Source organism: Triturus cristatus, chromosome 3_2 (genome assembly GCF_964204655.1).
Source record: "Triturus cristatus chromosome 3_2, aTriCri1.1, whole genome shotgun sequence".
Lineage (NCBI taxonomy): Eukaryota > Metazoa > Chordata > Amphibia > Caudata > Salamandridae > Triturus > Triturus cristatus.
The window spans coordinates 1,098,918,598-1,099,062,776 of NC_140584.1; the positions used below are offsets into that span (position 1 = coordinate 1,098,918,598).

General features: G+C 47.4%; 1 protein-coding gene across 1 annotated transcript; it reads left to right on the forward strand.

Moving 5' to 3' along the window:
• The first annotated feature begins 15,293 nt into the window (after nucleotides 1–15,293).
• Nucleotides 15,294–117,780, forward strand: LOC146859201 (uncharacterized). Its single transcript, XM_085646945.1, has 3 exons — nucleotides 15,294–15,883; nucleotides 91,763–92,048; nucleotides 116,056–117,780. Exons 1-3 carry the CDS (start codon nucleotides 15,383–15,385, stop codon nucleotides 116,061–116,063), a joined length of 795 nt encoding a protein of 264 aa, XP_085503071.1. The 5' UTR covers nucleotides 15,294–15,382; the 3' UTR covers nucleotides 116,064–117,780.
• The last annotated feature ends 26,399 nt before the right edge of the window (nucleotides 117,781–144,179 follow it).

The following is a 144,179-nucleotide window of genomic DNA, read 5'->3' on the forward strand; positions in this document are numbered from 1 at the left end:
TCCTGTAATTATCCGGTGTCTGGAGGCTTGGCCCCATACCTGCTCGCCGACTGCTACAAAGACGGCAGGGGGTCTGATGGATGCAGCGGGGCCTGAACAGTGAGGTCCGAAATCGCCACGGCAGCACGGCGGACCTAGACTGGCTGAAACGTCCTCACGCTAAGGTGTTGGCTCCCTGGACGGCGCCGGCACCCGATGGATACCAGAGCTTGCGGAGACCTGATTAGACCGAGGGTGCTGCGAGGGGTGGCGGCCCCCATCCTCGCGCTGTGACGACCCGAGCTGTTGGCTGGGGGCCCCCCTGCGCGAAAGTGAACACTGCAGCTTCCTAATCGTCAGACGGAGCCTACAGATGTGGCAATCGGCCCTCTGCCCTGCGATTGTGAGCGCCCGGAGCCATTGGTGTGTGGCCTGAATTCTACCTGGATCACGCATCTACTGGATATCATTTCTCCCTGGTGTGGGTGAGTCGTCCGTGTGCGCTAGTCCATCACTTCCTAGTCTTTTCTACTTAAATGACTGGTTGGCCTCGTTGATTCAGGAAGGAGGCGGCACGGCTCCCCCATATTGCCCTCACGTTTGCCAAAACTTGCAAAACAGCGACATGGCTACAACCGAAAGAATCAAGCCCACTGGCACTGAGGGCCCAAAGTAACTCAGACCAACAAACTTATTCGTTACACTGTGCCCAAAGATGGGGCACAAAGCCACCAGCTTAGAGGTGCATCCCTGGGAGGTGACGAGGAGCACGAACTTTTGTTGAAAGACGTCATGGACGCCATTACGAGTGTTAAAACCTCACTCGAGAATAAGATTGACACTATAGCCATTGACGTAAATTTGATCAGAACAGATCTTACTAAACTAAATGAGAAAGTCAAACAGGCCGAAATTGTTACCACCAGCCTGATGGGACATGTCACGCAGCTCCAAGGAGAAGTCACAGATCTACAGAACTTTCGCAAAACCACCAAATTGAAGTTAGATGATTATGAAGGACGCCTTCGACGCAACAACCTGCGTATCTTAGGGATTCTGGAGCGGGCGGAGGGGCAATCTCCAGATCTCTTTGTTGAAGACTTAATCCTGCAACCCCTCCAACCTAAGGGTCAGAGTACATTTTTTGTCATAGTGCAGGCCATAGAGTACCGGGAGGGTGTCCTAAACCTGGGGCCCCTCCGCGACCGATACTAGCGAGAGTGTTAAACTTCCAGGACAGAGACGTTATCCTTCAGAGTGCAAGGATAGGGGCCCCGCTCCGAAATGAGAATGCAGACATCACCTTCTTCCCGGACTTCACGCAGAGGGTGCAAAAACAGAGATGAACATTTTTAGCAGTGAAGAAAGAGCTTAGGGAAGGCGGCCTGAAGTATTCTATGTTGTTCCCCGCACAACTCCGGGTTGAGGCTGATGAGAGAACCTGGTTCTTTGAACACCCTGAAGAGGCGGCGGACTGGATCGAGAATAGGAAGGCCCGGAGCCCACGAGACCAATGGGCTGGGAGCAGTGTAGTGATGCAGCCCACAGGATGAGAAGTGGAGATAGCAATAAGGGGCCAACCCTGCACGGATGGCCTGAGAAGGGACTGGACGGTTATTGGCAGAGCCTACATTTATCGGCCTGAGTGGAACGTCTCCATGACTGATGTGCTCCGGGACTTTGTGGTGTGTCCTTTCCCTTGAGGTCCACCTTTGACTTGGGATTGGAGGTAGGAGAATGGTGAGCTGTACCCCACCCCCTCTATTATTTCTCCTTTTAATTCTTCACTTGGGCGACAAGCACTCTGCAAGTTTTGAATGGGCAGTTATGAGCCCAGAGGGCAGGGCAGCAGGGTGGGGGGTTGTTGGGAGGGGGATTTACTGTTTGTTTTTTGGTGCAATTGTTACATCGGTACGAGATATGGGTTCACCCACAGAAGGGATGCCAAAAGTGTGAATGCAGAGGACTTTGTGGCTTACGTATTGAATAACAAACCTAATGGGGGATAAAAACGTAAAAAGTTTAAGTCGGAATGTTAACGGGTTGGGGGACAAAATCAAGCGAAGTGTGGTTCTCCAATATGTCAAGGACAGATATCTACTCATACGCCGATGATACTCAGATCCTTTTCTCCCTCTCCTCGGCTGCTGAAAATTCTCCATCTGCTCTTAAATTAGGCCTTAGCCGAGTAGCAGAGTGGATGCAGGCTAACCTTCTGAAACTAAATGGAGATAAGACAGAGGTGCTCATTCTGGGCAAGCAAAAGCATCTCTGGAGCTCTGCTCATTGGCCATCAGAAATGGGCCCTCTACCCATCCCAGTCTCCCAGGCTCGTAATCTTGGTGTCATCCTGGATGACTCACTTTCCATGCGACATCAAGTGGTTAAAGTGGCAGCCACCTGTTTCTCCATCCTAGGGTGGCTTCGCAAAATCCTATGGATACTTCCACCCTCTACCAGGCACTCAGTGGTCCAGGCTTTAGTCACCTCTCGCCTGGACTACGGCAACGTGTTGTACCTGGGAGCCACCCTAGAGCTTCAGAGGAAACTTCAGCTCGTTCAGAATTCTGCTGCCCGTCTCCTCTATAAGGTCCCGTGGCGATCTTCCATCTCCCCTTTTCTGAAAGACCTCCATTGGCTCCGTGTTGACAGCCGCGTTAAATTCAAGGCCCTTTGCCTTTTGCACAAAATCAAACATGGCTCAGCTCCCGGCTACCTGAGGGCCCTGGTTCAACAATACTCCCCCTCCCGTTCCCTCAGGTCATCCACTCAAGGCAACTTCCAGATCCCACGTTTTAAACTGACGAGAATGGGCGGACGCTCCTTCTCCGTTGTTGCGCCTAAGCTGTGGAATTCTCTTCCGACCATGCTTAAACATGAACCATCTTTGTTAAAATTCCGCAAAGACCTCAAAACCTGGCTCTTCTCCCATTAATAACTCTATGCGTAATCACTATTCTATTGGCGCCGGGAGACCCCTTGTGGGTAGCTGCGCGCCTTATAAATCTAATTACAAATACAAATACAAATTGTTTTGCTTCAGTAGACACACCTGGTTGGGAATCTATGCAAGGCAATGCACAGGGGAGGATAAAAGATGATTGCGCATTCGGGTTTCACCTCTGGTTCCAGGGGCGTGGGTATCATGATGAAGAACACATTCCTGTTTGCCTTGGGCTCCACTTGGGTAGATGATCGAGGCAGATATGTTGGTGTTACAGGGATGTGGGAGGGCCGTCTAGTCACCTTTATGTCCGTGTATTATCCTCCAGGCCTACAGGACATTACATTTGCCGACTTAGGTGCGGTCCTGCTCACCATTCCAGATGGCCTGTTAATCCTTGGGGGTGACTTTAATGCAGTGGTCTCGGGCACATTAGATAGGTATCCCCCTGTGAGGTGGGGCCGTCGGCCCGTTGGCTGCCAGAATTTCTTGAGGCGATGGGGCTGGTCGATGGATGGAGAGTTTATCATCCTGACCAGATACAATATACCTTTCATTCTGTGGTACACCACAGACTCTCCTGTCTAGATTATTGTCTCATTCCAGCTGCACAGGCCACCTACATATACGAAATCAAGCACTTAGCTAGAGGCATTTCCGATCATCCGTCCGTTTGGGTTCACGTAGTCATTAGCCCGAGTAAAGTGGGAAGGTTGGCCCCAATTAACCCCTGGTACCTTCGGAGCCCTCACATTCGTAAAGACCTTATCAAGGCCATTGACGAATATTTTTCCAATAATGTGGGGTCAGTGACCTCCTCCCACACCCTATGGGAGGCATTCAAGACGGTAATTCGGGGGCAGGCCCTGTCCTTGATATCTGGCTCCAAAAAAGATAAACAGAAAGAAATTCTTGAGCTCGTATCCGATATTTATAGACTGGAGAGCGATCTAGAATCTGGGGCGGCGCCGGAGAAACTTCACCTGCTGAGCCAAAAGCAACACGACTACAAGGCGGTAGTCTCAGACAGGGCCCTACGATCTGGGGGACAAAGCCGGGAAGCTAATAGCGTGGCTGGACAGAAGGGAGTGGGCGAGCCGGCTGGTCCCAGAGCTTAAAGTAGAAGGTGGCACCCAGATTACAGAACCGCAAGAAATAGCGGACAGGTTTGCTGGACGCTACCAAATTGTCTATACGACAGAAGCCGCCCACACAGAGGTGGACTCTCAGGAATTGTTGCGTGATATTAAACTCCCCTGCCTTACCCGTGAAGATCTAGACTATATGGATAGCCCCCTGACAACGGAGGAGATAGCGCAAGCAATCCGTTCATTAAAATCAGGGAAAGCAATGGGTCCAAATGGCCTTCCCATTGAGCTATACAAGCTGAGGCCTGACAAGCTTGCCCCCTATTTGAAATCTATGTTTGAAGAATCTAGGAAAGTAGGACTACTGCCCAGGGATCAGAGAGTAGCTACTATTGTCACCATCCATAAAGAAGGGAAGCCCAGAACAGACTGTGCCTCCTATAGGCCCATCTCTCTTTTAAATGCTGAACCCAAAATATTGGCAAAACTCTTAGCTAACCGCTTGGTGAAAGTGATCAGTGGATTAGTACATCCAGATCAATCCGGCTTTATGCCCCAAAGAAACACAGGCCTAAACCTACGTAGAGTCCATGGAGTTATAGATAGCGCCCACACCCTTCGAGAACCAGCTGTGATTGTATCTCTAGATGCTACCATGGCTTTCGACACCATTGAGTGGCCCTACCTCTGGGCAGTTTTGGCTAAGTTGGGATTTGGCCCGGGATATATGCAATGAGTGTGTCTCTTATATTCTGAGCCATTGGCTCAAATAGTGGTAAATAACAAATTATCAGCTACATTTCTACTTAGTCGGGGAACTCGTCAGGGTTGGCCACTGTCCCGCCTTTTTTCCCTGGCACTGGAGCCCCTTGCAGCCTAGATCGGCTGTGATCCAATGATAAGGGGGCTGCGGTGGTCTCCCGGCTGGGAGGACGGCATATCACTTTATGCGGATGACATACTACTTTATTTGGCCTCCCCTGGAAAGTCCCTTGTAGTGGTATTGGATAGTCTCGCGATCTTTGGTAGATTCTCTGGATTCTCCATTAATTGGGGAAAATTCCTGTTATTTGTCTTGAGAGGTGACCCTCCCATCCCTCCTTGGAACTGCCCAATCCAAGTCACTACAGCTGGATTTAAGTATTTGGGGATCTTTGTCACCCTTGACCCGGCGGTCCGCTATGCCAAAAACCTTCTTCCCCCTCTCTGTAAACTCAAAAGTGATATGGCTAGATGGAAGACGCTACTTATTTCCCTCTTGGGCAAAGCCGCCCTCTTCAAAATGATGTCCTTACCAAGGTTTCTCTATGCCCTGCAGAACACTTTAGACCTAGTTCCAGCACACTACTTCAGGGAGATTGAGGGCCTGCAACTGGACTTGTTATGGGACGGCAAACCTTGTATCTCACAGAGTAAATTAACGCTGAACTGGTATGACAGAGGCATCAGCCTCCCGGATATCAAGAAATATTACTGGGCGTCCCATCTGGCAGCCATCAATCATGGCACATATGGCCGTGCGGATGATCCCGGATACGCTATGGACAGGTGGCTTCTTCCGGGTGGCAATTACAATAGAGCATTGTACACCCGACCTAAGCAATTCACGTTAACAGGCCCCACGAAACACTCTGTTCAAATTTGGCACAACGCTACTAACTCTCTTGGATGGAGACACAAATTAACATTGGCCACCCTTCTTTGGGACTCAGAGAAACTGGGTGATCTATGGAAAGCAAAGGGGTTCGATAGATGGTGTAGGAGAGTAGGATCTGCTTCACATGGGTACTCCCACGTTTTGCTGGTGTTTCACTGTTTTTCGACCTTAGTCTGGCTGTGGGCCTGCTAATCAGGACCACAGCCTAGCTGCTTCCTCTCTAAAATGGTTTGCATGTACATTAGGTACATATCTAATTGTAGTCTGGAGTGCCCTATAAGCCCCTAGTATATGGTATACTATGTACCTAGGGCAAGGTACCTCAGAGGCCTACCAGGGGCTGAAGCATGTATTATGCCACCTCTGGGAAGCGCTCCAAAATGGCACCACAGGTCTGCTACTGCAGCCTGGGTAAGGGTGTGCTTGCACCCCTTACAGTGGTATAGGCTACCTATATCACTACCATTGCACACACATATAAAACCTATAAGTCACTCCTATGGCAGGCCTTAACAATCCTGAAGGCAGAGTGCTTGCTTTTTATGTGAGAGGGTGCCCCTGCATGAGCAGAGCCCCTCTGCAGCGTTCGGAGTATCTCCTCTGATGCTGTTTGTGGTGCAGCCTAACCATATACTCTTAAGTGCATTATAACCTCACGGTAAATGCTAACTTTGGGATGGCTGCACGGAAACATGTCGTGTTTGGCATCAAATGCTTTGGAATACTACCCCCTGCCAGTTCTGGCGGCGGTGGTAGCATTCCACCCTTCTAGAGGGAGAGACATGTTAACACTGGTCTAAGCCGGTAGGACTTTCTTGAGCCCTGGCATCACAAAATGGATGCCTCTGCCACAGACACGGCTCTGGCCTCCTGCTGCTGACCGAAACTCCAACAAGGGAGGCCTGTACAATAGGTTTCCTGTCCCAGGGAGGTGTAACCACCTCCCCAGACAGGCGGATGTGTATTGGGGCTGGGCGGGGCACTCCCTGGTGCTTTGAAGTCCTGCACTGGGGGCACACTTGGTGTCCCTGTGCATAGTCCAGTTCAAACCGGTTGCAGGGGCTCTGCTCTGGCGCAAAACTGGACAAAGGAAATGGGTGTAACCACCCCTATTTCCAAACCCTCCCATAGGTGGGTCCCTAGAGTAGGTCCAACCCCCAAACTTAGTATAAGTATGGGAACCCAGTCCTTTGCGACTTTAGATTACCCTGGACGAAACTCTGCAATATATATCCTGGACTTTCGATGTTCTACTTTGACTAGAACAGATAGCAATCCCTAGCACACGTACTGTTTATAAATGTTGGAAATATTGCGTGTTTTCACAAAACAATTTCAAACACATTAACAAAAGAATGAGTTAGTCTTTTTTTCTCTCTTCTTGGTCGTTGTTTATTAGTTTCTATTCTTCTCAGTAGTTCCAGTCAGCCAACACGTGTTTCGTCGCAACAAGGGAATGTAGTCTCGCGACTTTTTCAAGGCTCTTTCCGGCTTGAATAATGTTTTTATGAGGCGGTGATAATTCCAAACCGCCAAATGGTGTCTGTTGTGGTGGCGTCACTTAGCAGCAAAATGAATCTGCTATCTATTCATATATGGTTTCCCTCTCAGTACTTATTCTACTGATAAACAAAACGAACGTGACGCCAACTTCTCAATTTTTCAGCTTCCGAGTACGTCCTCGGAAGCTGAAAAATTGAGAAGTTGGCGTCACGTTCGTTTTGTTTATCAGTAGAATAAGTACTGAGAGGGAAACCATATATGAATAGATAGCAGATTCATTTTGCTGCTAAGTGACGCCACCACAACAGACACCATTTGGCGGTTTGGAATTATCACCGCCTCATAAAAACACGTGTTGGCTGACTGGAACTACTGAGAAGAATAGAAACTAATAAACAACGACCAAGAAGAGAGAAAAAAAGACTAACTCATTCTTTTGTTAATGTGTTTGAAATTGTTTTGTGAAAACACGCAATATTTCTAAACATTTATAAACAGTACGTGTGCTAGGGATTGCTATCTGTTTTGGACTGGGTCTAGGCCCATGATTCTGGGAAGAAGGGTGGTACTTCTCACCTTGTAGCACCGTCATTCACTTAGTTTAGGACATAAAAATATGTGAATTTTCCTTTTGGCGCCTATACCTCAAACAAACACCACCATTTCCAGTATTTCTACTTTGACTAGAAGACTGAAGAAATCTCCCTTGGGGTCAAGGAGTGACTCCCCTGCTTGGCAGACACCAAAGAAGCAACTGACTGGTCTGCATCGCTGAAGCTCCCGCCAGACGCCGAAGTCTTTGCATCACCAGAGGTAGATTTCCCGACTTCCCCGAGGCTACCCTGAGTCCACAGCAAAGCTGAGGCCCGTGGCTATCGTGGGTAACGTGGAACCGTGACCCCTGGCACAGTGAACTTTTGCAGCAACACTATCTTCCTGGTCCTCCTCATAGTTGTGCTTTGTGCTGCAAATAGACCCAGCCTTGAGCACCTCCTACACAGAAGATTGCTGGCCTCCACTCCACGAGTGACCCGTGGGCCAGTTTCAAGTGCGACCGCTCGAGGCTCCTTCGCGATCGCTAGACCGTTGGCTAGCAGGTCCCCAAGGCAACGCCTCTTCTACTTGGGCTTTCCTGTTTGCTCCAGAAGTGCCCCAACATACCCTCACTGGGTGAGTCCCTCAGACCTTGCTGATCTGCACCGCAGTCCTTTCTCTGAATTCCAGTGACTTGCCGTTGCCAAGGCTTATTGGGTCCAATCTGGTCGCCGACACTGCAGCACTCGACAGACTTTGTGGAACAGCTCAAATCCAGCTCTTGGTTGTCATCGGCGCCTTCTGGACCTCGTGGCTGAAGAGTCAAGACACCCATCAAGTCGCCTGAAGCCCCCGACATCTGTGGGCATTGGTCCATCCTGCCCTCGGTCACTGGCCAGTGACCCAGATTCTGTCCCCTCTGCTTTCAGGTTCCTTCCATCCTAGATCCAGGCTTGGATCTTTTCGGACAATTCTCCTCTTCACGGCAGCAGCAGTTCTTCGCCAGCTTCCATTGTAATTGACGACGCGAGCCGACACCAAAAGACACCTATGCACCCGGCTTCCCTGGTTGAGGTAACTCGAGTACTCCAGTGCACCTGTGGGTGTTAGCCCTAGAACTTCGTAAGTCCAAAAGGGTTTGGTCCTGACTCGATTCTAAGTGTCCCTAATCTTTAAATTTCCAACCGCGACATTGCCCATAGAAGCTAACGGGAACCCGCGATTGTGTTTACACCCTGCATACAGTCCCAGTGGGTCCCCTGTGTCACTACCTTGGGTGGTTCCTTGGGGTCCCAGCGATTCTGCACACTCTAGGCCTTGTGTCTATTTCAGTTGTGGTTCTCATATCACTTTTTTGATATATGGTTTTGTACGCCCCTAGGGCCCAAACGTGTATTTGTGCTATTCCTGTTGGTTGCTAACTTGTAAATATAGTACTTCGAACTCCAGTCTCATAAAGAGACTAGAGAGGTGTGTTTTATCTTAAATACATATATTTTGAATATATACCTGGTGTGGTTGTCCTTTCATTTGATCATTCAAGAGATTATAGACTGGTAAAACAAGCTGCTTTACATTCCTTCAAGACTTAGCCCGAAGGCTGCTCTCCATAGCTACCACTAGGATAGCTTTCAATAAAGGTTGTCTTTAACCAATCACCATAAGGGGTTGTTTGGGCTGATACAAGGTGCCCACTAGAACTAGTGGACAGCATATATCAGGCCACCTTCTCACAGATGGGACCTTTTTGGGATTTCACATATTAAGGATGTCTGGGCGAAAGGTGGGGTCAAGTCCTTCGGTGCACTTCAGGGTGAATATGAACTGGTAGGCACGGAGCATTTTCGATACATACAGGTCTTGCACTCACTCCAGTCTTCGTTGCCTAGAGGGACTGATCCTCCGGAGGCTTCTCCTCTGGAGGACAGAATTCTAGACGGCCACCATCCCGACAAAACTATCTCCTTAATATATAAGAAGTTAATCAACCACATGCCAGACCCCCTCCCGGCGCTGCGAGATAGGTGGGAGCAGGATGGGATAGAACTTGATGATGAGGATTGGCAGGCAGCTGTGTCTTCCCTCAGAGTGGTGGCCATCCCAGCGCGCCTGCGATTGGTGCAGCTTAAGATCCTTCATAGGATTTAAATAACGGGGCCCCGATTGATGTGCATGGGATGGTCCGACACCGGAGAATGCAGGAGGTGCTGTGGTCATACTGGAACGTTCATGCACACTATTTGGGTATGCACACCTATTAGTGCTTATTGGCTCCAGATACGCAACACAGTTAACGAGGTTCTGCATGTCTGCCTTCGTCCGGAGGCGAGGCGATGCCTCCTAAACATCTGGGAGCCCACAGATTTAAACACATATCCGACGCAGTGGGCCACCCTGGGGTTCATGTTAGCAAAAAGAGACATCGCCCAGCTGTGGGGAGCAGCGCACCCACCCACATTGGAGCCTTGGGAAAGGAACCTTGACTGGAGCATGTTTAGAGAAAAGACAGTATATTTGACAAGGGGATGCCCTAAGAAATTGGTCCCGTATTTGGAGCCTGTGTAATATCTATAGAGGAGAGATCTGTACACCACCCCAAAACATTGAGCAGGATGACTCTACCTCCCCGTAATCTTCCTTTCTTATGTTATGATTGTATATCTTTCCATCCAAAGTACTGTAATGTATAAACGGTCTGGTCCTCTGTATTGTACCATCTATACCAATGTCTGTTTAATAAAAAGAATTATATAAAATAAAAAAGGTTCACCAAAGGAAATGACTAGCCAATTAACATAGTCTGAGCGATGTTCATTCATTCTATAGTCCTATTCTTTCATACAATCAACAGCACGTAATGTTTTGCACGAGTCAAAATTGGGATAAAAAAACTGAATGAGACATTGTTTTAGTTCGTCTAATGATCTCGAACTTCACCCCAAAGGCATCATAAACTCTGTTGCTTACCTCTAAAGCTTTCACATCCGTCACGCGTCTAATAGAAATCAGGCACTTTAAGGCAGCTAAAAGCTTTGTTTTTGCTTTGAAATCTATTACTTGACCAAGAAGTGAACACATTTAGGATCAGATTTACATCTCAGAGAGGCTCATACGTAAGGGTAGGTGGTCTTCTCAACCTGATACTTTTAAGGATTCTACACACCATGACTTTTTTTCAACACTTCTCCCATTTTAAAAAAGGAGTGACCAGCTGATACTGCAGACCTATAGCAGTAAGTGTTCTGTAGCTAAGTCCCTTATTAAACTGTTCCACTAAAAAATTAGCTACGTCAACTATATGTGCCTCCACGGGATCCAGATCGCTCTCCAGGCACCAACAAACCCAGTTTTTCCATATTCCATTGTATCTCTTGTGGGTCCCTGGAGCCCAGGATTCTTCGAGGAGCTCCTCAGCTCTTCCTGAAAGTCCTGACATCTCTTTAGATCTCCTGATACCTTCCAGGCAAAAAGATTCAATGTCCCTGTCAAGATCAAAGGATGTTCCGCTCCATCTATATTTCTTAGGAGTCCTTCTGTGGAAAGAAGAAAGGGTATGTTGCAGGCAAGTTCCAAAATCGTTGGAAAGCATGTTTGAGACGGCCAGAGTAGAGTTATTAGGACCAGGAAGCATACCACCTGTCTGACGTTCTGAAGAACTCAATGGATCAACGCGAAGGGGAGAAATGCGTAAGCCTGAGTTACTTTACAGGACTGCAGGAAGGGGTTCACCGCTAGAGTCTGGCATCCAACTGAAATATCTCTTCAGTTGGAAGGTGAGCCTGCTTGCAATCAAGTCCAATCTCAGTGCACTCCATAGAAGACACAATTTTCTGAATACTAATACATTTAGTTTCCAGTCGCTGTAGTCCCTCAGAAACCTGTTATTTCAATTGGCTGAAACATTGGCTTCCCCAAGTCAAGTATTCTGTTTCGAGGGTGATCTTGTGTTCCAGACAGAACACCCAAAGTTTCTTGGCCAGGTCTGATAGATCTGTAGATTTTGTGCCACCTAGACGGTTTATATAAGCTACTGCCGAAACATTGTCCATATTCAGTAATACTGATTTGCCCTGTAAGGAATGCTTTCAATACATCATAGCATAAAGCCCTGCGGTTAGCACCAGAAAGTTTCAATGGTGAGAACTCTCTCTGTGGGACCACAGTCCCCCTGTATTCTCGGTTCCCAGACAAGCGCCCCATCAAAGGAAGCTTGCAATGGATTCTTGGATGTAATCCGGGGACGACCCAAAGATTGCACATCCATTTCAGGCATCCAGGTTGTCCAACCACCAACTCAGCTCTGATTTGGCCTCCTGATCCAGGTAGATTGTGTCCCCATTCCACAAACCTGCTCAAAGAGCTCTTGCTTTTATTCTCTGAAGAGCCCGGTAGTGAAGGGGGCCCTGAAATATGGCCTGGATGGAAGAGGACAGAGGGCCTAAGAGTCTGGCAAGCTGTCTCAGGGTTAGATCAATTTCCCACTGACATACAATTATAGTCAAACTATATAGCATACAAACAATGTTTGGATGTAGGGTTTCTGCAAATATTTATCTTTTGCACATCACCAGGTAAAGTGTTCAGATCTTTTTTTAAGCCTATTAAAATCTTTGTTTCCATCACACTTTTGGATTACAAAAAAGGAGCTTTCCTAATTTCTGATATATTTCGAATTATTTGTACTGCTTATTTAAAAGCTATTTAAATATTGTGCGCAAGAAAAAACACTAACATTCTACAACCTTGTTTCACAAGGATTGTCAGACTGCTCACTTTACAAAATCCTCTAACTGCTGTCAAAGAAAGGTAAACACCAATCTCCAGGATAAAACAATCATTAACTTGACAGCAGGTCCAGTCTTCTTCTGTTCTTCCTCAGGTCTGCTCGCTCAGTTCTGATTTGGTGGATGGACAGTTTTCCGATGACGGTGTCCCCACTGGCTCCACCACTGGAAAACTTATTCTGATAACCCAAAAAATAGAGGCCTTAAGAGTAAAGCCATCTGAGCACTAACCCTATTCAGAGCAGATGGTGAGATAGCTTTTTTTCGGACCGTCATCGCAAAGAAAATCTGTAACTCATAGATAGCAAAAAACACAGTTACACCCACACCCAGGAAATAAATTCCCTGGATGTGTGGATCATTAGTTACTTGTGATGGCAGGTCCTCTGAAGGATCGAGATCACTTCTTTTTGGTTGTCATCTCAAAATTTAGTAATTGGTAATCAGTCAGGGTGGCAGGACGTAATGTCCTTCAGCACCGTGACTGCCAGATGACGACCCGCCAGACTCGAAAAGTGAATGAAGCTTAAAGGAAGAAGGAAACACTGACAGAAAATTGAAAAAGACAAACTTAAACGTAACAAATAGGGTGAAATAATGGGAGAATGAATACACAAAACAGAAATCTAGAAAGAGCAAAAAATGAAAATAAAGAGAAATGGAAAGAAGAATGAGCTATAAGAAGGAAACAGGAAATGAAAGGAGAGATAAGGTAAATAAATTGATGTAAACAAGAAATTTTAGGTTTGATTTTAAATACACATACCATATTTGTATGTGTAGTATATTTTCTTTACAATGACAACGGTATTAATTCTATGCATCTATGGAGGTTTTCTCCAAGTGCCAAGGGCATTGATCTGATGTGATTGGTAGCGAAATAATAGAATGTTAGTAGAATGATTTTTTATCATCAATACTGAAAGTTTATATTAGTATGCCCAGTAGAGCACCCCCCCAAAAAATGCTTTAAGTTACAATAGACCTCAAAGAAGATGAAAATACTGATTGGGGTTAATAGATTCAGTTTTATGTTGCAAATGCAGAAGAGTGCAACATGTAACATACATGTTGTGAACATGTCCCAAAACGGCATGCATTTGGAAAAATTGAGGGAAAAATTAATCAGATCAGTTAAGATACAATTAATATCAATGAACGGATTTTGATCATCACAGATTTTCCTGTTCAGTCTTAAGCATTCCTTTAGGACCTGAATACGAACCACTAGACTCATGGGGTCCTGATCACTCTCTTATGAGTTGGGTGGTTGGAGCGGCACATCCCGCTGCTGCTGCCAGGGAACCGCTGTTAACTGGCGGTGTAGAGGCATCAATATGCTTGTCCGGACTGCCGCGGCCCTGCAAGCATATTAGGTGTTACCTCTCCGCCAGAGTTTTCATGGTGTTTTCTCCTCCATGAAAACCCTGGCAGGGAGGAAAGAAAGAGGGGACCTACAGGGCCCCCTGGTGCCTCTGCACCCTGTGGATGTACACAGGTGAGCACAACACGTGTCACCCTGTGTGCATGCACACCAGTTCCTGCACTGAATGGACTTTTCAGTCCATACCGTGCAGGAACTGTTTTTGGTGTTCCCATTGGGGTGCCCATTTTTAGAGGCACTGCTGTGAGCACACCAAAAAAGACTGCCAAACAAGAGGAAACTCCTAATCCGGCGGGCGGTCTGACTGAAGCTTTAGCAGTGCGGTGACGGGGTGAACCAGGCCCCTAACCGCCAAAGTTGTATTCGGGCCCTTAGAGTTTGGCAGAGTTAACGCCATCTGTATGGTGGAGGCCTATACCTCCGGTAGACCTGGGAACCTCTACCGACCACATTTTGAGTTGTCCGCCGGTCCTGCAGACAACTCTCTACATTGACAGGAGCTGCTGGCATGAACGTTTTTTCCATGCTGTGCTTGTCATTTAGCTTTTTTCCCTATCCGTTACTGCCAGGTGTCTCCTGGCGGTAACAGACCGGAAAGCAAAAAGCTTTTACACCCTTCACGCTAAATACGGCGGATGGGGTAAAGGCCTTCTTCCTTCAACGGCCCCCTAGTCCGTCTGGCTGTGGGAGAAAATATTCCAGTGACTGAGTCAACGGGGGCTTTATTAACAAAATACTCAGCCCAACTCTAAATGAGGCGGTGGACAGTGTGTTACATGGGCAAGTTACTCTGTCATATTTGCTTAGATATTATAGAATTTGTTCATTTAAAGGATAACACTGTGTACATAAAAGATTGTGTTTACAGTTTATTTTGCCTATTATTGTAAAATGTGACAAAAATAAAATTACATTAAAAAACAAAGTATTCCCTATTCTAAAAGAAATTCTAAAATGTTAAGTTGTAAGTTACACCTCTATTTTAATGTTGATTTTCGAATTTCTGTAAATCACAAAGTTTCCCAAAAGTACTCCTGGGAAACTTTTCTGAATTCCTGTTTAAATACATATGAGCCATGTCCATTCTGCATACATGCAAATATGAAAAAGGCTTTTTATTCATGCAGTCACTTAGTTTTCTATTTTAAACCCTTTCACCAAATTATAGCTGAGAGAACTGCTCTATCCCTAATATAGAATACAAATCTAACCTGCTATTTGGCTAAAAGTGTTTGGAGCGAAGGGAGCTGGTTTGCAGATTTATATTCCACTCACGGCCGGAAGCAATTTACACTGTTCCTGCCCTCCTGTTGTACCTCATATCACCTATGCCAATCAGTGCCAACTGTGGGCGTGGACAACAATATTTAAGTGCTGACACCTGCGGATATTTTCGTACAGGAAATCAGGCGCACCTCTGCAAAGCCTAAGGCGTGTGAGGACATCTCACTCCACATAACATCTCTAAGGTATCAGGCGTCAGAAGTGGGACACAAAAATCATTTTAAAATGTCTTCTGCTGCGCAGTCAAGCCCCCCTACAACAGGATCAGCAATCAAAGACCTCACAGCATGGGCCCCCCTGAGACTCTTGCTGTGGGGAGTGCTGGGGAGTATTTTTGTGGGACTCCAGGATATGCTACAGCTTGCATTTGCATGCCCATGCCACAGAGACCACAATTTGTGGTTTGGGATTTTGTTTTTCCTGCTTCCCGGAGTTGCCTTCTCCATACTAAATGTGATGACATGGAAGTGGGGGAGGTGGCGCTGGGGGCAAATATCCTGTTCTCAGTTTGCCGGCTTGTCTTCACGTCGATTTTGGTCACAACTGTTCTTCCCCTTGCTCATGTGGGCAACATCTGTTTTCTTGAATGGAGACGTCGTCGCCTGCATGACAACACATCTTTGCTCGGATATAGAAAGCCCAGATCTCATAGTCTGCAAAGTCATAGATGATAACTCCACGAATGCGGAAGAAAGGTGTTACCGTTACTGGTCCTTCGTGTCAAAGGTAGGTGTGTGAACTTCTATTTTAGAAAGTACCTGCTATACCCAGCAGGATTAGAGCAATTCTGACCATCTTTCTACATAAACAAATCAGCATCACTGAAAGAAACTCAACAGTTTGCACCTATGTTCAACCTACCAAAATACCTCCTTGTTAAAAACTGGTAATCCTGGGCAAAAATCACTTTCCTCTTCTTCTAGAAGTTGGTTAATGTACCACCCAGACTCCAGTGTAAGCTTACTTGAAGGCAAAATATTTGATGGTGGAAGTAGCCTTTTGTTGTTGTGTAGATATTGTCAAAATATAAAATAATGTCAGTACGTGTGTTGCAGAAATGTGTATAGTAGACACTTTTGTGTAAATTCACAATAACAGTGCACTAGCATTTTCTGAGAAAAAGAAAATAGGTAACTTTGAAGTCATCTTGTTGACTGTGTCAATCAGGCTACTAGTTTCCTCGAAGGTGTCACTAGCATCCAGAGGGCTGTCAAAAAGTGAGAGAAAGAGAGAGCCAAACACAGAGATAGAAAGACCAAGAGACAAACGTATATTTATATATATTCAACATATGATGTTTATGAGTTACACGTGTTTGTGTGTTGTTTCCATCGCTTAAGTGTACTTTTTAATGTTCAATCTCAGCGTGTATATTTTCTCAGGAAGTTGTGATTCCTACATATGCTTGCACTATGTAGCATGACAGTGTGGATATTTGTACATTAATATCAGACAGGTACACATTGTACATGTACTAATAGGATAATTCTTCATAAACAAGTGTCCAGTGCATTCAAGTGAATGGGTGTATTTTTTTGATAACTTTCAGTCTTCTCCTATCACTATACCTGAGTATTTTTCAGACTGTTGCTGTGTGCGTGTGAATGAAATATTAAAGCCATTACCTGGGAACTCTTAATCACATGCATCGACCTTAGGAGAATGGTCTGTGTGGCACATCCTCTCAAAATGTCATGGGTGGAGAATCCCCACTCAAAACTGGATAAACCTTTTTTGGACTATAATAATTCTGTATCATTTCTAATATTTTGATTAAAGCTAAGGGGCCAAAAAGTATGCCTGAGGCCGCATTGATGCCAGCAAGGTGAGGGGCAGGGTGCCGTAGGGTGCGTAGTAATTTAGTCTGATGCACTAAGATGAAAGAGTTCTGCATATTAATACACTTTTCTTTTTTAATTTTGAAGAGAGTTTACATATTCTTACATGATAAGTACACAATGTCTTTAACAATTAAAGAGTTCCTAAAGACCTAAAGATAATGGTGCCGATTAAGATCCTGGAAAAACCGGGTACGAACCGTCGGGCGGAGGCTTTTTTCCGTCCGACTCGTACCCGGTTGTAAAACTTTACAAACATGCAAGTACGATTCGCACGGAAACACCATTTCCGTACGAGTCGTACAAAACACCGACCGACGAAAAGATACATACAAATGGGATCCGGGCAAAGCGCCTACGTGACGTCGGGACGCTCTCAGGCCGCGTTTCACGAACCAGGAAGTACAATTCGAACCGACAGCGCTCCGGACGGCAATATTTTTACGGCACCCGAAAAGTGCCGCAAAAGCGAAGTATGCCGCGATGCAAGTGGAATTGGGGGCCCGGTACGCGCCGTACCCCCCCCAGCCCCCGTGAGTACGCGCATAACCCCCCGTGTATGTACGGTGCGTACCCCCCCGTGTATGTACACCCCTGTGCGTGTCGAACCCCCCGTGTATGTACGTGTCGAACCCCCCCGCGTATGTACGGTGCGTACCCCCCGCGTATGAACGGTGCGTACCCCCCGTGTATGTACGGTGCGTACCCCCCTGTGTATGTACACCCCTGTACGTGTCGAACCCCCCCGTGTATGTACGGTGCGAAGCGCTGGGGGTACGCACCGTACATACACCGGGGGGTTTGACACGTACAGGGGTGTACATACACAGGGGGGTACGCACCGTACATACACGGGGGGGTTCGACACGTACAGGGGTGTACATACACAGGGGGGTACGCACCGTACATACACGGGGGGGTTCGACACGTACAGGGGTGTACATACACAGGGGGGTACGCACCGTACATACACGGGGGGTTCGACACGTACAGGGGTGTACATACACAGGGGGGTACGCACCGTACATACACGGGGGGTTCGCACCGTACATACACGGGGGTTCGGCCCATACTCACGGGGGCTGGGGGGGGTACGGCGCGTAATCACGGGGGCTGGGGGGGTACGGCGCGTACTCACGGGGGCTGGGGGGGTGGTTCGGCGCGTATGCGGGCACATGTCTCCATGGTTGCAATGGGAGTTCGGTGCGGACGGTGTTTTTTCCATACGGTTGTGACATCGGACGCACGGGATGGATCGTAATTCCGCGGTCGAACTTCACTTTTCACGTTTGTACGGTAAATCGTCCGGGGAGGTGTCGGACACATTTCGACCCGAGGACGTGTGGGGAATAATTCCCAATGCGACTCGTATGGGCTTTTTACCATGCGAATCGTGATTGCCAGTTTGTACGGCACTTGTACGATTCGTACGGTAAAAAGACCGGATACGAGTCAGACGGGCAATTTTTTTACCGGATCGTGATCGGCACCAATATGTGTAGAACACTTTCCCTCTTATTTTATTTAGAAATCTGTTTGTTGAGTTTTAAATGATATACAATGCATCGTGAAGCAGAATAATGCGCAGCTACATTTGACTTATATTGAAATATTCATACTGGCATACAAATAACTATAAGAATGGGTGCATTTCTCGGTCCCTTATCACAATGAAGGCCTCCACGGCAGCAACTTCAACTATTAAGCCGCCATACATCTTAAAGCCTTATCCTGTCAGGGTGATCCTAAGGTAAAACATATTACTGTTGCACCCACTTTCCCCTGGTGTTTCTCCATAAACAGATAACCAATTCTTTTGTCAATAACAAAGACTACACAGTAGGGTAACCATTGCCCCTGCGAACCAACAACGATGACAACAACAGCAGTGCCCGGTACTTGTCTAAGCATTAACTTCCCAACGCCCCCTGGGCCACCTCCTCTCAGGCCCCGCACACCCTGTTCAAGACATTGTACGGACTGTGCTGTGTGTGTTCCTATGCCTCGCCGCTCCGACTAAAGCTACGTTGTCTTGCGCCATGGCACGCTGCCGGACAGGTCAGCTCCCCACCGCCCAGGACGGCTCCCTCAGCGTGTCCCTCACCAACCTCCGTGGTAGTCGCTCCCGACCGCAGCATGGACTGCAACAACGCCTCCCACTGGGCCGCTATGGGTGCCATCCTAAGTCCCAACGTTTCCTCCCTCCAGAGAGCCACTCCCTCCACCTTCGCCCATACCAGGAAGGAGCCGCGCCATGCCCTTGTGTGTGGAGGGGTATTCGCCTTCCAGCATTTAGTAAGAAGCCGCTTCGCCACCACCATCCCCAGGTCTATGAATCTAGAGGTGACTTTTACGGAATGTGTTCTGTGGAAAAGGTGTAGTAAATAGGCTGACCACACAAATGGAATGGCACGGCCTGTGCACTCGTGGAGTGCCTCCCGTATTGTCTGCCAGTAGGCGCTCAACACAGAGCAGCTCCACAACACATGGATCAGGTCAGCATCCGGTTCCGCACAGCGGGGGCAGCATGCATCCTTGCGATGAAAGTACCTGTTAATAGAAGCGGGCGTGAGGTATGCTCTGTGTAAGATGAAGAACTGTATTTGGCGAAAGCGCATGTTCCTGGGAACTCTCCTCGGGCCCTGCAGTACCCCGTCCCATTCTTTGTCAGTCATGGGACGACCCAGATCCACCTCCCACTTACCACGTAATGGCGCCAAACTCACCGCCGTATGCGTGCGCAGAGACGCCGCAAACCATTTAACCAGGTGTCTCCCCGCCCCATAACATGTAGGTATTGTACCATTTAATGTTGTTCTGGCTCCTCACTTAGGTCTCCCCAATGGTCCGCCAGCGTCGCCACCAGAGCCCGGTGGCGGAAAAAATGGCCAGAAGCCAGTCCCGTCTCCTCCGCCAGGGCGGTAAATGAAAGAAGGGTCCCATCTCGGTAGAGGTCCCCTAAGGTGTGGATGTCGGCCGCGTGCCAGCCCTCCAACTCCAATGCACTAAGCACCCCCTGCCCACTAGGGGAGCCCTCGAGTGGTATAGACGGGGCATAAGGGATCCTACATCGGGTGAGACGGAGACACCGACGATAGCATTTATAGGCCGCCACTAGTAACAACGGTGCAGGCCTCGCCACCCCCGCAGCCGGTTGAAAGAGCCCGAGGAGGTCGGCCAATGAAAGGGGGGGGTCACTGCAGTCGCGGTGTCTTTGCGGCCTCTGTCTGCCAGCCAGCGAGCTATCCACTGAAGCTGCGCCGCTAGGTAGTAGTGTTCAAAACACGGCATTGCGAGTCCCCCCTGGCCCGCGGGGAGGCACAGTTTGGACAATGCGACCCTGTGTCACGCGGCACCCCACAGGAAGTCCCGAAGGGACCGTGTCAATCACGTGTAAAAAGACGTCGGGACATAAACAGGCAGGTTGACGAAATAGTACAGGAGACGGGGCAAGACCACCATCTTAACCAATGCTATTCGGCCGGTGACCGAGAGAGGGAGTGTACTCCAGAACTTCATCTGAGCCCGGACTGCAGATACAGCTCTTCCCAGGTTGCCCTCCAGAAGATCCGCCGGCTGGCGGTAGATCTGGATACCCAGATAGCGAAAGGTGTCCGGCCGCCACTGCACCTGGACACCCCCAAGGCGATAGTTGGGATCCCGGGTGTCAGCCCCGAACGCATAGAGACAGGACTTAGCAGCATTCACCCGAAGTCCCGAGAGGGCCTCGAACTCCAGCAGGATGCGCTCCAGAGCGACAGGGACGCGAGACACGTCCCTGACAAAGACCAACAGGTCATCCGCATAGAGGGACACTTGGTGTGTCGCGTCGCCCAGCGGAATGCCGTCATCCAGCCCCCCACGAAGTGCAGCCGCCAGCGGCTCCATCGCGAGCGCGAACGGGAGAGGAGAAAGCAGACACCCCTGCCTGGTGCCACGGCCAACAGGGATGGCGTCCGATATGTATGGCCCAGTTCTCACTCTCACTGTGGGATCCTTGTATAGAAGGGCTGCAAGCTGAAGGAAGCCGAGGCCCAACCCGAAGTGTGACAAAGCCGCCACCAAGAATCCCCACTCCAGACAGTCAAAGGCCTTTTCAAGGTCTAAAACCAGGCAGCCCGCCCTGGGCCACTGCTGGACACTGTCTGTCGCTACACGGAAAAACCGCCGCAGGTTAAGCGAAGTGCTACGCTTAGGTACAAAGCTGTTTTGGTCTGCCTGCACCAGCGCCAGTACCACCGGCGCTAGGCGCTCCGCTAACACCTTCGCCAGGATTTTATAGTCCGTGTTAAGTAGGGCGAGGGGGCGGTAAGACCCCAGTTGAGTGGGATCCCGCCCGGGCTTGAGCAGGGAAACCAGATAGGCCTCTCGCATTGACCTGGGCAGGGCACATTCCTCAAGAGCGGTCAGATAAAGAGTGTGAAGTTTGGGGATCAGCGTTTCCCTGTAAGTTTTGTAATACTCCGCCGGCAGCCCGTCGGGACCCGGCGCCTTCCCAGCGGCCAGAGAGGTAACCGCATCCCTGATCTTGTCCGCAGTGAGGGGGCTCTCAAGTGACTCCTGGTGCATATCCGGAACCGTGGGCAGGCCAGCAGCCTCCAAAAACCGGTCTAGGTCGTGTGCCTGCCGGCACCGCGTCGACCAATACGGAGATGCATAATGCGCCGTCATCGCCTGGTGGATCTCCCACTGCGTGTACACTAACGATCCTGCAGACCCACGTATAGCGCAGATCGGGGAGTGAGCAGTCTCCCGTCGGAGCAGCCAGGCCAGCAGTCTTCCCGCCCTATCTGATGTGGCATGAACTCGGGCCGAATGTGCCGCATAGTTGTGGCAACGCAGGCGTTCCAACAGTTCGGCGTGGCGCGCCCGAAGTCTTAGCAGTTGGTCTGAGTCCCGACCACCGCCCTCCCCGAGCCACTCGCACGAAATTAGGAGAGATTCTAAGGCAGCAAGTGACATCATGAGTTGCTTGCGGATGTTCCACGTCGCGCCAAAGCAATGTCCCCTGATGCAGGCCTTGTGGGTGTCCCACTCTATCAGTTCGCTGCTCGTGGTGCCCTCGTTGAGGTAAAAAAACTGCTCTATCGCGGTGCTTAAAGAGGCGCGGAATTCCATATCTTCCAGAGCCACCGACTGGAGGCGCCACGTAGGAACCGGGGGACGGTCAGGGCTCCACCGAAGACACAACCTGAGGGGGTTGGGATCTGAGTGCATCCGACCAAGATATTCAGCCTGATCTAACAGGGGAAGTAATGGATAGGAGCTCAGCACCCTATCAAGACGCACATGGAGGTCGTGTACTGCTGAATAATATGAGTAGACGCGGTCTTCGGGGTGTAAATTGTGCCACACATCAAGTAGAGCCAGCGCGACATCCAGTCTGTCAACGCCTGCACGTTCGAGCCTACCTGTGTACCACGGAGGTGCGGGAAAGACCGATGTAGGTGCACGTCAAGGACCAAGTTGAAATCCCCGCCTAGTAGCCAAGGGAGACCCACGTACGGCGACAACACCGTAGACAAACAGGCAAGGAATGATGGTTGCTCAACATTCGGGGCGTACAGTGAACCTAGCAATACACGTTGCCCATTAAGTCGCCCGTGCACTAATGTGTATCTCCCGGCCAAATCGACCAGCAACTCCATACACGTGAACGGGATGCCTGCCCGCACCCAAACCAATGTACCCCTGGCTCGCGCTGAGTAAGTGGTGCCGAACACCTGTCCCCTCCAGCGGGCGTACAACAGATCTATTTCTACCTGAGTCATGTGAGTCTCCTGAAGGAGAGCTATGGCCGCCTTGTGTCTCTGCAGATAAGCGAAAACGGAGTATCTACGCGCTGGCGTGTGCATGCCTCGGACATTCCATGTGATTATATTGGTGGTGGCCATTTGGAACAATCGTATGGTGGATAGGTGGCGGGGCCGGGGTAAACCCAGCCAGCGTGGGGCACAGGATCCCTATAAGTCAATCGGAGCGCTGCATTAAAAAACAACAACAAAACAAAGAAACCCTCACGTGAGGCCAAGCACGCAAACTTAACAACAAGGCCGATATAACCGTCAGGGCAAACCCCGGTGCGAGCATTCGTCCAAACTGCAAGCTAACGCCTATGATGAATAACTAAGCCAAGGAAATGGCTAACAGGGTTTTGTACGTGGCTTTGGCTGCCGCAAGCTGCTCCTCCGCTGTGGTGCCTTCACGTGCGCATTGCGGATGTCTCCCGTGACCGGGCACGGGCTGGCATCGGCGGGGGGCTTAACCTCTACTACCTGCGCCTCCAGCTGCAGATACTACTTGGTGTGCCATCCCTCCCTCCCGGGGGGCCCCTCCCTCGGGACTCGCAACCCCCCTCCCCCGCACAGCTGCCAGTCAGACACCTCCCCATCCTCACACAGCGCCTCTCACTTTACACATTAGGTCTCTAAACATCGATCACCGGATCACGTCGTCTGTCTCTCAAAGACGTGCATGGCAGTGGGTACCATCTCAACAACGTTCTCAGTTCACATGATCTGTTCAGAGGCCTGGGGGGTCACCAGTGGCATCAACTGGTCTTCAGAGAGCGTGGTGGATGGAGAAGACGAGCCGCTGGTCTCAGGATCGCTATGCCTGTGAGCGTCCGCCTCTCCCCGACCATCAGGAGATCCGAGTGTTGCCACCACCGCCAGTGCCTCCTGGCGCTCCAGACGTATCCGCTCCGGGCTAGGAGCCACCCCCAGGCCCATTCCCACATCTCTACGGGACCCTCTCCCCCTCTTTCGCCGGGGCCTCTTCCCTCGGTGATTGCCAGCCTCCAAATCCGGCGGTCTCTGCCCATCACTGCGCCCGGTCTCCTCCAGCCAGTCCCAAACCTCTGATGGGGCATCGAAGAAGCGGGTCCCCTCCTTTGTGACCACTCTGAGGCGTGACAGAAACAGCAGGGAGTATGAGATCTCCAGGTCCCGTAGGCGGCGCTTCACCGCCAGGTAGTTGCTACGACACTTTTGAACCCCTGCCGTGTAGTCCGGGAAGAACAGCACCTGTCCACTTCCTACGTGAATTGCGCCCATCTTCCTGGTTTCACGGAGCACCACATCTCTGTCCCGATAGTTAAGGAGTTTAAACAAGAAGGGACGGGTCGGGCCCCCGGCCTGGGCCGATGCGCTGGGACCCTGTGGGCCCGCTCCACCACAAACTGTGGAGAAAGCAGCTCTGGGCCAAGTAGGTTTCGAAGCCATCCCTCGATGTATTGCTCCGGCTGTCGTCCCTCTTTGCCTTCTGGCAGACCCACCACACTGATATTACTGCGCCGGGAGCGCCCTTCAGCATCCTCAGCCCGATCCTCCAGCGTGTGGACGCGGTCTATTAAGTCCTGCAGGGTGGCAGTGTGGTTGTTCACAACTGGCTGGATGTCTTGGAGGGTCTGGCGCTGCTGAGTCTGAGGCTCAACGCACTCTTCGCGGTTCTCCGCCATGTGGCCCGAGCCCGTAGTCAGCGTCCGGCTTTCCTTTGGCGTGTTCGTAGCCGGCCCATGACCAACTGTTGAGCTGTAGGCATCTGGCGGGACCGTGTCGCCAGGTGGGCTGTCCGGGTTCAACTCCGCGATTTACCACCACAGAAGGGGCCCGACGCCGCAGGCTTCCTGCACCGCCGCGAGAGTGCGGAGCAGAGAGGGAAAGCCAAAGCCCTCCCTGCGAAGTCTGCTGTCACACTCCGGGAGACGCCAGCTCCCCGCTACTTGCTGACGCCACAGGACCACATCAGCTGTCGCATGCCACTCTTCCGCTATGCCCGGATCTCTTTTTGGCCTCCCCTCTGCCGCCTAGGCATCGGTATCTGCACTCCTCAGTGGCTGCTCCTGTGTTCACGCCCTCTTCTAGGCACCACTGTGACGCTGCCGTCGCTGTATCGGCGTCGACACACCCCAAACAGCTTCCCGGCACCAGCTATGCCAAGGCCTCACGCGAAATGGCCGCCGTCTCCACGTCACATGGCGCCTAACCGCATGTAGGGGGGGGTTTTGCGGCGCCACCACCACTTCTCTGCACCAGTGGTGAGCGATCGAGATCCAGGCGCTTCCCCGCATCACTGCCGACCAGGCACCCTCACCTCCGTCACTGTTCCTTGCCTTGTCCAGCTCCAGTGCAGCTACCGACCACCCATCAGGCCTCCGGGCCTCTGACCCCGGCATCGAAAATACCATGTCACTGCACAGTCCGCCCCCGCAAGAGCCATCCCCGTCTTCAGCGCCAGGTCTCCCACTCTGCAACTGCACGTGGGGGGGAAATCCACTTCAGTGCTTCAGCCACCTCACCACCTCTTTACTGTCCCGCGTGGTCCCCCAGAGGGCTTCGCTTCTCGGCACTCTGCCCTGTCACTCACCAAGTCACTCCTGGCACCCAGACCGGACCTCGGCAACGCCTCGAGGGTCCACAAGAGGGTCCACGTCATAAGGCCGTCCGCCCCGCAATGCCTCCAGCAGGCCACTATCACCACCGCTCCTCTGCCGTTGGCCGGGCTGTTCTTCGGGGGACTCACAACACCTGCACAGCCCCAGCCGCGCGTCTCATAGCAAGCCCCACTTCCGCCGCTATCTCCGGTCCAGGGCACCACACGTCCATGTGTCAGCGGTGCCCCGCCTCCTCCCGTACCGACGCTGCAGTCACTGCGGCCCGGGCTCTCGTGGCGAGCCGCGGGTTAAATTTACTGGAGCGGCCAGCCGCGGTACACGCCCACCGCGCTTCGTCTGCCGGCCGCGAACTCCATGCAGTGACGCCGGGGCTCTGCGGCAGTCGCGCCCGCCAGCGCTCGCACCGTGACGTCGGGGGGGCCTTAACTTCACCCCCGCCAGTGCCCAGAGTACGCGAGGAGCCCAGCCGGGAGAAAATGCCAGGATAACGGCACCGATCGGCTGGAGCTTTACTCGCTTGCGGCCATCTTGTCAGCGCGCTTAGCCACGCCCCTAGAACACTTTCCCTCTTGACCATTACTTTAGTTAAGGTGTTTAATATCTTTACAAAATATTAGTAATACAGAACATATCTAGTAGTGAGTTTGTGTCAGAGTAAAATAGAGGAATTGAATATAGGAAATAAGTGAGATAAAAAGGTTTTTTGTAGAAGACAAAACAAAAACAAAATGCTACTCCATGCAGAGAAGGCAGATGAGGGGTGGTTTGTGAGGCCAACCTCTTGACTGTTATGGAAGCATTTTCCAAGCTCATGTGAGAACAATGTTCGGGGTTGGGAGATATTCTAGGTTCAGATCAAATACTAACAGTCAATGTTATGGACCATTTGATAGAAATGGGATGTCTCACATTGAGCAGTATCAATGCTTATGTGAGAGTTATATATGGTGCACTGGAGAGAAATAACGCCTTATTAGGTCTCGCCTAGCGACGCAGTGCATGCGCGCTGCTCGCCTTGGCGAGACCTATTGTTGTCGGTTTCTTGGCCGAAGGGAGACAGGACATGTGCGCCCCTGGACAGGCGATGTGCACGTGCACGGCTCGCATCGTTTGAGCACAACCCTCCTGCCCTCTGCTTTCATTTATTTTTTAACATGCCAATTCTTAGTAAAGTACGTTTATTACCGCACCTTGCTCCACATTGCCGTTGCACGTGTTTATTTACTTATTAACATGCCGGTTCTTAGTGAAGTACGTTTATTGCTGTTATTTGAGGAGCCTTGGACAAACCCTTCCTTCCCTTTTATGAAATGTTTCCAAACAGAATGCTCTTTTTCCTGAGGCTCCCCAAAGTGAAAACTGAATGACTCGTAGAAACAACGCGTTAATTTTCACCGTTAATGCAAATAGCCCAGTCTAGCACTGGTGTGCAGGGTACAGGCCCTCTATAAATAACTTTAAAATAAGGATGTGGAGTAACGAGACCTGCCAACTTTGAAACTCAGGAACCGGGTTCCAGTCTCAGCGACGGATCAACAGCCTGTGTTTCTGAGCAAATTACTAAATCTCCCCGTGCCTTCCAAAAATGAATAGGATCTTATGTAACGCAACTGGTGCTCGTGTAAAGGCAACTCCGATACCTTAGGGTCAAGTTTGCACTATATAGAACTGCAACAAAACACTTTTAACTAAGAAGGAACATATCTCCCCTTAACCCCCTGCCGGATTTGGGACTGGCTAACCAGGTTAGACCTATTTTCGGCCCCAATCCGATCCTGCCCAGTACGCACCTATACAGGGACTACTCCTCCCATACCTCCATTTAAGATACCTAGATATCCTTCTGCTTTCACCAGGCTCTGTCAGGGTCGGCTCACAGTGCAAGCACTGCGCTGTGTACATGGCTGCAACATTCCCCCTCCCAAAACCCCCCTTACATCTTCAGATTGCCCAGGTCACTGAAGGAAATGTGGAAACACCCAAATACGTCTTATAGTAATATATTGTTGTGGGAACATCAACTTACGAATGTAAACACGTACCAGTGATTTACTGTTATTCTTGCTCTGCGTCACAAGAAGTAGTACAGAAGGCTCAGATTTGCTACTTCCAGACTGCATCAGGACGTTTCCAGGATTCCTGTATTACACCATTGCGCAGACGGGTCACCTTCCTTAAGCGTCAAAGCCTTATTTTAAATTTCAGTACTTCTCAGAGGAGTGTCCCACATCATGTGTGTATCCAGCATACAGGAACACGGTGCTTGCCTGTAGTTTCTACGGGAAAGAGAAGCTGTCCCCAGAACATAGCAACCATTTTAACGAGGCAGAACTGTCAGAACCAGTCCCATTTTTATTTTTTTCACTTTTATATAGCGCAAACTGTACCCAAAGGTATTGGAGCGCTTTACATGGGCATCAGTGTGCCCAGAATCAAAGGATGTTGAGCCGACACCAAGACTCGAAACGGGTTCTCTGAAGGAGAGCCTGGCACGTGCACAAGCTGTGGAGCTAGAGTACTGTGGCACAGTCCAGTAGTGCATGTACCCCCTGGTGCCCCCTCTCCCCCTTTACATGCACACATGCTGTGGGATCCTGTGTGGCACTCTCCTTGGATACACGTACACAGACTACCACCATAAACCCATAAAACCAAGAGCTTTAAGTGGGCCTGGTCCAGCTTCGAAACGGGTCCCAATGGGGCTTGGATTACCCTGGCCTCAAAATAACAGACGGTGGGCAGGCCTAGCTAAGTTGACTCACGCTACGCGAGTCACACGTAACACCTCTGCCCTATTCATCTCCCTTACAAATCCAGCAAATAAACTTTAACCCAAAGAGGAGCCCAGGATGTTATTTTAATAGCATTCATCCCGGCCTGCCATGCCTCCTTTCTCTGCTCGATAGGAGCAACGTGGCTAGGGTCACTTAGGAACCTTCTGCGGCTCCCCAGCTTTATATCCTATGGAGTGGATCCGGCCTTTCCTCCTGGATGTGGGGTTGTTGGGAAAACGCAATCATCCCTGGACAAGCAATACGTATGAATAAGGTGAGTAATAGGTGGCACTAGGTCGGACACTGGCCTAGTTTTAAATAATGATTTAAAGACTGTGCCTTTTCTGCTTTTGTCACACCTTTTCCTCCTTCTACCGCTTGATATTGCTGGATCACTTTTTGAGCTGCAGGGGCAGGATTGTAAGATGGATGCATATATCTATGTTGGTGCTGGGGGCAACCACCTCTGGGGTTAAACAAGTAAGTAAACAAACATGGTAGCTGTTTAGCCTCCATGCTGAAGCGAGAGCCATGCTAAGGTGACTTTTAAACTGCACCAAATTTACATTAAAGAAAACAAGTTTTGAAATGCATGAGCAAGGATTCCTTAAGTTTCAATTATGTTGTGTATTAATTTATGTGGTATGGTGGAGGACAGATGCGTCCGTGGGCATCCATTGTTAACAGGTCGTATTCCTTGCCACTGCCGTTGCTCAAAGGAGGGCAGCTAAGCTTGTAATGTGACATGCGCCCCAACTCACGCTCAACAGTAAAATGAAGGCTTACCTTCAAAACACACAGCACACTAGCGCATGCATGCTATTTAAGTACTTACACAAGATGTTAAGGAAATACCAGGGTTTAAAGCAATACATAGCTTGGCAAGCTTCCCCTGGGACCCCCTTTTGCCCTCTGTGTCCTTAGGGACAATGATTACTCAGTGCAGTGTGCCACAAACATCATGTTTGAATTTAATAAACTCTCTTAGAGACTATTAAAACAAACACAAGAGATATTTATATACAGCACACAGGCTTGTCACACCTCTTTTAGAGACCTCCAGTTTTTTCATCCCACTTAAAGCCCTGGCCCTCCCAATTGCATGCACATAAGTTTGTGGGATACAAGTTCGGTAGCACCCTCCTTTGGTTTATGTACGCAGACTGGCATCGAAACCCTCTGGCACCCTCCTCCTTGCTGCAAAGTCAGGAATTCTTGGCACCTTTCACGTGTACATATACATAGTCTCCCAACACTAGCGTCCCTCTGCGTGCCCACCCTTGTTTGCATGCACACAGGATGTGGGGATCTGGCACATGGGTACATGCGCAGAGACAGACAGCAGAACCCCCTTCCTACTCTTCCCATGCTTACACACACACTGTAAAATCGTTTCTTAGTGGTACATTTTATGTGCACATATACAGTGGGCCACCCTACTGGAGTAAGTGTACACAGACTTGCAGCAGAGCCCCGTGGCTTTCCTCCTCCCCCACATGCACACAGGTTTGCAAGCACACAGGGTCTGGGCTCGGGGACTGGGGCACCCTACCAGGGCATATGTACACAAACTTTCAGCACAGCCCCGTGGCACCCCTTTCACATTTGCATGCACACAGGGTGAAGGATCAGGGACATGGGACACCCTACCAGGGCACATGTACACAGACTTGCACCAGAGCCCCGTGGCACCCCATTCCCATTACACATGCCCATAGGGTGTGGGATCAGGGGGGTGTCCGTATCACTTGCATATACGGATAACTATGCTCCATAGTAATAGTTGAAGCTTTTTGTACACCCTAGAGAGAAGGCCCTACTCACATGTTGCTACCAACGTAGCATATAGCGATGGATGGCCCATGTGGCTAGTAATTACTCCCTGGTTGCAGACTCTCGGGTGGGATTTGCAGGTCATGGTCATTATACAATTGTGTGACTTTTTAAAAATGTTTACGTAACCTGGTTGTGGTATTTTCAAATCATGAATTGTTACTTTTTTTTAGTAATCAGCGCTTTGTGCGCATGCTCTGTTTGCTGTTTGTCGCGTCAGTCTCTTGTTTAACCTGCATCTCTGGATTATTGTCAGTGGTTAGAGTGGAAACCCAGACCTCTTCCACATCTTGTTTGGTTCTGGAATTTCCTGTCATTCACAAATTAACATCCCCCATCCCTGTAGCTCCCACCGTACACACACATCCCTCACACACGTCTATGTGCTTGCCACATATATGCTGCAAAAAGCACTCAAAAGTAGTTTGTGATGATAAACTGTTATCAGTTTATCATCACAAGGATAAACACCTCAGCAGCAACACCAACTCAGTACCACCTGCGCACCAGCTCAGCACTACCCCCTCAACATTACTCAGCAACACCACAACATCACTCAGCACCACCTCAGCATCACTTAGCATCACTAAGAACCCCTTAAGTATCACTCAAAATCACCTGAGCATCAACAGAGCACCACCTCCGCATCACTCAGCCCCACCTGAGCATCAGTACAGCACCACCTCCTCATCGGTGCACCGACACTAGAGCAGCACCAACTCAGCATCGGCACAGCACCAACTCAACATCACTCACCATCACCTAAGCACTAGCACAGCACCACCTGAGCACCACCAAAGCATCACTCAGCACCACCTCAGCATCACTCACCACCACCTCAGTATCACTCAGCACCACCTAAGCATCACCTTTATCTTGAGTTCATGCACCACTTCAGCACCACCACAGCATCACTTAGCATCACTAAAAACACCTTCAGTATCACTCAGAATCACCTGAGCATCAGCACAGCACCACCTCAGCATCACTCACCCCCACCTGAGCATCAGCACAGCACCACCTCCTCATCAGTGCGAAAACACTAGTGCAGCACCAACTCAGCATCAGCACAGCACCAACTCAACATCACTCACCACCACCTAAGCACCAGCACAGCATCACCTGAGCACCACCTCAGCATCACTCAGCACCACCCCAGCATCACTCTGTGCAGCTCTCGCCCCTTTCTGTTCACCTTGTCATATAATTCCACTACACAAATACGCTACACACCACACAATTCCACCCCACACAATTCCACAACTAACAAGTTCAATTCAACCATTCCAAACCATATACATTCACTCCACTCCAAACCAAAAAACATACATAAAAACATTGTCATTTACAATGCCAATAGCTCTAACTCTCACAAATGCGAGACCTATTGCATTGCAAATGCTTGTTTTTTCTAAAATGTTTACTTATGTGGGCAGTTTCACTAACATACTGGGTTCATTCAAGATTGCATTTGGAACTTTTTTATGATGAATACATGGTCACCATAAGCTCGTATGCTTTGAAAGTTTGAAGTTTGCCTAAATTAACAGTGAACTCTCAACTTCCTGCTAGAAAGGGGCCTTACAAAGAAGACAATTACATAGACAGAATTTGACCATTTTCCTTTACAAAACAGTCAATGGAAAATGCCTTTTTTCAGATACCTTAGCAACGTTCACCTACGTAAGCAACGGCCTCACTACATGCCATCATGCTACAACAGCTGGGCCAGAAGTATTTCAAAAGTTGACAACAGGTGACCATGTTTCACAGATGTTCGTGCATCATTTACTGTCACTTCTCTAAAACACAGCCTCCTGTTTTATAATTTGTCCAGGACGTTTGCTTTTTCCAGGAAACAAAATGAATAAAGAGCCGACGGGTGCCATTTTCTTCTTTGTAATGTGAAGACGGTGGGTCACTCAAAGCGCTCCTGCGGTTCTCTGTATGTAGCGTGCAGCTGTCACCAGTGACACCAGTGTTGCACATCCCAAACTGTGCTAAACAGATGCAATAATGATGTCAATGGGTAGAATGATTCATCGTTAGGGTTGTCTGCACACTGTTCAGAGGCAGGGTAAAATTGCACCATTTAATTGAAAGATGAATTAGGAACTCCCTCTGTTGCAGTATGCTGGCACTCTGCTAACGCAGCGTCCATGAACAGACTCCAGTTTAATGTTTACCCACGCCTAGGCCCGCAGGGAAAAATGCCAACTTTATTAATTTGAACTTTTGACTTTCCAAGTGCCAGGTCACCGAGTGACTCTCCCTGCTGACATTGTGTGTGACCTGCAGGCTAATGTTCGAATCCTGGCAGGTAGAACCTGCGGCCATTTTGGACAACCCGGCACTCTGATGCTTCACTTATTTTTTAAAATACAGTGAGCGGCAATTGAGTCGGCGTAAGGTGCGAGGGGGCAGATTTATGTTGCACTTGCGCCTCATTTACGCCGCCGTTGCGTCACTTTTGTGACGCAGCAGCGGCGCAAATCCTGCCCCATGGTGCAGGGTATTTACAAACGTGACGCATCTCCTAGATGCGTCACGTTGTAAAGCCCTGCGCCACATGTAGGCGTTCCAGGGCAGGTGGGGGCGTTCCGGCGCAGGAACGCCTCCTAAAAGATTTCACTCAGTCACTTTTAGGCCCATGCTGCGTCAAAACCCTGCGCCTGCTTGAAGCAGGCGTAAGGATTGACGCAGCATTGTACAGATAGGGCCCCCCAGATCATTGCTGGAGCTGCGTCGCGCTTGCGACGCAACTCCAGCAATGCGCCACTTTTCGGCACAGATGCGTCACGCATCTGTGCCGTTTTTGCCCCATGGTGCGCCGCATTATAAATGCAGCGCATCCATGGTGGCGCAGCTGTGGCGCATAATAACTGGCGCATCCCTGCTGATATGCAGGGATGCGCCAGTCGTCATAAATCTGCCCCGAGGTGTTTAGGAGACCAGGTAGTTCTTCTCCGGGGAAGCGTAAACACCAACCACTTAAGAGTCCCACAGTTTGATCAAGAGTATGACGACCTGACAAGACAGACGGCTCACACATAGGTAAGCACGAGGACGCAGAACGCTTCCATCTGTACCAGTTGTGAGGAGCTGTGAACCAGATGGCCAGAAAGAATAAAGAGAAAAATTGCAGGGATCGGGAAATAAAATTGACAAGCACAACCATCCACTGCAAACTAATGTAGGGTCGGTTCAGCTGGGAGCAGAGGTAACGAAGAGTTTACATAAAAGCCCCAAACCAAAAGATGATAAACACACGAGGTAGTGAAAGCCGCCAAGACCCTTAGTGTGTCAGACCCCTCAGTATAAAGAGGAGCGCAGCAAATCCTCAACCGGGCAGCACCCTTAATCTACCCAAGATCCAGTAGCCAACGGAGGAGAATAGAGCTCAAAAACTAACGCTGAGGATCAACACTGTCAGCCACCCTGCATTAGCACGAAAGAGGGGCGTAGGTGACAGAGACGGCGTGCAAGGAGCAACCACAAGACTGGGGCCCTGAAGGGACATTAAGGGCAGATAAATTCTCTCCCAACAGGTGAAACGACTAAAGTTGTCCTCCTCCTGTCTCTTAGTTTGGGGGGTAAGTCTGTCTGAGTTTGAAGTGAGGTGCACTCCCTGCCCCATTTCTTCACAGCTGCGCAGCACTTAGTGCCAGCTGCAACGTTTAGATTTGCGCAAGCACGCACCCTGGTCTTTCGCTGCATTGGCAGCAGCCCAGACATTCTGGACACAGGGCATTCAAACCTCTTTGAGATGGCCAGTTGACCAGGGGGACCGGGAGATCTGTAGGGCGCCAGGCCCTAATGTGTATTTGTGGTGCTAGGAAATGTATTTCATGTAATATGATTCTCAGACCCTGCTCTGGCTACCTCTAACTGTGTTTTTCTTTATGATTTGGAGGTTGTCTTGCATACTTTGGTTTATGCTAGTCAGATTATGTTCCACCCTGGGCTTTTTGCCCCTAATGTTGGAGATACTTAGGAGGTATGTGTCTAATATTAGACTGCTGTTATCTTGAGTGTAGATTGCGTTTGGCACCTATTGTGATATTATGCATAATGTGATTTATGTCACAGGATGATGCTAAGTACAGCGATTTTCCTCCTACACCACTCCATCTACAGCCCTATCTTGTTGAATCAGTCCTGTTCTGATGTAACAACCTGTTCCTAATCGCCTCACCTTCCTGACTCCACAATAGCTCAGATCCCTTAACACCCTTCTCACATCCCCACCACCCTACTCCTCCACAATTTCCCAACATGTCCACCACTCGAATTAAGTCTGGAATTAATTGCTACAAAATCATTTACCCTTCTAACCTGACTAAAGCTGCAGCAAAAAGTTTTAAGCATAACACCATTGAATGTTTCCCTGATTCCCTTTTTGTTGATCAGTTTTACAATGGTCGTTATGGGAGGCTCAAAAACGACCTCATTTTTTTCACGTACGACATCCCCTCTTGGTCCACCAGTTTTTACAATTCCCTTAACGTCACATCCTCCTCCTCTATCCCTCATGGGAAACAGCAAAAAATTTCCCCCTCTGCGTGTTTCAATGGCTCCCTCACTATTTCACTCTATAACAACGGTACGGTCATGATCCAAGCCAAAGACACCTGTCTCTCTCTCTTTGACCACCTCTTCCCTTCCCTTATCCCCCCCCCTGCGACCGGGTTATCCCTTGACTCTTCATCTAGCTCCACCAATTACTCCCTATCTCCTCCCCTGACTCCCCCACTCTCTAATAGGCTGCACCCTTGGGAGACACAGGTCGCCCCTCTGCCCTCCCCTCCCACTCTTCCCCCCTCACAGTATGCCCCCCACCCCCCCTTCACTTCAGCCTTACCTCTAGCTAACATGCTCCTCGTCCATTCTGCACCATCCCGGCACTCCATTCTCATCTCCTCCCCCCTATCCCTTTCTGCCACCCCCTTCCTTAGACCACCTCTCCTCCAGCCTTCTCCCCTAGTTAACTTTCCTTATGTTCCCCTTATTCCCTCCTCCTCTCTTTTCCTCCCCCTCCCCCTCCCCTCACTATGTACCCCAATGTCCCCACAAATACCTTCATTTTCTCCCCTTCCCCACACTCCTCCAGCAATGCTGTGCTACCCCTCTTCCCCCCCTGGTAATCCTTTCCCTCTCTCGGGCCGAGCTGATCCACTTCCTTTCTTCAACTTCCCTATCTCCCAACCCTCCCCACTCTGCCAGATACCCGCATCCTCACAGCCACCACCTCACCTAGCTGCCAGGACCTCTCCAACCCCCTTCCCTCTCTTCCTCCCAAACCTCCTTCATCCCTATGACTCCCCACACCCCTCCCCTCTCCCTCCGCCCCACCGCCCCGCTCCTCTTCTATCGCCCCCTAATTTTGTCCTTAATTCCTATCCGTCGCGCAACGCCAACAAAGACAACTCCCCTTCCACCCCTGGTGCACCAACTCCTGCTCTCATCCAACACCCTTCCCCACCTCTGAACCCTATACCCCTACTCCCCTCCCGCTCCCCCACCTCTCCCTGCCTTCAACCGCCAAGTGCACCTCCTCCAGTCTCCATCGAGTCACCCAACATGCCGTGCTCTGCCTTACTCTCACTGGAAAATAAGCTAGGCTCTCTAATCACCTCCATCTCCCAACTTGAAGCTAACATTTTAGCTTTAAGCTCCAAGATCTCAACTTTTCCATACACTTCAATTCCTTTGGAAAACACTCGCCCTCCCACGAGATGCACCTCGCCCCCACACCCCATAATACAGAGGTCTTCAAACTATGGGGCGCGCCCCCCAGGGGGGGCGTGAAAACATCTCAGGGGGGGCGCGAGCTTCACAGAAAGATTTCCCCACATTCATTTCGACACGTTTACTGCTGTTTATTCTCGTGAATCATGGCCATCGCAAACAGGACTCTATTGGAGGCAGCAGTCAGAGCAAATAATAACTATGTGGAGGCTTCAACTTTGACATTCCTTTAATCTGAGACACAGCAGCATAAAGGCAGGAAATGGCAGCAAATTTCACTTTTATACAAAATGAAACATAAAAACATGCTGCTTTGCAGAGAGAACGGTGCTTCTTCCCTGGCCTTAGCTTTTCTTGCTGGTGCCTTTTGGCGTCCTAGCTGCTGCCTTTTACACCTGTTCTTTGCACAGCTGTCTAGACATTTGAAGCTACTCGTAGGTCAAGTTTAAACATTTTCCTGCAGTATAATTTCCTTATTCCCCCATATTGAGTTTTGCCTCACAGCACAATACTTGTACATCAGGTGTTCACACTATCAGACAAGCTGATATTATTTCACACATAAATACACACACACGTAGGGCATGCAACCGTTCCATGGACTGTACACGTACTTGAAACAGGGAAAGGTTCACTAAACTTGGGTGGGTTTAAACACCACCAAAAGGGAAAGGAATATTAGTGACTCAGAAAGTAATATCCAAAAACTTTACCACGTGCTGGCCTTCAGATTGCAGACACCGAGTCACTCTAATTCTACTACTTATGGGTCGCACCAAAAGGTACAATTCTGGAGTCACTTCTGTCAACCTTCTCAAGGTCCAGGTGATGCTTTCTTTGCTGGGAATCTTTCTAAAAGGCAGAGGAACACCCTGATAGCCAGACAAAAAGGAACCATTAGATAAAAATAAACTGAAAAAAAATAGAGCGCTTTGAGGTCTTACACAAGGCATAACTGCGCGGTGCAAATGCTGATGACCTAGCAGCCTTGCACTTTGTTGTCCAGTGGTCTCAGTTGAGAGTTATCTCTGTGAGTCCTGGCATTTTAGCTAACAGCACTTTGGCCACTGCAAATCTGCTGTGATGCAGGCATTTATTTTCAGAGCTTGGGGCTAAATTACATTTGACCATTTGCCATAGTATTTTCATTTGTGATGGTGCTGTCAAGAAGCCTCCTGCACAGCCTTAATATAGTTTTAGCCCATTAAACCCCAATACTTGATGTGTTTTCCTATCCCAGCTCTAGTCAAGGAGGCAATTTTCATTGCCTGTACCAGGGCCCATGGTATCTATACTGCTTTCACATGATAATACAAAATAAACATATATGGCAGTGAGAATTTCAATTGGTTGAGATGTATTTTCAGAGCAAAGACCTTGCCCTGAGAATGATGTGAGTGCCAGGTCTGCATCATTCTGCTTGTTCGCTAGATCAGGCTGCATGGTATTATATGTGGTCCTGAAAGGTGGGGGTGCATGCACTGACCTTCTGATGGTTGTCCCCAAAAGAAAGTTTCCCATCAGAGGGCGTTGAATGAGTTCAGTGGTTGTGGGCCAACTCACAAATCTTAACTTTACAAAATCCTGCTAACGTTGTTTTGCTGTTGTGAAATGTATTTGTCAGCTGACACCTCAGGGCTAAACAGGTTGTCAAAGATGCTAAATCCCAACTTCCAGAAATTTTTGTGATGGGGGGGCCCGGCTCCTAAAAAAATATTGCCGGGGGGCTGGGCCTAAAAAAGTTTGAAGACCTCTGCCATAATAGCTAAGCATAGCTTGTCATCTGCAAATTCTCAGAAGCACTCGAATGCCACCCTTCTTCCACTTTCACTTACCAGTAACCCTGCTATCTACACCATTCCGACCATCTCCTCTGTCAGAACCACTCGTCCACCTAAACCCTCCAGAGCACCCTCATACAGGTACAATATCCCCATCACCCCTCATAGCCCAAGTGCCCCCGTCACCAAAACAGTCGCGACAGAGCTGCGCTGTATGCTCCACAACTGCAGATCTGCAATAAAACACAGACTTGAAATATCCGATACCATCAACTTGCACAATATTGACATGCTCTTCCTCACAAAGACCTGGTTCAACGATACCTCTCACTCTATGTTTGATCTCCTTGTACCAACAGGCTATTCTATACTTAGAAATGACAGAATTGACAAAGTTGGGGGAGGTGTTGCAGTCATCTTTAGAAACTCCCTTCAACTTAAGGCTCTTCCGAACAGCTCCTTCCACGCTTTTGAATGCCTATCTCTTGAGCTTCAATTGCACCACCGCTCTCCTCTCAGATTCCATGTTATCTACCACCCGCCTGGAAGCAGCCCTTCGTTTATGAAGGAACTCACGGACTGCATCAGCGACCAATACTCGCAAAGTGACAATCAGATCTTCGTGGGTGACTTCAATGTCTACTGAGGCTCGCCTCAAGACACCTATGCGAGCTTACTGGCCACCTTCCTCTCTGCAAACGATCTTATCCAACACTGAACTGAAACAACACACTCTAAGGGCTCAACCCTGGACCTTGTCATTTCTAAAGCAGGCTTGCTGACCATCGCTACCCCTATTCATGTAGACTGGTCTGACCACCTCCTCATCCCATTCTCTCTTCAGCTATCACACTCTATAACTCTCGGCCAGCCTAAGAGGGCTACTTCCTGGTTCCGTGACACTAAAAACATTGACCTCAGTACCCTCTGTGATTCTGCTTTGCTATCACTTCCAAGGCTAGACCCGGACCTAGATGTTAACAAACTCACCTCCCAATGCCTCACAGTCCTTGCAGTCGAAATCAATAATGTCGCTCCTCTCCAAAGCAAAAAGAAAAGGCCCACTCCCTCAGCACCTTGGTTCAACAAATCCCTCTATGAAGAAAGGAAGTACCTAAGAGTCCTTGAGAAACAATGGAGACAAGCGCCCTCCACCGAAAATCTGGCCACGCTTCGTTCAGCAAGATCCAAGTACCACAAGCACATCTTCCTTGGAAAAGCGTCGCACTTCAAATCCCTCCTTGACTCAGCCAAAAATAGACCCAAAAAACTATTCGACCTCATCAAGAACCCAAACAGCTCTCCCCCAACCTCCAAATTGAAGGATTCCACAAAGGAAGCAGCGGAATTCGCTATATTCTTTGATGAAAAGGTGAAATCACTTGTAGATCAGGTCATTCATCCTACCCCTACAGAGGAGCGCAAATCCTTAACCATTTGGCAAAACTTTGACCCCATCTCTGATGATGCCCTCCTTAAATGCATCCTCGATACAAAGCCCTCTAACCATTCTCTTGACCCCATCCCTAGTGCCATTGCCATTGACTTCTATACCCATTCTCTCTCCTATTGGACCACTCTGGTCAACCTCTCCCTCAGTCAAGGCTCCCTTCCTGTTTCCTTCAAAACTGGGCAGGTCACCCCTCTGCTTAAAAAACCCACCGCTGATGCGAACGACCCGAACAACTACCGTCCCATCACTAACCTACCCTTTCTTGCGAAAATCACAGAAAATGTGTAGCGAAACAACTCTCTCGCCATATCAAGGACAATGATCTTCTGGACAACTTCCAGTCCGGCTTCATTCAAAACTGCAGCACTGAAACAGCCCTGCTGCTAGTGATTGATGACGCACTGCGGATACTCGATTCAGGGGAGTCTTGTCTTCTAATTCTTCTTGACCTTTCTGCAGCCTTTGACACTGTCAATCACAATACTCTCCTTAACACTCTGCAACAGAGAATGGGCATGGAGGGCACAGTGCTCAAATAGTTTGCCTCCTTCCTCTCTGATAGATCCCAAATGATCAAAATAGCGAACAGTCTTTCATCTCCTTTAGCGGCCGGTCAAGGTGTCCCTCAAGGCTCTATACTTGCACCCACACTGTTCAATCTCTATTTAGAACCGTTGGGAAAATCTCCTGAGTAAATCCGGGATCCACTATCATCTATATGCGGACGACACTCAAATCTACCTCAAGGTGGCCTCTACTCACGATCTCTCCCTCCTAAGCTCTACTCTCGACTCCATTCAAAACTGGATGTTAACTCATCAACTGGTCCTGAATCCCTCCAAAACTGAATTCCTCCTCCTCTCCTCCTCACTCTCTCCTCCCCCAGTGCAATCATGGATGGATCAGATTAATCTACTGAACAATAAGCCCATCATTGTCGAGAGCGTAAAATCCCTTGGCGTCATACTCGACAAAAAACTCAATCTACTCTCCCACATCGATTCCATTGCAAAGTCTGCTCGATACCAACTGCGCCTTCTTTGGGGGATTCGTCGCTTCTTCCCGGAGCACGACCTTAAAACCCTGGTCCAATCGCTGGTTCTCTCCAGATTGGACTACTGCAATTCTCTTCTTACTGGCCTCCCCAAATCCCACCTGTCCCCCCTGAAGTCTGTTCTCCATTCAGCAGCTCGCTTCATATATGGGGCCAAAAGAAGCGACCACATCACACCCATTTTATCCACCCTCCGTTGGCTTCCCATAGAGGCAAGATCTATCTACAAGACTGCCTGTATCACCCACAAAGCCTTGCACTCATCCTCCCCTCGCTACCTGGTGGATAAACTGAAACTCTCTGGTGGCTCCAGACCATCACGGAATGCAGAAAATGTATTGCTTGAACCTCCCACTTTCAAGAAGGAAAGATCGATGGCCCAATCCTTTTCAGGCAACGCGGTGAGAATTTGGAACTCACTTCCGCCTCAGCTCCGGACCACGACCTCTTCCCAGGCCTTCAAAACTGACCTCAAATCTCTCCTCCTTCAAAGACACTTCCAAATTTAATTCACGCCCTATATTTTCTGAAGGAAGTCCTTCCATTATAGGAAATTCTGTTCTCCATGCCTATAGAAGTGCCTTCTCAGTGTGTTTTGTGTTTTGAGTGTCTGCCATATATTGCAGTATTATACTTTTACTTGTATTTTGATTGCTTTTGTAACTTGCACACATGTCACTGTCTCATTTTGTAACATATCGTATGCTACCTCTTGTATTTTGTTTGCTTTGGATACATGCACTACGGTCACCACTGCCTCATGTAACATAACTTTTGTTTTAGTGTTCTGAGTGTCGGCCATTTATTGCAATTTTTTTTCTTTTTACCTCTACGTGTACTTTGTATGCTCTTGTAACCTGCACACGGCACTTTTTTCCGTTTGTAATGTATCGTTTGCTACCTCTTGTATTTTGTTTGCCCTTGATACTTGCGCAATTGTCACTATTGCCTCATGTAACGTACCATTTGATTTTGTAACATGCTCACTTGTATTTTTGCTCCGTATGTATCATTACTGCTGCTATTGTGTAGCGCTCTGACACCTTCGGGTAAAGTCCGCGCTATATAAAAACGCATTAAATAAAATAAAATAAAATAAAATAAACATAGTGCCAATATCGGCAACACTCCCCATCCCCATTACAGCAATCTCCTGGAGAAATAAACAGACAAGACACCTTCTTTGTGGAGAAACTTGCTGCAGGTTTATTTGCATAACAAATATGCTAACATGGTGGGTTATCTTACGGGCGATCCTAGGGCAGGCAGCCCCTCGCCGCCTGCCCACCTGATGAGCCAAATTACACCGTGCCCATAGCCAATCGGTGTTTGTCAGATTTGGGGGAGGGGATAACCCTCCCACCGGTGGACTGCCAGTCCACCCCATTACTCACGACCCCAGAAGGGGCGGCGCATTCCAGGCAACCCCCAGTTGCTCAGGTCCACAACCGCCCGTAGGACTAAGGTGGCACCGTCGCTCCTCGGGGTCCAACACGAGAACCTCTCTAGGGATATTTGGCCTTTGCACTCTTGTGCTTGTGCAGAGGGTACCCCTTTGTACCTTACGGTCTCTGGATCGCCCTGTAACTCCGCCTGCAACACAATATAATAAGTTAGAAAAACTCTCCCCCCCACACCCTGCCTGTACGCCGGGTAAGCGGTAGGGAGGGAAACGGCATCAGGGCAGTGGGCAAAAGAGGACGCCCAGTGGGCGGGAAAGGTATTTGTACCTCACCCCGCCTACTCCTGCCCGGATGTGATGCGGGCACGCGGCCCACTAGTGGGTCCCCAACACTGGATGGTTGCCTCGTGTGCCCTCATGTGGCACTAAGGCAGCCGCCCTCTTAGGAGGGTCTCCTTCGTGTACCCCAGGCAGCCTGCATAGTGCCAATATCGGCAACACTCCCCATCCCCTCTATAGCAATCTCCTTGAGAAATAAACAGACAAGACACCTTCTTTGTGGAAAAAAATTGCTGCAGGTTTATTTGCATAACAAATATGCCAAAAATGGTGGGTTATTGTACGGGCGATCCCAGGGCAGTGCCTGCCCACCTGATGAGCCAAATTACACCGGGGCCATAGCCAATCGGTGTTTGCCAGATTTGGGCAAGGGATAACCCCTCCCACCGGTGGACTGCCAGTCCACCCCATTACTCATGCCCCCAGAAGGAGGCAGAGCATTCAAGGCAACCCACAGGTTGCTTAGGTCCACAGCCGCCCGTAGGACTAACGGGGAGCGGTCGCTCCTCCAGGGCCTAGCGCGGGGACCTCCCTGGGGATATTTGGCCATTGCACTATTATTGTGCTTGTGCAGAGGGTACCCCTCTGTACCTTACAGCCTCTGGATCGCCCTTTAACTCCGCCACAGCTCTGGGTGTGGCCACCATCACCCCAGGGCCCCCCACCAACATAGGCCACGTTACCTACACCCTGCCGATTCCAAGGCATCCCCCAGATCAAGCAAGAACAGGTCCATTCCCACTCTGGACAGGTGTATCCCATCTTCATCAAAACACCCTATGGACGTAGCGTGCAGTAAACCATGTCGGATGAATTTTCGCATTTCGCTGTTAACCCACCTGCGCGAGGTCTCCATGGCTTCCCCTGACCATGCCCCCTGCCAGGGGGTTATTTCCGACCACCATAATTCACAGGTCCCCAGCTGGTTGCTCATCATACACATTGTAGACGTAATTTCTTGCAGCAGTGCCCTTCTCCCCAGAAATGCCAGATCATTCCCTCCCAGGTATATGACCAACACATTGGGCGGAGAGTTACCCCCCCCCCCAGTCTCTGCTGCAGTTTCTTCAGCAAGCAGTTCCAGCGCATGCCTGAGTATCCCAGCCAAATTATCTCTGTGGCAGTAAGGCCGTGCCTCCCTTTCCTGCTTTCCGACCACCGTGACACTCGCAAGACGCCTGAATGGCTAAATACCCAGACTTTTGTTTCTGGTAATTAAAGAAATGAAAGATTGCAAACATTTTTTTTATTGAAGACTGCACACAACTACAACATCTAAAATGCATTTCATTAACCTCCACTGCAAGCCACCGGCATCTGGTGCCGCAGCATCTTCCCTCGAGTAACCAGAATGCTTGCCAGTACATACACAATTCCCCAAGTCCTCAGACCCTACTGTGTGAACCTCAAGACCGAATGTATCTCTTATAACACTGGGACTCCCACCGACCCAATTGTTTGATACGCTCTGCTGACAAGCTTGCCCTAAAGGCCGTGGTAGCTGCCCCTATCCGGAATGAGTGGCTGCTGAAGCGTTTGCCCTGGACCTTGTTTCCTGACAACGCCAAGCAAGCCTGCATTATGCGCTGCACTTGGAACTTTGTAAGAGGCGTACTGACTGTATGCACTGGCAAATAACCTTCTGTCGCTGGGCGCAATGCCAGGTAAGCAGTGACCAGGCAATACTTGACAATACCTGGCAATGTCAAGTTGGTGCAGCAAGATCACCCTCCACTCCCCTGCTTGGTCCGTTTTCGATCTTCTTACCAATATTGTGAGGGCGTCCCCAGACAGAGCTGTGTCCTGCCTGTTCAAGGCCACCCCAGACGTGTCCTGCTTAGACCTAGCCACCAACTCGCCAATTCTGAGGGCCCGAAGAAGGACAGGCTAAAGGTGGCCGAAAAGATGGCTGCTTCAAAAGCTGAATGGGAAGCCATGTGCAGAGTCTCAAAATCGATAGGGGACCTATTGACCGGTGCCCGAGGCTCGCTCCTAGCCCAGCCCTTAAGCACCACCCTGATCAGGAAGGATTTTGTGAGATCGTCCTACCCTCTTAATCTGGCGTGGTGACTGATTGCTGACAGGTGGCCTGCAATCCAGGGGTGGCTTTTCCCCTTATCTCTGGCCCATACAATGAAAGTTTGTATCCTGCTCTCTAGAGATGACCTCCCTTCTTCCCAGGCTCCTGCCACTGCACAAAACGTGGCCACACAAGCCCTATAGCGCTTACTGGTCCTAGGTGCTAGGGACAGCTCCCCCAGCCCCCTCAATTGCCTTTCCACTTCAGAAGGAACCAGAGGTGTGGTGGAAAATGGGTCATCACCTCTCTCGCTCTCGGCCACGTCTCCCAGAACCGGCGCCACTGAAAACTAAAGAGAGCGTCAACTGCTGTGTTCTGCACCCCCTGAATGTGTCGCGCCTTGCATTCAATATTGTTAAACAGGCAAGCGCGCACCAGTTTCCTCAACAGAAGCAAGACCAAGGGACAAGACGCCAACTGGGAATTGATGGCCTGCACCACAGACAGGTTGTCGGACAAGAACAAGACCCTTTTCGCTGCCAGCACTGCAGGCCACAGATGGAATGCTATCACTATAGGGAACAACTCCAGAACCGTAATGTTGGACGTGATCTTCTTCTAGTGCCAGACATTGGGCCATGTCTGAGTGTGCCATTCTCTGTCTAGGATCACCCCAAAGCCTTCTCTGCCTGCCGCATCTGTGAATAGCGCTAGTTCCGGGCTTCCAGCCCATGAGGCCCTCTAGATGACCGAGCCGTTGAAGCACACCAAGAAACTAGCCCACATGCTCAGGTCTTTATTCATCCCTTTGCTTAACCTCACCATGTGGTGCTTCTTCTTAACCTTAGCCGTTGCTCTGGCGATCCTATGCGCAAACACCCTCCCAGCTGGTATTACTCTGGCTGCAAAATGTAGCTTTCCCAGGAGGCTTTGGATGTAACCAAGGGAGGCCTGACTTAAGGCTGACTGGATATGATGTGCCAAGTCCTGGACCTTGTCCGCTGGCAGCCTGGACTTCCCTGCTATGGTGTCAAGTTCAATCCCCCAAAAAGTTAAGACCTGCGCCGGACCCGCCGTCTTGCCTGGCGCGAGTGGGACCCCCAGATGACTGGCCAGCTTTTCAAAGTCCCCGAGGGCCTTCCTGCAATCCTGCGTGCCCTCACCCCTATAAAAAAAGGAAGTCGTCCAGGTAATGTGTCATCCCTACCACCCCATAGCTTGCTTGGAGAGCCCACTGCAGGAAACTGCTGAACGCCTCTAAGTAGGCACTGGAAACCGTGCAACCCATGGGCATGCATCTGTCGTAAAAGTACCTGCCCTCAAGCCTGAAACCCAGCAGGTGTTGGTTGCTCAGGTGAACTGGTAGCAAGCGAAAAGTCTATTCGATGTCTGCTTTGGCTAACCAGGCCACCTTGCCCCCCCCCCTCCTGACTAAGTCCAATGCTACGTCCAAGGTACAATACGTCACAGAGCAGGATCCCTCCTCCAGCCCATAGTTGACAGAGTTTCCTTCCGGGTAAGAGAGGTGGTGAATTAGGCGAAACAACCCTGGCTCCTTCTTGGGCACCACCCCCAGGGAGAGACCAACAAAGTTGTCAAACGGGGGCCGCAGGAAGGGACCCGCCACCCTGCCTAGAGCCATCTTCTTCTCCACCTTGGCTCTGACTACTGCCGGTAGTTCCCTTGCTGATTTAAGATTGTCTGCCTCCATACTTCCCAGGGGGCCCACATAGGGGATCTTGAAGTCCTCGCTAAAACCAGACAGCAGCATGAGACTGTCTTGTTTGTTTGGGTACTGTCTGAGGAGAGGCAAGAGTTTGTTCAGGCAGACTGGCGACGGGCCCGTAACTGCGCGCATGTGTACCGGGGCATAGTCCATAGTGGGGAGGGGTGGTGCTGGAGTTGCCTAGTGCAGTCGCGGGGACAAAGAATGCGCTGAGCCTGAGGTCGGGAGGGAGTGGTGTTGTGTGTTTCTGATGCGCCCCTGTAAATCTCAGCTATCTTGCCTGCCTTTGGTGGCAGGCTGACGCTCCTGCTGTGTGTGACAAGAGACCGCGGGGTGAGGCCCCCCACATCTGTAGTATGCCTGCAAGAACTTGCACGTTTTGCTCCATGAGCACAATCCAGTGTTAAACAAGTGACATGACCTTCTGAAACCCCACTCTGGATTCCCCCCGTGCCCTTCCCGAAATGTCTGCTTAACTCCGCGCGTGTCTGCTTGAAAGGAACCTTTGCCTGTTGCCTGGCCGGCCTGTACTTTGGACTGTGCTCTGTTGTGTGCGAGAACCCATGTGGTCTAACCATAGCTGAACCTCCTTCTGGTCCCACGCCATCTCAGGACACATGGACGTTTTTTTTCCGGAATTCCCTGTCATAATTCAACCAGCGAAGTCCCCCCACTTAATTGCCTCATTGTGAATCAACCTGCCATATTGTATAAGCCCTTGGCCCAACTCTGGTTGTTTCTCCAAAATGACAGCGGACAAGATAGAAAACACTTCCAGCCAATTCTCAATGTTCTTCTCAGGCCATGCCTGGAACTTAACTTTCTTGTCCTCCTCTTTCCCCCCAGCTTTTCTGGCATCTAGGCCATCCTGGCCGAGCATGAGCAGAGAGAAAATGTCTATTAACTCGCACCTCCATTTTGCTTTCTTGGCCGCCTGAGGTACCTGCCAAGCTAGGGAGCAAAGGCCTGACAGCAGCGGGGCTGCGGTGACAAGCCGGGTGGGAGCTGGATGCGTGCTCAGCTGAAGTAGAGTAACCTGGCTTGCCCACACAACAGCAGCCGTTAGCGCCTCTCCGTCTCCCATGGTTATTTCGCTGCCCAGATGCGTTGAGCTTGTCCCTGTCTGACCTACTCTGAACACCGCCATAAAATTACTCATTGTGTCCATGAGCTTACCGAGATCTTCCCGAGTGGCGTAGTTCCCTGCGGCTGCCATACTATCCGGAAAGTCCTTCGTCGTGGGCTTGCGGACCCACTTGGGCCTTGAGGGCCCTGCCTCTGCATTAGGCTCCTGCTCTGGGGTAGGGGTCTCAATGACGATACCAGAGTCCTCCGGATCGACTGCTTTAATGAGACCCGTGGCCCATGCCAATCCCTTGGTTTTGGCCATCTGGATAAATGTGCGTTTTGGGAGGTGTGCGGCAAAGAGTCCTCCACCTGAGAAGCCTGCGAGAATAGGGGGGGAGCCCTGGCCATCCATGACAAACTGCAGGCCCCACGGTCCACCCAATTTAATCAGGAATGGGTGTTGGACTTTATGCTTGCGTGCTCCCTATTGCCGATTCAGTGGGTACTCTGCTCCTGCTCCCCGTAATCTCTCCTTTTTGTGTGGGGCCTGAAAGCTTGTTCCGATGGGTCCTGCAATTAGAAAAAACGTTAAACTCCATTCCTGGCAATGCTGTCTCCTGATACCCTGCATCACTGACCGGAGTGCCACAGTCTGACCCTTTAACCCTGTACCTGTTGCTGAGCCTTGCGCAGACGTGGCTTCTAGGCATCAGACGGCGAATGGTTAATCACCGTGCGAGTAACTGGAACAGAAAACAGACAATCATTAACAACAGCCCCCTCTACTAGTTACTTCACCCTGTTAAAGAGGTTGGTCATACATTGCTCTTAGCAGTGCCACCGGGTGGCCAAGACACCCACTGCTTATACACCGCTAGCCTCTGCTTGAGCAAAGAGAAACTTCTTGGGTACCTGCACAGTTAACGACAATGGCAAATTATGGCACCATTAAAAAACGTGCAGTTCAGGGAACACCATGACATGAAAGGAGAAGACTTTATCAGCTATCCTCCCCTCCAACCCCGGTATGCTAGGGCGAGGGAAGGAACGTCACGGAAAGATAGCATCGCGGAAAGATAGCACCAGCCCCCACCTTGGGTGCTTTTAAAAAGAGGCACCGGATAATGTGAAGTTGGTCCGTACCTGAAGCAACTGCTCTCCCAGTCAGGCATCGTTAAACTGTCCCTGTTTCCTCAGTAGCCCTAAAGGAACTACCCGCCTAACACCAGCGCTACCTGCCCAGCAACGTGCCAAGTATGCAGAAGTAGCGCGTGGCACTGCCTAATGGGCAGGGATGAGCGAAACGCCGCTTTGTCGGAGCTTCTAAGCCGACCGCACAACGGGGGGGAAGGGGTGAACAACTCGTTGTTCTTAAAGGGTGCGCCTCTGCAGTCGGCTGGCGGAGCGCAGAGCCTGAGGCAGGCATGCGGCGTGCCTATTGCTGCGAGGGGGAGATAACTGAGCACAGCCAGCAGGTCGTTTGTAAGCTGCTCAGCTCCTCCCTCGTACCCTCCTCCAGCCATGCGCATGGACCCCGGCCGAGAATGTCCATCGCTGGTCCCCCCCCCCACACACACCATGTGCCCAGACCAGTGCATGAAATCCCGGTGAACGCGGCCTCTGTCCGCCCTTCGCCCCCTTCCCATATAACCGTACGCTGGCCGTGCCCCGAAGAGGGGGCGAGTGAGGGGGGGAGGGTGGTGACTCACTCATCTAGGCCCAGCTCCCGGGGGTCATGCGAGACATGTAAGGCGGCATAACGGGAAGGAGCAAAGAGGAGTTGCACGGCTGCAGGCGCCCTGAACAGCAGGGAAAACCAGTTGGGTCTGCAGGCGATGCTCCCCACCCGCATCCGCAAGCGTAGAGGGGATTGAGCGCAGCACCCTCCGCCCCCCATCCGGATTTCTCCCACTGGTCCCGGGCCTATGCCCCATCAGGGACCTGGGCCTCCGGAAAGGGGACGGGGAAACTGTGCAAAGGCGTCCCTCCGGTCCCTACGCGACCAGACCCTTCGGGCGTAACACCCCTTCCCCAAGTGGCAGAGGACCCCGTAGGGCAAAAGAGGATGCCCAGTGGGCGGGAGAGGTATTTGTACCTCGACCCCCGCCCACTCCTGCCCGGATCTGACGTGGGCAGGCGAACCCCTAGGGGGCTACCTTTTGTGCCCTCATGTGGCAATAAGGCGGCTGCCCTCTTAGGAGTGTCTTCTTTGTGTACCCCGGGCAGCCTGCATGCGTGCTGTTGTCTTCAGTCACTTGCATCAATCAATGGAAATACCATTAATGATTCCTAATACTGCAGTCAAATATGAGGGGTTGGTGTAGTTTTATTTGAGGGATTGGTGTAGCGGTTTACTTAATATCGGTTGCAGAGATTTGGATTCTGCAATGGGCAGGAGCGGATTCTTAAGTCAAACTTTGTTTGAAATCATTGGCATTCATTTTCACCCTGCATTTTCTGCCTTTGTGTAATTTATTCATCAGTCAAGGGTCATTAGGACAGGTGTAGAATTAAAGTGTTTTCTTCTAGCATTTACTGTTTAAAATATAACTCCTTCAAGACGAAAGGTAAATAACTTCTTTAGTAAGAGCAAGTTGTAACTTCTACGATGAGCTGCTGATTTTATCCAACGCTCTCTTCAGGTATCACAGATATCCATACTCTAGAATGCCAACATCCACATAGCAACTAACAACACAGACTCCACACTTTAGTAGGAAAAAAAATACCAGCTTTACAGCAATTTGTATATGGACAGGGACACTAAAATACCGGTCATGCCGGTGTAAGACCAGCCAGGTGCAACCCTATCGGTACACTTGCAACTACCTTCAACTTAGATAGATCTAGGCAGCTTACCCATTTGAGAGTTTAAAAGACTAAGCATAAGTCTCATCCTCATTTTGCGGGTATCCGCACCCCTACTAATCATTTTCACCTTCCAAAATAACTGAAATGCCTCCCTTACATAGGATTCCCTGCCCCCAAAAAAACCCCAAAAGATTGGTCACATCCATTGATGTCAATGGGATCACCCTCCAAAACTCATCCGTCTCACCCTATTTGGTGATGCCAAACATTGAGAGGTATGCTGTTTAGTTGACTGACTAATACTACCTCAATAACAAGTCCATACACCCTCTCGTCACACCTCCACCCATACCTACATATGTACACCATTTTATATTTCAGAGAAGCATTGCAACCCAAATTGTTACCTATTTAGAAGACTTTGCTTTACCTTGCAGCTATGTTAATTTCACCTACCTGTCTGCTTGGCACAGCTTTAGGCATGGCTGGTCCTGCCAGTGCGCAGGCCCAGCAGTAGCTAAAAACTGTTATAAATACCTTTACGTTTCTATACTCATGTCAACTTTAACAGTATAAACACTGATATAATATTCTGTGGTCTTACTATTTGTAGCATCAGAATGTTATACATTTCATAAACGCGCTCTGCGTAGTTGTTAATTAGCCTTATTCAAATCAATTCTTGGTGGAGGAAGGTGGTTTATTGGTGGTGGTAAGTATGCACCTACCACCAGTGACAAGGCCACAGACACGGTACTGGATCCTAAAAAGGGTCTTTTTAAATGAATTCCTTGCTCAACCCCTGTTAACTGACAACGAGCAATAAGTCTTTACTTAGGATACAGATATGAAAAGCATTTAAAAACATCACTACAGTAAATAAGTAAGACACAACACACAATAAAAATCCCACGCCAATTTATAAAAATAGTAAATATTTGTATCTTTGAAATGATACCAAAACAACAATAATGCAATAAAGGAAACTTGAGATATGAATTTTTAAAGAATAAACACTTTCTAGTGCTTAGAAACCAATAGTGCCACTCTGAGACACCGGGTCGCGCTTGACTGGGACATAGTCAAAGTTTCAGGCTGAACACGATCGAGCCATGCTCGGATACACTAAGTGGGAGGTCTTGGTCAAAATTTTACCTTCACACTTAGAAACATTTCTGGAGCTTTTTGTTCCGAGGGCCCTCGCTGCTCTTAACCAGGCCGGATTTGGTGAGGGTTTGTCAGCTTAACTTTCATGGAGCTCCCAGTCAAATTCTGGAAGTCGGCCCTCCGGAGCTCTTCAGCATGATGAACCTGGAATCCGGGCCTTGGCCCTCGCAGTCGGGTCAGTCACCTTGTGGATCTTTTTTCCATAACTTCCCAAAACTATCCCGAACGTCTGGAGGTCCCTCCAAATGGCCTCCTTGTAAGTTCCAAGTGCCCAAAACACAATTCCAAGGTCCTGGAATCTCCTAGATGGTCCTTGACAGGGCTGGACTAAACTTCCCACAATGCACATTTTTCAGCCCCTTAAAAACTCCACTGGACACACTCCAGGAGGGGGACTCTCGCTAAAGAATGGTCAGTTGAGCTCTGTTAACCTGTAACTGCAGGGAGTCCACACCTTAATCCTTACTGAAGCAAGGCAACGTCCCCAGAGCTATAGTCTCAGATAGAACAGCAGGTTCAATCTTCAGCAGGAAGGCACTTGAGTGCAGATCAGGATTTCAGCAGGACAATCTTCCTTCTTCTTGTACTTTCAGGCATCAGCACTGAGAGGTAATAGATCTCTCATGAGGTGCAGGGTAACACCCCAAAGCATGACAACTTCCTCCAAAGTGTGGCATAGTCTTGTCACAGAAAAACACAATTCTCCCAAAATCCATGATGGCTGAAATTTCAGTACAGCAGTAAGAGCTAACTAATCCAACTCCCAGTGTGGTTAATTTCCGTAGTACCCCCCTCCCTCTCCTCCAACACCTGCAAATTCCTTCCTTAAGTCTCCCACCTGGCAGGAAAAGGGGTGGGCCTGGCTGACAATCTTGCTTGTTCTGCCCACCTTTGAAGCTCTTACGTTAAGTCCCATTCCCTTTTTCTGGTATTCCTGTGCGCTACAGAGCTCTCCCCCTCAGCTAGCCCCTGCCCGGCCAGGCCACGCATCACCTAATCAAGACAGCTTGGCTAATGCCCTCAGGGTTGACCAATTAGGAAAGAGTGCTGGAGGCTGGATTTTGGCTTACAGAAAAGCAAGTCTTATAACTTCTTTCTTGTACAAGTTAGGATACATTCAACAATGGCAAGTTGTTGGATTTATCAATATCATTCGATTAATTCCTTGAATAAAATTTTTTCATAATTTCCTAGCAATAATTATGCATCCATAAAATATTGCCATGGTATCCTATGAGTTCAAGTATCTACAATGGAGAAAATGAAATGTGCAATTCCTCCTTCACTAGGGTTTATAAAACATCTTCTATAAGGACCCTTCTCATAAGTACAGCACGCCCCAACCCCGGGAGACCCGGGGTGGTGCCTAATATGTAAAAAGTATGTAGATTAATACTTCACAGTGCCCACAGCACCAAAGTCGACTTTGTAGGAAATTTCTACTCTGTGGACAAATAAAACTGGCAGCTTTCACTCACCAGGTTCTATGAAACATCTTTGATAGGCACGCTGTATATAGTTACATGACCTCCCCACCCCTGGAACACCTAAGGGAGACATTGGGGGTACCTAATATGTACAAATAAGGTAAATTATCACTTTTAAAGTGCCCATGCCACTAAAGTCGAGTTTACAGTGAATTTACTTTTTAAAACCAGTCTTGCACTTCAGGGCTTCTTTTAAAAAGACCTTAGACTCTAAGCAGTGTACGCACGCAAGTACAGAAAGGCTGCTGGCCTCTAAACCGCCAGGTCCTGTTATATATTAGGGACTTATAGGTAGTTTTCACCCCCTTGCCCTTTAATCTACTTGGGACTTATAGGATAGGTCATGCCAATTATAAGTGTACCTCAGTGCATGTGTGCGTGTTCAACATAGCACTGGCCCTGGGCCTGACTAGCGGAGCTCAGGGCACAGTCAGAGTCTGCTACCACCAGTACCAGTCAGCAATAAAAATTGGGGGTGAACAGGCCAAAAGGGTGACTTTCCAAGAAATCCTTTATCTGTGAAATCCAGCTGGATAAACTACTACATGCCTCCTACTCTCATCTCCCTAGATTTATTCTAATGATCAATTTTTCAACAATAATTATTAAAACCCTCTAAAGTAATCCCTGTCAGTGATAAAGTCACTCTTTACATTTCATGTTGCACTTCACTTTGCATTTCCTACAAGTATTGCTTTTTTCAGTACTTTTTTTCAGGCAGCATTGCACACTTGCATACTGTGACTTGAGTCTCCTCTAGGTGTATAAGTGAATGCTGGTTGTCAGTGGGTGTTTATGGTGGGGCATGATTGAGTGTTCTGGAGTTGAGCGAAGGGGACAACATGAGTGAGATGTCCTGAAGATCACTATCCCTTCCAAAGAGATAAGTATTGTTTTTTTCACTGTCTCATATTTTCAGATTTTAAACATTCTCTATACTAACGATTAGCATCAACATTGTTCTTACTCATTTATCTGCTATTGCTGACAAGCATTGGCAAAGTTAATAAGTTTGAGTTGTTCCGCCCTCGGAAACCCACCCACTCCATCAGACCACGCCTGACCCCTCCCTCACCTTGACCCGCCATATCAACGCCATCGCCTCCACCTGTTTCAACTCCCTCCTTGTCCTCTGCAAGCCCTTAAAGTGGTTCACCCCCGAATGCAGAAAGACCGTCACACACGCACTCATAACTAGCAGACTGGACTACGGTAATGCCCTCTATGCCGGAATAAACTAAACCCTCTACACAAGCTCCACACCATCCAGAACACTGCAGCCAGACTCGTCCTCAGAACCCCACAACACAAGCACATGACCCAGCACCTATGAGATCTCCACTGGCTCCCCATCGAGAAGAGAGTAACCTTCAAGCTACTCACTCACCCCCTACAAACCCCTCCACAACATCGGACCCAAATACCTCAACAAAAGAGTCTCCTTCTACGTACCCAAAAGGAACCTCCGCTCTTCCGACCTCGCCTTGGCAAGGACCCCACGCATCACAGAACCAGAGCAGGCGGAAGAGCCTTCTCCTACGTTGCAGAAAAGGCCTGGAACAAGCTCTCAGTCAACATCAGATGCTCCCCACCCGCACACCTACAGGAAGAGCCTCAAGACCTGGCTCTTCGACTGATCCGGAGCTGCATCCCCCCCCCCCCAGCATCTTGAGACCCTCACAGGTGTGTCTCGCGCTTTATAAACCCCTGATTGATTGATTGATTGATTGATTGATTGATTGATTGACATATGTTAATTGTGGGAAACATCTGGATACAATGATGAAAATCTCACAGAAATTGACAAAAAGTACTAATATGGTGGCATACTGTGTCAGCATAAGATTTTGGATCAAATTATGCAGGCCATACCCCATAATTACATAAGCCACCCTTCTTGTGAAGAATTCCTAGTTACCTTCTTTGGCCACATCCCTTTATAGAGAGTCCCGCCTTTTTTAACCCATTTAAAACACTGCTGGTTGGTGTTAGCCATGATTGCTACAGTTAAAATAGGTTGGTAGGTCCTATCAACATGCATCTTTGTTGAAAATGGCTATTTATATTGTTTATTTGCAATTTTTCTGTAGCATGAACGTGGCCCTACAGCATAAAAGGGCCTTACACAAGAACAGGAATTCAGTTACAGGTAACAACATATATGAAGAATTAAGCAGCAAAACAGTTGCTTCAAATCCTCGAAAAGCTGACCGTAGACGGAAATGGACGGAAGAGTTCACAGCCTTAGTCAACTTGTCTTTGTAATAAGAGGATTTTTAGCTTCTTTTTTAAAGGTATGAAAGAAGTTCCAAATCTGTGTTGCTTGCCCAAGAATGCCTTTTCATACAACTTCCTTGCTTGACTGTCGGAGGCTCCAGGAGAAGGTAATCTGCATTCCTCGAACCTGTACCTGTGATTTTCAGTTTTCAGCCAGCTAGGACAGTGTGGGGCCATGAACGGCTTTGTGAGTGATGCATGACGTCTTAAAATGTGCTCTTGCTTCAGTGGAGAGCAAACGGAAGAGTTAGAAATACAGGAGTGATGTGTTAAATTTCATGTGCCCGCGTGGAGCATTGGGCCAAGGGGTGCCAAGTGCATATTTAGGAGACCAAATAGAAGTGAGTTGCCATAGTGAAGTCTGGAAAGAAGAAGTACCTGTACTACAGACTTTAATTACTGGCCTAAAATGTCCTGGTCTGGAATTAACTGTCTGATGCCCCAAAACAACCCGAGTTGGCCATAGCAGAGATTTGCCTTTGAAGTTTACTCTGGTTGAATACCATCCACTCCTGTACAAGAAGGCTGGATTTTTTTCTGTGAGATTAAATGGAATTATGTTTTGTTGATTTGAGTTTTAGGGGGCCGTTTGACATCTTTTTTGGATTCTGTCCAGGGTGTTGGGGAATAGGAGTATGTTGTTCAGGCATGAAAGTTTTATGTAGGATATTGAGGATAAAGAATACCAGAGTTAATAAGAATTGCTCCAAATGGTTCTAGATATAGGTTAGAGAGAGCTTGGGACAATCCAGTCCTGAGGAACCCTGGGTGTAGGCTGACTTTGCTCAAAATATTTGTACTGTTGTTCGAAACAGATTGCCATTTCTTACCTACCAAATATTTTGAAAGGTCACTGATTTTTGGAGCTGAGGAAACCATCTCTTTAAAAAAACATAAAACCATATATTTGTAAATGCATGCCCTGTTTGTTTCTTCCAGCTCAGTGATATATTTGAGATTGTAGTAGTGTGAAAACATTCCTGACACAACTAAGCATTACTATTGCAATTGTCACAAAGTGTTGCTACATCCACTTTCTATGTAAAACAGAATACCCCTAGGCTTCTTTTCAAAGTGTGCAACAGAAAAGATAGGATGGCCATGTCACATGCCTACCACTTAGAGCCCTGTCTACTCACCAAGTGACACTGGGTGTCTTACTTCACACAGTTACCCAGTGAAGAGCCATTATCACACTGTAGCCAGACAAGCGAGGTGGTAAGCCCCGTACTGAGTGGGTTTCCAGCTGGCTTTAAAGGCTCTAAGCAGCCAGTGACCATTAAGAAGTGTAAAAATTCCCCAGGACATCAGTATCAGCCTTAGCAAGTCTTTGTTGCTCAGGACCATAAACATTAAACAAAATATCTCAGAATAGAAAACCCTGTCTAGTAAATGTACTTATAGAGCGCACTGTCACCAGACGGCCACCTTGCGGTGTTGCCTTTGCAGTTTCCTGGCACTGATACTCATACCACTGTGGAACCACTCCTGGCTTTCCCTGTGAAGTGTCCACTCCTGGGCACCCCCAGGGTGAAGCCAGGCATCCTTAGCACTGTTGGGACGGCTAAGCAAGCTATTGCCCAGAGTTGCAGCCTGTGATTAGAATAGGCACCGAGGCGAGAATAGACAGGTCTGAGGAAATTGAGCCCAAGCCCCGCCAAGGTGGGAATCGAACCCTGGTCCCTGGCCAGAACTCTGCTTCAGGGTCTGCCGCTCTAACCATTGAGCCACACTCCTCCACATAGTCTAGTAACTAGCTAAGTGGAATGTGACCATAAGAAATATGATAAAGTGACTCACAGAGCTGCTCTAAAATGCCAGCTCTCAGAAAACCTTAAACTGCATGCCTATATCTACACTTCCTAATCCATCACATTGCTAAGCGCTGGGTTCCATAACACCTTAGTGGTCCTTACACACAACATGGAAACACTTCAAGCATTGGATGAAAACAAAGACAGCACCCTTCCAACCACACACCCTACATTGCTGGCAGAAAATCTGTTAAACAAAAACCAAGACACAATTTGATAAAGCTATATGGGTTTCATTGATTACAGCTGGGAAGATCACTAGTCGCCTGTGTGGAAGCTGAAACCTGATGTCTGGAGTACAACTCAAAAGCAGCCCCATTTAGTCAATAAAACCAGAAGAGAAAAGGCTACAAGTTCATCTATAGATGTAGCAATTTCTCTGAAACAGAAGCGCATGTACGTGGGCCTAACCTCGCATGATGAGCGGAAACCCCCATGTAGGTTTCGGTTCTCGGAATGAAAGTAAAACAAAAATATATTTATCTAACTGCACAGCGCATGGTTATATTGTGCTAACCGCTAATTGGGCCAAGCTATCTAATCATTTACATTGGTTTCTTTTGCCAAGCGATCTGACCTTTAGGTGTGGACATGTGGTTTCTGCAGAAGCGTGCATATGTCAGTATATGTTCTAAAGCAGGATGAGACACTTCGTATCTCATCCTGTGTATGTGCTCGGGCTAAGCTTGTCATATCCTTTGTATGTGTTAAGACAGGTGGTGTGAGGGACCGCAGAGCACAGAGGAGAAGTGAGCTCTTATATGATTGGAGCATCTCGGCCTATTCCCCTAGCAGATGAAGATTGTGGTGACCTATTTTCATGCAATAGCTTAGCTAAACTATTTATGACTTATTTGGTACGATGGCTCATCTGAACTAACCACAAGATGTTTCTGTCAAGTTTATTGGAACTGTGGTGAGGTTAGTTCCATGAGGGACTTTGGCAGTGTTCGTTACATGAAGGTGTTGTAGGAAGTTGTCTCTCCATGTGGCGGGTTTCTGAGTTAGTAGATGAAGCCAGTTTTAAGTCCCCTGTGAATTGGAGTTTAGAAGATGTCCCTTATTAGTGTTTCTGGATGTTCATTGAGGATTTTGCGTTTGAAATCTTTTGCGGCATGGTTGGAGAATGCTTGTTTCCATGGAACTGTAATGCAGTATGAGTTGGGACTGTACCTTTTAATCACACTGTTGCGGTGAGACATTGGTGAGTGGTCCTTCTGCAGTATCAGCAGACTGGGCCCTTCCTGGGGAAAGGGGGTCCTCTGTGGTGCTTGCCTGTTTCAGCAGTGGGTCATTTAGTAGAGGAGTGGATGGGACTCCTTTGGCAGAGTAGGGCACAAGTGATGGGGGCGTGTAGAAAGGAGTTTGTCAAGAGGATTTTGTGGGATCTCTGCAAGGTAGATGTGGCCTTGAATGTCGAAGGGCACTGGTGAGCCTGCTCGATTTTTCGAGTTCTTAGTGGTCACGGTATCTAGGAACTAGAGGTTCTGGTGGGGTTTGAAGGACGGTTAGCTGGAGAGGCCTACCTGATACAAGGGCGTATACACACTATGAACACACACAGCATGGATTAGGTGTTAATTAAGCATGAACTAATAGACATAAGGAAAGCATATGAATACAATAGAGTCACAAATAAACACCAGGAAAGCAGGGTCACTACCGTTGGCATGAGGTTGGATAGGCAAAAATCACAGTGTAGGCAATAGCCAGCGTCAACATAAAATCACAGTATATGCACAAGGAACCAATATTAGTGTAGGGTAGACAAAATCATCTTATAGGCATATGTAACAGTATATGCATATAAGTATGATGAACACGCAAGGTAATAATGTAAGGCATACAATATCAAGTTCTGACGTGAATACAATCATACATCCAATTTTTCTTGTTTGGCAAAAAGAAAGGCAGTAATCATTGCGTAGTCAAGTTCAAGTTCAAAGTATGCTTTATTCGAATATCATTCATAAAAGCAGAATACAATTACAGTAATCAATTTCATACAATAAGTTAAAAAGAGAATTAAATTCAAACGGGGGATCGATACAAAGCATACATAAGCAAATTCTGACTTAATAACGACCGTAAGTAAAACATTATGGTCTATTAACAATGGATGTTACTTGTTTACTTCAACAAATTTCTGATTTATTAAAAAACCCTAGGTAAGACATTCCGCACTATTGACAGTGGATGTTGTTTATTTAAAAACAAGGAAAAAATAAAATAGGAATGAATTTAAAAACAAAGTACGAGGAATAAAATACAGAAAAATAACATAGGAGAGAATAGTCAGAGGACTAGCAGTCTCTCCTTAGTCAAGAGAATAGTCAAGCGACTAGCAGTCTCTGTCTAATCGTCCACGCCCATCCTAAATATTTTGCAGTGGCTACAGAAATCCAGGTCAATGTACTGGTGCATATGATGCGCAGAGCTACAGTACTGCTAGTTGTTCCTAGATTTTTGCACATCGGAGACAGCCATGTACGCCTTGGTGCCGCATAGAGTTTGCAAGCAAATAAAAAATGTCCGATAGTTTCTTTGTTAGTACCACAAACAGGACAGCCATCACAGGAACCCACTTCCCACTTGGATGTCAGAAATTTGAGGGGAAGTGCACCTGCTCTCAGTTGAAAAAGGAGCTTCCTGTCTCTGGGCTTTGTTATAATATCCCAATATGGTTCAAGATAGGGATACATCTTGGCCTCTAGGAACTCTCCGGTCATAGTGCCAGCACTGGAGCTGCTCCAATGCCGGCGGGCGACCATCTCCCAGTAAATAATCTTTAGAGTACTTTTAGATGGAAAAGTAGAACTTACCGGATCGTCCCAGAGTGAGCTCAAATCGAGCTCAGATAGGGACATCCTAAGCGATTTTAGCCATCCAAATTTGTGATGAACATCGGTTCTTATGATGTCTAAAAAACCTCCGGCATAGTGAGAAAGCGCAGGGGTTGTCCATAACCTGCGCCAATACAGAATTGGACGAAGTTGTGCCAAATCTAAGATGGCTCTTCTGCCCAAGTCATACTTAAGGGGCAACAATGGAGTGCTTTTGGGGACGCCTGTTATGGCCCTAAAAAATGTATTCTCTGAGAATTGAAGAGCAGCCATCTTCTCGAAACCCCACAGCTCGGCGCCATAAAGTACAGATCCCAAAGCTTTTGCTTCATAAACCTGTAGAACTGGTTTTACAGGTTTAGTCAGGGATTTTCTATGCTCTGTGCTGATGGCACCGGCCAGTTGCCTGTGTTTGATTGTTGCGATTTCAATATGATGTCGCCAGCTCTTCGCACTAGATATGTGCATGCCCAAATAAGTAAAGGTGTTCACTACCTCCAGCGGTCGATCATTTAAGATAATTTTTGATTTGAAACTGCGATGAGGGTTAAAAATCATAAGCTTAGTTTTGGCGGTGTTTACCTCTAGGCCATACTCGCCACAAAATTTATCAAAGATAGACAGAGCACGCTGCAATCCACTAGGGGTTTTAGATAGGATGAGCGTGTCATCAGCAAACATTAAAATAGGGATTTTATCCCAGCTAAAGAGGGAGCATCCACTTGTGCAGAAGTCATGCGTGCTACGACATCATTAATATAGAGTGTAAAAAGAACTGGAGCCATCGAACAACCCTGCCGGACACCCCTCTCGACAGGGAAGTCCGAGGTTACCGAACCTAAACCACCCCACTGGATTCTTGCATAATTAGATTCGTGAAGCCTCATTATCATGGATAGTAAATCACTAGGAAGGCCCTGCTTCTGGAGGACCGTCCATAACTTAGATCGGGGGACAAGGTCAAATGCGGCCCGCAGATCGACAAAGGCCGCATACAAGCTTCCTTTACCGAGCACAACCGTCCTCCATTGTAGCAAGGTAAAACGAAAGACCTGGTCCACCGTACTTGTGGATCGTCGAAAGCCAGCCTGGAATGTTGAAAGGGCATTGGTCTCTTCCGCCCAATCCAGGAGCCTATTGACGATCACACGACCCACTACCTTTTGAATGGTATCTATGAGGCTTATAGGCCTGTAGTTGCCCGGCAGGGATCGATCGCCCTTCTTAAACACAGGGATGATTACTGCACCCTGCCAGGATTTTGGAACTGCTGCACCCAGAGCAATAGCATTAATAAGGTGATGGATATACAGACACCAGCGCTCCTTATCATTTAGAAATAGATCAGCTGGCACTCCATCAAGACCGGGGGCACGTCCACAAGCAACCGTGTTAAGGGCCATCATAATTACACCAAGACCAAAGAGGTTTACTTTTGGGAGATCTACACTAATTACCTCGGGCAGGTTTGCGTTATTAGATGCGGCATATTGATTTTTAAAATTTTTTATCCATTCTGCTTCTGGGACATTGTTATGAGGGGACTCAGGGCCACCTGATTTTCCCCATCTAACAATGTGCCAGAACAGCCGAGAATCCCTTCTATCACTAGCTGCCTTTAGCTCGGTCCAGTGATGTTCGTCCCAAGCTTTTTTAGCCTTGAGTATACTATTTTTATAGTTCTTCCTAGCAACTTGGATTAAAGTTATTTGCCCCCCCGCTTAATAGCTTTACCCAGAGCAAATCGTGATTTCCTACATTCTTCATTATACCACTTAGCAAGCTTTGGGGCTCTGTCACCTTTATTTTTCACAGGTTTAAGGAAATATTCCTTGATTGTGCCAAAAAGGGAATTATGTAGTCCTTCTACCTTGTCAGAGCCAGTGCTAAGTGTATTACAATGCTCTATGGCTAATATAGCTGTATCAACATGGCTATTGATTTCAGCAATAGCCTGATGGTTGATTGCTACCTTTTCCCATCTTAATCTCCGCATATCATTAGTGGGAACAGTCCGGGGAGGGGCGGACACATGAGAACCTATGGACGAGTTGGTATGAGACCACCATTTATGAGTTGAGCACAAGGGGTTGTGATCACTCTCGTTCCTCCCTACAACCTTCATATCACATATCAGTGGCCATAATTTTAAACTACATAACACATAATCAATTCTACTGTTATGTCAGCCATTGTCAAATGTACTTGTCCCATTCCTGTCTCCACTAGTCCTGCCATTTAGGGCTCTTAGTCCCTTTTCATAGCATAGGGCATTTAGGCCGATAACATCAGCAGTCCAGCACACAATGGGAGGAAGCTCTAGTTTAGGGACACCCCATTGTCGATCCTCCTCATCGCCAAATAAATCGTCATCGCTTATCAGGGGTTCAAATGTGCTATTAAAATCACCCGCAATGACAATATTATTATTCAACGATTGTGTGTCAATAAGACTGACCAGGGCTTCTAATACCTCAGACCTCCCTCCCCTCTTGCTCCGAACGTAAACATTATAGATGTCTATACTACCCAATTTATCTAAATCCAATCTAATTAGTTGGATGTCCTGATTTTTGGTGTCAACAACCTTAATGGCCAACTTTAGAGATTGGCGAGCCCAAATTGTTAGGCCCCCCATGGGTCTACCCCTAGGTCCTTTTAACGCAGGGACAAAATAATTCAGATATCCCTGCGCGAAACGGGGTTCACATGACCAAGTCTCCTGGAATATGCATAGGTCAAATTTATTAACAAAACACATCCACTCCACAGATTCCAGTTTGGAGGTCAACCCTGCAATATTCCATGAGAATAGATTCCCCGTTAATTCCTGAATGTTAGCCAGGTCGTTAACTGGTGTTGGAGGATCAGGGTCAATAAGTTGATTGGAGCAATGCTCTACTCCTACTGCCAATGGTACATTCCTTGGCTCGTTGGGAAGAATATATGGGTCAGTCAATGGCTCATCAGATGGCACTGTCGTGGCCTTGTAGTTATTGAGTCAGTCTATGTCCTCTAGGTTTTCTAAAACCTCATATCGATTTCTCAACTGAATCGAGGGAGTAGATTGAATATGAGGTGAAACCCCCAAATTAGAGGTAAGGACTGGCCTGGTTCTTGGGAAAAAGTAGGTTAATTCCCACGTGGTAATAAGAGACCTCCTATGATTTGTGTTCCAGTTTAGAATATGGGTGACAGCTCTAGAGTCCCTAAAATTAATTAAGATGACATCCCCATTTATGTTTTTTGGTATATTGCCCAACCAAGGTAAACGCCTTACGTGTAAAATTTCCCCGTTGATATACGAAGGAAGAGGACGATTTTGACCTAGCCAATGAATGACCTTGTTTTTTAATTGTAGGTACCCTTCGGTAGCATCAGTTTTTAACTTGGGAACCCCCGCAAGCACAACTGCAAGAGGGACAGCTTCTGGTGGTAAATTGATAGAAAAAGGACCTCGTATCTTAGCCAAGGGATCCAAATTGTGACCTGTTCTATCAGACAGTAGACCCCCTTGCTTTGGAATATTTTCTACTGTGCTATTCCTGACCTTAGTTGGACAATTTGATTTAGAATTGATAGTTCTACCTGCGTAGCTGTTCCTTTCCTTATTTATACTCATGTCAGGTTGAGAAACTATCTCATATGATGGTAAAGTGGAAGATGGTGTGACAGAAGCTGAAACAGTGGGAAGCGCTAATGGGGGATCTGCTGTACTCATAATTAAGTCCCTCTTACTACCCATTAGAGTTTCTACTTTCTCTAACCTTCTTTCGATGGTCTTTAAACTCTCAACAATTGGCAGCATAAGTGATTTTAATAGTTTGTCAATTTTATCCAATAAATCCACAGCAATTGTATCTTGAATAGGACGGGATGCAGTGCTACTGAGAAGAGATGTATTGACAATGCAGGGAGTAAGATCTTTTTCAGGAAGAGCTGAAGTAGAGTTACAACTGGATATGTTTTTGTTTTTACGTGACTCAGAATCTATCTTCCTCCTTTTCCTGGGCAATGGACCTGACAATGTAGGTTGCCTAGATGCAATGTCATTGTGAGGTAGCGGCTCGATGACTTGTGCTAAAAGCCCATTTGATACAGCCGGGACATTAGTTATATCAATAGGAGAAGGAAAAGCAGTTAGGGTCAAATCATTACATGAATCCCTCATGATTGAATTACTGGAAGGAATTGGAGAGTCATTATTACCCAAGAGTTGAGAAGACTCTAGGGGAGAAGGGGCACTCTTGTCTGGGGAGATGGCTTCAGAAGGAGAGGCTATAATCAATGACATGTTTTTAATGTGCTCAACAGAGCAGCGACGCCTAGCCCTAAGTTCTGCAAGGGTAGCCTCCCGATCTAAACCAGAGTTAACTTTCAGTAAATACCCATCAAGGGTACCTTTTTTGGAGGACTCATTCATGATGGTATAATTAATAAGACAACCACTTAACAACGAAGGTCACAATAATCTCTAGCTTAAAAACAGTAATTCGTTACACTTCTAATAGAAATAACCGCAATTACAAACATCCATGCTCTGTCATAACGATTACAAGTCAAGGGGGTGAGCCCAGCCCGGCCTCCTTCGGCTCCTGAGGGCTACAGAGGGCCCGCCCTTTGCCCGGGCTTAGCCCGGCGTCGCCCGCGCGCGTCCCGCGACGCGGAGGGAGCCTCGGACTTTTGAGCGCCTCCGGGCGCGAAAGGAACCGGAAGTTGGCCGCAAGGCAGCCTGGGAGCTGTAGTCTCCCCCTGTCGCGGGCGCGATCGAATCAGGCGCCGACAGGGGAGACCCACAGCGTCAGCAGCCCAGGAGCAGCGAAAGGCCAGGATACTCTTCAACAAGACCGCAGGTAAGAGAACCAAGCTCCAGCAGTAATTCAAGGACGGGATGTTCCGAACACTAAGCCAGTGTTAATTATAGTGTAGGTCTCCTTAAGATTATTAAGGAACAACAGTAAAGAATTGCTTCAAGGAAGGGACTTCTGTAATGTTCCCAGAATGCGAACGTCGTGTTAGCGATAAATTCTTGCTACTAAGTAGTTCTCAAAAGTAGCAGGATGTTAGTCCCATAAGAAAGAGGCAAGAATGTATATCCTTGGTTATATCACTGTTAGCATGTCTTTGTTTCACATGCTTAGTGTCTCATGATTTCTCCGTTGTAAAAGAAAAGCGCGTGTCTTAAAGTTAACTGAAAACGTGGAATCCCCAAATGAGCAGGACAGAACTTTCCGCTTGCTACAGCTTCACCTTAACATCCGTAGTGCTAACTCGAGTCGTGTAGATTACAATATCCACTTTTGTGAGCCACGAGAAGCGTGTAGTTCCAACACGCGTTCCAGCGCGTAGTCAGCAATCAACAAAATAAAAATAAAAATAGAGTGGTAGTGATGGCATAGAAACTAGTGATTGGTAGAAATCCTACTGAGAGAGTAGCCAAAAGTATATTACAGTTTAAGGAGTAACCCAAACAGTAATCAGAGACTGGAGATTGGTATAAAACCTACTGAGGAGGTGGATCAAAAACACATTTCAACTGTAGAAGCAGTGATTGGTAGGAAACCTACTGAGAGAGTAGCCCAAAATACATTTCAATTTAAAAAGTAGCCCAAACAGTAAACAGAGACTGGTGATTGGAGTAAATACTACTGAGGTGGCAGACCAAAAATATATTTCATCTGAAAAAGAAGCCCAAACAGCTTCCTACTGAGGGAGCCTTCCAAACTAGATTCCTGCTGAGGAAATAGCCCACACCTCCCTACCGAGAAGTAGCCCAAAAAAAGCACCCCATCTCAGACCTTTAGTGGAGAATTGTCCATTACTATTTACAGAAATGGGGTGTACCCTAGTCCAAGCCTCTGAACAAAACCTAACCATTTTTGATCGACCACTTCCCTGCGCTCTGTCCCTCCTTGCTATCTGGTCTCACTTCCACCCTTCTCCCCTCTCCCAGAGAACCAACCCCTCCACCCTCTCCCAGAGAACTGATCCATGCACCCATACGTACGTCAGCTGAACCTTCTACTCCTAATATCCTTTGCCCTGCCTCCACCACGGCCAGACGACCAGACTTGACGGTTTCGCCACCAGAACTACTTTCCCCCTCTCTGTGGCACACCACTAGGTAACCAACCACTCCAACATCTCCCAGAGAACTGACCCATGCACTCACACCTCCATCAGCTGAACCCTCTACTCCCAATACCCTCGCACTGTCTCCGCCTCCACCCCCTATACAGCCTCCTCCACTACAAGACGCCCTGACGCTACGGTTTCGATACCATAATTACTTCACCCCTCTTCCCACTTCATGATTCCACTACCCAGCTCAAGTTATCCTCTGTACCCAAATCCTCTCAGTCCACCAACCTCAGCCGGCTGGATTCCACCATAGCCCCCAACCCAGACTCCGGCGAGCGCCACTCCAGTCCCAACCTTCTCTCAACTGAGCCCTATAATATCCTGTCTAGAACAATCAAGACTATTCTGAAACAAATGTAATCACTTTGTTAGATGCAAAGAATAGCCACACCCTACCCCAAACCAAAGCATTTATGGTCCACACCGTCACTGCCACAGACACTCACTGTGATACTCATCCCTCACCTCTAGCCAAACCATCCCCAACATTCACTACAACCTCAAACCTAGTCGCATCACGACTGGAATTTCACAGCAGGAAGCCGAGTTGCTGAGCAACATCTATAACAATGCTCCAGCCAACACTACCACTGCAAGATCCCGGTCACCCTTGGCATGAATAGGACCCTGAATACCACCCGCCTTCCCAGGCCACCTGTCCAACTAACTGCCATCTAACCCAGTCAGCCTGGCCTGAGATCATTACCTATGCCTTGCTGCATGCAACTTAACTGTCAATCAGAAGTTAAGCATGCCACTGATACAGCTGTGATTTAGATCTACAACTAATAGAAAACAACACAATACCAACATCTGTTTTCTAACCGAAACCTGGCTGAACAACCATTAATCCCCTTACATTGACCTCCTTACCCCACAGGGCTTCTCAATCATTCTCATCAACTGTAAGGATCGCAAGGGTGGTAGATTAACCTTCATACACAAAAACAATGTTTGCCTAACTCCCTTTCCCACTACAAAAATACCCTAGCTTTGAATATTTAGGAGCTCAGCTCTCCTCCTAAGGCCCCAACCCCATCAAATGTCATGTAATCTACCACCTTCCAGGGAATAACCCACAATTCCTCTATGTCTTAACAGATCTGATATCACAACAACTCCCTAACAGACAGCACAGACGTTATACTAGGAGACTTTAACCTGCATACGAAAAATGCTAATGATACCTCAGTACTAGCCTCTCCACCCGCCTGGAAGCAAATAACCTTACCCAAAAGTACAATAAACAAACTCACAATAAGGGCTCTACCCTTGAAGAAATCCTCTCTAAAAAACATCCTATCTCTCCAGTCTATCCGACCATCGGACTAGATTGACCACCATCTAATTCTTTTGGACCTCACTACCACCCAACCAAAGCCCACCCCCCAATCTAGGTATCCCAAGTACTGGGTGAGGAATATTCCTTGAATCCCTCAAGCAGAGTTAGAAGCATTAGTCAGTTCCCAAATCCGAACTCCACCTGACCTCTCCTCTGCCTGATGACCTTACCGGCCATTACACAGCAAAAATGGCAGAACTCGTTAAAGCAGCTGCCCCTCTGAAACTCAAGAAATCAAGAAGCATCTCCTCTAGATCCTAGTTCACTAAAGACCTTGACAATGAAAAGGTGACATCTCCAACTAGCAGAATGAAATTGGAGACAGCAGCCCTCAATACCAATCTCTCGGTCCTCCGGGCTGAACACAAAACACACATCTTCAGAGAAAAATCCTCCTTTTACCAAGAACAACTTGACCGGTCTAGAAACAGACCCAGAGACCTCTTCAAGATCATCAAACAGCAAACCTCCTCTTTCTCTCAACACTTGAATAATAACTCAACTAAGCGCAGTAAAGAATTTGCAAACGTTTTCTCCGAAAACACATCTCGGATAGCACTCTCTCTTGAGCCACGCACCTCACCACCCTGCATCAAGGATGCCCCTTGCAAAAATGATCCACCCGAAGCACTACCTCCAAATGATGGCTGTCTCCCCCTCTCTACAATACAGTTCTCCAACCTCAACCCCTTGCAATTAAAAAACAAGCATTTGCAATGCAATAGGTCTCTCATTTGAGCTATTGGCAATGTTAATGACAATGCCTTTTATTTATGTGTTTTGAAAACCTGCAAGCGGTGCGTTAACATGAAGCAAGACCGGCAGTAAAAGAGGTGCAATAACTGCCAGCCTTGCTTCTCTGAAGCAAGGACTATAAGTACAAAGTGCATGTTTACTCACCACTTGCAGGTTTTCAAAACACATAAATAAAATGTATTGTCATTTACAATAATAGTTTAAACTCTTGCAAATGTGAGACCTATTGCATTGCCCATTTAAGCTAGGAACAGGTTATGCAGCAGATGATGAATTATGTGGAACGTGTGGCAAATTTATATTATATGTAAAATGCTGCATCTGTGAAATCACCTAAATCCAGTGACTGTGGCAAAACCTATGCCTTGATGTTTGCGTACAGGTCTTACTGTTAAAATCACTTACTGATCTACAATAATAAAATCTCATCTGCATGTTACAGGATTTGCTTTGCAGAATATACATTAACCCTCTATGCTGTTTTATTAGTCATGACTAGACAAAACACAGATCTCTCCAGCAAGCGCATTAACCACTAGTTATCTTATTATTATTATTCCCTGAGATTTACTGGGCACACAGAGATATCCACAGCAAGTGCCCTCAACCCATAAAATATATTGAAATGCAGCTTTTGTGAACAATTATGGCATGTCTTAAGATCTGATGTCACTTCTTGTTTTAGGACTTGTGCCCTGATGTGGTTAATACTTTGCAGATTACAGTAAAAAGAATTGTGTTTAGCTCAAACTGATGAAAATATCACTAAAAATGTAGCAAAGCATGCTACTGCACAGTGGAAGTTCCTTTGCAGTTCTCTACTGGGCACCTTTCTGTTGTTTATTTTTGTATTTGTGTGTCAAAGTGGTATTAATGAGGTGAAACGTTGGTCTAGAATGAGTAAGAATGCCAAAAGAATGAGTTACATAATTCCATTCAACTTGCCACATATTTTAGGTCAATCAATCAATCAATCATAGGCATTTGTATAGCGCACTGCTCACCCAGAGGGTCTCAAGGCGCTGGGGGGAGGGGGGGACGCTACTGCTCGAACAGCCAGGTCTTGAGTTGCTTCCTGAAGGCGAGATGGTCTTGCGTTGTCCGGAGGTGGATGGGGAGGGAGTTCCATGTCTTGGCTGCCAGGTAGGAGAAGGATCTTCCTCCGGCGGTGGCTCTGCGAATGCGGGGGACGGTGGCGAGAGCGAGGCTGGCGGAGCGGAGCTGGCGGGTGGGCTTGTGGAAGGTCAGGCGGCTGTTGAGGAACTTGGGGCCCAGGTCGTGGAGGGCCTTGTGTGCGTGGGTGAGGAGTCGGAACGTGATTCTTTTGTTGACGGGGAGCCAGTGCAGGTCTCTCAGGTGTCCGGAGATGTGGCTGTGTCGGGGGATGTCCAGGATGAGTCGTGCTGAGGCGTTCTGGATCCGTTGGAGTTTCTTCTGGAGTTTGGCGGCGGTGCCGGCGTAGAGGGCGTTCCCGTAGTCCAGCCGACTGGTGACGAGGGCCTGGGTGACCGTCTTCCTGGTCTCGGTGGGGATCCACCGGAAGATCTTTCGAAGCATGCGCAGGGTGTTGAAGCATGAAGACGAGACGGCGTTGACTTGTCTGGTCATCGAGAGGGAGGAGTCCAGGATGAAGCCTAGGTTGCGTGCGTGGTCCGTTGGCTTGGGGGTGGCTCCCAGGGTGGAGGGCCACCAGGAGTCGTCCCAGGCGGAGGGTGATGATCCCAGGATGAGGACCTCCGTCTTGTCTGAGTTCAGTTTCAGGCGGCTGTTCTTCATCCATTCGGCGACGTCTTTCATCCCTTCGTGTAGGCTGGCTCTGGCGGCGTCCGGGTCGCTGGTGAGGGAGAGGATCAGCTGGGTGTCGTCGGCGTAGGTGATGATCTTGAGGTTGTGTTGACGTGCGATGGTTGCGAGGGGGCTCATGTAGACGTTGAAGAGGGTGGGGCTGAGCGATGACGCTTGTGGAACGCCGCAGATGACTTCGGTGGCCGCTGACCGGAACATGGGGGAGGCGGACTCTCTGGGTTCTTCCGGCGAGGAATGAGGTGATCCACCCCAGGGCCTTCTCCTGGATGCCGGTGTTGTTCAGGCTCTGTACCAGGGTGCGGTGGCAACACTGCCCCATAATTCCAGTGGTCCAGCCTACACCTTCAAAATTGTAAAATGAGACGATTTCTATTTCACTTGCACAGCAGCAGGTGTCTACATAACTGGATTAGATACACAACAAAAAGTGAGTATGTTAACTTGAAAAAGCTATTGTTCCGGAATTTCCGAATAATATTTTGTATTCCATTTCGAAGAGTACTTCAGTCACCACCACATATTTCTCCACAAGTTATTAAGGCGATGCTTTCCCTTAAACCCGATTTTCATAAAAGACTATTTGGAAAAGTGTCATGGTAATGAAGGAAGTCATAAACACACACCAGGTCTGCAGCTACAGGTTATTTTTGTAAAGCACATAGGAATGCCTGCAGCCCACTGAAATACCAAACGTGCGTTAAAAACATTATCGGCGGTGTAAGATGAATTGATTTGGAAAGTGGGAAATTTAAGGAAGTTTGTGGGAAGGAAGCGTGAGCTAGACAAAGGTGAACACATGCACTACATGGGAGCAACAAAAACACATTATCAAGTATGGCCGGCATTGTTGCAAGTGAGTGACGTCATTTGAAGGGAACATCAAAGCAGGCTGTCCTCTCTGTGGGGCAGATTTACAAGCTCCATGCGCCACTTTTGCGTCACTTTTCCAGGGCCGGACTGGCTGTAGTGGGCACCGGGCAATCCCCCCGGTGCGCCGCACGGGTGGGGGACGGTTTTGGGCCCCTGGGGCCCGGCCGACCACTTTACCAGGGCCGGTTTTGGTTCCCAGTCCGGCCCTGCACTTTTCCCATGTTAAAAGTGACGCAAAAGTGGCGCAAGGGGCTTGGAAATCTGCCCCTGTGTGTTTTGATACCTGCAAACATAATGCTAAATGCAAAACATGTAAGGACTGCTGCGCTGCAGTTCTTATGCAAAGCCCAACGTAGAATTGAGGCCGATGCGTTCAGTCATGAAATTTGGAACAAAACCGTTCCAAATTACTTGCTCAGCCAAATCTGATAAACGAAGCAAATGATATCGCAGCGCCATCTCCCTCTATATAAACCTTCCCCACTCCAGGCGGCTGAGTAACTGATCCAGGTATAGTATCATGTCTGTTTCATGTCTATTAGAATTAAATATTCCAGAAATACCCGCCCATTGCTCCAGATTATACATGTTGTCATTAATTGCTTAGTTGTTATGTTGCCAGTCTTTCACTTCTAGACTTCCGGCTGCATACCGCCCCACTCCTGTTCACGAGGCACTCCTGCCAAATGTTCCTGGCATGCCTTCTATGCATTTTTCAATTCTGACTCAACAAAGACTGACATGCTTTAAATACAAGTGTCGAGTGAGTCAATGGACGGGCCATGCATTGGCGATGTGCTGCTGCCTGCAACCATTGGCATAGGAAGGGCTGATATTGCTGTGATGTCACAAGCTCTAATTAGAGTGGGAATGTTGCCTTCTTCCTTGCAGAAAGCATGTCATTATTAGTTGTGTTGAGCAATAACATGTCAGCGAGCTGCCACTCTAAAGTTTATTGTATTCCAGGGATTTGGCCTTGAGTTTTATTTAGTGATTGCTTAACCCCTTCAGCGCTCATGACGGAGCCACTCCGTCATGAGCCACGGGTGCCGTGTGCTCATGACGGAGTGGTTCCGTCATGCTGTGGCCATTGGCCGCCGCTCCTCCCACGCTGCGCTGATTCCCCGCCTGTGCGGGCGATTAGTGCAGTGGGCGGAGTCATGACGGAACCACTCCGTCAGGAGCACAGCTCAACCGTGGCTCATGACGGAGTGGCTCCGTCATGAGCACAGCGCCACGGCGCTGCCCCCAAACCCCCCCCAGCGCTGCGGCGGAATTCCCGCCGCAGCGAAGGGGTTAATATCTGTGGAAAGTTTAGCAAGACTGTTTGTGTGTTCTGTCTGGGCTTCTGCCCCTCTTTCAGTGTATGTTGTTTCATGTAGCGAGGTTTTACTTAGGCACCAGTGTGACTTCATCTACTCACAGTGGTTGTTTTCAGTTTGCACTCCAGGATGCATCAGCTTGTCTTTAGTGTGGTAGTGGTGCTGCAGTTGCTGCATATGGGGACTAGGCCGTTGTCGCTGTATGCAGACGACCTGCTGGTTTATGTGAGGGACATAGGGAACATACCTGATCAGCTGGCGCACATACTGCAGACTTCTGCCACTGTTTCGGGACTCCGAGTGAATGCTGGCAAGTCCTGCATCTATGCATTTGGGGAGGGCAACCTTGACCCGGGGTACACTCTTGGTGGTACCCGAGTGCAGTGGAGAGAATGCACCTTCCGCTACCTGGGGATACAGATATACCGCCAGCCCAAAAACCTGTTCAATGGAAACCTGGGAAAGGCTGTAACGGCGATCAAATCGCAGGTACGCTTCTGGAGCACACTACAGCTGACAATCACTGGCAGGGTAGCGCTAGCCAAAATGGTCATGCTTCCCCGACTCCTGTACTACTTCGCTAATTTGCCCTTCTATGTACCTGCGACCTTTTTCACCGCACTCACTAAATTGCTGAGAAACTTTATCTGGGGCAACGCTCGGCATAGACTGGCACTGGCGAAGCTGTATCTGCTGGCTGATCAGTGAGGCCTAGCTGCGCCCTGTTTCGAACACTACTACCTTACAGCACAACTACAATGGATAGCCCGCTGGCTTGCGGACCGGGGTCTGGAAGACACGGCAACTGTGCTGCCACCCTATTCACTGGAACAAATAACCAGACTTTTCCATCCTGCTGCCACAGCTAAGCCGCCGACGCCGCTCCTATTAGCAGTGGCGTACAAATATTACCGCAGGGTTCTGTATCTCACCAGGGCTGTTGTTCCATATGCGCCTGCAGTGCCACTGGAGCGGTCCCCTAGCGGGGTTGGGGTGCTCCCATCTACTACAATTGCAGAATGGCGTGAAGCTGATATACTAACCCTCGTAGATCTATATCGGGATGACACGCTCATGTCATAAGAATCCTCGGTGGCGAAAGAGGGACTTCCACCAGGGCAGTTCCTTGCGCACCACTCTTTAGTGGTGAAACTGACCGCCAAATGGGGGGATATGACCACGGAGCCCAATCAGCACCTCACCATACAGTATCTGAACGTTATGGGGAGAGGTCGGTACCTTATCTGCTGATCCCTGGCGTCGCTCCGCACCCACACGGCAGTAAACCTGGACCCACTCCGCCACAAATGGGAAATAGATTTGGGGCGGCACCTAGCTGATAAGGAGTGGGAGAGGATACTCAAGAGTCCGGTGAGTGTTCCCCGAAATATGAGGTTCCGCCAAATACAGTTGTTCATAGTTCATAGGGCATATCTCACACCTGCGCTAATCAACAGGTATTTTAATCGCAATAATGCGACGTGTCCCAGGTGTCGTGACTTGCCCTTGGCTAGCTGCATACTGGCACACGATTAATAGACTGTTACAGGTTTGCACAGGCCGCACTGTGCCCCTGGAGTGGCCAGTGCATCTGCTGCATCACTTCAAGAGAACCCCCGCTGAAAAGGTGACGTCCCGGTTCCTAGATCTGGGACTAGTGGTCGTGAAGCGTCTCATAACAAAGCGGTGCAAGGCGCAAGACCCACCGCATGCGCGGGCCTGGTGCTTTTCGCATCTGGCATGGGCTAAGGCGGAGGGAGTTGCCATCCTGAGGGAAGAAACACTAGGGCTGCGGAAAGAACCCATAGCGACCCATTGGGAAAGAATGCTCGGCGCGCTGCAAAAGACGGAGGTGGAGGGGTCAGGGGGGGCGTCCCGAGAGAACTGGTGCTGAACACGCAAGGTGGGACGTGCCTCTCACTAGCGCACTGCCGTGATATTCCAGCTAGGCTCTACCCATCGGTTGCGACTCCAAGCAGAAATAGTTGTAGCTTGTGCACAGACACAATCACTAAGTGGATGGTGAGCGCTGGGAGGGGTGTGTGTGGGCGGGGATGAGGGGGATAAATGTATATACACCGGGTAATGCTGCTGTTGTTATGGTTTTCTTTGTTCTTACAAGTGCCATCTGTTTAGACGCCCAAGGTGGATGAACAGGGAAAGACTTTCTATACTGTGGGATGTTGAACACACTACTGCCCAGCTGTACTGCAAATAATCCATAACATGCACTCATCTCGCACCTGCGTGAGCGATGCCCTTAACATGTCAGATATACCTGTATGCATGCCAACCGAAGGTCAAAACACGCCCGCTATAGATAAATGACCTCGGGTATGGCTGTAAACCTGCATATATATATACCACCTGTTGTACTTGGTAAACTAAAATCAATAAACACAGATTTAAACAAAATGGGGACTGGGCCGTTTAGCATCATGCAACACTTGGCATGCTCTTGCTCGCCTATGCATTTAAACTAAGAGGACACATATATGCTTGTATGCCAGTGTATGAACTCACGATGACCGGGGCATGCCGTTTATGCTCACTGCCCTAGTGATGCTTGAAATACAGCACCACATCAGCTCAGCAGCCATTTTGGATCGGTGTCTGAAAGATTTAGGCAGAATTTGGCCATACAGTTGGGCAATTTCCCCTAGTCTTCGCTACTATGGTTTTGCAGGGTGTTGTACTCTTTAGGAGGACGGGAAAGAAGGCAGATCTGATTTATCTCTGACCAATCTGCAGGCTAAAGTGGATTTCCATACATCTTTTGATGAACGCAAGTAAAGAGCAGAAGTTGCATCACAGCCAATTTTACTCTTATTTAATTTAATGTAAGGATCCACAGAGTCATATCTAAAGCAGTAATAAAAGTCATTCGGCCCCTGTTACAAAATCTCACAAGTTAAAAAGTATTGAAAAAACTAAAAGTTAAACAATCTACACAAATGTAAAAAGTTGATAATCAATAATTTTTTAAAACATTTATTTATTTAACATGTGTATTTAATAAAATTAAAACCATTACATGTATAGTAATGGTATGTATAGACATGAATCAAGTGTTTTGATTACAAACTTGGTGATAATACAATTCGAATGACTGCCTTGATTACAAATTTGGTGATAATACAATTAAATGACTGCCTTGACTACAAACTTGGTGTTACTGCAAGTAAATGATTACCTTGATTACAAACTTAGTGATAGACAGTTCGAATGAGTTCTGAGCAAGAGAGGTATGATCTGGTCCATTACATGGCACTCATCCAGCGTTTGTTTAGTTTTGGAGGACTTTACCCCATTGATCCTTACTTGTTTCAACGGGACTGTCACAATGTCCACAATGCTCCAGTAAAACCCCCTTATTACAAAGCCTGGTGGTGGAGCAATACAAATCACCTCCAAAAAAAATTACATTGGATTATCTAAAACTCATTTATATTGCGAATAGGAATAGTGAGATACGAATAGCCCCCTTTAAAAGGTAAATTACATTTTATTAAACTCATTTAAAGGGCATTTAGGTCTAGGGGACTTTGGCTGATGGATCCTTTCTTGTTTCTACAGAGCCATTGAGGTGTCCACAGCCCTCTTTGTTGCGCTAATCATTGAAAGTGCAGATCAAATGGCTTCCATTGAGGATAACAGGGCAACCTGGCTGTCCATACACCCGAGCCTCACTTTTACCCTTCAATCTCTGCCTGTCCCTCCACTCTTACTAATACCAAACCTTTCTGATTACTATGGAACCCAAAACATCCTTTCAAAATGATTCCCGCCTTCGCCCAATCCATCCAACTAACAGGCGCACATCACCATCACTACCAATAACATTTCACATCTTCACTTTACTAATCCTCTTCAATTAATTGATCCCTTTCGAAACAATACACCAAATGCATGAGATGTCAGGAGCACACATTTAACAAACTTACCAGAACTAATCCAACAGTAAAAAAGAAGCACATATTACTAATCTACCACCTTTTTAACTCTAACCTTTCGGGTTCCAGAGTAGAGTGCTACTCACCGCAAAGCGCCACAACGCCTCGTCAAGGGTAGTAAGTGCTATATAAATCCCATTTAGAATTACCAGTACACTGTGGGTATCGTACAAAAGATTGATAGCATTGGAGACTGTGTCGACTTGTCGCATAAAAGCACATGGCTCATACTTCTGCTGTGCCTTGACTAGAATCCACAGAGTCGTTAGCTGAGTTATTGTGCAAGGCTACTCTGCTGTCGAAAGACCCTGTCTGATGCCCATATTTACTGGGGAATATCGCATTGTCTGGAGTCATTTTTCTGTCTCATAATTATCATTAGATTTTGTCCCTTATATTCTTTGCAGACGTATAAGGATGCAACTGCTTTTCTGAATTAAGAACCTAACCCTCGAATCAATGTACAAGAAGTTAATTATTATTAAAACACAATTTGAGACTTGAGAAAGAGGTAGGACTGAGAACCCCTGGTGGCTGCGGTTGCTGAGTGCACTTGGAGCATATTATTGTAATATTGGATATGCAGATTACAAAACTACTACCCTTTATCCCACAGAAGAAATGAATTCAAGAATGCTAAATACTTTGACCTTTTTGTTTTGTTGTAAAACTACAGGAACTCCTTAGGATAATATGTGTTTAGAGAGGTGATTGGCACTGGGCTTATTCTTGTTTAACACACACACATAAAGTCAGCCTATTAATTAGGGTAACTTGCGCTCAACCTATTAAGGTGACATGTTCATTCTATCCGATATGTTTTTATAGAATAATCGCCTTAATTAATAAGTTGACTGTATGGGAGGTAATAAATGAGGTAAATTCTAGGGACTCTTAAAGGCACACAAAGCAGAAGCTTTTCTGCAAGAGGCATTTAGGCATCAGGAAAAGGAAACATCTATAAAGCTCAGGTGCCGCTGCAGGGCGAAAGAATTTAATCTATTCTATTATACAAATGTAGGCGATCTTGTGATTTTGAACCATAAAAATCTAAAAGGTTAAATGCTGCAATTAGACACTCATAAAGAAGGCACATTTCTGTTGGTGAGAGTTAATTTAGCTGTGAATGAAATTATGCTGGTTAATGGCTGTCTTCCAAATGTTAGATGCGCAGAAAATATTGCTAAATAATTAACATTTTGATATAATCAAGTTGCACATATGAGATTATTGTAGGTTAAGACTTTAATTGTGTTCCCTATTTCCTGTTGTATAAAAATGTTCCACCAAAAATAAAAGATAATAAAAGATTATATGGTGCTAAGTCACATGCAGGGTAATCAGAAACTGGCAAATGTCTGGTGACTCCATTGTCCAGTAGGAAGGGAGTGCTTTAGTATTCATCAGTGCTTATTGCATTCTCCCAGATAGACAACTTTCTGCCTTCTAAATCAGTGTTTAACACAATTGTGTCATCTAATGTTGGCAATATACGTTCATCAGATCATACAACAGTTGGTATATTCCTAAATATGGAACTATGCCTCTCTAAAAGCTGAAGACTACAGACTGTTTCATTACAAAATAATGCTTTATGCTTTATGACACCAAATCTTTAAACAGCTAAAGGAAATCCTGGACATAAATAATAGTACAATTAAAGGCATGGAAATAGTGTGGCAATCCTTCAAAACTAGAATGAGAAGGATAAACATGGCATAGAGCTCAGTAAAAAGATAGCGGCAGAGAAGGCTTTAAAACAGAAGGAGGTCAACTTAAAATTGCTTGAGACGATGTATGTCTGGCTACAAATAGAACAGGTTTAACATTTTAAGTACTTTCAAGAAAACATTAAATTATTATGATATATACAAATAGCAGAGCGAACCTTATTTCTTGTCAAGCAAAGGTAATAGGACAGTGGGTGAAATGTGGTTGATTGGTAGTCATTTGATGAGTAAAGACAAAAACGAAGACAGAGTTAGCACAAAGACCTGAGAATGTACAGCTTTTTCTAGATATACAATTAGCAGATGACTTTTACGCATTCTTACTCCAAATTGTATAGGAAAACATAAAGTTGAGGCCTTTTGTTTGGGAAAAGATACTCTCCTGATTTGTCCTCAGTAGAAAGAAATAGTTTAAATGTGAAAAGAATGGAGGAAGGGGTTTCTAAAATCACTGAAGGGCTCAGTATTCAAAAGAGAAGAAACTAGGACCAAAATGAAATCAAAAAAGCAATGTAAGAGGCAGTCATTATGGTAACCCACAAATTAAGTAGATAGCATATATGAGCTCTAACTATTGCCCAATCTCATTAATTAATGAATACATTAAAATGCAGTCCAGAATCTGGATTAAGAGGATGAAAAGTCTAATAAAAAATGATTATCTCTATTTATTTATATAATTTGTAAAGCACAACTAATGCCGATAGGCGTTTTGGCGCTGTAGGAAAAGATAAAATTGCTACAGTAGATGTCCAAATCGAGTTTAGCCAGTGGCTAGGTGCAAACTACTCCTTTGGGAACAACCAGGTCTTTAAGGCTTTTCTGAAAGTAAGTAGGGAGGGAGCAGCTTTTAGTGTCAATGGGAGGCAATTTTACAAGTTGCTCTTCCTAGAGGGCCCTAAAAGTAGAGAGTCTGCTTTCACCAGTGGCTGCAATTTATCAATGATCAATCTGGCGTTATGAAAGGTAAGAGAGTGCAAGAATAACATAACAATTTTAAGGGGATTTCAAGCATAGCCTATAAATATGGTATGAGTTTAGATGCAGAAAAAAGATCATGACAGTGTTGTTGTGGGATTATCTGTTTGTGGTCATGGAACAAATTAACCTAAGTAACACATTGTTACTTTTTGTAAAAGCTTTAAATAAAGCTAGAGGACTTGTGAATAAAACGTTGTCTTAATGGAAAAGGGTACCAGACTGGGCTGCCTGTTCTCCCCTTGAATTTTCAATGTGCCAAATAAAACTTTGAGAGATGCACTACTGCTAGATAAGTACTACAATTAGTATTGCTATTTAGAAGATATACAAGGTTATTTTGTATGCTTACAATTTTCTTTTTAGTAATCAGTATTTGTGTTGATGCCAGTAATACTGAAGATCATCAATAAATTCATAAGTTTCTCCGGGTGTTGAATTATTTGGCATAAATCAAAAATAATAATTATTAATGAAGGGATTATTAAACCTAGTAGCAATTGGTAGCAGCTACCATAAAGAAAGGGTGGTGAGGCAGGTGCAGTCGCGCGAGGTGGATACATTAGAAATACATTGTGATAATAAAAAAAAAAAGTACATTTTGCCGCCGGCCACCTCCAGCGTCGCGTCTCGTCGCCTCTCCTCCTTCTGCCTGATGGTCCCAGCAGCCTCTTGGACAGACTCCCTGTCCAATTCCCACACTGCTGAGGAGTACGGGGATTGGTCTAAGCAGGCAAGAAAGACGCCAGGGAGTCTGTGGCGTTTCTCCAGCACGGATGCTCAAGGCAGCTGGGCTGGAGAAAACCTAAGTGTGCATGTGTGTTTTGGTCGGCCTGAGACGGCCGGCCATAACACATATGCGCACTTAGGGAGGGGAGTGCACATAGCACTCCTCCTCCCCCCCTCCCATCCCTAGGCCCCGCCCCTCTCAACACAGCTGACTAACTGCTGGTAAATGTAAAATAAAACTATGCAAGAACATCGTTTTATTTTACATTTGCTGGCTCTGAGCCAGGCAGTGGGGTGATGTCCCTCCGCCATTGCGGAGGAGCCGCCACTAGTAGCAATAGATGGTGAAAAGAAGTGAATAGAGACTTGATTGCTTCTTAAGGATACATATGTCACCATTAACCTTGAGCGAACCCCAGCAATTTTCTTTCCAGCTTCTTGGCACCCCACCAGTAACCACATATATGAGTGCATGAGGAACAGTGGTAGAAGGAGGTAAAGGGGAATGGAATAAGACAGAAAAAAAAGATACAGGACTCCAGTACTGCATAATCACTCAGTTGCTCAGTGCGGTCCGCAGAGTGTGGTGAATCTCTACAAGACAAAGAGATATCTTAAGAATCTTGGGGCATATGTATCAAACGATTTTGTATTCGCAAACGCTACGAATCGCAAAAAAACAGCGTTTGCGAATACAAAATCGCAAAACGCGATGTATGTGACATTTTCGCATCGCATAATTAAGGAATCGCTAATTTTGCGATTCCTTAATTTTGAGTAAGCATTTAAGGAATCGCAAATTGCGATTCCTTATATGCTATGTAACACGCACCCAAGTTGTGCGAATTCTCCTTAAGAAATCGCAAATTACCACCAACTTCAAGTTGGTGGTAATTTGTGATTTCTTTGAAAAATGCAATTTTTGGCATTTTTCAAAGTGCCATGTGGCGCACATACATGCCCTTAGGGCATGTATGTGCGCCATATGCTCCCACATGTTCATTTCAGGGGTGCATCAGGGCGTCATCATGACACCCTTGCACCTTTGAAATTATTCTCAATTTGCGATTAGCAAATTGCAATTTGAGAATTACTTCCCATTCATTCCTATGGGCCAGGAGGTATTCCTTAATTGCGATTTCGCAATTTGCTAATCGCAATTAAGGAATATTAGGAATTCGCAAAATATGTGCGAATTTTTAAATACATCCCATTTTGCAATTCTCAAATAGCGATTCTCAAAAAATCGCTATTTGAGAATCGCAAATACGGTGTTTCATACATATGCCCCCTTGTCATTTAGCGAAATCAGCATAACTGTAGTTGCGAATGGATTTACCTGAATATTATCCCTCTCTAACCAACTTGCAGTACTTCAATATGGGATAGGTGATTCCTAAGAATTAAAACATTTAAAACATAAATATCTCAGGTATGCATGTTTTCTCCCTATGCTTGGATGATTACCACAAACTTTGGGCTTTGTCATTTTACATTCTCTTGTGGAAAGATTAGTTATTTATTTATTTGGAGTTTTTTATATAGCACAAACAAGACCCTTTCAGGTGACAGAGCGCATTACAGATACTGCACATGAGAGAGAACACAAAGGAATATGGCATCATTTAAAAAGAATACAAAATATTCAAACATAGTACATGAGAGAGGACATGAAGGAATATGGCAATATTAGATCCTTGTCCCATACAATCCTGCCCAGAACTAGAAAAGCTGAAATGTTTACCAAGGACAAGTCTCTCTGTACACGATGTGATGATGCTTGTGGTTGCAGAACCAAGTTATCCGTGTATTCTGCAGAGTGTTCAGGGACAAAATGTCCATTAAGTAGGGGAAAGAAAACAGTCACAAAACCAATCCAGAGAACCAGGAAAGGTATTGTAATTGCCATCCAAAGGTGTAGTGAAGGAGAAAAAAAGTATGTGCTTTTTAGCCAAAGCTAGAAAACAATTGAAATGGCAGGGGTTGTGGGGGTGGAGGTAGTTCCGAAGTCTCAGAGGAGAAGTCATCAAAGTCAATGAAGTATCCAGATACTGCCCGGTCTAGCTTTGGCAGCTCAGCAGGTTCCCTTGAACTCAATGCAGATTCAATTCATACATTAACTAGGGGTGGGTGAAATTTGCGAAATTGCCTTTCGCAAAATTTCGCGAAATGGCAAAAAATCTCCGCAAACACGTGAAATTTCGCGTGCTCGCGGAGATTTTGGGCTGATCAATGCGTTACTGAATTTGACCTTCAAATCGGGCACCTGCTTTATTTATATCTGTAAGTGCTTCCTGTTGAGGTTTAATTTTTGTGACAGGAGCATCGTGCCCGAATGAATACTGCCCTGCATATTTACCCAAGAGGATGCCACCGTTTTGTGCAATACCTCTACTCAACTGGAGTACTTTCTGCTGGCTAGTCAGTAAGTGCTACCTCGGTGGGTAAATGTATAGTGCTTTTCCTACACTACAGCTGTGTAAAGGGCCAGAAGAGTTGTCTCCAGCAACCATGTGTGTCTGTAACTTTTGCCACCGCGCCGATGGGCGCCGGGGTGCCTCGAGTGAGCTGTCCATCATAGTGGGGAAAGGGCGGGAAGACGTTGCACACCACTGGTGTGTGGGCTGGGGCCAAACGGGCGGGGCTTCTATGCAATTCACATGCCTCTTGTTTATAAAGGGTCAGAGACCGACCAGAGCAGCAGATGAGGAGACAGAACCTCCTGGTGTCAGGAACTACACGGGGATTGCGCTTGAGAAACTCATTGATGCACAGACCTCCATCAAGGATTAAAGCAAATTGTTGACGGTAGATATGGGGAGAAAGCACACCTGCCTAGCCTCCACCGTGCTCACGAATCTTTTGTGCTGATTAATGCGTTACTAAATTTGACCTTCAACTCGGGCACCTGATTTATTTATATCTGTAAGTGCTTCCTTTAAGGTTTAATTTTTGTGACCGGAGCATCATGCCAGAAGGAATCCTGCCCTGCATATTTATCCAAGAAGATGCCACCGTTTTGTGCAATACCTCTACTCAACTGGAGTACTTTCTACTGGCTAATCAGTAAGTGCTACCTCGGTGGGTGAATGTATAGTGCTTTTCCTACTCCACAGCTGCGTAAAGGGCCAGAAGAGTTGTCTCCAGCGACCATGTGTGTCTGTAACATTTGCCACAGGGCCGATGGGCACCGGGGTCCCTCGAGTGAGCTGTCCATCATAGTGGGGAAAGGGCAGGAAGACGTTGCACACCGCTGGTGTGTGGGCTGGGGCCAAACGGGCGGGGCTTCTATGCAATTCACATGCCTCTTGTTTATAAAGGGTCAGAGACCCACCAGAGCAGCAGATGAGGAGACAGAACCTCCTGGTGTCAGGAACTACACGGGGATTGCGCTCGAGAAACTCATGGATGCACAGACCTCTATCAAGGATTACAGCAAATTGTTGATGGTAGATATGGGGAAAAAGCACACCTGCCTAGCCTCCACCGTGCTCACAAATCTTTTGTGCTGATTAATGCATTACTGAATTTGACCTTCAACTCGGGCACCTGCTTTATTTATATCTGTAAGTGCTTACTGTTGAGGTTTAATGACAGGAGCATCATGCCAGAATGAATCCTGGCCTGCATATTTCCGTTCCGCCGCGGATCGCGGAAGTTTCGACATTTTCGCGGACTGCGCTGAACGCGAAAATGTCGAAATTTCGCAAGTTCCGCGAGGGGAATGGAATTTGTCGCCCACCCTTAACATTAACATAGACCTTTTCCTTCCCAGGATTACGAATAGAAATATGTGTTTCTGTACTTGTTAACAGCACAGTTGTAGTTGTTTTTTAAACAGGTTGAACGCATACTTCATTGATGTTTGTCAATGTCTTTTGTTGAAAAGATCCAGCTTTATTTGTAATTAAGAATACCATCTGAACCTCCTGTATGACAAAGAGGAGATTAGTAGGTGCCCAGGAGTCCATGTGACTGTTGAGAATCGGCAACATAGTGTGGTTTGATCAGATCAATAGAGAAATTCCTTTTGTCTCAGCGTCTGGCAAGGGGCATGAGAGGTAAGGTTTGTGTACCTTCAACAGCCAGGACAAGAATAGGTGCTCTGTAAGAAGGCCTAAACTGTTTCTTGTCCATAATCATTTCTCTGACCAGAACCCCGATCTTTGGGATCCAGCCGGTTCTTGCTGGAACAACCTTCACTTCTCCAGTGGCGGTGCGTTTTACTTGGATGTTGCTTTTTTCAACACGGAAATCATTAAATTCCTATAAAACAGCCAAGTGTTAATTGATGCCTAACAGTGTTTCCCCCTCCACTGTGCGGTCATTATCGAGGTCTGGGACCCACATCTCAACCCCAAACAGGATCTCATTAGGAGTACGACCTCCCAAGGACTTTCTTGGTATATTGTTCAATGCCCTCTGGACCCCATATAGGTGATGGACCCAACTGCAATCGGAGCCTAATATCCTTGCTGTTAAAGACTGCTTTAAGTCCCAGTTATTCATCTCCACTACTGTGTTTCCCTCAGGATGATAGGGAGACAAGAATTGTAGCATTACATCCAAACTTCCCATGGCCTCTTTGTAAGCCCAAGAGCTAAACGCCGGACACTGATCAGAATGTAGTATGCCACCTGTGTATGTTCCGAATAAAGACTTTCAGATCCTTTATAACAGTGTGGGCGTCAGCCGATCGCTGTGGCCATACCCACAGGAATCGAGGGCAGGAATCCACTGCCACCAAGATGTACTTGTAGGCCTCATCAGATGATAAGGGGCCGCAGTGGTAAACATAAGCTAAAGGCTTGTTTGAAATCAGAAGAGGTGACTGGGGTGGACGCACCACAGTTAAGCCCTTCATTTGTCGACAGATGTTGCATCTGAAGACGAAGTCCCTGATCCGTTTGTAAAGACCTGGCCAACAGTAGCATTGCTGCAATAAAGAAATTGTAGTAGCCACCCCTGTGTGAACAGAAGCCAGACCCTCATGTGCCGACAGTATTAATCCTTGTCTTCAATCACTGTTTGGAATTACTCTGTCCCCCACTCTGGGAATCTGAGCATATGGTGTGTTTTGTGCATCTAGCTTTTATGGGCAGGGAGTACTTGAGTGGAAATCCTTTTGGCAAGTGTGTGTCACTGCGCACAACATTGACGGCCACCATCTAATCTCGTAATTGAACGAGTGATTGCAGCAACTGCTGCTGTGTGAACGGGAGCCTCTGCAGCTTCATCAGCCAGTGAATTCCCTATAACGTAAACACCAACACGTTGATGACTCAATGAATGAATAGCATGAGTCCGTGGGATCATTCTTTCACCTTACCCACCTTTTCCCAAAGCAACTTGTGCTTTATTGTGCATCAAGGTTTTATGGGAGGGGAGTACTTGAGTGGAAAGCCTTTTGACAAGTGTGTGTCATTGCGCACAACATTGACGGCTACCATGATGTCTCTATCTATTCTCATAATTGAACGAGTGATTGCAGCAACTGCTCCTGTGTGAACGGTTGCCTCTGCGGCTTCATCAGACAGTGAATTCCCTACAATGTGAACGCCAACACGTTGATGACTCAATGTATGAATAGCATGAGTCCGTTGGATCATTCTTTCAGGTTACCCACCTATTCCCAAAGCAACTTGTGCTTCACTGTGCAGCCTTTCGATTCCATGAATCCAATAGTGAAGGTACTCATTATATGACTGTACGCAATAATATGAAACACACATGATAAGTGTGGGGAATACAGCATCTGTATTTTGTAGTGCAAGTACTAGAGCCTTTAGTTCTGCAAGCTGTGCTGTGCGATCACCTAGTGACTGCGTGTATGTTTTGACAGGATGGAACATCCAATCATGCATACAGCCTTTTATCATGGCACATGTGGCTGAATATTGGTGTTTGGTCCCTACAGCAGGCTGAGCAGAACCATCAGTGTAAATAACATAGTCATAGTGATCTAGAGGCAGGATTTCATTAGGCAGAGGATATTCTTGTTCGTATTGCAGAAATGCTTGTGTTTGTAGTCTGCATCTGTTGCAGTGAGGGAGTTTGCCCATTGAATCCATCTTGGATGAAAAGCTTTAGTATTGGGAACGCTTGTTCTGGTAACCCCTTCTAAAGTCGGTACCGAGTTCACGACAATAATTTGTTAGCCTTGAGCCAGGGCACGCTCTCTCACTACTGCAGTCTGAACTGCTGTCAGTATTTTCTCAGTGGTGCAAAACGCATCTCACCATTGATTTGGAGATGCGATTTATATGCAATTGGTACTGTGTCACTTTCATTAAAAGTGATATGTGAACACTGATGTACCCGCAATTACACTGATCATCAGGTTTGTTGTGTTTACTCATGTGGGTTTTGAAGCTATCATCTCAGCTTGGATGGAATGTAAAGTTTCCGTATGTTCTTGTGTCCAACGTGTAGTTTGACGTATTAACTCGTAGAGTGGTTTAACCCGTTCTGCGTCATCAGGAATGTATGTTCTGCCAAAATGTAGGAATCCTAATATGGATTATAGCATTTTCAGAGTGGTAGAGGGTTGAATCAACGCACATTTTTCTAGAAATTGGGTCACTAGGCTTTTGCCTTCACTTGACAGCTCGCATCCCAAAAATATGACACTGAGGAGTGCAAGTTTAGATTTTTTTTAATTTAACTATAGCAAGCCCCAATATTAGTCTACTCTGGCCAAATGTTCCATCAGGTCATCGTCCATTAAATATATGTCATCGACATAGGACAATGCCTCGGCATCAACATTTGCAAGTAGTTCTGTTACCCTGGCTGAAAACAGCCCGGGACTATTCTTATACCCCAGGGGCAAATGTCAAAATTGTTTCTGAAAACCTAGTGCTGTAAAGGCAGTCAAATATCTGGTTCTTGGTGCTATGGTTTGGCAGAAGAATCCATTCGGGATATCTATAGTTGTTTATATTTTTTGCTCATCAGTGCGGCACTATGTGCATTTTGTACCGCAATGTGCAGGTAGCTGTATTCAAATGTCTGTAATTAAATGCCAGACACTAAGGTTGGTCTGGTTTTATTACCAGAAGCAATCGATTATTCATTGAAGAGGTGCAACTTTCTATTACAGCTTGGTATTTAAGCTGTTCTACGATTTCCCTAATGTGTTGTTTTGTTTAATTTTTTATTGGATATTGTCTTTGAGGGTGTGGGGTTGTCCTCAGTGGAGTGTCATGATAAAGTGCACCATCATCCCACCCCACATGGTTGCGGTATAACACAGGAGGTAACGTTAGCACCCACTTCTTTGCGTATGAATGTTTAATTTATCATCATTAAAAATGTATTTTGATCACAAAGATCTGAAAAAGTACACAGCACAATGACTAAAAACAAAAGTATAAAAACATAATCAAATAAATATGTTAAACAACCAGTGCCATAAAATAGTTTTGAAGGTGCAAATGATACAACAACTTGGAAAAGAATAAAGTGCTTCATACAAAAGATTTTCCATGCCTGATCCACAGTGCATACCAAAATCTTGAGAGGCCAAAAACCATAATTCTTCGTTTGTCAGTACACAAGATTATCATCCCCTCGAGGTAGTGTCCCGGGCCTTCCAGTCTACATAACGGGAGTATCCATTTTTTCCTCAGGGATTAATAATGTGGGCAGAATAAAAGTAGGTGAACAATTGATTCCGGGCAGGCTTTACACGCAGGGCAAAGATCATCAATAGTGACATTACCGTGCCACTTAGAACAAAACAGTTTGGTGGGTAAAGTCTTGTAGTGGAACTGTAGAAAAGGTTTGCGTGCCAAAGGGGGAACGATTTCATCAATAGTAGTCCCAAAACAGGGGACAGGTTTAAAATTCAAAAAGTCACTGGTCAGGCTACTCGCAGGTTTTACCTGATCCTTTTCAAGTATCAATTCCCAGTACAATTCTTTTAGCTTTGCCCTCGGAATTCGAACCATACTTGAAACACGTAATCGATGTAGCCCTGGGGAATTTCAGAAGGTCAGACAGAGCCTCTCCATAGGTTTCAAGTTCTTCCACAGTCCCTAGCCTATACCAGAACATTAAAAGTTTATAATTCAACTCATGTACCAGCTATCTGTGGGCAAGGTCCATGTACAGGGGTGTTAAAGGGGAGCTAGAGGGGAGATCTACCAGTGATCTTAAGAAACGATTTTCAGTGAGAGTAAGGGAGGTTGCGTTGCCCATACCCCACAACTCTGCTCCATGAGGTGCCCATCCTAGGACCTTGATGTTATAAATTTCAAGTGCCAGAGCAATTCAACAGGAGACCGTGTTCCTAACAATTTTTCTAATGTTGGCACACTGGTGGGTTAGTTGTAATTTTACTTTCTCAATGTGAGCACCCCAGTGAATCGATGGAGTCAGACGGATAGCTAAATAGTCAAAGACTTCCACTTGCTACCAGCCAATACAGGTCTTTTTGGCGATTTGGCCATTTCTCTGTTAAAAATCATGTACTTGGTTTTGGCCTTATTTAAAACCAAGCCCCGCTTATCGCAAAACCTTATAAAATCATTCAAAAGTTGCTGCAAACCCTGCGGAGATTTGGAGATTAAAAGGGTGTCATTGGCGAAGAGTAGTGCAGGCATTCTTCTTGTGCCGGTTTTAGGGGCATCACAACCATCTCGATCTAGAAAGTTGATCACCCCAATAATAAAAAGAGTAAAAAGAGTGGGGGCTTACCCATATCGCTGTCTAACTCCAAGTTGGACTGGGAAAGTTCCTGTTACTTGGTTATTTTCCCCCCACCTAACATGTGCTGCAGTAGATGAGTGTAATCTAATTAAAATGTCTAAAAGGTTTCCCGGCAAACCCATCTCTTTCAATATTCTCCAGAGGCTGGCCCTAGGGACAAGGTCAAACGCAGTTCGCAAGTCAACAAAGGCCACGTATAACTTTCCCCCCTTGACAACTACTTCCTTCCAATATATACAGATAAAGCGGAAGGCCTGATCCAGGGCACTAACGTTTGTGCGGAAGCCTGCTTGGAAATCGCTCAGAATTCGTAACTCAGACATCCAATCCTGTATCCTTCCTAATATATGCTTACATAACATTTTCTTTAGAGAGTCAATGAGGCTCATTGGCCTGTAACTCGCCAGCTTGACTCTGTCCCCCTTTTTATAGATGGGGACTATTTCTGCAATCTGCCACGATGGCGGTATGGCATCACCGGACATAATCAAGTTAGTTACCAAGTTTACATAGGAGCCCCAGAATGTTTAATTAATTCTGGAACAAGGGCCGAAAAAGGAGGCAAACGTAACATTTCTCCTTTTGGGCAATCCATTACGAAATCCAGTGGGCAAAGCTTTTTCGGTCAACAGAGTATCGTACTGCTGAGTGACTTCCTCTCAAAAGAGGACATTAATGAACCTAGGTATGACCCCTTCCAACCCTAGATGGACTTCGTATAAGCAATGCAGAACTTTTATCCTGGTGTCTCGTATTTCCACCTTAATGTACTCACTCAGCGCTACTCCCACCAGACACCCCATCCGGTTCTGGCAAACTCTCATGACTTCTGCTGCACTGTCCAGCATTGTCAATGTCCAATCCATGTTTAGAAGCAGAGTCATCAAAATCCGGGGCAAGCCTGACCTTAAGTCCAGCTACCTTCTTCTTTTTGAACTGCGGTTTTGACATTTTAGGCTTATCTTCCTGTTTAAGTAGGTAATCAGACGAGCGTTGTGAGTCCTTCCTTTGTTTCACTTGCTCTTCTGCGCTCCGATCGTCCTCCTGTCTCCAAGCGTTTATCGGATAAATCCTAAAAGGAAAGAGAGGGACATGTATCAATATCCTGATACCTATCAGGTTTTTTAACTAAGTCTGGGCGGTGAACTCCTCTCCACTCGCGGAAATTGCAGAGCTTGCCGCACTCCACGTTACGCGGAGTTCCAAAAAACTCAGAGGAGCTGAGTTTTTTACCTTGCTCGCGTTCATCAACGTGAAGTTGGAAAGCGCGAGTGGGGAAAATCCACCTCCCGTCGAGATTTTTCCTTGTTCGCGATGGTCAACATCAATTTGGTGAGCGCAAGCATGGAAAATCAACCTCGCTGCGAGATTTCTCAACGCGGGCGGTCAAATTTCTCATTGCGAGTGGTCGCATATGCTTGCGACCTCCAGGGCCGGACTGGGAACCAAAACCGGCCCTGTCAAAGAGCTCGGCGGCACCCCGGTGTGCCGCCGAGCTCTTTGCCAGGGCCAGGTTTCTGCCGATTTTGTTTCAGGGCCAAAAACGGCCCAGTAACAAAAACGGCCCCTGGGGGCCCAAAACCGGCCCCCACCCGTGCGGCGCACCGGGGGATTGCCCGGTGCATGCTACGGCCAGTCCGGCCCTGGCGACCTCTCGCATTGAGAAACTGCCTGCTTACGTTGAGAAATCTGCCGCTCAAGTAAAAATCTACTCAAGCGGCAGAAAGCAAGCAGCGCCAGCTTGCGCTGTGCATGGTGCCGTTCGCGATGATTGCACAGCGGACAAGCACCTGGCACTGAAAATCATTGCGAACAGCATCTATTTAAGGAAACTCCGTGCATCTGGAGCACTGCGTAGCGCTGCGGAGACTTTTTTTTTTGCACTTCGCGGAGTTCCGCAAAACTCTGCGAACTCCGCCCAGGCTTAGTTTTGACATTATCATGGTTACGTAGGTTGTAACGTTTTTCAGTAGATTCCTGTGTAGGAGACCCATGCTGCTTTCTAGTGAGTAGTTGAGATTTCTCAGTTCAACTAATATTATGTCCCTCCTTTATTTAGGATGTCAGGAGGAGCAGTATCCAGAGCACATCTTGATTTGATTGTGTTGAGGATCTCCTTAGTTGTCTCAGTGTGTAGTTTAGGGAAGGCTGCAAGTGTGTGGCTAGCTGAAACACCCAATGTGTTGATAGAATGTTGGTCGGTATTAGTGTTTGTAGGAAGGGCAAGCAGGATGTTATTCACCTTTCCTAAAAATTAATCAGCCAGTGTATTAGCTCACTCGACTGAGGGTGTGGGCACATTTTGAGTTTTCGCTGGCTTTCTAAAACTGTTCACTAATTGAAACAGTTTCCTTAAAGTATTAGAGTTATTTTCTATTTTATTGCTAAAGTATGTTATACTTGCTTCTCTGATGGTGTACTGATATTTTTTTGTTGCTCTTTTGTACGATGCTTTACTTGGCCCATTGTACCTTTTATCTCCACCGCCTTTTGGCTTTTTATTGCTTTTCTCTTAAATTCACTGATGTTGGTGGAGTACCAAAGTGTGCGGTTTGCAGGATGCCCCGTTCCTGTAATTTTCTTAGGGATTAGAGCATCCAGCAAACTTCTAAGCCAGCTCTCAAAGTTTTTGTATCTCTCATCTACTCCAACTTCTCTTGTTAATGTTGAATCTACTAAGGTATTTTCCCAGATGTTGGCGTCTACTGTAGATCAGCATCTCTATTCAATTTTGTTTAATACATTTGTTTCCCTAGTGGTGTTAAGAGAGAAATGTACTAGATAGTGATCGGACCAGCACATGAGGATGCGAGTATCCATAATATGCTCCTTGATATTCGAAAAAATATGATTCAATGTATGACCAAGTTTAAGGGTGGGGTATTTTACTACTTAAGTCATCTGGATTGCTGCCATATCCTGCATGACTTTATACTTTCAATGTTATCCTTATCGAAGTGGATGTTCAGATCACCTACTACTGTAAAATGTGCTTTTTTAATTGGGGGAGGGCTGAGCTAAATGCTGCAGCGGGGCCTGGGGAATGATATATTATAATTCCTGAGTAGGTAAAGGTAGCTGAGAGTTCCCAACAAAACATTAGGCATTCACTTCCCAGGCGTTTTATGGGAGAGAGCTGACCTTTTTTGTTTTCTTCAAAAATTATTTCAGCCCCCCCATCCCCTCCTGTCTTCACGGTCAGGGCTCGACTGGAATACACACCAGCCCTGGCAATTCAGTTGGACTGGCCCGGGGGAGGCGGAAGGGGCAGGAAGTGGGGTGCGGGTGGTGCTAGTGAGTAGCACTGCTGATGCTTTTGTTACAGGGGGCTGATATTTCATCACTGCTGCAAAACCAGCCCCCAGTAACAAAAACGGCCCCCACCACTCAAAAACCGGCCCCCACCCTTCCAGCCCACTGGGAAAATGCCTGGTGCCCACTAAGGCCAGTCCGCCCCTGTTCACGGTCACATCTTTCAATGGTGTAGCCTTGGTAAAAAGCCTGAACTATGTCTGGCATGGACTCTTCTCGCAGCCAGGTTTCTGCTCCAGATTCTTTTTGTGTTGCTTCTGGAACTGTTAAAATAACTTTTCCGAAATGCTGTTAATTGTTAGCCACACATTCCTCCACAGGTATTTCTATTTCTTCATTTGAAAATGTCTGCTTCCTTTCCCTTCCTGACTCCTCTGATGACTTTCTTTTTTCTTAAAAATAGGTTTTGTCTTTTATTATTAAGCCAAAAGAAAGACAAACAATATAGTCATGCGTAACACGCACCATTGTCTTCAGGTTACTTCAGATGGATACTTAGTGATATATTATGGTGTTATGGTAAACATTGTTATTGTTTTTGTTTTATTGTGTTCTAAGTATTGTTCATGTTTATGTCTGAATGTTTTTATGTCTTTTTTATAATATTATATATATATATTTGTATGAGTGTCATACTGATTTTGAGTCTTTATACATATTGTTTACAGCCCTGATGAAGTTCAAGAAAACTTGAATGAAACGCATTGGCTGGATGGTTTTAAACCTTTGGATATTGGATTTGAATAAAACATGGAATTTTAATTGACCCTAAGACTTGCTAAATCAATCTGTTTACGGGTGCACCATTCCAACTTTTTTCTTGTCAATATTTCTTCTGCTCAGCAGTAATAGCACACAACAGCTGGTATTGGAAGAGAAGTGCACCGTGTTATACTATTTGAACTATATGTGAGGTGCAGTTGAGAGGTGCGCCTTTGACTCTTTTTCTTTTTTCTGAGTTTCTTAGTGACTTGTAAAAGATGTTGTTCATCTGATCTGACCATGGTTAACCACAGCTTGTCTGTGGGTGCAGGCAAAGACCAAGGTTTAAGGCCCCTATGTCTCCTCTGTGAGAAAAGCTATGTGGTAACTGCCTTCTGTCTGTCTTCTTCCCTTCTGCTCAGTTGATTGGCCTGGCTCTGCTGGTGCTCTTGGTATTCGCCGGACTGGCGCTAAAGTTCAGCTACAAATGTGGCAAGGAGTGCAGCTGCTGGGAAGTAGACTGGAAGATCAACTACAAAGAGGAGGCACTGAAGCGCAAAGAGAATCTGCTGATGGAGGTCCTCTGGGACAGGATCAAAGACGACACCAAAGAGAAGCTGACTGCTGCTCTGGAAGCCAAGGAGGGATTCTGGGCGAAAGCCGAGGACATCTGCAAAGATGTTCGCTGTCCAGAAGATGACGAGCCATGTAAGTGGGTGCATTGCACAATGTTTTTGGGGCTTGGTTGGATAGCAGAATTTTGTGAAACCACTTGCCACTACAGTTTCATCCCATATATGCCCAAATTGATGCTATAGCCAGGCAGGTATGATGGCTTGATCACTGTTTTACAATATTCTACTTAATGAATTTATTTTTCAGTTATACAAAAAACACTGTGGACTAATTACAACTTGCAAAAGCAACAAATATAATGACACACAATTAAAACATTGCATCTGTGGCCATCTCACTGCTGTTTGATAAACCATCCTATTATACTTGTCTACTATCAGTAGTTGAGATACATCCATGTCTACATTACATGACATAAAGCAAAAACGCAAGTTGACGTTTCGATCTTTTAAACTACGGTATAAGAGACCATCATCAGGGCAGAAGTTATCAACTCTGTGGTTCCCGTAGCTTCTTAAAACAGAACCCTGAACCCTAGTCTTTCAAAGTCACAACCCTTGTGCACCGGAAAAACATGCACATCAACCAGGGATGTCACATCAGTAATCAATAAGATACATCATGCTAGCAGCAATCAAATCCCCCAAAATATTCCTTTGGCACAACAGCATCCTCATTAATGTCAATTTGATGGATAAGGATTTTTTTAACTTTATTACGGTTGCATACACTTGGGGGTACCAGTGGGTGGCACATTCTGAGAGGGGCACACCTGGTTTTTGGGTGGCACACTCTGACAGTGGCAGTGGACACAGAGGCTGCCACACACTGTCCGTGAGAAGGGACACCCAGTATGTGGGTGGGACTCTATCTGGAAGGGGACACACCCAGATTAAGGGGGCACGCTGTTTGTGAGATGACAATATACCCAGCCTTTGGTTGCATACTGTAGGAGTGGAAACACTCTGTCTATGGGTAGCACACTTTATCTGTGGGACTAGTCACACTCTACCTCTATGAGAAGCAGCAACCAGTTGAAGGTATTTCCTTTGGAGACAAATGTACTTGCACAGGTGGCCGACAGTTAACCATATTCCCTTGCACAGAAAATCAGGCTAAAAAACCCTCCAGAGCACACAACGTTTGTGCTGAGTATCCCTGAATGTTTGTGCCCTCTGTTCAGTTCAGTGCTAACATGCATAAACTGGATTAGCACCCTTTTGGCAAGTGTCTTATTTCTGCATTATTTGCTCTTGTTGCCATCAGGTGAAAGTTAACGTTATATCCAAGAGCAAAATGTGAGCATGCACATGGAGTCCACTAGGCCTTTACTAGAATAGTGAGTTTTTAAAGCACATTCTGGTTTTGTAGGCCTCACCTACAGTACTGTGTCTGGTTCCCTGTGCCTCTCCTTGAGTTTTTGTGCCAGTTCTCTAGACCTCATTTTGAGCACAGTGTCTAGTTCTGTAGGCCTCACTGTAATACTGTGTCCTGTTCTCTAGGCATCACTGTAGTAATGTGTCCCTTTCTGTAGGCCTCACCGTAAGTCTAATGGCAGTTCTCTAGACCTTATCTAGAATACAGTGACCCGTTCTCTAGATCTCACTGCTGCATTGTGTCCTGTTATCTAAGCCTTATTTGGAGTACTGCCTCTGATGGATAGATCTACTCACATATTCCTCATCTTTTAAATATCCCAGGCATCAGACTGAATCCGGGACAATTTCACTAGCTCTCCACGCCAGCAGGGGGAGCCGGCTCCACTTCGATGCCGGAAGCGTCATGCCATAAAGTGCCCCTGTCGGAGGACTGGCGCCAGTTCCTTTTTTTTCACGTCATAAACGCAAATCCAGATCCCAAATCTCAGGAGATTGTCGAAATGGTTGACTCAAATTCTATATTTTTCAGGTGCAGTTTTTATTTTTCCTAAATGTTCAGATTCAAATAGTGCAGGGATTGCGAAGGACAGATGTGAATCACAGACGCTCATGAAATCTGTTGATAGGTCCAACTATAATTTGAAGGCATGAGGCTTTTTTTGAAGTATGCACCCCAAGGCCATATAGGAGACGGAAGATGTTTATAGCCTGAGCAAAGGATGAACACAAGTACAGGGCGAGTTGGAGGACAGTGGTGTTGTTTATTTATTTGAGAGTTTTCTTATATTGCTGGCTAGACCCAAGAGAATTAGAGCGCATTACAAGACGAGTGAACCGAGACCATAGCATTAATAGAAGGATTCAAGGATGACATAGTATATCAAAAGGGAATAAAAAACAGTGCAACATTATATATGTATATCAAAAAGTAACAAATTGTACAACATAATCCCACCAGAGGCATTAGTGACAGATTAAACACTGAATTGGGTCAGGCAACGTATCGAATGATCTTGTTGGTGTAGTAAGCTCAAGGGAGTGGGTTGAAGTATGTGTTCATCAGTAGTGATTTGAGGTTCCGTTTGAAACAAGTATAGGAAGGATTACATCAGAGGTCTTTAGGAAGTGAGTTCCAAATCCAAGAAGCTTTACCTGAGAAAGAATGTTTCTGGGGTGTTTTTGTCAGTTTGGGAGGGATGAGAAGGGGTGAGTTGGATCTTCTTACGGCCTGATTTCAACCCGCTCTCAAATGTTTGCTTTCTAAATATTTAGGGTTTGCAGTATAAAGGGCCTTGTGGATGATACAGCCTGTCTTTAAGTTGCATCTTCCTTCTATTGGGAGCCAATTGAGACTCTTGAGAGCAGGTGTGATGTAGTCAAATCTTTTGGTGCCTGCGAGGAGTCTAGTGGCTGCCTTAAGAATTGTTCTTAGAGGCACAAGTTGGCTTTTAGGGGTAGGAGGGGATTATGGTATTGTTGTAGTCATTTTTTAAGAGGACAAGTGATTGCACTATAATCTTTAGGTCTCCAGATAGGATAAACAATTTGATTTTCTTGATATGTGTTAGGATGTAGAGCGCCTCTTTGGTTGAGTTGTTGATGTGTTCTTTTATTGGCATGTTTTTGTCTAGGATGATTCCCAGGGACTTCACGCAGTTGGAGACTATGAGGGAACAGTTCATAGCATTCATGCTCTTGAGCCATGCTTCGAATGGCAATGGCTTGCAATTGGATAAAAACAGTAAAAAATTCTGATTTTATTGGGGTTCACTTTTAGGCTTTTGGTGCTTAGCTAGGTTTGTATGTTGTTTAGTGTGGAATTCAGATGGCATATGTCACTGTGGGATCATATTTCGTAGTAAAGGTGCATGTCATCGTCATATAGGGGATATTTCACACCTGCTTAATTCAGGATAACTGTGAGGGATTCCATGAAGAGGTTAAAAAGTCTAAAGCAAGGATAGAGCCTTGTGGAACTCCTTGTGAAACTGGTGTAGGTTGTGAGAGGCAACTGTTGATTTTGATGTGATGTTCAAGTTTGCAATTATCTTGTAGACATCCCCTTCTGCGAGCTCTGACCAGCTGGCATTCTTCTTTGATGGGTGAAGCTCCTCCTTGATTTTGTGTGTTCCTCAGGTCTCAGGCAGAGCCTGGAGAGGGAGTTACCATGGAGATGGGTATATCATTGGAGTAGGAGATCTGAGTTATCTGACTTGCGACGTGGATAAGAGATTTTTTTAAATTATTTTCTGAGAATAGAAGTTCACTATTTCTTCACAGCGTCCATGAGTGGCTATTCTTTCCTGCTGGAAGGTGATGATAGTTTGTTGTTTAAGTTTGTTGTAGAGATCCCTTGGTCTGTTCTTTACCTGGAAAATGTATTGCAAAAGAAAGAAACATTGCCGTTGTTGAAGTCTTCGAAGACGAGGCGACACGAATTCGAGCGATGCCACTCCAAAAGTAAGTTGCCAAGACTCACTACCTTTCCTCAACCATCCACATCAGAGCCCAAAGTAGTGGAGTATACCACAAAGCATCTTGCACCTTTATTTATTTTTGAGATTTATAGAGCGCCTGGTGACCCGAGGGCATCCCCGCGCTATAAGAATGTAAAATCCAGGACAGGCGGAAACCAGGAACTATTTGAGGAAGAGGAGGGTTTTGAGTTTTTTGCGGAAAAGTGCGTGGCTAGGTTCCAGGCGCAGCAGGCGAGGGAGAGCGTTCCAGTTAGAGGCGGCCTTAACCGAGAAGCGGCGGCCACCGGTGCGCGACTTCTTGAATCTTGGGACTGTGGCCAGATGTTCGTTGTCCGAGCGAAGGTTTCTGTGGGCTTTATAAGGTGTGATCATATCTTTGAGGGCGGCAGGTCCAGCCCCATTGATGAGTTTGTGCGTGATGCACATGGCCTTAAACTCTACTCGCTGGCGGACCGGAAGCCAGTGCAGAGATTTAAGGGCCGGTGTGGTCGGGGCTCTGGGAGGAAGGTTGAGAATGAGTCTCGCCGCGGCGTTTTGTGTACGCTGGAGTTTGGCCAGGGTGGATTCAGGAGCGCCGAGGTATGCGGCGTTGCCGTAGTCCAGACGTGCTAGAATGAGCCCTTGAACTAGAAGTTTCCTGGACAGGGGGGGCAGGAGGGGGAGGATCTTACGAATTGAACGGAGAAGGCCAAAGCAGGTCCCCGCGGTCTTGACTGCCTGGGTCTTCAAGGAGAGGTCCTGCTCCAACCAGAAGCCCAGTGTTTTAATTTCTGTCTTAGGCGTGGGGATGTCACCGAAGGAATCCGGCCAGACTGAAGGAGGGACGGAGGACCATTTGTTGCCCAGAAGCATGATTTCTGTTTTTGTCCCGTTCAACTTCAGTGAGGATTCGCACATCCAGGTATGTATGTCTTGTAGGCAGTTAAGTAGGATTTTAGGGTTATTGTCCAGCTGGGAAAGAGAGACGACGAGTTGGGTGTCGTCGGCATAATTGACTATTTTTATCCCATAGGGGGCAACCACATCCTCTAACGGGGCCATGTACACATTAAACAAGGTGGGACTAAGCGAGGACCCCTGGGGCACACCACATGTGAGCGGAAGGGGGTCTGAGCGGGAGTTGCCGTCCCACACCTGAAATGAGCGACCCGAGAGGAAGGATTTGATCCAAGCATGTGCCGTTCCCACAATTCCTGCCTTGGCCAGGCGATGGAGAAGGACACGGTGGTCCACCGTGTCGAATGCGGCACTGAGGTCCAGGAGGATCACTGCCACTGATCCTCCTGAATCCAGGATACACCTAGCCTCCTCGATGACGGAGAGGAGTGCGGTGTCTGTGCCGTGGCCCGGCCGGAATCCGGTTTGTGACTGACGTAGAATTTTATTTGTTTCGAGGAATTGGGAGAGTTGCACGTTGACTAATTTCTCAGCCACCTTGCTGATGCAGGGGAGGAGCGAAATGGGTCTATAATTTGCCATATCGTCCGGGTTCAGATTGGGATTTTTCAGCAAGGCCTTGACAACTGCGCTCTTCCAAGAGGAGGGCAATTACATTGGGCCCAGCGTCAGTGCTGGGGATGCTACTGTGGAAATATGCTTTTCAATTAGCACACCGGTGCAGGGGTCACCCTCTTCTGTCCACAGGGCCTTAGACCAACAAAATAGAGATTGGCACTGACGCTGGAATTCAAATAACAAGTTTATTAATCACTCATGAGTGGGACTACGTCCACACAGCACTCTCAAGTGCTGCCTGAGGTAGTACATTGAAGTCACAGAACATAGGCCTTATATACAGCTTTTTCTGAACTGGTAAGCATGTGGATACAAATAGAAGGTACAGGCCTACACAGGAATAGTTACCGACAAACATGGGCAGATGGGAAATCACTTAGTCAGTAAAGTGGGAGGGGGAGCAGGAGTGCTTATAGCAGCAATAAGAGATTGACAGTTGAGTCTGAGACCAGGTGTTCTGGCAGCTACAAACTCTTTAGCATGCATATTGCTTTTAGCTGAGTCAGGAAGTCAACTAAAACAGACAGCACAGGCAGGGAAAAAGTTGAGCAGCATAGGATGGGAGAATTACAAAGCCAACAAAATGGATGCCATAACCAAGATGGCTTCAGCCTATGCTAACAGAAATTATTTCAGATTTCCACACTACTACCTGTGGCGCCCATCCAGTTTCCTCAGCCTGGTCAGCCCTTTCCAGCATTTCCCACCCCTGGAACAGATCCAGCAATATTTCTGAACTCTATGTGCAACATGTTCAGAAGAAGCATGTTCCTCTGTGGAGTGCTGACTGGCCTCATAGTTCCGATCGTATACACTTTCAGAGCCCTACTGTTGCATATGACTGGATCCTTTCACTCCATACCTCCCGCTGCCACTGGTAACCTGGGCTCCTATGCCGCATACAAGTCTTATGATACCTGCTGCCTTCCATCAAGATCTTTAACTTCGGCACCGGACCCACTTACCTGTCCAGCAACTCAAACGGCTCCTTCAGTGCTACACTCGGCACTACAACCCTTGTCCCCGGTATACAACCTACGCCACCAGCACCTCATCTAACCCGGCCAGAAGCGTTACCTCCAGCTGAGATTCCTCGAGAATGTTTATGCCAGGAGGCGCAGCAGCTCATAGAAGAAAGGATGTTCTGTTTTGGGGATTCTGATCTTTACGAAGGCCCCAATCAAGACACAGATGATGGGGCTTTGGACCTGGATTTTGCGGGGTTACAGGACACCAGTGGATTGGATATGTCACTTCATATAGGAGTTGTATTTCTGTATTGGTTTATATCCATCTGAGGTCACCACTTATCATTCAGTGATAAATAAAGCAGTGGAAATTTTAGACCTCAGGTTCCAACCTCCGAAACTAAAGTCAGCATCCTTACAAAGGTCCTGCACAGTACATCACATACCACAAATCCTGACCACAAATCACATACCACAAATCCTGACACTCCTGCACTAGCACTTTAGCTTACAACATCGTGTGTGCTTCGCTATCTGTTTTTAACTCAAAAAACCGATTTTATGCCTAATACTTTGTTGCTGCTATTGTTGTGATTTTAAATTGAATTTGAATGTGAACTGAACTAACTCTGACTCCCCGGTCCACCGCAGCGTTAGGCTGATCGGCGTGGAGGGAACACAGAACGCTTTCACTTCCTGGTGGTGCCATTACAGGGCGGCCATTTTAGGGGGTTGACGCTCTAGTCTTCCATGTGCTCGACTATTTAGGCTCCCAGTGCCTTCGCGCTCGAGAAATCCTGACACTCCTGCACTAGCACTTTAGCTTACAACATCGTGTGTGCTTCGCTATCTGTTTTTAACTCAAAAAACCGATTTTATGCCTAATACTTTGTTGCTGCTATTGTTGTGATTTTAAATTGAATTTGAATGTGAACTGAACTAACTCTGACTCCCCGGTCCACCGCAGCGTTAGGCTGATCGGTGTGGAGGGAACACAGAACGCTTTCACTTCCTGGTGGTGCCATTACGGGGCGGCCATTTTAGGGGGTTGACGCTCTAGTCTTCCATAAGCCCAATCTACTTAACCTAGTGTCGCACCGCACAGCGGCACGCGCAGCGGTAGCGCCATTGACGCGCCGAAGAGGCGCCAAAGAGAAGCCAGTCTGCGCCAGTCCGCGTCCAGACGCTGCCAGCTCCTGCCACCATGGTAGGCATCCGTATTACATACACCGCTACATTGCTGTATTCACTTCGACCCCCACCCAATGCCTCCTGTCAACATTCGGTTCTGCCTGTTAATTGTAAGGCGCGTTGTAAGACCTGTGACTGGAGCACAACGTCTCTAAACACACATAAACATCCCCTTAGACAGAACTGGAAGATGTTTCTTCTTAACTGCCGCTCCCTGCCAAAACATCATACTGAACTGGCCATGTTGATAGAAGAACTTAAACCTGAGGCCTTGTTTTTGACTTGGCTTCAGCTAGATATCGATCCTACTATCACATGGGCCATCCCCCAAGGCTATACTTGTAAGCGACTAGATCGTAAGACAGGCAGAGGTGGAGGGCTGGCCATTATCTATAGGGACAACTTTAGATGTCGTATTACCCCAGCCTTCACGCCAGCCTGTGAGATCCTACACTTCACTCTGGAATTCTCCCCCTCTACTACCTTTTCGGGTCTGTTAGCCTATCGACCACCGGGTCCCCTTAGTAACTTTGTCTCCAATATAACGGACTTAGCGGCCAACTTAGTGCTGTCGTCGGCTAATTTAACTCTGTTAGGCGACCTAAATTTGCACTTAGATGACCCACTTGATTCAGTGGCCAACAGTCTACGATCTAATCTGCTGGCCATCGACCTGCGTCAGAAAGGCTTTCAACCGACGCATGTTAGGGGCCATCTCCTAGACCATATTTTTAGTAATCTAGAGAGCCTAACCTCCGAAACACCCGTACCTTTACCCTGGACCGATCATTTTTTAGTACCCTTCGTATGGTCCACTAGCAACTCTCCTGTTCCACAAACTTACAATAAGCATTGGGGAAGAAAATGGACTTCACTCCCACTTGCTAAATGGAAATCGTCTCTTGTGGAACAGCCACCTCCGGAGGTATCGAATCCGGTCATAGCCACTACTAATTTCGACAACTGGATCTCCAGTACTCTTGACTCAGTCCTTCCAAAGGAATCCCTGCAACTAATAAATAGACCCAAAGTCGCTCCTTGGTACTCGCCTGCCCTTAGGACTAAGAAACAACTGTGTCCCAAATTAGTGAGAGCCTGGAGAAAAGAATATTCGTACTTAAAAAAAGCGGAGTATCGAGCTGCTATAAAGCTCTACAAAAACGAAATCAAATCTGCCCAAGCACAATTTTATGAATCTAAAATCCATTTAGCTGCTAATTCCCCTAAGGAAATTTTCAAGATAGCTAAATCTCTAATCTCTCTCCCTCCCTCCGAGCGCCAGTCACCTGACGGCGCAAAAACCCGCTGTAATAATCTAGCCACTTTCTTTTCCCAGAAGATTTTATCCATCTATTCCTCATTTTCCTCAGTATGTGATGACTCGACGCCCACCACCACAATGGATTCCAATGCCGCGATCCCGGGTTTACTGGACAAATTCCCGCTCCTAGACTCCACCTTATTGGATGGCATAATCCTTAAAGTCACCTCGGGATCCCCTAACGACCCAGCACCTCCTCAGACCCTCACTAGAGCCATTGACATCATTCGTCCTGCTATTCTCGGTGTCCTTAATGCTTCCATTATCTCGAACTCTGTTCCAGCCCCTTGGAAGTGTGCGATGGTGCGGGCCTTGTTGAAAAAGCCCACCTTAGATCAAAATAATCTAGCCAACTTCCGCCCTATCTCCCTACTCCCTTGGATGAGTAAACTACTTGAGAGGCACATTAACAACATTTTAGTAGACTACCTAGAATCTAACAATCTACTAAGTGCTTCCCAGACGGGCTTCCGCCCCCAGCACGGTACCGAAACCGCTCTTATAGCAGTAACAGAAGAGACAAGAGCCATGCTGGACCAGGTAGGAAAAGCAGCCATCATTCTACTCGACCTCAGTGCCGCGTTCGACACTGTTAACCATGCCATTCTATTACATCGCTTGAAGGGCATGGACGTGTCGGGCGCGGCCCTGGAATGGCTGACCTCCTTCCTGGATGAGCGTTTTTTCCAGGTATTTGAGGGCGAGATGGTCTCTTCTAAGCAACCTCTCAGCTGTGGGGTTCCGCAGGGCTCGTCCCTGAGCCCCACCCTTTTTAATATTTATATGCAACCTCTAGCAAACATAGTTCAGCCCTTTGGTGTGCGTATTGTCACCTACGCAGACGACACCCAACTGGTGGTCTCCTTGGACCACACTGAGGGGTCGTCCAACACCTTAGGTCGATGCCTAGAGGCCGTTGCTGAGTGGATGCATTCTTCCTGTCTGAAACTTAATGGAGAGAAGACAGAGATCATGCTATTAGGCAACCCTCCTTCCTCCACACTGGCTTCCATTTGGCCTACATGTCTTGGCTCTCCCCCCCTCCCCAAACCCCAGATAAAGAGCCTTGGTGTCTGGCTTGACAGTGCACTAGATTTCTCGGTTCAAGCTAACAAAACTGCCTCCACCTGTGTAGGGCTAATGAAAATGCTTCGCAAAGTCCTTCCTCTACTTCCTTTTCAGGCCAGGAGAATTATGATCCAGGCTCTGATCCTCTCCCCCCTTGATTACGGGAATGCTTTATACTTGGGTGCTCCCGCAACAGTGATCAATAGGCTCCAAGTTACCCAAAACTGTGCCGCCCGACTTTTGTTTAACATCCCCCGCTGGCAGTCAGCCAAGAAAGCTCAGAAAGGAGCTGCACTGGCTTCCGATGGCTGCCAGAGCCCAGTTTAAGGCCATGTGCATTGTGCACAAATCTTTTAATCAAACTGGCCCTGCCATTCTGTCTCCCTTTGTGGTGCCCTACGTCCCTTCTAGATCCCTCCGTTCCGGTTCACTGCACCTAGCAACTATAACAAAGGTCACAAAAGCTCGATGGGGTGGCCGTTCCTTCTCTCACACTGCTGCCAGACTTTGGAACTCCCTTCCCCAGGACATGAGACAGATCAACAATCGGCTGGCATTTAGGAAAGCCCTAAAAACGCATTTGTTCGCCAAAACGTGTTAACGCTCTTGGAGCCGTCATAGGACTCTGCTTAAAGCGCGACGAGGCCTCCGGGCAGTTACGAGCTATATAAATATAATTTTTCATTTCATTTCACATGCCCTTACTCCACTTTAATCAAGCAATCACAGACCACACTTGCGACTTGCAAAAAGTTTACGTCTTCCGCTGCAATTCACAGGACGATTGCAAGACACTAAAGGCTGGCACCTGGGAGCCCATATTTCCTTTCTTCCAATCCCCCACTGAAAACCCTAGTTATTCTGCATCTTATTCCTTGAAATTGTCGCCAGGAGCTTTCCCTAGTATTCCATCAGATAGGGAATCCAAAAGTATTTAACAACAAGCGAAAAATACCATTTCAGCATTGCCCTCAAGTAGCTAAACGCCACTTGTCTCATTGAACGTTATGTGCACGCCCTCTGGGTCTACCTAACCTTCTGAATCATTTGTAAATCTACTTTTTGGAGCTAATATGGGATGGACAAGCTGTAGCGAAATAAGCGATCAAGTCGGCCTGGGCACTGCAGACTCTGTTGCCAGGGCTATGGGGGTGACCATTTCTTTGCGTCGCAATGCATGCCTGACGAGTTCCGTTTTCTTTCACGATGTTCGGACAACACTCATGGGCCTGGCGTTTGATGGTTCTCGTCTCTTTGGGGCAAAAGTTGACTCCACTTTAGAAAAGTTCAGGGAAAGTAAGACAGCAGCAATATTCCTGGGACTTTAGAGACAGCAGAGAGATTACCACCAGTTCAAGAGATTTAATGTCTTCTCAAGAGATTTTTCCTTTTGTGGCCATCAGCAGTAATCCTTCCATTAGCAACAACAGCAGGCAAACACACTGTACAAACAATATAGATGACAGGGCAGGGGAAACACTGGAACCTTACTGTTCCCTTCCCTCTCCTCTTCCTTAGCCACTGCAAGGATGCAGCCCTGATTCCCAATTGTCAGATGTAGGTAGCTGGCTATGTATATACTATACCAAAGTGAGGTTTAGTGTGCCCAGAGTCCAGTGGAACCCAAAAGGTAGTCAGAGGTAAAGTAGAAAGCACCTCGCTCTCTCTTTGTGGTAGTGTGGTTGTGCAGTAAGGCTTTATCAGAGGACAGTGTTAAGGATTTGTTGCACACACTCAGTCAGCACTAGGGCGACCGGGTGCAGAGTCCCAATGTTATGCAATGGGGGCTAGAGGGCCTCCGGTTGGTGGCTGCTGACGAGCAGACCACTGGGTTGTGGGAGCAAAGCTCCTGGACTTACGCTTAGGGCAAATGGGGGTTTAGGCCAGCACAAAAGATGCACCCTCAGTGGCACTGGGGCGGCCATGTGCAGAGTGCTGTTTTGGCATCGGAAGCCCTGTAGCTTTCAATGGGGAGTCTCCCGTTTGCAAAAGCCCTGCAGGCTCTGGGACAAAGGTTTTCCGTGTGCGGCCACCACTTAGAGAGGTAAGTTGGGATTTTGGGGGTTGGTTAGGCACCGTCAATTGAACCACCCAAGGCCGGGGGCGTCGGATGCAGGGGTGCCTTTTAGGGTTGGATCTTCTTACCAGCTCCTGGTCGCGGTTTGGGGGACCTTCCGGTTTCAGGCTGCAGGCGTCGGCTGGAGGCTTGAGGCAGGTCAGGGGTCGCCGGATCTTGGGTAAGGATCGCCGGGGGGACTTCCTCTTGGTGTTGGGCCACTCGAACTCAGGCTGTGGGCTTCAGGTGCAGAGTGGTGCAGACCTGCGGATCCTTGCAGAACTGGAGTCTGTTGTTTGAACAAATCCGGTGTTCACGGGAGGCAGAGTTTTTGGTATTGAAGGCAGGTAGGTCCTCCGGGTTTGTCGAGGTTGCTGGCTGCAGGACACACCATGATTTTGCTGGAGCAGGTTCGAGGTGGGGAAAGGCCGGTAGGGCTGGGGCCAAGTCAGTGGGCGTCCTCCTCTTGTTAGCTTTGGCATGGCTGTACGGTCCTTCCTCTTCTTTTCTTCTGCAGGTATACTTTTGTAATCCTGTGTGGCCACTCTGATCTCCAGGGCATGGTTCTGTGGTTGAGTATAGGTATCCTTCCACTACAGCTTCTCTAGTCTTCAGGACATAGTCCTGTGGTCCAGTAAGGTATACTCTTGTAACCCTCTGTGGTCCCTCTGATCTCCAGGACGTGGTTCTGTGGTCGAGTATGGGTATCGTCCAGCTGCGGCCCATCTGATCCTTAGGACTCAGGTACATGGTTAAGTATGGATACCCGCCTGCTGTAGTCCCTCTGATCTCCATCACACAATTCTATGGTTGAGTATGGGAATCCTCCATGTGCGACCAATCTAATCTCAAGAACTCAGTTCTGTACTCAAGCAGGAGTACCCTCACTGTGGCACTTCGGAGCTTGAGGTCCTAGTTCTGTAGTTGAGTAAGGTATAATTTCATGGAGCTCCTTTGATCTTCAGGACCCAGGTCTATGGTTCAGTATGGGTATCCACCAGCCGTATCCCTCTGATCTCCATCATACAATTCTATGGTCAAGTATGGGTATCCTCCAGCTGTGACTCATCAGATTTTAAGAACTCACTTCTGTGGTCAAGTAAAATTATCCTTCAGCTGTGCTTCCTCTGATTTCAGGTCACTATTCTAAGGTTGATCACGATTATCCTCCTGCAATGGCACCTCTAATCTCCAGGTCTTATTTTTATGGTTAAGTGTAGGTATACGCCAGCTGTCAAGCATCTAATCTCCAGGTCTCAGTTTTATGGTCCAGTAAAGGGTTTTCTCCAGATGTGGCCCCTCTGAACTTCAGGCTCACTTCTATGTTCCATAGTTTGCAGATTTTACCCAGTGGGCAGGAAATTATTCTTATGACAGATAGTGGATAACTGGATGAACAGCACCCACTTAAAGGTAAACCCAGACAAAACCGAGCTGATCCTGCTAGGAAGTGCTCGAAATCGCTCGAGCTCACACTACTGACCACCTGAGCTGGGCTCTCCCCAACCCCATCCTCCTCAGCTGAGAGCTTCGGGGTCATAACCAACTGCGACCTAGCCATAAAGTCCCAGATTGGAACAGCAGTCTCTACCCGTTTCTTTCGTTTGCGGAAGATAAGGAAAATCAGCAGACTTCTTACTAGGGCAGCACTGGTGCAGGCAGTTCTAGCTCTGGTCATTTCTCACATAGACTACGCTAACTCACTGTACTTTGGTCTGCAGCTATATCTAGTCAAAAGACTGCAATTTGTGCAGAACCAGGCCGCAAGACTGATTTTTCATCAGCCCAGATTGCAACTTATGAGGAAGCTACATTGGCTCCCCATATCATAACGCTGTGCCTTCCAAATTGGGTGCCTCATTTTCAAATCCTTGCATGCCATTTGCCCAGAATTGGTCTCATACCCACCCACAATCTGCACATGAACCTTCTGGTCACATCGTCCTATAAATCGAATCGGCTAGGCAGTAGCAGATTTGCGGTGCTAGCCCCCCGTTTCTGGAATGCCTTGCCCCTTGACATCAGATCCTGTACTACTGACCTGCCAAGATTCAGGAAACTCCTTAAGACACAGCTGTTCACTCAGGCATATGAGTAACTCACCAGGACTCAGGCTACTCCTATATATAGAGCCAAGAAACCAACTGGTGTCCGTGCACTCTACAAATAATTTTGAAATAACATAACATAGTGCACGGTCTTAAATACCAAAGTGATTTGCTAATCCTTGTTCAGGTGGAAAGTTATCTGTCAGTCGCATTCTTCTAATATGTTTCATCTGTGTTCCGTCTGATTTTTGGGATACAGTTCTGTGGCCAAGTCTACATATCCACTAGGCGCAAATAGTAGGGGAATGGTAGCCATGCCCACAAGCTCTCTAGCCAACAAACTTATTTGTAAACATCCAAGTAGATGTTACATTTAAATAATTGTGGAGTGTGTTGTCTCCAAACTTAATCTAAGTGTCTGATTAAGAGTTCGGTGGACTCTTGTCTGCCTTTCTATAAGTACGTTTTATCATATGGCACTTGTAATAAGGTGGTAAGAGTATCCATCACATGCAAAACTTGCATGCTAAAAAGTCTGCATTTCTGATATATATTTATTCCTGCAGATTCCTCAGCTAATGATGCTCCAGAGGCACCAGACTGGATCCAGGACAGTTGAAATAGCTCCCCTGCACTGTTATGTGAGACTACGACCACAACTCTACATCGGGGACTCCACGCACATGACATCATGGAGTCATTTATGATAACACCCTGTGCTCCAGTCTCAGTTAATTTTCCTTCACATGCTATGGCATGGATCCGGAGCTGCGCTCAATTCTATTCTTTCTAAAATGTTTATTTTGTAGTTTTTTTATGACCACATTTCACCAAATAGAAGGCCAGGTTGTCATAAATCCTGTTCTAGCCACTTTAGAAGTTCCACTTCAGACCCCTGCAATACTAACTGTTGGGGACTGGACCCTGCGCATGCCTCTAGAACCACTTCCACTTGTGGCTTCTTGCCTTTGATGTCTGTCAAAGAGCTACAGGGAAAATTTTTCCCATCCAGAAGAGATGATGAAAATCGAAGTCTTCTTCTTGTCAGGTCACATTCATATGGACTGAAGTGGCTTCCTCAAGCCCAAGGAAGTCCTACCGTTCCAAGTTTAAGATATGTCGAACAGAGCACTCATCTTCATATCAACATTGCTCCTGGTTGGGAGCCAGATCTTCACAACATTGTCATTTGTAATACTTTGGTGGACATGGCCTCAACATGGTCCTTTGTACTATGTAATACTTTGGGGGGCATGAGCCCAAAGTCAATTCCTGGCTCATTCTGGCTAATTGTTTGGCAGTGCTGGATTCCCTTCCAGCTACTTCCAGCCTCTGACACTAACCCACTCAAGTGGCAGGTTTCATCTAGGCTTTGATCGATATGTTCTGCCCCTCTCGGGCTTCGTCTTGTGCGCCTTCCAGTCCCAACACAACTGCATGTTTGGCTCTGCTGCTACTTGTGATGCTTTTTCTATTCTGGCAGTCACTCATTCACTGCCGAAGGCTCACCTTTGTTTCAGCATTGATACCAATGCCAACATTGTCTACAGCACTTGCTTGTATGCTGTTTTGAGCATTTTCTGGGTAGGACTGGAATTGGACACCAGGAAGGACCTCCCAGGGGCCTTGCTCAGGTTTTTATCAAGGACTTTCTTGTCCAGAAGTTCAGTAGTGGGCAGACCGATTTACTCTTCTTCAGTACTGTGAATAGGCCTCTCTTTGAGACTCCAGATTCCTACTGACTTTAATGTTTCTTCTGAGAATATATATAAAAAGAAATTCCTTCACCAGTGGAAGGTGTATCCCAGTATGCACTCTATTAAAACTTCAAACTTTAATGAATTTTTCACGAATGTCTGTATTCAATAAACTGTTTATTCTCACAGTCTTCGATTCTTTATATTGCCTTTACGAATGTTGATAATTTTCACATTTTGAGTTTTTTAACTTCTTCATATACATGAACTTCAATTTTTTTCGGTATGAGTATTTGGGTTACAGGGTTAAATCCCAATGCATTTCGGGGTCTTCCCTTCGTCAGGGGATACTCCCTATAAACAAAATTTACCGTGGGTTAGTGATGTCAGAGCCAGAATGTAACGAAAACGATGGACGTTTAAAAGAAATATCGGAGGTGACTGATGACGTGAATTATAACGCCCGAAATATCTTAAATAGTTTAAGTAACATGGTGAGTGTCTTGGTGAGCGAGATTGATTAACATCCATGGTGGCCAGAATAATATGAAAAATAATCACGAGAATCAAGAGGACGTGTGGGGTGGAACTCTAAAAAGTGCCGGTAACTAGTTCTAACCGTGTCATGCAATTTAGAACGTGCGCGATATCTAATACGTCGACGTGCCTGTGAGGGTGATTCTTACGTCTATAAAACAGTGTGATGTTTGAAAATTCTAAAGTGCGAAGTCCCAATACTAATATATAACGCTGCAGTGCATACCTGATTAAACCCGTCTCTCGGTCATGGTGATCCCGCGTTCCAAGACCGCAGGAATCGGCAGTGATAATCGTGTGCCCCGGAAGTGAATAAACGCATGCGAGAAAAGCTCGTGATAAATATAGAAGAAAGACTCGATACGAGCCTAATGATGTCAACGTAAGTTGAAAAAATAAATAAAGCTATTGATGTGATGGCTCAAAAAAGTTATTGAATGGAACAGAAAAATAAAACTGTGAAAAATGAAACAGTAAAATCAAGAATAATGCTGCCAAAGATGCATTGTAAAACTGAATCAATTCAACATGCTGTACGAGTTGCAAGCCTGCACATGGATAATATAGTGACTTAAGTTCACGAATCACAAGTAACAATTATATTCCACCCGGTCATTCAGACCCTTCGGGTGTAGCGAGTCCAATTTGAAAATCCAATAAAGTTCTCTTTGTAAAAGAAATTTTTTGTTGTCTCTGCCGTTTTGTAATGCAATCTGTTCCAAAATGAGAAACCGGAGTTGGCTGATATTATGCGATAATCTGTTGAAGTGTGTAGCGATAACCGATTTAGGATTATTGGTTCTTATATTACTTTTGTGCTCTGTCAAACGGGTTTTCATTTTTCGTTCCGTTTTGCCCACGTAGGAAAGCCCGCATGGACACTTTAGTAGATACACAACAAAATTGGAATCACAAGTTGCTGTGACGTGCAATTTGATGGGAGTACCTTGCGTTGGATGGGTTAATGTAGTGCCTTTGATAATGTTGTTACAGCTGCCACAATTCAAACATGGAATAGTCCCCTTGTGTGTGTCTTCTCTGATTTCTTTTTTGTGTTTCAACATCTGTTGTAGGTTTTTTGTGCGTTGGTATGCGAATATGGGCATATGATTAAAAATGCCATTGAATTCTGTTTCCGCTTGTAACATTGGCCAATATTTTTTTATTGTGTGTTTGATTTTTTGACTTCTGGTTGAATATTTTGATACGAACACATTTCGGTCCTGCTGTACTTCCAACTTCTTCATCTTGAGTAATTCTTGTCTGTTTTTTTTGTTTACTCTTTCATTGGCGTGATGTAATACAGAGTCTGGATATGCTCTTTGTTTAAATTTTGTCATCATCCTGTCTTTGTTTTCCTGATACAGGTCTTCAGTCGATGATATTCTTTTAATCCTCAGTAATTGAGAGTATGGTAAATGTTGTTTAAGACTCATTTGGTGAAAGCTTGAAAAATGTAAAAAGTTGTTTCTGTCTGTATTTTTAGTATGAACTGAAGTTATCAGTTTCTGATCCATTATCATTACTTCCAAGTCTAGAAAAAATATTTTTTGTTTGTCAATGGCATGTGTAAATTGGATACGGTCATCTACCGTGTTCAATTCTTGTATAGCATTCAGTAATTTAGTTTCTTCGCCCTTCCAAATGAGAAAGATGTCATCAATGTATCTGATGAATAGAATTGCGTTGTCCGTCCATTGTTTGTGTGAAAGGATGTGGGTGAGTTCAAAATGATGCATGAATAAATTTGCATACGCTGGCGCAGCGCAATTTCCCATTGATGTTCCGTTCAATTGTGTGTTAAATTGCTAGCAATTTAACTACCAATGAGAAAACAGCAATTTCTAAACTCGCCAATAATCAGACAATCACATGTTGCAAAGCTGACAAAGGAGGAGCACTAGTAATATTGGACACATCATTTTACATAAATAGCGTGGAGCTACATGTTTCAGATACCAATGTATACATGCAATTACTTTCGGATCCTACTTCATCTTTCAAACAAGTCCTGGCATCTATCATTGACAAGGCTTTAACATCAGGAACCATCAATGAAAGAGATAAAAAATTCCTCATCAAGCAAAACCCAAGTATACCTTATCTGTACATGATACCAAAAATTCATAAAAACTTAAACCATCCTCCATTCAGACCAATAGTGAGCACTCGAAATTCCATTCATGAACCAATTGGCAAATACATAGATCGACACCTTCAACCAATCGTAAGACAAATGACCACATATGTTCAGGATACCACAGATTTCCTCATAAAGCTTGATAAAATTGAGTTGACAGAAAATATTGAGTACATTCTATGTACCATGGACGTACAATCATTATATACCTCAATCCCCCACAACTTGGGACTTGAAGCACTGGAATATTTTCTTTTAAGGAACGATAAGGAGAGCAACCTCAATGTTTTCCTAATGGAGCTAATGCACTTTACGCTGTACCACAGCTATTTCACTTGGAAAGATCAATTTTACACACAATTGAACGGAACATCAATGGGAAATTGCGCTGCGCCAGTGTATGCAAATTTATTCATGCATCATTTTGAACTCACCCACATCCTTTCACACAAACAATGGACGGACAACGCAATTCTATTCATCAGATACATTGATGACATCTTTCTCATTTGGAAGGGCGAAGAAACTAAATTACTGAATGCTATACAAGAATTGAACACGGTAGATGACCGTATCCAATTTACACATGCCATTGACAAACAAAAAATATCTTTTCTAGACGTGGAAGTAATGATAATGGATCAGAAACTGATAACTTCAGTTCATACTAAAAATACAGACAGAAACAACTTTTTACATTTTTCAAGCTTTCACCAAATGAGTCTTAAACAACATTTACCATACTCTCAATTACTGAGGATTAAAAGAATATCATCGACTGAAGACCTGTATCAGGAAAACAAAGACAGGATGAGGACAAAATTTAAACAAAGAGCATATCCAGACTCTGTATTACATCACGCCAATGAAAGAGTAAACAAAAAAAACAGACAAGAATTACTCAAGATGAAGAAGTTGGAAGTACAGCAGGACCGAAATGTGTTCGTATCAAAATATTCAACCAGAAGTCAAAAAATCAAACACACAATAAAAAAATATTGGCCAATGTTACAAGCGGAAACAGAATTCAATGGCATTTTTAATCAAATGCCCATATTCGCATACCAACGCACAAAAAACCTACAACAGATGTTGAAACACAAAAAAGAAATCAGAGAAGACACACACAAGGGGACTATTCCATGTTTGAATTGTGGCAGCTGTAACAACATTATCAAAGGCACTACATTAACCCATCCAACGCAAGGTACTCCCATCAAATTGCACGTCACAGCAACTTGCGATTCCAATTTTGTTGTGTATCTACTAAAGTGTCCATGCGGGCTTTCCTACGTGGGCAAAACGGAACGAAAAATGAAAACCCGTTTGACAGAGCACAAAAGTAATATAAGAACCAATAATCCTAAATCGGTTATCGCTACACACTTCAACAGATTATCGCATAATATCAGCCAACTCCGGTTTCTCATTTTGGAACAGATTGCATTACAAAACGGCAGAGACAACAAAAAATTTCTTTTACAAAGAGAACTTTATTGGATTTTCAAATTGGACTCGCTACACCCGAAGGGTCTGAATGACCGGGTGGAATATAATTGTTACTTGTGATTCGTGAACTTAAGTCACTATATTATCCATGTGCAGGCTTGCAACTCGTACAGCATGTTGAATTGATTCAGTTTTACAATGCATCTTTGGCAGCATTATTCTTGATTTTACTGATTCATTTTTCACTGTTTTATTTTTCTGTTCCATTCAATAACTTTTTTGAGCTTTATTTATTTTTTCAACTTACGTTGACATCATTAGGCTCATATCGAGTCTTTCTTCTATATTTATCACGAGCTTTTCTCGCATGCGTTTATTCACTTCCGGGGCACACGATTATCACCGCCGATTCCTGCGGTCTTGGAACGCGGGATCACCATGACCGAGAGACGGGTTTAATCAGGTATGCACTGCAGCGTTATATATTAGTATTGGGACTTCGCACTTTAGAATTTTCAAACATCACACTGTTTTATAGACGTAAGAATCACCCGCACAGGCACGTCGATGTATTAGATATCGCGCACGTTTTAAATTGCATGACACGGTTAGAACTAGTTACTGGCACTTTTTAGAGTTCCACCCCACACGTCCTCTTGATTCTCGTGATTATTTTTCATATTATTCTGGCCACCATGGATGTTAATCAATCACGCTCACCAAGTTACTTAAACTATTTAAGATATTTCGGGCGTTATAATTCACGTCATCAGTCACCTCCGATATTTCTTTTAAACGTCCATCGTATTCGTTACATTCTGGCTCTGACATCACTAACCCACGGTAAATTTTGTTTATAGGGAGTATCCCCTGACGAAGGGAAGACCCCGAAATGCATTGGGATTTAACCCTGTAACCCAAATACTCATACCGAAAAAAATTGAAGTTCATGTATATGAAGAAGTTAAAAAACTAAAAATGTGAAAATTATCAACATTCGTAAAGGCAATATAAAGAATCGAAGACTGTGAGAATAAACAGTTTATTGAATACAGACATTCGTGAAAAATGTATTAAAGTTTGAAGTTTTAATAGAGTGCATACTGGGATACACCTTCCACTGGTGAAGGAATTTCTTTTTATTCATACGTGACATCCCTCTTGATCTAGGGATAAGATCCCATAGCACCCAAGACACGTTGAAAGGAATACATGCGTGTTTAAAGTTGAACGAAGGAGTGCGACCGATTCACAATTTTATTTTCTTCTGAGAATATCCCTGATGGCAACCTGGTAGTACTCCTGGAGGAGTTTCTGTCTTTTAAGAAGCTCTTCGGCAATGAGGTAAAGTCACTAGAACTGCCTTTGACAGTTAATAAGATTGACAAACACTTTCTCTGTCTATGGTTGTCTGTCTGAACAGGAATTAATGGAGACTCCTTTCCCTCATCTCTGTCTGAGAAAGAGTTTCAGTGGATGGAGTTGATTGGGAGGAAGTTGTTTTCTTCAGGGGGCCTGGCTTTTTGTACCTACTTTTTGTATCCTATTAGAATGCTATTGCCATGCTCTTTGGATGTTAGCATAGATCATGGTTCACCCTCCATGTTATGAGATACTTTCCTGAAGTTGTTCAAGGTGGCTTTAGGTGGTAGGCAGCCTGCTAAGTCTCGTTTTCACACACCATAGACTTGGTGGCAAGGTCTGAGGACTATTCTATGGACTTTATTAGTCATGATTGATTGCAGTCAATTAAGCTTCATGGAGATGTTCAGGCACATGTGATGGGTACAACCTTTGTAGGTTCTCGCCTTTTTGCGATCAGACCCTTCTAGTTTTAGATGACATAGGTAAGCATTGTCAGTACATATGTCCTGGTCATCAGCCATCTATGATCAAACAAAATGGACAAGTTTCATGACTCAAAGCAAACTTTTTTTGCTGTCATTGTTGAAAACAACGTGAAAGGAGAGAAAAAGCACAACTGCTGTGTAAGAAACCCCTCACCCACCTACCTGGTAGGTGGCATGCTTCATCATCGGGGCCCAACTGGATTGTCTAGCACAATCCAGTTGTGCTACAACGCCTGAGATACAGCGGAGCAGGGTTTTGAGCAGTAAGTGAAGTGCTATGTGTGAAGTGATTTAAGAGTTAAAAAAGTCTCTGGGAGATGCCCTATGAAAAACTTTAATTATAAGGGTCCCAGGACTAATGTAAAAAAGAGTTTATTAGCGGGATACGTTATAGGAATGTTATTTTCCTTATATCCCTAGTAACTGAGGTCAACTAGTTTCAGCCTTCTTGATGGTTCTAGAGGCTTTCGTCAGGACCAACCAAAATTAATAAAAAATGATTTTGATGAGTGGCCGTAAAAGTAATGTATAGGCCACGTGTAAATATCAGCACACACCCTAAAGTGTGCTGTGAGTGTAGTGATATGGTACTCACAGTAACTCCGTTCGAGATTACTTGAGTATAGAGGTTGTTATGCCTCTGGACATGGAACGCCGTAAGATTCTCCGCTTGCCAGTTTGTAAGGGAGGACAGGTCCGAAATACCTAGGGCGGCGTTCGGTTCCGCTTGTTCAGCCAACTGGATTGTGCTAGACAATCCAGTTGGGCCCCGATGATGAAGCATGCCACCTACCAGGTAGGTGGGTGAGGGGTTTCTTACACAGCAGTTGTGCTTTTTCTCTCCTTTCACGTTGTTTTAAACAATGACAGCAAAAAAAGTTTGCTTTGAGTCATGAAACTTGTCCATTTTGTTTGATCATATTGTTCAGGGGAAGAGGACAAGTTTTTCTTTTTCCTCGCTCTCTTTTTGTTCTTATTCATCAGCCATCTATCCCTGCATGTGAATGCAAGAGACATTGAGCCATCAAGGGATCACAAGAGCAGAAGAAGCAGTTTTCTTCACATTTCCAAACCCCTCCAATCATACTATTTATTGCATCACCATAGTGGATAGGTGTGTGAGGAGAAAGAGGCTTCTTCTCCTGAAAGTGTACCTGTACTAACTGTCTGGACATTTCACCTTACAGGGGTTCATCTCCATTTTCGTTGTCCTTTGGCCAAACTATTTTCTTTCCTGTCTGTCTGCTGCTGTTTCAGACTGACCAAGCACAGAACGTTAGCTGTTAATGTCTACTATGGAGTAAACCTTTAAGGCATGGTTCTTCCTTGTGTAGTCTTCTCCTCAGACCCTCCTCCTGTGGGTTTACTGCTTTGGTATTGATTTGTCAGGAGAGTAGTCTGCAAATGGAAGAATCCATCAAAAGGGTAGGTTAATTACTTTCGGTAACAGTGCTTCTAGTGGATACTCTATCTACCTTAATATTCCTTGATGACCACCTCCCTGTTCTTAGAAGGATTGAACTGTGCCGGGCAGTGACATACAATGTTCCTTGTAGATATGGCTGGGGAAGTACAGTTGGAGTTGTGGCGCCACTTACCAGCACAGGGTAGCAATTTCAACTTTTCCCGATCCATTCTGAAACCTTTAGCGATTTATCAGGTAAGCAATCTGCAGGTAGGTAGAGAATCTTATCAGAAACATTGTTATTAAGGGTAAGTAGCTTAGGACTCGATTTAATTGACAGTAAGCGGACTGCCATTTCACCATAGGGACAGAGTAAATTATGGAGAGGCTGCCCACCGAATTTATAAATGACCGCCAAGCAGGCGGTCGTTTATAAAATCATTGACAGACACCACCGTGACTGCAGTTCCTGGCAATGCATATTAGTCTGTGCTACAGGCTGCAGCAGCAGGGCGAAGCCCTGTAGCACGCAGTAGTCATTCTTTCTTTTCAAAAAGAAAATACCAAAACAGGATTTTCTTTTGGAAAATAAGTATAATGTTCCTCTCACCATGGGAGTCTTCTCCCATCGCGGGTGGAGCATTATAACGATTTTACTGTAACTGACTACCTGTTCGTCTATCCGACGACCCTTACTCCACAGGGCTCTTGGAGAAGTTTGGCCATGGCAGACACATTCTCCGCCATGTCCAAACTGAAGCACTGCCCATATTTAAATCAGCCGGGCGGACCTTCATATTACCAGTATATATACTCCATTGCAACGGAGTATACATACCATATAATAGATAAATCGAGCCCTCATACTTAGTGAATTAAAAAGCAGAGTAAACCCCTTGGCTTCTTGTGGTTATATGAAATCATATTGTATTCCCCCACTGTTCATTGTATTTATCGAATATATCTGTTTTCTTATAGTTGAATAGAACTGGCAGCAACCAGAGTTCCCGTCGGAGTTTTGAAGGACACTTCAGCGCACCTCACAATACAGGTCCTGGCCATGAAGCAGAAGATGGCTGCATTCAGCAGATGAACATGGAACTAAGAACAAAGGATCATGGGGGCAATTGCACTTTGACTTTGTTGGGCAGGGCATGTTGGGTCTTTTATTCATGTGTGATTAAATGATGCAGTACTAAAGCACTGCAAAGTACCTTCTGCAGGGTTGCCTGGTGTAACATGATATTTTTGAAAAATGCTTAAAAGTGCATCCTGCAGGGTGGCCTGGGTTTGTTATTTCTGGAAATTGTTTTAAAATACTTTATGTTAGGATAGCATGGAGTATGTAGAACTTATGAACATTTCTTCAAAGCAATTACGGTTAGTGTGTCTATGGGAAAGTATTGCTTATGTAGATTGCTTCAAGAGTACTTCCATAAGGGTGCCCCGTGTTTCTGTATTATTTATGAAAACATCTTGAAATTACTTTCTGCAGTAGGGCCGAGTTTATTTGCTTATTATTTCTGGAAATTGCTTCAAAGTACCACCCATTAGTGTGCGCTGGAGAATGTAGTACTTATGGAAACCTATTCAAAGTACTTTCTGCAGAGTGTCCAGTGGTTAAGTATTATAACACAAAACTCCTTCAAAGTACTTCCTACAGGGTGCCTAGTGATTACGTGTTGTAACAAGAAACTGCTTCAAAGTGCTCCCTGCCGAGTGTCCAGTGGTTACACATTATATCAAGAAACCGCTTCAAAGTATTTCCTGTAAGGTGGCCTGCGGTTATGTATTGTAACAAGAAACTGCTTCAAAGTACTTCCTGGAGGGTCCACTGGTTACGGATTATATCAAGAAACTGCTTCAAAGTGCTCCCTGCCGGGTGTCCAGTGGTTACACATTATATCAAGAAACCGCTTCAAAGTATTTCCTGTAAGGTGGCCTGGGGTTATATATTGTAACAAGAAACTGCTTCACAGTACTTCCTGCAGGGTCCAGTGGTTACTAATATTACAAAAAAACTCTTCACAGTACTTCCTGCAGGGTCCAGTGGTTACGTATTATATCAAGAAACCATTTCAAAGCACTTTCTGCAGGGTCTAGTAGTTACGTATTATATCAAGAAACCATTTCAAAGCACTTCCTGCAGGGTCCAGAGGTTAATTATTATGCCAAGAAAGCGCTTCAAAGTGCTTCCTGCAGGGTCCAGTGGCTATGTATATTATATCAAGAAACGGTTTCAAAGTACTTCCTGCAGGGCCCAGGGGTTACATATCATAAAAATAAATCACTTCAAAGTATACTTTCTGGAGGCTCCAGTGGTTACTGACTATATCATGAAATCCCTTCTAAGTAGATCCTGTTAGGTGGCCTAGGGCTACCTATTCGTTATGGATAACACTTCAAAGTACTTCCAGTAGGGTTTCTTAGGGTTACGTATTATTTATGGAAACCACTTGAAAGTGCTTCCTGCAGGGGAGGTCATGGGGTTATTTATTATTTATCAAAATAACTTTAAAGTAATTCCTGGAGAAAGAAAAGGTCTGGAGGTGCCTATTTATTTATATAACAGCAAACCACCTAAGGTTAATTTGAAAGAAAACTAAAATAATGTCAATAGGGCGACTTAGACCGAGAGCAGAGAATGGAAAGTACATGGATTGGCGATTGAATAAGTCAGGGCTTACAAATATCTAGGCATTGTATTTGATGACAGAGTGTTGTTTAACCCCTTCCATGCCCATGACGGAACGGTTCCGTCATGAGCATCGGTTGAGCTGTGCTCATGACGGAACCGTTCCGTCATGGCCCCGCCCGCGCTCGAACCCTTCAGCACCGCGGGGGAATCCGCGCAGCGCTGAAGGGGTTAAGGGCCATTTTAAAATGTTAAGGGCTAAAACTGCTTCTCTCATCTTTGCTTTTAGAACCTTGCGTGACAAGCTATCATGCCCTAGCTACGAGCATTTAGTAAAAATCATGAAGGCAAAACTGGTTGCTACATTAGCCTATGGCTCTGTAATCTTTCTAGGTCTGGATGCCAAATTATTGGAGCAGCTACAAATTAAGGCTTTTAAATCTGTCTTTAAGATCCCCAAGAACATAGCCCATGCAGAAATTGGAGTTTGGTCTACAAAGTCAAATTCTAGTAAAACAGGCTGTCTTTTTAAAATGTCTGCATGTCCTGTTTTTACTTGAACTCGGCTCTTTAGCCAATTTGTGCTGGCAAGAACTTGCGAATCATGATATTCCAAGTGTTTGGAGATCTAATTTATCAGTATGCTTTTATACCTTCCACTATCTGCCATCGGATAAAGAGTCCTTAGCTGCAAAAAAGCATGTTTGGACTGTAATTAATTAATTTAAAAAGCTTGAGGTTCTGCTTTATTTACGGGCACATTGCCCACGATATGAGGGATTTATTTCTCAAGTTGGCAGGTACTCAACTGAGGATGGCACTCCAAGGTGGGTACAACAATAGCCAACAAACTGTTACAGACTGTGTGCCTAGTCAAAAGAACTTTTATTACATATAGTCCTTGTCTGACATTGTCTTCTCCAAGTCTGACGATCTTTGTTGAAACCCTTATCTATTGAATCGGTGTGAGAACATGCAGGCAAACCATTATGCTTGGCTTATCTGGCAGATTAATCCCTCTATCTTGTCGATTTGTCAACTTCTTACTTTTGGTGGATAAAATGTTGAAATTAGTTTCATAATATTTATGGATTACCCTGGAGAGGAGGTATATCACCTTAGTGCTACTTGCAAGGTAGGAATTGTTGTATATTGTTCAAATCTTGAAATTTCTAAATCTGTGACAAATAGGGACTGTATCGAGCGGATTCTGGACTCATTGCATTTAACATTCTAAATCAGCTTGTATTTACCGAAGCACCTTAAACGTCAATTTGCAATAATTTCTGTAGAGCGGATTCTAGGTCCATTGTTCCTAATATTTTAGCACAGATTGTTACTACTGAAGCACTTTAGAGTTACTTTGCACAATTTTTTGCACAATGATAGATATCTTTTTAGAAGCTAATTTTTACAGACTTGTAAATGTTTATAGCCAATCAGTATATTTTTAGGTCGTGCCTAGTGCACACACATGCGCATTCTTCTAGACCTGCTGTATTTATTCTGTGGGCTTAGACCCTGCCCACAGCTTTTGACTCAATTATGCTTACCTCCTTTAAAAAACATTGCTTCTAAGTGGTTAATGTTCCATGTATGTCCCACCTTTTTCTCAAATTGTTAACTGCCATGGAGTATCATCGCAGGACTTGTCCTCCTCTACTTTTGTCTTTGTATCACGTATCTTAGGACTTTTGTTTTTTATTGCGAACAAGCACTTTTTATAAGTGAATTTGTTTTGTTTGTCTGTCACAGCCCTGCGCCCATTTAACTTACGACACGCTATTTTTGTTTATAGATTGACGAGGCATCTTGCGGACCAATTGTGCGGATGAACATTATGTTGACTATAGCATTTCATTTTAAACAGGCTGGGTAAAACATAATGGTAACATTAATTTCAAAGCTTTCATTCCTTCACTACAGCAGAAGCTCAGCCCGACACGTGGAATGTACAGTCTTCTGTGCGTCTGTCTCAATGCTGCACCCATTTCACTTACACTGCACTGTTTTTATTTATAGATTGAAAGAGCTTCGTATAGACCAATTGTGCAGACGAAAATAAATGTGTCTTGTAGGTAAGGCAGATGGGGCGGAGCCAGTTTCTGCAGAAAGCTTTTGTTGGGTGAGTGTGATCAGGCTAACAGTTAAAGAATTCTATGATTGGGTAGCTTGTTGCACAGAATCACACTGTTTGTTCAGAGCAGGATTGATAATACATGTGTCTCATAGGTGAAGTGGAGGGGGCGGAGTCAGCTTCTGCAGAAAGCTTCTGCTGGGTGACGCCAATCAGGGTAACAGTCTAAGAGTTCTAGAGGTGTTCTATCAGACATCATTTATCTCTCTAACCTAGTTGTAAATATCACATTATTGCAAGTACCCTACACAGAAAAAAACAGTCCAAAATTAGGGCCTAAGTTAAGTCTTAGTGTTCAAATTACCAGTGCAGCCCTACCTCAGCAGCAGTTCAGCATCAGCGCAGCACTACCTCAGCATCAGCGCATCATCACCTCAGCACAGCACCAACTCAGAACCACCTGAGCATCAGGTCAGCCCCACCTCAGCAGCAATTCAGCACCAACACAGCACCACTTCAGCATCAGCGCAGCATCACCTCAGCACAGCACCAAGTCAGCATCACTCAGAACCACCTCAGCATCACTCAGCACCACCTCAGTGTCACTCAGCATCACTGGCGCACCACCTTCATACTAGTACCTCAGCACCACCTCAGCATCACTCAACAGCACCTCACTCTGCCTTCGGAATCTGGCATCTGTTGATTCTCCCTTAGTGTCCGTGTCCGATTCTCATGTTGCAATTCAAGTACTATTTCCTAACATCCACCATCTCATTGTTTATGTCCCCCATAACAAAAAAAACCTATTACAAACAAGCATTAGAACAGGAAGGAAGAAGTTGCCAGCATTACAAGGACCAAAGAACTGGAAGACATTCTTTATGTTAATTCTTTTAATAGGGTTGTTCAGTTGTAAATAATGCTTTTAAAAAAAAGTTTTATTATAATTTTTCAACACACTGCTCTATAACATAGATTAAAGACATTGGCAAAGCCAATGGTTCTGGTTAAACACTTATAAGGTACCAAAGGCGAGACCTACTCACTATGCCAATACTTATTTTATTTTAACATGGATTTACCTTGATTGCGATTAATTTATTGCTGTGTGAAGTGTTGTAATTAATGTTTTTTTATATATATTATAATTTTTTTTTTTAATGAGACAATAAAATTTACTATTTATTCATGACAATGTTTTTCTGCTGTTGGTTGTAAAAGAGTACGCTTGGTACTGGCAATAAAGATATCAAATGGATGCTAACAAATTAATCAGGTATTTTTCTTTTTTTCCCCCCTAATTTCCTAACAAAGATACATTTCCCATAACATTTCCTGCATAATATGACACAGAACAGTTATGTAGCAAAACAATTGATGTATCATATTATGTACATATATTCATACTGATATATATGTTTTCTATTTTATTAAACTTGAATACCATACAGTTGTGACAATCTTTGTTATTTCTCTTATACAATATTTGATAGATCCTATCTGTGTGAATTTCTTACTGCAGTTTTCCCTGAGTTTACTTACACTGTCACCTAACATGTACATCAAACTACGTTGAACAGATCATTGTAAAAAAACTTGAATGTACACTTCTGTGTGTGGATCAGTACCTGGAGCTAGCTTCCTCTGCTCAGAATAGTTCCCTTCAGTTCACGGAACACTATATTTAATTTACTGCTGCAGCCATGCACATATTGTCTAGTTAGCACAATGACACAGCAATGCATATATTTGACTGCAGTGCTGGAGGGGACAGGTACGGAGGAGATGCTGAGAATGTGTCTGGAGAGGATCCTGTGCTGTCCGCTGTGGAGGAATATATCAATCTTCAATCAATCATGTGTTTGTTAAGCGCGACTACTCACCCGAAAGGGTCTCAAGGAGCTGGGGAGGAGGGGAGGTGCAGGTTACAGTCCACCAAGGAGGGAAGGAGGTCGAAGAGCCAAGTTTTGAGGTTTCTCATGAAGATGGGGAGTGATGTTGTCTGTCTGAGGTAGAGCGGCAGGGCGTTCCAAGGTCTGGCTGCGAGGAAGGAGAAGGAGCGGCCTCCCAATCTGGTCTTTCTGGCGTGGGGGACCACGGAGTAGGAGAGCTGGGCTGATCGTAGGGTCCTTTGGGGTGCGTGGAATTTGAGTCGGCTGTTCAGGTATGCTGGTCCTGTGATGTGGAGGGCTTTGTGTGCGTGGGTAAGGATCTTAAAGGTGATTCTAGCCTCGATGGGGAGCCAGTATAGTGTGCACAGGTGCTCGGAGATATGGCAGTGTCTTGGCAGGTTGAGGACCAGTCTAGCGGCAGCGTTCTGGAGGTTTTGTAGCTTGCTGGTGAGGTTTTTGTTTATTCAGGCGTAGAGTGCGTTGCCATAGACGAGTCTGCTGGTGACGAGGGTGTGAGTGACGGTCTTTCTGTGCTCGAGGGGGATCCATTTGAAGGTCTTACGTAGGAGGCGGAGGGTGTGGAAGCAGGAGGATGCTACGGAGTTGATCTGCCGGTCCATTTTTAGCTCGGAGTTCAGGATGATTCCAAGGTTGCGTGCGTGGTCCTTGGGGGTGGACTTCCGAGGGCGGGAGGCGACCAGGTGTCGTTCTAGGTGTTGGGGTGTGGGCTCATGATGAGTACTTCTATTTTATCATTGTTGAGTTGTAGGCAGCTGCTTTTCATCCATTTGGTGACGGATTCCATATATCAGAAGTGGTTGGTCCTTTGTAGCAAAACAATACAAGGGGAAAGCTTCTGGTTGATTTTTTTAACGTTGCTAGGAACCAGACATGCTAGGATGCTTTTGTACCATCCTAAAAGCAATGGGTACTAAAGAGTTTTAACAGAGTGGTACAAAAACAGGAGCTTTTGACACTGGTGAGTGTGAAAGTATATTGTGTGCAGTACTTACCTCTCCACGTTTGAGTATAGGGTATTGCTGCTCACATTATTGAGGGGTAAAATGACTGCTTCCTTTAAGGAGTAGGGACAGAGAATGGGTGGACACAAAAAGTGAGCGTGGAGCATTTTAGTGGTGTGGATGTGAGACAAGTGGTAGAAGAGAAATGGAGAGGTAACCATGAAGAGGCTATAGAGGTAACAGTTGGTGATGTATTGATATTGAAAAGAAAGGACTGAGTGGATTTATTGTACTCCAGGAGATATGAATGATGTGAAAGATTATGTAGTGCTATCAGGGGGATATTAAAGTGTGGAACAAAGATAATGTGTCTGCGGTGCCTCGTGGCAAGTGTGTTAAGGTTTGTCATAAGTTGGGCAAGACATAATTTTCCGAAGACAGAATAAAAGCACTGGGGCATTCCTGCGCGGCATGAATAGCACCCTTTCCATCCTACAAGACCTGATGGTATGTGTAACATAATTATTTTAGTTGTTAGGTTGTGTACATATGTTGGTAAGAAGGGTGGAATGGAGTGAGAGATATGGTACCAGTGTACCAGTGTATAATTGCCTAAATAGTGTCTGACAAATATACTGTATCATAAAAAAGGTGTTCAAAATAACGCTCCAACAGGAGTAATAATAGAAAATCTACAGAGGGTACTTCATTGACCTGCCCAATCCCTTGATGGACTCCACGAGTGCACACACAGCTAAGAGGGCAGGGAGGGCTAGCTGTTGCAGGACTGGCTGTAGAATATGGCATTGCCACGACAAACAATACACACATACGTCTGCTGCACACAAGACTTTATCCTGGAGAGATCATTTTCTTCTACAGTGGATACCCCACATTCGAGAGACTAACATTCTGGTGCCGATTCGGATCCTGGAAAAAATTTCCCCGTACGACTCGTATCCGGTCTTTTTACCGTACGAATCGTACAAGTGCCGTACAAACTGCCAAGTACGATTTGCATGGGAAAAAGTCCATACGAATCGCACTGGGAATAATTCCCCACACGTCCTCGGGTCGGAAAATGTGTCCGACACGTCCCCGGACGATTTACCGTACAAATGTGAAAAGTGAAGTCCGACCACGCAAGTACGATCCATCCCGTGCGTTCGATGTTACAACCGTATGGAAAAAACACCGTCCGCACCGAACTCCCATAGCAACCATGGAGACATGTGCCCGCATACGCGCCAAACACCCCCCCCAGCCCCCGTATGTACGCGCCGAACCACCCTCCCAGCCCTCGTATGTACGCGCTGAACCCCCCCCGTGCATGTACACCCCTGTAAGTACGGACCGTACACCCACCCGTGTATATACACCCGTGTACGTACGGCCTGTACCCCCACCCGTGTATGTATGGAGCGTACCCCCACCCCAACAGTGGATGTACGGACCGTACCCCCAGCCGCGTATGTATGGAGCGTACCCCCACCCCAACAGTGGATGTACGGACCGTACCCCCACCCGCGTATGTATGGAGCGTACCACCACCCCAACAGTGTATGTACGGACCGTACCCCCACCCGTGTATGTACACCAGTGTATGTACGGACCGTACCCCCACCCCAACAGTGTATGTACGGACCGTACCCCCACCCGTGTATGTACACCAGTGTATGTACGAACCGTACCCCCACCCGCGTATGTATGGAGCGTACCCCCACCCCAACAGTGTATGTACAGACCGTACCCCCACCCGCGTATGTATGGAGCGTTCCCCCACCCCAACAATGTATGTACGGACCGTAACCCCACCCGCGTATGTATGGAGCGTACCCCCACCCCAACAGTGTATGTACGGACCGTACCCCCACCCGCGTCTGTATGGAGCGTACCCCCACCCCAACAGTGTATGTACGGACCGTACCCCCACCCGTGTATGTATGGAGCGTACCCCCACCCCAACAGTGTAATGTACGGACCGTACCCTCACCCGCGTATGTATGGAGCGTACCCCCACCCCAACAGTGTATGTACGGACCATACCCCCCCGCGTATGTATGGAGCGCACCCCCACGCCAACAGTGTATGTACGGACCGTACCCCCTCCCGTGTATGTACGGAGCGAACACACACCCCACCAGTCTAAGTACGGAGCGCACCCCAGGCCCCAACACCAGCACCCTCACCCAACATCGCGCATGTACGAGTCGTACCAAGCCAGAGACAAGGACAGCACTGTACAACAAAATGGCCGATGTACGCACCGTACAGACGCTAAAAACACACGTACACAACCAGGACAAAGCAAAACAACACAAGAAGACTCCATTCGAATCGCACAAAGCCACAAAACATGTCCAACAAGCACAAATACAACCTATTCACTGACCTGCAACTGCCAAACTCCCAAACAGAGGCCCAAAACACAACCACTCCTTATAACACACCCACCCAAAGTTCAAAAACAGCCACACCCACCAATGGACCAATAAAAAGGCCCAACACACACAAACCATGATCCTTTGCAACAGACCCACTGCTGCCAGACCACACAGAGAAACAACTGCACCATACTACAACCTCCACTACACCTTACACCTGCACACCTTCACACAACCACCTTCACAAACACCCCCTCATCACATTCACACACACACCTGCACAACCACACCCACACACCCACAACCATCCACACCCACACCCCCCACAACCATCCACACCCACACCCCTCACCATGCCCACTAACAAGAATCCAAAGTTCACTAGCCGAGAGTTGGAGGTCCTTGTCGACAAAATCATCAGAGTCGAGCCACACCTCTTTGGAACATTGGTCAGACAGACCAGCATTTCCGAAAAAACAGCCATGTGGCAGACGATTGTCGATGCTGTGAATGCTGTTGGGTCCACCAGAAGGACCAGGCATGAATGCCAAGCCAGGTGGTACGATCTGCGGAGGACGGTCCGCCGCAAAATGACCGACGACCACAACCAGGCCAACACCACTGGAGGAGGGCCGCCCCACAGACGCGTACAATACCATCCCTGGGAGGAGGAGGTGATGGCCATGCTGGCGCTGGTGGGAGTGGAGGGAGTAGAAGGACTCCGAGAGCCTGGTGAGTACACAAACAACTCACCTCACATGGGGGGAACGTCATCCACAACCAAACTCACAATCATGCACGCAACCACCCCAAAGCTATCGCATGACTCAACCACACTCCATAAACACGCACATGCCACTAGCGCCACCATGCCCCATGCACCCAGCTAGACAATGCCAAGTCACAGGCCACAGAAAACACCAACACAAGACACGGTAACCCGGATGGCGGGAGTGTGGGCCTCAAAAATCACATAGTGCAACTCAGAAGCAGACAACAATGCCCTCAGCCCATATGGCCTAGGTCACAGCCAGACAAACAGTGTGTCCCCACACAGGAAAGACTTGCCTGCAAATGGCGGATGCCTTGCATGAAGACATGAGGGTGAAGGCACTTTTTGCACATGACAGCAGCTAATGAACAGCCAACACTGTGAAAGAGTGGCAGCACACACCACTACAGCAGCAGCGCAGACACAGACACTACACCCAATGGGTGCCTGGAGATCAGAAACAAACTCACATGAACAAGCCAAGGGCCATTCAAAGATCTGCAAACAGTGTGTGCCTAGGAAGCTGGGCTGAGGTGACAGAGGGTGACACACAGAGGGAGGGAGAGGGGGAGAGAGAGGGAGGGAGACACAGGGAGACGGACAGAGGGAGGAGGCTGACACAGGGAGGGAGGGAGAGGGGGACAGAGAGGGAGTGAGAAAGGGAGACACAGGGAGACCAATTCAGCCTTGGGTGGTGTGGGAATGTCTGCTCGTCAGCAGGTGGACTGCGTGCATGTAGACAAGGGTGGCCAGTGCCTGAATCCCCCTCTCTTCTCCATGGCAAAACACTGGGCCATGTGTCAACCTGTGCACAAGCACAACGCCAGCTACCTGCATTATATAAGGGTGTGGAATAACTCCATTTGCCCACGTACAGTGCAACCCCACGTACATGGCCCTCATCATGCTTGATCTCAGTGCCGCTTTTGACACTGTAGCACACTCCATCCTGCTACAGTGTCTAAATAAAGCGGGAGTTACCAACAAGGCACTGGGGTGGCTGAGGTCTTTCTTGATTAACAGGACCTTCCAAGTCCAAAGAGGAACTTTCCTCTCTGACAGGGTGATGCTGGAACAGGGGGTTCCTCAGGGCTCCGCCCTGAGTCCCACCCTGTTCAATCTCTACATGGCCCCTCTGGCAGAAGTGGTGCAGTCGTTCGGCGTGGAGCTTGTCTCCTACGCCGACGACACGCAACTCCTCATATCGCTGACCCATGCTCCTTCTAAGGAAGCTGATAACTTCAACGCCTGTATGTCCAAACTGGCTATGTGGATGAATGAACACTGTCTGAAACTTAATGGGACAAAAACAGAGGTCCTCATTATGGGAGGCAATGAGGTTAAATGGACGACAGAGTGGTGGCCCAGCTGTCTGGGTCCTCTGCCCTCGCCTACACGAGAGGCGAAGAACTTAGGTGTATGGGTGGACAATAAACTGTCCTTTGACAGCCACGTAAAGAAGACTGTTGGCAAGTGTTTTGGGGTGATGAAAACCCTCAACCGCACCCTCGACCTGTTACCCATTAACTCCAGGCGTACCATGACGCAGGCATTAATAACGTCCCGTATTGATTACGGCAATGTACTACTCATGGGGACATCAGTGAAAAACATAAAAAAGCTACAGGTTCTACAAAACTCGGCAGCTCGCCTGGTGCTTAGGCTTGCCCATCGAGCTCCTTCACGTCCCACTCTAGCAGCCCTCCACTGGCTACCGATCAGTAAGAGGATTGTTTTTAAAGCTATGCTCTGGTGCCATAAAATAATTCATCACAGAGCTCCGGCATATATGTCTGATTTGGTGTCTGTGTACGAACCTAACAGATCTCTTAGATCCAAAGGAATGGGTCTACTCAAAACTACCTGCCCCAAAAAAGCTAAAATGGGTGGCAGATCATTCCGCACCTTAGCTGCTAAGCAATGGAACCTCCTGCCTCTAGATATCAGGCTGGAGAGTAATGAAATCGTATTCAGGAAGAGACTGAAAACTTGCCTCTTTGCTGTGTGAACTGGTTTCCTTCTTCTTTTTTCCTCTACTGCTGCATTCTCTCTCCATAGCGCGGGGACACACCGGGAGGTGTTACCAAGCGCTCTACAAACTCCTTTAAACTAAACTAAACACGGAAGGCGCCAATGCATGGCTCGCCACACCTGCTCACTCCACTGCTGACTGCAGTCACAATTGACGCAGCAAGTAAGACTGTGTCACACATAGGTAAAGTCTCAAAAGCTGTGGCCAAGGGACATACCCATGCACAAGTGCACTGTGAGTGGAATGCAAGACATATCCAAATACCCAGAGGAAAAGTGCCAACTTTGAAACGAATGAAACATGGATGTTGCATGGAACAAAAATAACATCGTCTCTCTCACACACAGGTCAACGTCGTGGATCACCCCCCAACACTGGGGGGGAAGACTCACAGGACCTGTCTCTGCGGGATGACGATCCCACCGGCAGCGACGACTCTCACCACTCTGTGGACGACCCCGACCAACCTGGCCCCTCTGGTGTCCAACCACCTGCAGCACCTGCGTCAGGTACAACTGGGCCAACCACCACCCCCACTCCTGCCACATCCCAGGAGACACCCAGGATCACTGCCCCACCACCACAACGCAGCCAGGCTGACCAGGAGGGACACGGTGTACCGGGCACCCAGGAGGAGGCAGGCGACAACGCAAATGCCACCCCTCAGGGGTCCCGGAGACCCGATGTGCCCACAAGGGCAGGCCAGGCGCAAGTGGGCAAGGGTGGTGGGAGTGGAGGATGGCGGTGGCGCAAGCCTGACCAGTTGGCTGCGGAACCAGTATATTCCCATGTAAGAAACATCCTGGACACATACCGGCAGGACACCACGGGCATGAGCCAGGTTGTGTCCACCTTCAACGAGATGAAGGGGACCCTCGAGGAGATCAAGACCCAGCAGGCCCAGCAACATGCGGAGCAACATGCCTGTCAACAGCGACACCAAGGACGGATGGAGGACAGACAGGCTGAGCTCGTGACGGTGCTCACGGGAATTAACCATTCACTCCGTCGGATAGCCGACAACATGGGCAACCCTCCCTGTGCCATCAGGCGAAGAACATCACCACCCACAGGGAGGGATCAGGAGGAGGAGGATACATCCGACGGAGCATCCCAAGCATCGTCACGGCCTGCTTCTGAGGGTTCCCGCAGGAGGGCGGGTCGTCCACGGAAAAGACCGTGAGGGTCGGCGCAACAGCACCATCTCCCAGGACAGCTGGCCTGGCACCTGGCCCACTGGCCCAACAGCAGCACATCAGCAAATGACATTCTCTGCCACATGGACTTGCTGGTAACTGTCTGACCAATGTTGACAAACACTGTGGCATGGACTCTGATGATTTCCAATGGCAAGGATACCAACTTCCCCAGTGAACTTTGGATTCCACACACCCAGAAAGCCCCTCTTGTCATACCCCCCCCCCAACACGTACCCCAACACAAATAAAAACTTACACGATCAAGAGATGATGCCTACATTTTGCATTATTACATTACATGTGTCTTGTAAAGTCTAACCATGCCTGAGTTCTCATATGACTTCAACCATCCATACCCTGTGGCCTGAGTCTGGCACAGGACACACATGGGTGACAATGTATTAGGCAAGACAGACATGGAGCACCATACACACCTGTGATGGGCCCAACCAGCTGAGGGGGTGGCCGCACAACCGTGCCGACAGACACATTGAGTACAGCAACAGTCATGCGCAGAGGTCAGGGATCATGTGGAGTGTCCTGGGGGGCACCCAGGTATGTGTAGACAGGTGGCAGAACCATGTCCTGCAAGCTTGAGTCAGGTGGATGCAGAGAATGGTGGCCTGGCCAACGTTGGATGCATGGGGATGGCACATGTCACAATACCCACACAGTCATGGACATCATGCACAATACAGAGTCTAATCCCAGACAAACAGCTTGCATCTTGCTACTCTACACATAGACACATAGCCACTATCACTGAGAACCATGCCAGACATGCCGTATGCACCGTGGCAACACACCAGCATTGACTGAGAAGAGGCACCTTGGAGGCATAGGGACACCTTTATTAGTCATGTATTCCGGAATGCAGAGGCAACTCGGAGTACACATACACAGGTCATGTGGAGTAACATGTGGGTCCAACACTGGCACCCCCCTTCTGCACCACAAATGCTTGATATCCATGGAACTGGCACACAAGTGTCGGGTAACAGCTAAACACCCCCTGCTGCTCACGGAGAGGCTGCAATACACCATTGATCCTCTGATGTGGAAGTCCCACACCATGTCAAGCCAATGCAAACCGTATGTGTCCGAGGGCAGTGTTACACACATTGATGCCTTCATCACAATCCACTATCCCTTTACAGATGACTGTCAACAAGTCTGACCATCTATTCAGGTGAATCCAGCTACATGTCATGTGTCCCATGGTGATGCGACATGTCTGCAGAGGAACCAAACATCGACAGGGGCAGTGTGCACACATCGTAAACAACTGCCACACCCAATACACCCCTGATGCATCCCTTACCCTAAGGAGACTTCCAAACTTGTCCGTGCGTGTAACGCTGAGTCAGCACACAATGACGTGTCCATGAGGAATAGCAGTGCCACAACAATGCAACCAGCCAACGGCATGCGCAAGTACCTGGGGATGAGAGACACACAAGAAGTCAGCCACAAAAAGCTCATCCACTTGCATGTGCATGTACTCGACACATATAAGGATGACAACATGCTAGGTCACAATTATGACTGCGGAAATACACTCATCACTGGCACCATCACTCGAGTGACACATCCACACACACCTCTGACTCATGTGGCATACATGCAAATGGACACACACATTGCAACGCATGCCACACAAGGACCAATGCGTGCACACTCAGACACTGGTACTCACCACTAAGCAAAGAAGTCGCGTATGAGCCGACTCCGGATGTCCTCTTGCAGCTCCACATCCTCCACATCACTAGCCCCATTGCCAAGCCCTTCGTCCTCCACGGGTGGATGGTCCTGATCATCTTGATCCAGGATGAGTGGCACAGCTTTCTCAACTGCCATGTTGTGCTGCATGCAGCAGACCATGAAGATTTTGCAGACCTTCACCGGGGCATATGGGAGGGCGCCGCCGGTCTTGTGTAGGCACCTGAATCGGCTCTTCAGGAGGCCAAATGTCCTCTCTATCACTCGCCTTGTCCGGCCATGGGCGGTGTTGTAGCGGAGCTGGGCCGGCGTGCTGGGGTTGCGGAGAGGTGTGATCAGCCATGGCATGTTGGGATAGCCAGCATCCCCTACATGGAAACCACATGGACAAAAGTAGGACAGGAGAAGCAGTCGGGCAGGAAGTCTACGCAAAATACAGGACAGACAGAGTGTACCCACCAACAACACATGCTCGTTCGTTGCGCAGCTGCGTCATCATTTCAGGCACCCTGCTACGCCTCATGATGTAGGCATCGTGTGCTGATCCTGGAAAACGAGCACAGACATGTGAAATCACCATGTTGGACAGACACACCACAAGGGCATTGATGGAGTGGTAGTGCTTGTGATTCCTGTACGCTACCTCCTGTGCCTGTGGTGGTACCAAAGCCGCATGTGTCCCATCTATGGACCCAATGACATGGGGCATCCCTCCCAGGGCATAGAATCCACGCTTGACACCTGTCAACTGTTCAGGAGTTGGGAAATGGATAAACTCATCCAGGTGAAGCAACATGGCCTCTAAAAAATCATGCAGCACACGGCTGAACATGGTCTGGGACATGCCACCAACATGAGCTATGGTATATTGAAAGGTACCCGTGGCAAAAAAATGTAGGGCTGCCATTACCTTCAGCTTGGGTGTCAGTGCCGTAGGATACCTGTGCAGCGGTTGCAGGTGTGGTGCCAGCCTTGCCGTCAACTCCTCAATCAACGGTTGGGGGAAGCGGTAGCAGCGTATACAGTCATTCTCCCGCATGTCAGCCAAGTCCGGAATTGGTCGGGGAAGAGGCGGCGCTCTGCAGTAATTTGGAAGTGACAAGGAAGAGTGAGTGCACCACAACAACAATTTATATGTACTGAGCACATGTTAATCTGTCAATACACATATGCTACATACGGAGTCAGGTATGTGCTACATGCCCTGGACACGTATGGCTGCCAGGTGACACTCCTACCAAGACCCAGCTACACACGGGGATTGTGAACCTCCACATCCCATGGCATGGGACTAGCTGTGTCCCAGTGTAAGTGAACAGCCAGACGCAATACAGGAGTGACATACATCAACATATCAGCAGATGTAGGATGTTGATTGCAGAGACAGGTAGCGGAACACTAGAGCCACAGGTCACATGACATAACACTAGGACAGTCCACACACCTTGCCATGAAGGTGTACATGTCATGACTGATCACACATACATTGAGAGTATGCAGACAGGTCCTTGTTACGCTACTCCGTGTCCCATGCATACATACACACCTTACATCCGATACCACATGTGGCCTGGTGTGCGTAACAGTGTGCCATGGCCATCTACACACAGACACATGTTGGTTGCAGCAACTGCAGATGCATTTGAGGGAACACCAACATCAAGCTAATGGGAACACACCACACATACATGACATAGTCACATCGTGCAACGTGGGTAGTCACATGTCAGGTGTGGTAACCCCTGTAGCGGGCATCAGGGGACACTTGCGTGTGTTGTTGACTGTGCCATGCCAGTGACGCTGATCTCAAGTGTTCTGTACGACATGCACACATGTCAAAGGAGTGAAGGGCATGTCTGGCACATAGTACACCATCACACATAACATCTGTACACATCTCATCATACAGCTATTGCCTTCACAACTCAGGAGTAATGTGCCACATCACAGCCTTTCACACCTGTGCCCCACACATGTAGTACTGCACAGACAATGCCTTGATGTCCATCCATGGATAAGTATGTCAGCTCTATTCCTTTCTGTGTGCTGCCTGTCACCACTGTTATGTGTGAAAGGCACCGTACATTCGCTCTGAGGGCGTGTGTACGTTCCCTATCACTATGGGAGTGCTGCCGTAGGCCTACCCATAGTGATAGTGAGCGTACGCGCATGTGTACGGTCCGTATCACTATGGGTACGCATACGCGAGCACACCCATAGTGATAGTAAGCGTACACGCGTGTGTACGGTCCGTATCACTATGGGTACGCATACGCGAGCACACCCATAGTGATAGTGAGCGTACACGCGTGTGTACGGTCCGTATCACTATGGGTTTGCTCGCGTATGCGTACCCATAGTGATACGGACCGTACACATGCCTGTACGGCCCGTTGCTATGCATTTGGGGTGCCCTAGGGCCCCGGAACGCACCGTACCTGTGTGTGAATCTCCAAATTACATAGGGGACACATGAGGGACAAGTATGAAGCCAGAGATGCATGCTGGTTGCCATGGAGACCGAGTTTAAACTTTGAATTTGTTTAATGAGGTGGCCTGCAAAAGTCGGTTTGAAATAATCTACTTTGTTGCAAAGTTGTTGTTGAAATGACATCATGCTGAATTCTAAAAAAATCTAACCCCCTCACAGGGGTAGGTTTAAATGGATTGGAGGAAACATAGGATGCAAATGTGAGTGACCAATCACTCTGTACTCCTGTGCATGAAACAGGCCAGCAAGGCAGATATAAGGCAGCCAGGTCCCATGAGAGAGCACTTGCCTGCACATCTTTTGATTCCACAACACTGCTGCTGCTCGTGATTCCCTGGCACCATGTGAAGGTCTGTGGAGAGGGCCCAGCCTTTCACCCTGGAGGAGAATGTGGCATTGCTGGATGTCATCCTCCCACAGTACCCCATGCTGTATGGCCGACCAGGGTTTCAGGTGAGTGCTGAGTCCACTAGCACAGACTGTGGCCCTTTTTTGTGACTGTGACTTCTGGCATTGTGTCCAGGTGTGACACACATGCATTGTACTGTGGGGTGGGTCCCAGGGGGGGAATGCCTAATGTCTCCCAGCCAGAGCATGCTGTGGTGCATGTCTGCCGTCCTCACTTGCATTGTGTTTACTGTGACAATCACTGCATGGTGCATGCCACATTCTGCCTGTCTAATCCTCCTGGGAATGTTGCTTCTACAGTCCTCATGTGATTCTGTGGTCACCCCAGTGTGACAGGTGACTGTACCCACAGATGTGTGTTTGTTAAGTGTACCTGTGCTGAGAGTGTCCACATGATGTGTTCGTACCCTGGACATCGGTGTGTGTGTAAGTCCCCTGTCATGTGGGTGGGTGCATATGTGGAGTGTAGCACCCCAGCTGCATGAGGGATGGATATACCCTGCCCATCTGATGTGAGCAGGGAGCAGTGCTGTGTGTCTGACGTGCAGAGCCAGCCCCACACCTGTGAGCCCCCCCAGTCTAGTGGCACATGTGCAGAGTGAGGTTTGTAGCTGCAGTTGGCAATGGCAGGTGAATGTCCTGTGCCTGTGTGTGTCTGTGTACTCTGCTGAGGTAGCGTCAGTGGCCTGTGGCATGTGACTGCTTTGAGGTGCTGCACATAATCCTGGTGTACCTTCTGATGCACAGTGTGAGTCTGGATCATTTATTGTGTCGTACCCCTCATGCCACCTGTGTACTTTCAATGGCATGTGGTGCATTTGCCCTTACACAGAGAAAAATGTCCCTATGACAAAGGTGCAATGCTTTGGCTGCATACTTTGCCTTGTTGAAACCAGCAAAATTGTTCTAATGTGTGTCTCTGTGACATGTGGCAGGTGTATTGATGTAGTCTCACTTTTTCAACCCCACAGGTAGGCGCCTCTGCCAAGGAGCAGATCTGGAGGGACGCCGTCAGTGCTGTGAGGAGGACGGATGGTCGCAAGCGGCGCCTGGCCCAGGTGAGAAAACGCTGGCAGGATATCCGGTGCTGGACGCGGAGGATCGCACGGGTCCTGCTGGGGGACTCACCTGTGGGCCCTAAGAACCATGGGCGTCGCCGTCTGACCCACATCCACAAGCGTGTGCTGGCGGTGGTCTTTCCTGACATGGACAGGCGCTTACGGGAGAAGCAGCAGCAGGAAGGGGGTAGGTACATGTGTGTTTGTTGTGTGTCACCAGCATTTGTAAGTGCGCAGTTGCATGGATACACTGCCAGTGTTTAAATGTGCGGTGCAGGTCCTGTCACCCACAGTATAGCGGTGCTGTCCTTCCTCCCTTCCCCTCCTTGCCATGTGTTCCCTGGTCTGTGTGTAGTCACTCTTTCACAAGGTCATCTGGGCTGGCAGTTTATCCACGTGACCAATGCTTGCAGCATCATGTGTGGGGGTGGTGTGTAACAGGTTTTGGGACCTTGCCTGTGCCCTGTCCAGTTCAGTACTTGTGGGGTCCATGTCAATTGGCACTGATGCTGAGTCCAGACATAGGAGTATGTCTCTGAAGTGTAATGCCTTACAGCAAGCATGTCCTATGTTGTGGCCTGTGACATGATGTGCATGAGTGTGCGATACGCAGAGTGCAGGGATGGTGGCCTGTGTTGCAGTCATTACCATTCAGGACCATAGAATATTGTGGCCACTACTGTCCCCTGGGGCATATTTTGCTAGGTATCAGGTGTGTCATCACAATATGTGGACACTCTCAGTGTCTACAGCATAGGATGTGCTCTGTGCCATTGTCCCCTGGCACCATGTATATTTACGTAACGTGTTCTACAAGTGTCCACTGTACAGCCTGACCTAATTGTCCTCGTTCATACTCACGGTGGCCAGTGCCTGTGTGTCTTGTTACAATTATCTGATGATGGCCATTTGTAAATGAGCTCGTTGTACAGGGGCACATGGGGTATTTTGGGTCCAATATGGGTTTCTTGCAGCCCATGTGTATTTCTCCCAGACTAAGAGATGCAAGTGCTTCCTGTGTCTCATCAAATTGCCTCATGTAGGGGGTGGTTGGTGCGGGCAAGGCCTACATGTCGACACCTGAAATCTCATTGCTCGGTCTGGCCAGTGTGTGATGTTTGTCTGGACATACACTCAAGGTGCAGTGACCCATTCATGTTGGGCATCTCTTGAAGTATTACCTTTGCAGCATGTGCCTCAAGTTCATGGAGATGGTCCCTGCTCATCCCTAGTTACGGCAACGCTGTGTGGTGCAGATGCAGTGCTGGATTGTCCGCAGAGCCTGGCTCCTCTGTCCAAATCCATATCATGTCATTTGCAAATGTGTCATGCTCTACATAGTTTCTCAGTGGCATGGTGGGTGAACCAACTGTGTGTTGCAGGGCCTATATATGTACCTTGTATTGTAGATGTTACTCATCTTTCTTTTCAGGCTATGCACTGTAACCTATGTAGATTTGACTCATGTGACATATGTATACAGGTGTCTGATTAATTCCTGTTTATTCACCTTGCCCACAGCATCGTCGGGGGACACGGATGGAGACACCGGCACGGACCGTGCGGAGGGACCGAGCACCAGTGCCAGCAGTGACATCTTAGCTGGCACATCGAGTGGAACTGAGGCCGAGGGGAGTGAGCCGGAGGACCTGTCCACTGCCACCACAGAATATGAAGCTGACGGATCCGAGGCTGAGCTCTCCGAGGGGGCGGAGGCTGCTCCAACAGCTGACAGCAGCACAACATCTCTCCCCGCCCCCTCCATTGCCATCACCGGCCTCCCACTTGCTCGTGTCCCTTCCCGGTGTGCTAGGTCACCACGTGTCTCCTCCCTGCCAGGCACCACACCCCCTGCCCCTGTCTCCACTGCTGCCGCCAATGCCGAGTCTGTGGACATCCTGCGGCAGTTGCAGGTTGGTCAGGCTGTGATGCTTAATGTCCTCCATGGCCACAGCTGAGTGCTCAACAACATGGAGGCATACTTGGAGGGCATTTCAGCATCGCAGGCTGACCAACGCAACTTGCTGCGGTCTATTGACTCGACACTGACTGCAGCAGTGGGTCTCCTGCAGCACTTCGTCCCACCCCCTACCCATGCCCCATCCACACTTCCCACTCCCATGCCTGTCCCACGTACACCCAGACGTCAGCATGCACACACCCCACCAGACACAGGCACCACACCAGCAGGGAAGGACAAGTGCACACCTCCTGGCACGCACACACAGGGTGAAGTAGGCACACCCACTGGGTCGGGTGGCAAACGTAAGACACGCAGCCAGAGTGGGAGTCCGCATTCTGCAAAATCCACTCCCTCCAAATCCACTCCCCTCAGCTCTCCTGGCCACAAATCCAGCAAAGACTCCTTCATGGCCGCTCTGTCCCTGAGCCCCACAGTGACACCACCCTGCAAGCGGTCAAAGGAGTCCCCGGTCAGGGTGGTTGAGTCCCCCCCCTGTCCACACCCTCCCCGGGTAGCGCTGCGACCCATCCCTGTGACCCCCCCCTCCTTGGGGCCTGTGGTTCCTTCGGGTGCAGGGGAGACGCTGGGTGACCTGGCAGTAGTGTGCAGCGCCGTGCTCCAATTCACCTTTGGCGCTGCCCCACCCCTTGTGTTGGAGTCGTCCGTCCCTGCACCCACAACACCTACCCTTGCCCCTCCTGTCCCTACGGTGTCTGGTCCTTCCCCCCAACATGATGCCCCCCCCTGTGGAAGACAAAGGAGTCTGACTGTGCAGGCAAGCTAGGGGACACACGTCCCACTGTGTCCCCCATCCGGATTTGAGTCATGGACTGCCCTATGGGCCTTGTATATATTGACATTTATGATGATTATTACTTACATCCTGCTGAATAAAGCAATTTGTTTTTTCCATGGAACACTACTGTTTATCTGGTATTGATGTTGGTGGACCTGCTCCATGATTTTGGGTGGTGATAATGTGTTGGGTGTGTGGGAAATGTAGTCTTCTGCTGGTCATAGGGTGGACCCTGGTATCTGTGTGCCATCACAAGCTGTTGGCTAAATTACTTTGTTCATGTAAGCAGTTACTGCATGGTGACATCGTCCCGAGGTGTGTTCCTTCCTCTGTGTAACCTGACATCTTCCCTGCAGGGTGTTTCCAATATGTGGTGCTGAGCTGTGTCTACATCAGCTGGGTGTGTGACGGACTCCTTCAACTTTGCACATGCATGCTGAGCGATGTCTCCACCTGCATCATTCGTGGTATCCTTGGTGGTCACTGTACTTGTGTATGTAGACTGTTGACATGACTTCATGTGGACATGTTCTCTTTTAGGCGCTATGCATGTGTGTACTCCCAGCCTCGCACACATGTGGTACATGTACTGCAGGGTCTTTGTGCACCTGACTGACATTTGTGGGCATTGTATCTGTGGGTACTCCACCCTTTGCGTTCCATGGGCACTGCTGGGAGGACTCTACACCCACCCCTCCTGTGTCTGGGCACTGCTGGGAGGACTCTACACCCACCCCTCCTGTGTCTGGGCACTGCTGGGAGGACTCTGCACCCACCCCTCCTGTGTCTGGGCACTGCTGGGAGGACTCTACACCCACCCCTCCTGTGTCTGGGCACTGCTGGGAGTGATAGGCACCCACCCCTCCTGCGTCTGGGCACTGCTGGGAGGACTCTACACCCACCCCTCCTGTGTCTGGGCACTGCTGGGAGGACTCTGCACCCACCCCTCCTGTGTCTGGGCACTGCTGGGAGGACTCTGCACCCACACCTCTTGTGTCTGGGCACTGCTGGGAGGACTCTGCACCCACCCCTCCTGTGTCTGGGCACTGCTGGGAGGACTCTACACCCACCCCTCCTGTGTCTGGGCACTGCTGGGAGGACTCTGCACCCACCCCTCCTGTGTCTGGGCACTGCTGGGAGTGATAGGCACCCACCCCTCCTGCGTCTGGGCACTGCTGGGAGTGATAGGCACCCACCCCTCCTGCGTCTGGGCACTGCTGGGAGGACTCTACACCCACCCCTCCTGTGTCTGGGCACTGCTGGGAGGACTCTACACCCACCCCTCCTGTGTCTGAGCACTGCTGGGAGTGATAGGCACCCACCCCTCCTGCGTCTGGGCACTGCTGGGAGGACTCTACACCCACCCCTCCTGCCTCTGGGCACTGCTGGGAGTGATAGGCACCCACCCCTCCTGCGTCTGGGCACTGCTGGGAGGACTCTGCACACACCCCTCCTGTGTCTGGGCACTGCTGGGAGGACTCTGCACCCACACCTCCTGTGAGTGATAGGCACCCACCCCTCCTGCGTCTGGGCACTGCTGGGAGGACTCTGCACACACCCCTCCTGTGTCTGGGCACTGCTGGGAGTGATAGGCACCCACCCCTCCTGCGTCTGGGCACTGCTGGGAGGACTCTGCACCCACCCCTCCTGCGTCTGGCCACATACACTGTTGGGGTGGGGGTATGCTCCATACATACGCGGGTGGGGGTACGGTCCGTACATACACTGTTGGGGTGGGGGTACGCTCCATACATACGCGGGTGAGGGTACGGTCCGTACATACACTGTTGGGGTGGGGGTACGCTCCATACATATGCGGGTGTGGGTACGGTCCGTACATACACTGTTGGGGTGGGGGTACGCTCCATACATACGCGGGTGAGGGTACGGTCTGTACATACACTGTTGGGGTGGGGGTACGCTCCATACATATGCGGGTGTGGGTACGGTCCGTACATACACTGTTGGGGTGGGGGTATGCTCCATACATACGCGGGTGAGGGTACGGTCCGTACATACACTGTTGGGGTGGGGGTACGCTCCATACATACGCGGGTGGGGGTACGGTCCGTACATACACTGTTGGGGTGGGGGTACGCTCCATACATACGCGGGTGAGGGTACGGTCCGTACATACACTGTTGGGGTGGGGGTACGCTCCATACATACGCGGGTGGGGGTACGGTCCGTACATACACTGTTGGGGTGGGGGTACGCTCCATACATACACGGGTGGGGGTACGGTCCGTACATACACTGTTGGGGTGGGGGTACGCTCCATACATACTCGGGTGAGGGTACGGTCCGTACATACACTGTTGGGGTGGGGGTACGCTCCATACATACGCGGGTGGGGGTACGGTCCGTACATACACTGTTGGGGTGGGGGTACGCTCCATACATACGCGGGTGGGGGTACGGTCCATACGTACCCGTGCCCACGCTGTGGAATGCTTGTGCGGCCCGTACCCAGGCCTTTGGCACATGGGTACGGGCCGTACCGCCATTGTTGGGGTGACGTGGGTGTGGGCGTGGTACGACTCGTACCCACGCTCTTAAGGCGTGGGTACGGTACGTACCTGTATTGTTGTGTTGCCGGTTCGCGTCGTCGCCCACTTCCGTTGTGGCGGACGATGGCGTTGCTGGACACGCCCCCACCCCCTCGAAGTGACCAGGGCCTGGAGGTCAGGTATGTCCAGGGCATGTGTGCTGTGTGACTTGGGTGGGGGTTTTGTGTCCTGCCCCTGCCCCCCCGCCCCCCTTTGCCCCTGGGTGTTGTTCTGACCTTCTGCGGCGTCTGCGTCGGTACCTGTAGAGGAGGTCGACTGCTATGAGGGCCGGGATGACACGTAGGTTCGGGTCCATATCTGTCCGTCGCGTACAGGTGCTCCTTGTGCGCGTCGTCCTGATTTCCCGGCAGTTTTTGGCTGCCGGAAAATATTCTCCGTGCGGGATGACGTCGGTGCGAATCTTACTTCCTGGTTCGTGGAACGCAGGCTGCATGCGTCCCGACGTCACGTCGGCACTTTTCCGGATGTCATTTGTATGTTTATTTTCCTCGGTTGGTGTTTTGTACGAATCGTACGGAAATAGTGTTTCCGTGCGAATCGTACTTGCATGTTCGTAAAGTTTTACAACCGGGTACGAGTCGGACGGAGAAAACCCTCCGACCGACGGTTCGTACCCGGTTTCTCCAGGATCCGAATCGGCACCTCTTCCGGGAGGCATCTCGGACCACTCCCCAATTACTATTAGAATGGGTTTGAGACACATGGACCTTCGCCCCATATGGAGACTGGGTGCTTGGCATTTAGTTGATGACCGGTGTTCAGAGTACCTCTCTACAGAATAAAATCCTATGTCGAGCTGAATAAAGGCTCAGTGGACTCCTCAGGCATGCTATGGATGGCTGGGAAAGCAGCCATTATGGCCTGGCCAAAACCTATGTTAAACAACAGGAACAGGGCAAGAAGAAACAGTGTGTCACCCTGGAGATCTGGATTTTTTGACATCAGAGTGTTGCTGCTTGAGGGAAACATCAGAGGTCCTCCACCACCAATTAGACAGATAGGGCCTCCCTACCTCAAATTTCTCCTGAAGAAGCCTGACAGTACTGAAGTACTAGGCTAGTATGTGAAATTAGGGATGAATCTGGAAATCTGCTATCTTGGTTAGCTACCATGGAAATGGCTTCTAGGATCATTCACAAGATACTAGATTCAACTGGTCAAAGGTGCTGTAAATCGAGAGAGATCAGTCTTTGCCGAGCACTATCACACACTTTATGCCCCTCAGCGGTGATCAATTCATGAACAGAGAAACATCTCTTTAGATGCAAAAATATTACCAATCGCAGATAAATAATATTGTATCACGTATGAAATGATGGGCCTGAGAAAAAAACATACCAAATAGATTAAAAACATGCTACAGGAAGGTAAAGAATGAACACCTCAAACATAAGGGATGTGCAAATCAGAAAACGACTCCTCTGGCTATATGATTGGTGGGTTATTGGACTTTATACTAAGGCAGATTTGCAAACAGTGATTTTCCTTCATTTATAGTTACCCCACGAAGAAGGGTGGTTTACACCCGAAATACATTGGGCTAAATGAACCATCCTTTTGGAATATACCTGCTGTAAAAATTTGAAGATGTGATGATTATAATTGTGAAGAGGATCATTTTGCCGCAAGCAATTTAATACATTTACGTTGTTCTTGGAGCAAGAGGATGTATGACGTTACAACGCATACTATTACAACGCATGGTTTTACAACGCTTTTTTAACAACGCAAATACCTTTACAACGCATGTTTTTACAACGAATACTGTTACAACGCGAGATAGTGTTATTAGTTGTAAAGTGCTATTACAACGAATTCAATTATAACGCATACCTTTACAACGCATAAATAATGTTTTTTGGGGGTTTTTTTTTGTAAAATTAAACCTGGCACGGGATGCAGAGAAATTAGGGTTTTTTGGGTGGGGAAGTGTTTTAAAATGTAGAGAAAAACTGAACGTTAATTTAATGAAATGCAAAGCATTTATCATAATGAATACTCGAGTATTAAAATTAATACTCGAGTATTTAAAAAAATACTCGCTTATTTTGCACTTTTGTAAATTTTACACAGGCAAATTATTAAATATAATAAACTTACAATATATTACTAATATTACTAATTAAGAAAATAATTATTCATAAAAACAAAGATTTTACAGACACAACTCGTGGACTCGTACCCGGTGCGAAATCCATCCGAAAATGCAAGTACGATTCCTACGGAAACACCATTTCCGTACGAATCGAACAAAACACCGACCGAACAGAATCGAAACACAATTCCGATCCTGAAAAGCGCCGACCTGACGTCGGTACGCATCCAGCCTACGTTTCACGAACCAGGAAGTACGATTCGAACCGACGTCACCCCGCACGGAAAATATTTACCGGCTGCCAAAAACTGCCGGGAAATCAGGACGACACACGCAAGGAGCAGCTGGACGCGACGAACAGACATGGACCCGAACCTACGTGCCATCCCTGCCCTCCTAGCAGTCCACCTGGCGTACAGGAACCGACGCAGACGCCGCAGAAGGTCAGCACAACAACCAGGGGCAAAGGGGGGGGGCAGGGGCAGGACACACAACACCAACACATGGTACCAAATCACACATGGCCTGGACATACCTGACCATCAGGGCCTGGTCACTTCCAGGGGGTGGGGGCGAGGCCAGCAACGCAAGCGTCCGTCACAACGGAAGTGGATGGTCACGCGAACCGGTACGTACCCTACCCAGGCCGCAAGAGCGTGGGTGCGGAACGTACCACGCGTCCCCCTACGTCACTCCATCAATGGCGGTACGGCCCGTACCCACGTCAGAAAGGCCTTGGTACGGCTCGTACCAGTATTGCTGGGTCATGTAGGGGTACGCGTGGTACGACCCGTAGCCACGCCCCCAAGGCCTGTGTACGGTGCGGACCCCACGGCACCGCAACAATGGGGGGACGCACCGTACCCACCCACCAAAGGCATGGGTACGGGCCGTACCCAGGCATGCAGAGCGTGGGTAGGGGTATGTACGGACCGTACCCCACCCGTGGAAGTACGGCCCGTACCCCCACCCGCGTATGTACGCCCCGATCCCCCACCCCAGCAGTGTATGTACGCCCCGACCCCCCACCCGTGTATGTACGCACCGAACCCCCACCCCAGCAGTGTATGTACGCCCCGAACCCCCACCCGTGTATGTACGCACCGAACCACCACCCGTGTATGTACGCCCCGAACCCCCACCCCAGCAGTGTATGTACGCCCCGACCCCCCACCCGTGTATGTATGCACCGAACCCCCACCCCAGCAGTGTATGTACGCCCCGAACCCCCACCCGTGTATGTACGCACCGAACCACCACCCGTGTATGTACGCCCCGAACCCCCACCTCAGCAGTGTATGTACGCCCCGACCCCCCACCCGTGTATGTACGCACCGAACCCCCACCCCAGCAGTGTATGTACGCCCCGAACCCCCACCCGAGTATGTACGCACCGAACCCCCACCCCAGCAGTGTATGTATGCCCCGAACCCCCACCCGTGTATGTACGCACCGAACCCCCACCCCAGCAGTGTATGTACGCCCCGAACCCCCACCCGTGTATGTACGCACCGAACCCCCACCCCAGCAGTGTATGTACGCCCCGAACCCCCACCCGTGTATGTACGCACTGAACCCCCACCCCAGCAGTGTATGTACGCCCCGAACCCCCACCCGTGTGTACGCACCGAACCCCCACCCCAGCAGTGTATGTACGCCCCGAACCCCCACCCGTGTATGTACGCACCGAACCCCCACCCCAGCAGTGTATGTACGCCCCGAACCCCCACCCGTGTATGTACGCCCGAACCCCCACCCGTGTATGTACGCACCGAACCCCCACCCCAGCAGTGTATGTACGCCCCGAACCCCCACCCGTGTATGTACGCACCGAACCACCACCCGTGTATGTACGCCCCGAACCCCCACCCCAGCAGTGTATGTACGCCGCGAACCCCCACCCGTGTATGTACGCACCGAACCCCCACCCCAGCAGTGTATGTACGCCCCGAACCCCCACCCGTGTATGTACGCACCGAACCACCACCCGTGTATGTATGCCCCGGACCCCCACCCCAGCAGTGTATGTACGCCCCGAACCCCCAC

Excerpts from the sequence above, each read along its gene's own strand:
- LOC146859201 (XM_085646945.1), top strand. The coding sequence starts at position 15,383 with ATGTCTTCTGCTGCGCAGTCAAGCCCCCCTACAACAGGATCAGCAATC. Across the intron at positions 15,884-91,762 it reads ACTGGTCCTTCGTGTCAAAG|TTGATTGGCCTGGCTCTGCT; the intron begins GTAGGTGTGTGA and ends CCTTCTGCTCAG.